The following is a 107,827-nucleotide window of genomic DNA, read 5'->3' on the forward strand; positions in this document are numbered from 1 at the left end:
CAGTAACTGCAGTATGCACTATCAGCTATATCATATCAATACATTGCCTATGAATCATTAAAAAAATCCATGATTTACCGTCCTAAACTACTCTGTAGTCCGATTCTTATTGTGTGTGTGTGTGTGGGGGGGGGTGTGGGGGTGTGTGTTTTCCCCGGGTGTTTTCCCTTAAATACTCAGTGCAATTATCAAGAGAGGGGCTCTTGTCTTTAGCCCTTTTCTCTGCTCAAAGAACTAGCTATTAAAGAGGGCACTGTATACATTATTTTTCATACTATGAAACTTATCAAGAGAGGGCTCTCTTTGTGTTACTGTAAGATTTGAGTTCGCTCCCGTATTCTTGGGTAAAGTTCAAAATATTTAATATCACTCCTTTTTTTGGGTGATATTAGATATTTTAGCTTACTTTTTGGTATGAACTTTACCCAAGAATTTAAGCTAACATTGACGTAACGAGAGGCTCGGGAGCAAAATCAAATCTTACAGTAACCGACCGACCGATATACATGGTAGGGCCTATCTTGCACTTTAATGCAAAAGGGTCGCGGACCCCACAGTTTAGTGCAGGGTTATCTTTTTACTTTAAACTATTCCCGGTAGGGGTTACCTCGACAGTTCTGTGTGGTAGCAAAACGGGGGGTGAGAATACTGAAGATAGCTCATATTAGCCCGTGTGAATTTTGCTATTAAAAGATGAGATATTTTGCTATCTACTGAAGATAGCTCATAGAACATTTTAACGTTGCTATCTACTGAAGATAGCTCATATTAAAAGATAAGAACTTTGCTATCTACTGAAGATAGCTCTCCATACCCCCTTCTCTCTCATTTCTCTCGCTCTCTCTCCTTTTCCCATGCACTGTATAGGGGTGGGGCCCAAATCTGCGAATTTTGCTTTGCCCCATGCTCCAGCAGCTATGCCTCATATTATAACATTAATTTTAAAGTTGCTATCTACTGAAGATAGCTCATATTAAGAAAATGAGAATTTTGCTATCTACTGAAGATAACTCATATTAATGTTGTTATCTACTGAAGATAGCTCATATTAGAAAATGTGAATTTTGCTATCTACTGAAGATAGCTCATATTAGAAAATGTGAATTTTGCTGAAAATAGCTCAGAAAATGTGAATTTTGCTATCTACTGAAGATAGCTCATATTAAAAAATTAGAATTTTGCTATCTACTGTAGCACATATTAGAACATTTTAACGTTGTTATCTACTGAAGATAGCTAATATTAGAATATGAGAATTTTGCTATCTACTAACTAAAATACATTATGAATTTGTAAGCGCTCTTTAGGCAAAGCCATTGTTCATTGAATTTACAACCGTATGACAAATAATACAAATACAAAATATTTGCAATTTAAAGAGAATTGGTCATGACATAAAATCTGAAAAATATTGCAAGGATCACTTGAGGTTTTGAATTTTAAAACTTACATTTTGGTCAAAATTGTGCTTGAATAGGTCGTTTTCAACAGATTTACCACATTCGCCCCGGGCATTCGCCTTGCTATAAACATTGAATTGAAAAAATGAAGAAAAAAAAAAACGTTTTGAGGGGGAAGTGTTAGCTTTTGTTCGATATAAAAAAAATTGGATGAGGGGAACACTTGCGGTTTTGACAAAACCAATCACAGATGCCTATTTTCCACTAGTCACCAGGTAGCTCACACAGCTCTTATGATGCTATGCACTCAACTGTGTCGTGTAAACAAAGACTGTGCAGAGGCAATTCACTGCTTGCTTGGAAGCGCTTGGACGAAATTGTGTGCTCATGTGTATCGAGGTGTGGAAACTGTGCATAGATGCGTTTAGAAGAGAATGGTTTTGTAGCCAAAACCTTTCTACATGTATAGAAAATGCGAATTTTGCTATCCACTGAAGATAGCTCTCCTCTGCCCCCTTCTCTTTACCCAGTCTCTTTTCCTCTCCCTACCTCATTTCTCTCTCCTTTTCTCATGCACTGTATAGGGGCGGGCCCAAAGGCAGCTGCAGCTATGCCTCATAATATAACATAACGTTGGTATCTACTGAAGATAGCTCATATTAGAAATTGAGAATTTTAATCATGTTAATGAAGATTAATGCTACGTAAAGAGAGAGTGTATGTAGCTAGGATGAAAAGCCGACCATCAAATGAACATTTTCACCTTTTGTATTGAAGATAAAGCCTACATGAACTTTCCCAAAAGCAAAATCAACAAATTTTGCGTAAAATTGCCACAAAAAGAAAAAAATTGGAAACAACGCCCTTCCTTAAACCAAAAATTCATGCAACAATGATTTTAGAGCCATCAATAAACCAAAATGGCTGAAAATGCACCCTGAATATAAACTAAATGGCTGCAAATGCACCCCGAATCTGCTGCACATCCCCGTACCCTCATTTACACTAAGAACCCCAAGGCAATGTGGAGCAAATTTTTCAGATGGTTGGCGACTGGTGAGTTACTAATATTCCCTCTCAAATACTCAAGAGAAACAAATGGTTTTTCTGTATCCAAATTACTATAGGCCTTTTTCAAATTAGCATCTCAAAATGTGTAAACAGAACGCAGCCCATTGCTACAGCATTGGGCTATTCCAGTTGAAATCCATACACCCCCATGGAAGATGACCTTAATCAGGCCCCGGAATCGGGTTGTAGATTTCAAATGGAGTTGCCCATTCAGGTAATCCCATATGAAATACATACTCCTTGTGTGGGAGATTAAGGTCATGTATTCCATAGGGGTGTGGATTTCAACTTGAATAGCACAATAATTGATTCTATTTCTGCTAAAGATGGCCCATGGTCATGACGGTTGATAACACGAACCACTATACAAATGTTTTATCTGTGATATGAATTGACCTTATCAAATAAATATCACCATTACCATATGATCACCTATATACCATGCTGACAAAGTAGCATAATAATTTAATTTTGGTCTGTGCTAAATTGAATTATTTGATGTGTGACTCTCTAAGTAGCATAATGATCGAAAATATGTTGGTACCTACTCCCATTTTAGAAAAATACAATACTAATTTTTTTTTAATATTATCCTGTTTTGGGAAATGATATATAGCTAAATCCTAATCATTAAACTGGATATGAAATGAAAGTCAAATTTTAATATTTGGTCAATTTTGTGAAATAAGGGCCAAAAACATGCATTTTTAGCGTTTTCGTATGCTGTGACAATCAAGCCCAAAGACTTGTGCAAAGACTAATTTCATGTTATGCATACTAATTTTTGTAAAACACATTTTCTACTTTTTCACAACCAATTATCAAAAAGAACATAAAATATAACATTAAGATTTTGAGTGCTTGGACTTGTGCCAAGTCTTAGAATTCTGTGACTACAATAAGAAAACCGGCAAAATTGCATGTTTTGGGCCCATTTTCCCTCAAATTGCAAAAATATTAAAATTGAACTTTTATTTCCAGTTAGAACTGACTAAAGGATTAAAAATTAGCTATCTTTCATTTGGCAACACAGGATAATATGTTTTTAATTCCAGAAAATAAGTGCTGTATTTTTCTGGAATAGGGAGTAAAATTGTAAAGGTTGTTCACAATGCTAATTGGAGACTGCAGTTCTAACCTGCTCTGTGCTTGGATCATACGGTACAAAATAGTGGTGTTATTCATTATTATTAATATTGGGCAATATTCTGTTACTTGATACAGCCAGTGGCATCAATCCAACCAGAAAAGTTGAGGATATTGGAAGTTGGAACTGAGTTGCCAAAAGGCATGAAAGGTGGCGCTTTATAAAAGAACAAAAAGTGTCTAATTTTGTCAAAAAGTGTGTGTGTGGAGGGTGAGAAACATGTCCTCACTAGATTGATGCCTCTGTATACAGCCGATGAATAACTGATCTATGAGGTATGTTGTCGAGTTATGGTCCAGGAGCAGAATATGGGGTCAGAATCTCCAATGTGCTGTTCACAACATTCACTGCTATATAATACATCCACTGATTGCCTGAAGTATCAAGTGTCACCATTGAAAATCAAAATGTTATAAATATTTCACTGCAGTCGCAAATAAAATAATGGTATAATACTATTTGAGCACATACCATAGTTTGACAAGGACACCTTATTAATTTTAAATCTTAATTACAAATAATAGCTAATTATTTCTTCTTTATGAAGTATTAAGCCATTATTAAGTTACGGAATTCTGGTCCATAGGAGAACTCCACTGTTTCTCTACAATTGACTATTTAAACAAACAACACTCATAAAATACAACATTTTCAAAATATGAACTTCTCTTTTATTACTTATGTGTCATCAGCACATATTTAGCCATCCAGCAAACTACATGTAACATGTTTCATGTATACCGTCTTTTAACAGGACTTGTCATAATATCAACAAAACCTACTGATTATATTTGATATAATTTCCAAATAGATGATATTTAGTGCATCTTATTCAATGAATTAAACAGAAGAAGGTAGTAATGTCATGGAAGGGAAATTGAGGTTCTGCCGTTTAAATTTGCAGGGGAGCTTTTAATTGCTCTCCTTGAGTGCTACAGGAGAGCTTTTAATTGCTCTCCTTGAGTGCTACAGGACAGCATTTTTACTGTACTGTATATATGTGGTTATTTTTGTTTTTGTTACACCAAAGATAGGTGAGCAATAAAAAGCTCTCCTCAGCTTATTTTGAAAAGAGTGATGGGGAGCAATCGCTCTAGCTCTCTCCTCAAATGGCAAAGCCTGGAAATTGAAATTGATGTACCTCCACTGTCCTCCAGACTAAATTAAATATGGCTCTGGTTTTTTTAACATGTATCAAAAGGCTAAATGACACTTTGGGAGACCCCAGCAGAAACACATGACCTATTTCCGGATAACTTTTTATATTTTTATGTAGTGTAGACCTAGGCTAATCTCCCATAGCTTAACAAATTTTGTCCCAGTTTTCTTTCTTTACTTGTGACAAGACCAAATGTCTAATTGTTAACGGAAATTTGTCAACCTAACAAAAGTGACTAATTTGTTTTGTTTACAAAATAAAACCAGATCAGCTCTGAGTATTCTGTTCAATATTTTATGAACACATCATCACATGTTAGTACAAGATCCAAGAAATCCAAGATTTACCTAAATAATTTCTAACATGAAAACATTTTGAGCACTTGAAAATTATGTTTCGGACGTTACATTTTCCGTTAACAATCTTGCTCTATTTTTAACATGGTCTAAGTGATTGTTTTATCATGGAAAACATACACAAATACTTTAAATGTTTGCCTCAGGGCAATATACATAATTGCAAGTGCAAATTTTGTATCGGTTGAATGTTTTCAAATTATGGTGAAGCATTACTTAAATGGGTCTCATTTTCCGTTAACAGTTTTGTAACATCCGAAAAAATACATATTGTCTTATAATTATGTGAAGAACAGTACTAGCTTTGAATTTTCATTATTAAGTTGAAGTAGACATGACAACAAGTATCTAAATGAAAAATGATTTTACTTCCTCTTGACTTTATGTAAAATGTTGGCCACACAACATTTCCGTTAACAATGGTAACATCCGAATCAAATGTAACATCCGAGACAGAAAGAGTGACATTTTGTTGAAGAAATTTAATTAGAGGGGAAATAAAAGGTCAAATGGATTGGAAATCATGGGAAGGCCATAGTAGAAATATTTTTTACCATACCCAGGTTTGTTCTTTGAGTGTGCAAACCGTTAACATGTCAAGTTTGTTTCGGATGTTACAAGGCAAAATGTTAACGGAAAGTGAGGCCAATAACAAGGCATTGTAAGAAGATTTTAGAATATACACTTAAATGAATGTGAATTTCTAGTAAATATGGTGTATCCTCATTTTCCTAATATTGCTGACTCCATTTCACCTTTGTAAACCTTGCTAGTGGAAAAAAATACAAGTTGTTAGCTCTACAATATCTATTGTCTCTATGCATAACACATAAGATAAAAAGCAACATAATTAATTTGGTTCACTCCTTTCAAATTAATTTCATTACTGACATATACACATGTCCTAAGAAATTTATTTTAAATTTGAAAAGCAACTTACACTGAATATTTCTCCATTACACTAGCAAAATACTTTGATTTAAAATGTGTTTCGGATGTTACCCATTTTTTGTTAACAAGTCCAAAATGAAGTTGTAATTTCAATAAACTTTATAATATTTTAGCATTAGATGATATCTAAAACTTTATTGAAAACAATTAAGTAGCAATTTTGTCATAATCATTTATTTCAAAATTGAAAAAAGCTGCATTTTCATAAAAAAGTGATCATTTTAACATAAAATATATAAGTATGTACATGTGTTAGGCCTATATTGGAATCACTATGCACATATACCAGAAACGAAGCAGGAGACATACTTACTATGCTTCATACAGCTTCATTATGTCCGATAAAACAATAAATTATCAATGGAAACAAACCACTAAGAAAAATACTCTTACAACAGAACAAGTTTCATGGGAATTATTTGTTAACACAGACTTATGAGCTGTTTTAATACGATCAGTTTTTGCATATTTTATATGTGTGCAAATGATAAATGATTGTGCCTTGCATTAAAAAATGTCTGAGTGGCAACATGGCAACATACCTGTTGTTTATGCAATGATCTCATGTTTGTTAATTCAACTTCCAACCATCAAACTTTGTAAAAATGTTAACATCATGTAACATCCGAATCACTGCCTTTAATTATACACGTATTTGTACATATTTTGAATCATTTGAATAATTTCAACAGGTTTTCTAATTCAAAGTGATTAATATTATGCTAAAATAATGAAATGTCCCAAATGTTTCCATCAATAAGTTCAATTAGATTGCAATTGCATGTTAACGTAATGTAACATCCGAAACACTCTTAAGTTGGGAAGACGTAAGAGAAAGCCTCATTATGATTGTAAGAAAGGTATAGCCCTTTGTATTACCAACTTAATGCTTCAGGGAGCTAATTAATTTGGTTTATTATGATTTCCAGTGCACATTTACAATAAGGATGTGGGTAACAATGTATATGAATAAATGCCATATCAGTACATGTATATACATCTAAATTTAAAAATTTCTTCAGTAAGATGAAAATATCATTTAATGATGATTAGATTTTCAAGTGATAGGTTTAATCATCTGACAGTGATTATCATTTACATTTTTGAACTAATATGTGCTTAGAAATAGGGACAGATACCTGCAAATAATGCTTGTTAACAAAATGATGTAACATCCGAAACCCACGAGTATCTAGAGTTACATTTTTACTATAAAGGCATTATCAAACTTATTTTGATATGTCAGTACTTGGTTATCATTACCTTGTTCACATATGGATTAGCAATATATGTGGATGAAATTAATTACATTTAGAGCATATTTTTGACCACCAAACCTGCTATTTTGCCCATTTTTCAGTTTCATATGCCTGAAAAGTTACCTAAAAGTGATCGCAGAATGGCCATATTTGGTCAATAGTAACTTGGACTCATTATTTTCCTATGACAACTAATTTGGTAACTAATGGGGATTACAGTAAGCAATATCTAGCTTTGGCAACAAGTTGCTTTTTTATGAAAAAATCTCATTTGGCCAAAGGGTCTACAAAGTTTACAGACCAAATGAACAGAATTAAGCTCCAAGTTTTGTATTTTCATAAAATTCAAGTCATCTGCTTTGAGAAACGACATATTTTAAGTGTCTTCTGTCAATTTCATTTTTACCCTCTCAGTTCACACTTTTGATACATGTTAAAAAAACCAGAGCCATATGTCTTTGTTTAAACACAGATTATTATAGGATGATATTTGCCATGTGCTCAAGACTCACATTTTAATAATTGTTTCAGTGGTTTACCAATAAAAGTTGGATGTACACTACTGTATAAGTGGTAATTTTCGCGTACAGTTATTTTCGAGATTTGCAGTGAGAAACACATTTTAGCGAATGTTATTTTCGCGATTGTTCAGTCCTTCCCTATACTTGTAATACATTATTGCATATATTCGCGAGGTTTTATTTTCGCGGTTGGAGCTCTAATCACGAAATTCACAAAAATAAAACCGTCACGAAAATTACCACTTAAATACAATACTTGAGTGACAATGGGCTATTCCTGTTGAAATCCATACACCCCAACGGAAGACATGACCTTAATCTCCCACACAGGGGGTGTGTTATATTTCAAATAAAGTCACCCATTAAAGTAACCCCATTTGATATTCACACTCCCTGTGTGAAAGATTAAGGTCACATCTTTCATAGGCAGTGGCTGCAATAAGTGCGTAGCAGTAGCAAAATGCTACACAATTTTCATCATTTGCTAGACAATTTTGGAATGAGTAGCAATTTCGTACCATTCATAAGCATTTGCTACAAAATTTGGTAAGCAATTTTTGCTACACAAACGAAATTGCTAAAGGCGGACCCTGTTCATAGGGGTGTATGATTTCAACCGGAATAGCACAGTCCAATATGACAGAGTCGCCTTCTTCTGTTTCAAATTCTTTGATAGATATTTTACTGGTGCATGCCAATATATGCCTTTTAACTACCATAATAATGCTTACACATGTGTCCTATTGGAATGAAACATTAAACATAATGATTGATACAAAAATATCTACATACAAATTACTCTGGGTAGAACATAAGGAAATCATGCCTTCCCATGATGCATTTGGTGGAAGTGCATTGACCCTTCTTTTTGCTTTTTAGGGTGCATTATTAACAGAACATCATCAATAGGGTTTGTCTTCAAAGTATGATCACAAACCTTTGCTCAAACCTCATAGTCAAATTAACCCCATGCGAACTACCTGCCGATTGGTCAAAAAGAAGTTTTCAATTGGACCAATCAGCAACATTGTTAAGATTTCACCACGCAAAACAAATGGGGTGAATGATTTGCAAAGCTCCATTCTGATTGGTGATTAAAATGAGGATATCATGTTATTGACCAATCAGAGGCAGTGTTAGATCGGCAGGTAGTGCTCAGGGGGTTGACTGTCTGCAATTGTCAGAATTATACATTATGGGCTGCAGAAGAGAAGTTCCAAATTTTCTTTAAAAATTCAAAATTTTCAGAATTATATATTTTCATGGCCATATTTGGAATCAGCATGAAAAATGCATTAAAATGAGTACAAACAAGCCCAGTATTGGTTCAGTGGTTCTTGAGATAGCGCTTGATATTTCTCAATACTGTTCATGTTGAAGTGGGATAATGGCCAGCACCGAAATAATATGCATGGTAAGGCATGATTCTCTACTGCACAACACTAAATATAAGGAAAGCTCTATGTCATAAACAATAATTTCAACTATAAATTTTAGGTGCAAATTTTGCTTCAAAAACTATCATGCATTGGTTTTTGGAAGTTAATATTTTTTTCTGACAAAACAATTGAAAACAAGAGCGAACAATGTTAAAGCTAAAAAAAAAGTTTGCTTCCTGAAGGCCGGGCACGTTTTGATTTTTGGAGCAATTTTTACCACTTTTTAACAAAATTATAATTTGAAAATCCAGAATAAAAAAGATTTCCAAGCAAAAAATGACAAAAATTTCAAGAGATTTTTTTCTTGTACATTTTACAAGCAATACGAAATCAACAAATCATATGCAAATCAATCTATAATTTTCCAAAAACTTTCAAATTTTCCAAATAATTTTCATATCTATAACCTACTCTGTACTGATTTGACATTATATATTTGAGGCATATGTTGCCATAATTCCTGACTCAAAATATAAGTAAAATAAAATACATTTTGCATTTTTGAGTTTCAGGCCATCTATGGGAAACAAACTTTTTCCTCCAGATAATGAACAGTAATACAAACGAATTACTGAATTTACCGAGTATGTATATCAAGTGCAATTTTTCTCTAAAAAGATTTTACAACAAAAAGAATTCTAGAAAGTTTGAAAAAAGGGCAAGATTGAAATAAAACAGGTTGCACACAATTTATGAGACAATGGGCCTCGCAATAATTGCTCACTATAAACAACACAAACACCTGACAAAGCCTAAACATGTATCACAAATTGCAAATTTCTACTAGAATCTCACAGAACTACAGCACCATTAATTGGTCTATTCCATTAAAAATCCACACTGCCCCTGTGGAAGATTTTGGAATTATTTTCCACGGGTATGAATTTCAATGGAATGTACACATTAGGCAGTTCCATTTGAATTTCATACACCCTCTGAGAAAGATTCAACCTGAATCTTTCACTGAAGGAGGTGAGTTTCAAATAGAGTTGCTAATGTGTTCATTCCATTTGAAATTCATACTCCCCCTGTGAAAGATAAATCCAAAATCTTTCACAGGGGTAGTGTGGATTTTAAATGGAATAGCTCAATAGTAATTTCTAGAAAATAGTTCACAAAGAAATGAATACCAATTAAATACAAAAAGAAAATAGTCCAGAGTAAAATAATACCACTACGATATTTTGAAAAGCATTATGTAGTTGCCTATAGCTCTTATTGACAAGTAAACAGAGTGAATAGATAAAGCATGTTTGTTTTGATAATACTACCACAGGTCGTTTACGGACTCCAATTCCAGTATACGTCCAACACAATGAATCAGTTGAGGCTGCACACATACAACCACCTGGCACAAAGTACTCTGAATCCTGATGGAATTGCCCCAAATTTGCCATTTTCATTCATATTAAAAAATTACCTTGTATTTGGTATATTTTAGCATTAAAGGAGTATTTCGTGATCCTAGCATCCTCTTTTTATGACATTTTTCAGTACATATCCACGAAAAAAAGCATATTCCCAAAATTTCAGTTGATACCGATATTGCGTTTGCGAGTTATGCATGATTATGTGTATTTACTGCTCCATAGACAATACGTTGTAATTTCGTTCTGGTGCACCAGAACGAAATTCAAATTTCACGATATCTTTGCTAAACGAATTAATCTGCAAGAAATATTTTGTACATAAACATTATGTAGCCAGAGGTTTCCAGTGATATAAAAATCTCAACTTTTTTGAGAAAAGTGGGGGATGAGGCTGTGGATCACGAAGTGCCCCTTTAAAATGGCAAAATCTTGTATGCATTTGTCTAGGTCAAGTTGGAGCCAGTTAGCATGATGATTTTACACTGCTTGGAAATTTAACCCCAAATGCCACTGTCAGGCTGGGACAATCAATTCTTGTCATGTACAGTTAGAGTACCAAGACTCTGTTGAATTTGGCCCGGACCTATCTTTAGTATGTCAGCCCACAGTCCTTCAACAGGTCACTGGCTCACCTTCATAGTCCTTCAAGAGGTCACTGACCTGCCTTCAAAATGAACATGCTTTATTGTCCTCCCCAATCATGCTTACCTGACTAATACATATCTACAGATACATAAAAACAAAGACATTTTACAGGACTTATTCCGCATATTTTATATTCATCTACAAAATGTACTGCGACTGTATTTTTATTCATTTTTTCAATTTATTTATCCAGTAACAAATCGTGCCAAATTGGCATACAAATCCATTCTTTGTGAAATTTTATAATTCACACTACCATATCATTCTTGGCAACATAATATTAGTCACATATAAAATGCAACAATTGTTTTTTTACTTCTTCAATATCATAGAAAGCCCCTATACAAAAAGCAAGCAAGTGGTCTGTGTTCTAACTTCATAATGGGCTGGTCCACTTGAAATCCCTACACCCCCTATGGAAGACATGACCTTAATCTCCCACACAGAGGGTGTAGATCTCAAATGGAGTCACCTATTACGGAAACCCCATTTGAAATTCACACTCCCTGTGTGGAAGAGAAGATTAAGGTTGTGTCTTCCATAGAGGGTGTATGGATTTCGACTGGAATAGTCCAACTACATTGAAACCACTGGCACAGCTAAGGTAAGGGACTATCATAACCAGGGTTTAATTTGAGTACATCAAGGGGACCAGACTGTGTAGAGTATGAGCTTGAACTGATGGTTTCTGAATTTGGCTACCTTGCACGCATATAGTTTTATTGTCCCTGGGGACAAGGAACTCAGCATGCTCCAAGATGTGGTTTTTTTTTTCAATATAAAATCATTGTTATAATAACCCTATGTGGGTATGCAAATAATAGGAAAAGTGTGGACATAGCGTGTAGGGTTCCCACACTTTGAAGCCTTTAAAATTCAAGGACTTTTCAAGGACTTTCAAGGTCCAAAAGCATGATTTTCAAGGATTTACCACAACACAAAACGCTGCATATTAATGGATGACAGCTCCTCTCCACTCCCCAAATTTGTGACCGTACAGCACGAATGAGCCGTAAATGTCCTCAATTGTATTCTGAGTTACAGTGTAAAATGGGCATGAAGGTCATATTCATAGGTATTTCAATTTGGTGCTACGTGTATCTCATTAAATGAGGTACACGTAGCACCATATTGAGGTACCTATGAATACGACCTTCATGCCCATTTTACACTGTAACTCTGAATACAATTGAGGACATTTACGGCTCATTCGTGCTGTACGGTCACATTTTGTCAAAATTATATATAATTTAGGTAAAATTCCAATTTTCAAGGACTTTTGTGCAAATTTCCAGGACTTTCAAAGCCTTGAAAAGGTGTTTTTAAATTCAAGGACTTTCAAGGACTGTGGGAACCCTGAGTGTAGGTCTGAGTGTCCCTTTAAGGGCATGTCATGCTGTAATATTAGGGGACCATGTTCACCATGACTGGATATTGTTTTAATAAAATCAAAGTACGTGCCATATTGCACAACTGTGAACTTTGTTCCAAATTATACTTCCTTCCACTCAACTTTGGTCAACTTCCTGACAATTTTAAAACATAACATGTTTTGACACTCAAAGGAATCACCTACAATTCGGATTCCATAAAATAGAGTTTTATATCTCCAAAGTTCTTCTCATAAGTCTGGTCCCTGTCAGATAACTCAAACAACCCTGGAAGCTTTGCTTGAAAAAGGCTTGGCTACTTCAAAGTGTACATTTTGAACTTGCTGTTCACATTATATCTAGGAAGCTGTGAAATAATGCTTACAATATTGCTACAAACTGTTTTATGTCATGTTATTCAAAGTTTGAAACTTATTATTTGAAATTGTGATGTTGCAATACATACTTGTATACAATTCTCACTTTTGTTTTGATAAAAAAAGAAATTTAACCCCATGAGAACTACCTGCCGATTGGCCAAAGAGAAGTTTTCATTATCAATTGGCCCAATCAGCAACAATGTTAGAATAATTTCACCACACAAAAAATTTGAGTGAATTATTTGCAAAGCTCATTCTGATTGGTGATTAAAGTGAAAATATCATGTAATTGACCAATCAGAGGCAATTTTAGATCAGCAGGTAGTGCTCAGAGGGTTAAAAGTTTACACTTTGACGTAGCTTGATTTATAAGGCGGGAGTACACAATAACAAACACTGCTATTAAATTAGCAATGCAAAACATGTCTACATGATAAACTTGGAAGTGGGGACCTGAAAGCGGGGAGTGAGTGACCAAGATTCAACAGCAGTGGTTGGGTAGACATTTGAAGATATATCATAGTACCTCGCAGTTCAAAATATGATGAACAGATACCTTAAACGGGATGAAGTCCACAAGAGTTGTGCAAATTATACAGATAAGAGTACAAAAAAATGCAATATTTGCCATGTGTATTTAACAACATCACAGCTTGTGAATCTTGGACACTTACTTTTCCCATTTGCTGACTTTTTAAAAAACTTTTTTAACATCAATTATTTGACTACACTGAGATGTTACATTTAAATAAATGAAGAATTTATTTCTATCTAGGGATGACTTCAAACCCCAACCCTAGACTGATTGTTCTGCCAGGGTGCTGGCTGTCAACCAGCTGCTCAGTCGTCTTGAAGCCATTCCTTAGGCAAAACAGATGTATTTTAATATACATTTGTGTGTTTTGAAAAACAAATTAAATCTCTAAATACAAATTATAATACTGATAAAAAGTAACAAAAATCATGATTTAAAACACATTCTATGTATGTAATAACCTTGATGTGACCAATTTATAAGCCAATTTCTCTCACAAGTACATAACAGTTGAGTATTTCAGTTAGTTGAAAGATATAGTGATGATAAATTATGATTTAAAGCCATTTGTTTTGGATAAATCAATTGGATCACTTTTAAAATGAAGCATCACACATGCGGATGGTCTTTGCTTCAAATCCATCATGGTTTGATTTTTTGTCACTGGTTAGCGAGAAGGTCTTGTTAGTACATGTAAAGAGACCGCTTATGGCAATCCAACAGTGTTTAGTACAATGTATGTATGAATTTCCAGACATGGACATGTATTACCTGTGAGAGAAAGTCTGACTTTTACTTTTTGATGATTTCAAAACTAATCTAATGCAGGATTAGATTAGGTTGTTGACAAATGATCTTTTCTCTTTATCCATTTTAAGCCAGGTCCCCACTTCCGTATTTTGTGTATAGGTCACCTTATAAGAAGAGTTTATAAAGTTAGAGAGATTAAATGTCATTTTTAATCCTCCTCTTTTGGTTCTTCTTTCTCCTCTTTTTGCCCCTTGTCCTTTTTCCCCTTTAGAAATTCCTCCAACGCTTCGCTTTCAACTGCTTCATCAAATGCTGTATAATCCTATGAATAGAGAAAATGAAAATATTCCATTAAATTCATACCTAGTCTAGCAAAGGTAAACATTTTCTAAAAGGAAAATGACCAATCTTCCAAAAAATGACAACTAAATTTCAGTGGGGGAAAGTCCTAAAGCAGGTGCAAACAGGGCATAATATAGCAGGCATAGCAAAATGCTCCATATTTTAAGAAAAGTGCTACACAATTTTATGGTATTTTGCATGTAAAAAGACAGTTGCTATACAAGTTTGGAAATTTGTTAGTTTTTGCTACACGAATTACGCCCTGGGTGCAAATCCATATGTATGAAAATTGTCAAAAATATGTAACATTAAAACCATGCGTACCTATCAAAACAACTTTATTGGTGCAATAAATAAAGTTGACTTGACATTATTTATTTCCGATAACTCCGCGCTACTATCCCAACTTCCCAAGAAAGTTTTCCATCACCCCACTGTCACCCAGGCAACTTGATGATGTAACCTGCTTGTTTACAATTTACTTTTAAAACAAGTCCCAAGTTCCCAACTCTACCCACTTGACCGAGTTTCGCGTGCAAGATGGTTCCGAATATTTTTGTTTATATGTAGGCCCATAAAATAAATGAGCCGACCACATCCCCTCACAGGAAATTATCCTGGACACGCCGGTGACTTACCCCACAATATGTGTCATCAATTGCGATCTGAGGTGCCAATGCTTTGGGATCTCCCACAATCTCTCTCATCTTTGCTTTGTCCTCTTCACTAGCTGCTATATCAATCTTCTGAAACTCAATCTTTTTGCTTCCTAAGATCCATTCCATCTTCTGCTGGTGCTTCTTGGTCTGATAAAAAAAAGATAAATGCATGAATGAAGTAATGTGAGCAAACAAGTACATGTATACCAATCCACATACCAATAAAGTCAAGTAACAAACGATACATACATGGCACAAAGGGTCTTTTATCTTTTCAGTTTCTGTTTCCGTATCCGTATCCATTTTCGTATGTCATTGTTATTCTGAAGTGTTAGCCTCCCAGGTGTGACCAATATTTTATTCTAGCCTTTTGTCACTTACTAATAATTTGAATCAAGTCAATATTTGTATTTGTTTCCGTAAGTTACGTTAATTTCTGACACGAAAACCTGAGGTGAGTGGGCTGGTGCTAAATCTAGACAAAAGAAGAATCTAAATTTTACAGTCCTAAATTCGCGGTAAGTTGTACAGCTTCAATTGACTTGCGTTTGGTGTATAATGCACTTATGCCTAGCTGCGTGATGAGTGGCTCGTAAAAATAGTCTAGCATTGAAATATACATGTATACTAACCATGTTGCCAAGTTATAAGCAAAAGTCTTTCATTTTGGCGATGGAACGAGTATCTGAAATAGCCAAATATCTACATGTTTTTGTACCAATGAGGTGCGTACAAGTGGCGATTTGGTAATCATGTTTTATATTGAAATGCAATACAAAAGAATTGCATTGGAGTAAAGATAATTTATTCTATTCATTCGTAACAATGGCAAGCTAATCTGTTAATTGGTTGGGCCTATGAATGCAAGACTCAGGTTTATTTTAAATGTTTTTTGCAGAGCTTATTTTCAGTCATGGATCATACTGATAAATTTCGCAAAGAGGGAGGGGGATACTTGAGACTGAGAGACTGAACAAGTGAGAGTGGGAGGGGGCGAGGAAGAAAGAGGAGAGGGAGAGACGGAAAGACTAGAAAGAGAAGAGCTCGAGAGGAGAGAGAAGGGACCGGGGAGGGATCGGGGAGACTGTGATCATTCGGAGTGGGGGAAGGAGGAAGCTAAATAGGGAGATACACGGGAAGGGCGACACTGCGGCCCTGCATTAGCCCGTAGCAAGGATTTATTGGGGTGCGACCGGCTCATGAGCAGACCTTTTGTGATTTAAGGGCTTATTTTCAATGTTTTTACATGGACCTTTTCATTCGGATTGGCATTTTTTCATACTAATGTGAATTAATTTAACACTACATCAAAGAGGTCTAAAATTGCCCCTATAATATACATCTTACTTGTCACCAATGCACTATAATTTTTGAGAAAAATGCAAAAATAGGCAAAAAATTGGCCAGGGTGTTGTACCCCCTTAAATCAAACAGTGTATTTGTGTTGTGCATTCATGTGAGTTCGGGTAAAAGGTGATTTTGGCCTTGAGTCCAGTACGACTCGTAACAGTGTGCATACTGTGAGGGATATCTAGCCTGTGAATTCACTGAATGGGTATTTCATATTCAGTATTTTCCATGCACCAACAACTGTGTGCAGAAATTGGAAACACTTGTTTGTACCAGGATACCTTTGTGCATGTACACTAAGCAGGCTCCTCTCTAAATACTCCTCAAAATAGAAGAAAATACTGCAAATTGGTAAGTTTAAGTTAGGGGTCAATTTTCTTTAATGTTGATTTATATTTTTTTGGTACTATCAAAAGTTGGGACTATTACATGTAATTTGCTTACAACTGGTGTAGAAAGTCATGTTTTGAAATGTAAACAAGATATACTCTGAATTGGCTGAAACAATAGAGATTTGCTTTAGTACACACAGCCATTCAATGGGAATGGTTGTGTACAAGTAGACATAGGTCGAAGTTATAAAAGAAAGAATAAACAATATTAATGGCAGCACCCTGACTTATCAATGGCGCAGGCCTAGTAATGCACAGGAGAAGCCTACACTGTCCACACCTTTTTGTATTGTGCTGCAGCTGGTATAGGAGTTGCAAGGGCCTGGCGGCATGATGAAGCGTCACGCAATGCTCATGCTCAGCGTTGCTCGAGAAGTCTAGCCAAGAATGTGCTCACCGATAGCTTCACATTCTAGGCTACATGCAGAGACCATTGCATTCAAAATCTAGTCGGATTCGCTGAAGCATGACACCGTGTAAAGCAATGGAAGTTCAGAAGTAAACACAGCCAATCACGACAGGCGATTGCATCAAAAATGCTGCTAAAATTACACTTCAGCAAAATTTTAGCCTGTCCAAAATAGGCAAATCTTGCTCAACACAAAAGATACAGTTGACTCATTGAAATAACTTTCATTCAAATTTCAACATTAACAGAATAAATAACCTCCAGTCAGGGGTTAATTGCACTAGGTTTTAAAACAAGGGGTCAAAAATATAAAATTGTGTGATACCATGGAACCAAAACAATAGAAATAAAGGGTTCAAATGACCCTTTAGCAACCTCTAAATAGTAATTTTGTGCACCAAAAGCTAAAAAGAATGCGCCTAAGGCTATGACCCCATGGCGCAGGTTAGCGCTACCCCTGCCTCCAGTGCAAAAAAATTGCACCGCTGTCTTCCTTCCTTCCATATGTGATACGTGTTCCATTACCTGTGCATGATCCTGGAACCTAGGATAGATGAGTGTATTTTTGAAGCACAGTCAACAGTACCGAGATGATCCCCTGCTCTTTACGAATAGCCTGTGACGTTCTTTAACATGCACACTACATTAATGTGAGAAAATATGCGTGTACACGGGACCGACAGCTTAAAGTGCCCTCCGAAGCACAAGCAAGTAGAGTGAAGTGCCTTGCTCAAGGACACAAAGAGCCAGCCAAGCTCGGGTTGCTCGAGAAGTCTAGCCAAGAATTTGCTCACCAATAGCTTCACATTCTAGGCTAGAGACGGTAGCATTTAAAATGTAGTCGGATTCGCTGAAGCATGACACCGTGTAAAGCAATGGAAGTTCAGAAGTAAAAACAGCCGATTGTCACGACAGGCGGTTGCATCAAAAATGTTGCTAACATTACACTTCAGCCAAATTGTAGACTGCCCAAAATAGGCAAATCTTGCTCAAAAGATACAGTTGACTCATCGAAATAACTTTCATCCAAATTTCAACATTACCAGAATAAAAAACCTCTGGTGCAAAAAATTGCACCGCTGTCCGACCGAAAAACCATACCATAAAAGGCATAGCAAAGCACTCTATAGCTTCGAATGTGTAACTATCGTGTGCAAATTCGAAGATAGAGACTTTCTCAAGAGTCAAGTAAAGCTCGGGCGGACCTGGGTCTGATTCGAACCCTTGACCGTCCCTTGGATTCACAGTCCAACGCCTTAACCGTGCTAGGCCACGCTCCCCTCCCCCCGTCTGACCGAAAAATGATAGCAAAGTACTCTAGCATCGAATGCGTAACTATCGTGTGCAAATTCGAAGCTAGAGTTCTCGAGTAAGCTCAGCGGCAGAAAGTATGAGCTGTATAACCTCTAGAGCCTCATCATACGATATACATTTTTTTTTGTACGTTCACGTTCAGAGGACAACGTAAGTTCCTTGTACTGCATGTAAATGATGTGCAGCACCAGCAATAAGGGAGATGCAGCCTCTTCATGGTTTATGGACTACATATATCGTTTAAATGAATTCGCACCTTGTATATGGCTACGTGTCTTGAGCTCGCCCCATTTTGCGTTGCGCAGCCTTTTTGAGCATATTTACATCTTTCGAGCTTGAAATCAACATAACATTTTACATATGTACCTCACCCTATCAAAAGTATACATTTCCTGAAAGGAAATTGCATGAGAATCAAATATGGCATTGAAAAAACTATAGGAAGTAGGGTAAAGTTGTCCAGACTGAAAATATCACCTAAAAATTTACTTTTTCATTTTTTATCTTTCAAACCACATTTTTTTAACCTCTACCCCTATCTTTGATTTCTCATCATATTTGAATTCCCCATGAAATTTCCCTTCAGAAAATGTATACTTTTATAGGGGTAGGGTATACTATACAGATTTGCTTACTGCTTTGGTAAATGACCTCAGATGACCTTTGACATGTGACCTTTGACCCCATGTGTGACCTAAAACATAGTTTAGCTAATACCTCTTCACTCATGGACTCTTGGGTCCAAGTTGCATGGACAGGGACCTTATACTTATGAAGTGGGAGCAATTTTAAAAATCAAGTGCAATGCCGTGTCTTCCATAGGGTTTGTACAGGCCCGCTTCCGCACCTCCGCTTCCGCCTCCTCCTCCACCCTCAATACTCATAATATAAAATGACACTTCTCCAGTATCCTCCAACTTTATGTCATGAATTTTGCACAGCACAGAGAAGGGAGTTTAAGCTTCAAAATGATACCACAACCAAAGGTGTGGCTTGCATGGTTGTAAAGTTATAGTAAATTTATTACAGAGAGATACAGAAAAACGCAACGCCTCCACCCTATTTGGGAGGCGACTTCAAGACACATGGCCATATAGCACACCATTTTGTTTTTTGTTGGATTATTTGGATATGCTTCGCACCCTATGTTACTTTTTGTACGTCCACGGGCTGTAGGGCCCTACTGTAGACGTCTGATGTACTTTTCAAATTTCATCCTAGCTAGTAATAGTACATGTATACTATAGCTGAGATCAGCTTTTAAGGATTACGTAACCAAGAACCAAGCAATGCGGAAGTCGATCTTCATGATAGTAGTTTGTGAAGTAATCATGGCATGGTATTGGTAGAATGGTAGTGCACACAGTGTACTGTCAGTGATCCCTGTCAGTGACAGTGTTTTGTTTTCATGTTTTCAATTTTGCATGCTTAGTTTTTGTCGCCACACCTACCTCCACATTGCTGGACACAGAAGTGTAGTATAATTTGACGCTCATGGTGTCTACTTCAAATTTTCACCTAAAACCAACAAATCTATGATTGTAGGAATGTAATGAGACTGTTGTTTGACCCGTGTTGGCACAAATTGTTGCAAATTCCCTGATTTTCAGCCCCGTGTGTTTCCTATGGCTAGTAAAATCTACAGTGGGTCGCGAAACAGGAAGTTTCTTGCAATTGATGACCCCGGAAATACGAAAGGACAAGAACTGTCTTTAAAAAAGACAAAGCACAGCGCATATGATTGAGTGGATTTAGGGACTGTTCACACAAACACTTGGGGGGACTGATGCAAAAAAAAGGGGTTGAAAATGTTTATCCCTGTGAAAGGGGGCCTTTAATAAAGTCACCTTGCCTGATCTACTTTTTTCTCCCCTTTCTTTTTTCTTTAGGGACCCCAATTGAAATGGCCTCAATTTTATTGAGGCTTTTTGGGCTATAGTAGGCCTATCCTTGGTACTCGTCTGGTATGGTGTTTCAATACTCCATAATCCATATATTACGCTTTTTTGGTCAAAAAAGGTCCAAATTTGGGGAAGAAAGTCCACTTTTCACAAAATCGCACCCCCTTGAAAAAAAGTCCACTTTTTCAAAATCAGCACCCCCCGGGCACAGTGTCATCGACCCTATATCTTCATGGCAGGAATCGCCATGGTAGGTTGAATCCATGGCCACGATTAGCCCCCGGGATTAGCCATTTGGTTCAAACCTTTAAAGCTCTTTAGAACTAATAATAAGTCGAGGGACATAACTAAGGCTACTCACAATGCCGGGTAATTGATCTTGGTTGTGCGTGAATAAGCTTGCATACTCCATTGAGGTCAATGGTCATCGACTTTTATACTGCCTACAGTGAGTGCAGCTGTACTACACGCTGTAGTCCATACCCGAGTCCATACAGGGTATTACAGGACCAACGCAATATAAAATGGTCCGATTTTGAGTTCAAAGCGCACGGCCAATTTTCAAAGCGCATTCTAGCGAATATCATATCTGTTCAACACGTATTTTCAAGTGTATGAGACCACATCTGGTTTCTTGAGAAAAATTCATTTGCGGGAGATATTCATCAATTTCTAACCCAGTATTCGAAGATTTTCGTCTGATATCAAAATCGTGCATAGCAATTCACATGTATCGATCCCGTGTATTCATTTTAGTGTCCCTTCTCCACCAAATAATTATTAGCCAGGCGGTGTCGGTGTGCCGGGGGGGTCACTCCCATTGTGGCCTGTATACCATCCGAAAAAGCACCCTAAACAAGGATTTAACCCTTGGCTAAAACGATACCCTAAACACGGATTTTCTTCCTTGCATCAAATTTCATACCCTAAATTTCATTTCCGCGTATTAGCAATTGCAATTTTGCTACCCTTTTTTCCAATATTTCATGTTTTTGACACCCTAAACACGTTACGCGCGTATCGTGCCTACCCACGAAAAACTATCCTTTTTACGCGTTTTCATTATCGCGGATGGTGTACAGGCCACATTGGGAGTGACCCCCCGGCCCCCCCCCAAAAAAATCCTGCGTACGGGCCTGAACTAATGAATGAATGAATGAACCTTAATTTAAAACTGGTACCCCCGGTATTATATTGATAAGGATTTTTTAAATCAAAGTAAATTGATTAACCTGTTACTTTATATAGGATTAATGTTTAAAAGATCAACTCTACACACATTTTGCAACAGACTGAAAAAAAAATGAGTTTGTTTTTGAAATTTACAATCTTACTATAAATAGGGGAATGTTGTATGTATCTATCTATGTATGTATGTATCGCTATAAAGGCTCCGTCAGTTTCGATCCAAATGTCTCCAAATTCATAGCTTTTTTCGTGGATATCTACTGAAAAATGTCATAAAAAGAGGATGCTAGGATCACAAAATCCTCCTTTAATACAACATTTTTTGCATCATCCATTGAAAGGTTTTCATCTGTAACTTTTGAATGTGATGCATGATTTTTATCAAATAAAAAATAAACGAAAGCTGAATGTTGACGTAATATTATAAGAGATTTTTTTAGCTCTTTATTATACCTTAAATTCACAGATGTACTAAATATGTAACACTGTACCCTTAAATACCGGTATTTAACTTAGTCTGAATCACAGCCTTAATCTGATTTTAATACCACCGTGTAATTTACTCTTGCATCTCATGCATGTGTGAAATACTATTTGACGACAATCTCATAAGAAATCCACTTTGCGCATTACCAATACATACTGTAAATACGATATTATCAGGGGTTTCTGGGAATGAGTTACACTGTGACGTCACTGTGGCTGCGTTCTCCAAACAACAACTATTGCCATGACAGTAAACATCATGCCTGCCGAAATTTGCAACCTTTTATCGCCGTAAATGTTTGATTTCAGCCTTTGGTAAGTTATTTATATGCAAGAATATTAAGTAATGATACAACTTGGTACCGTATTAAAAAAATACCGTGATGACAAGAAGAGGAATCAATAAGTTGGTGATGTTAAGAGGAATCAAAGTTGGTGATGTTACTTCTGATGAAGGTTCCTACCGACAAGGATAGACGTAAGACGTAAGATAAGCTTACAACCGTAGCGTAGCAGCTTTTCTTTACCAAACATGAAAATGGGGAATATGCACTTTCAGTTTCCCACACGTTTGAATGGGAATTGGACTGCGTACTTTCCCAATGTTTGGTGAGCATATTTCTCTTCTATTTTGAGAAGTTAACGTCGAAATTTCTGTTTGGCAATAATGTCGTTTGCCATAATGTTAAAGTTGTAATTTTGTGTTTTTGATCGCAAAGATCGGGTATTTTTATTCCCGATTCGAATTCTGAACCCTTCGCAAGGGTGCAGAATTCGGCAGAACTTTGACAATAATATTGCCTTTTGGGACACTGAAATGCATTCGATCCTTAATTTTGTTTCAACTGTCCGAGTCTTAAATGGCGATCTTTTCTTTTAGACCACCCGAACTAGTATAAGGTTTAAATTAAATTACGAATTTATCAAATTAAACTTTCGCATCAAGGTTAAACATGTTTTAAAACAATACAAACATACCCTTTATTTCTTGGAACAAGCTTTGTTTTGTTCCAAAATCCATGTTTTTATCGCAATTTTTGACGTAAAAGAGCTGAATACAAAACCGGTGATGCAAACTCCAAAACATTCGCGTAGCACGAGCGCTTGATGTTTTTCTCGAAAAACACAATGTCAATGTATTTTTCTTTAAAAAAATCCATCATTTCACAAATTCTTTGCCACTTTCTACTTTTTATATGACGGAAGTGATGCTGATTTTACAAAGGTATGTTTTTTGCTTTTCCGATTATTTTTAAATTGGAAAGAAAAAAGCAAGGTACACCAACTTGATGTGGGGAAACAAGTAAAATGCAGACTAGACAGTATGCAGGGGACAAAAACAGCAAATGTAGGCAGAAGAAGTAGGCAAAGTTCGATAGCCAAATTTTACCAGTTGCAAGGCCCACAGAAGTAAGTGCTGAACCTGCAAAAACAACAAGGATCAATATGGTAATACAAAACTGCACTAGAACAAGTGATGAAAATCACTGTGCATATAAACAGACCCGCTTAACCCCGGGGCTTAACCAAACATCCAGAGTAGGCACAAAACAGGCAAAGTTCGATGGCCAAAAATTGCCAATTCCAGAGCCCACAAAAGTCAAAAGTGTCAGGAAAACAGTACACTGGAAGTGATGGAAGTGATGAAAATCACTGTGTACATAGCAGTCAAACACAGAACACTGTTCTGTGTTTGACTGCTATGTACACATATGAATATGTGGTTTATGTATGTATGTGGTTTATGTAAAAGGCTCCGTCAGTTTCGATCCACATGTCGCCAAATTCATACGGGAGATCGAGGAATATACAGGAAATTGCCTCGACTTTATTTGGTTGAAATCGGTCAAGAATTGGCTGCAAAAACAGTGAAAATATGGGTAAAAACGGGTTTTTGTTATGAAAATCAGTTACCAGCCTGCGCTGCGTCACTGCAGCTGGCAGGCAGCAGCGTCGGCGCTGAAGGCGTAATGCGCTGGCAGAACGGCGCGCAGAAAGCCACGCGACTTATGAGCCAGAGACCAGTGGACATGATAATACAGAAAGAAGGAAAATAGATAAAAATTAAAGGACAAAAAGGTACATGGACGGGTCACGGGATTATGATAAAGATGAACACGTCCGCATACACGCTCTGAGAGGACGTAAAAGGAAAAAATATGTGTGTTGTATAAACAAAATGAAGCGGTAGACCTAGGCCTATACTATAAAGAAAAATGAAATTAAAATGACAAAAGAGGTACGAGTAATTAGGCCAACGGGTTAAATTAACTAAATGAAACGTGAACGAAACAAAGAAGGAAAGAAACTAATCAGGAAATGTAAGAAAAAAAAGAAGCTATAATAATGATAACAGAATTAAATAAAAAAAAACATGGAAGCGGGAAATCACAAGCAGCAAATAAAAAATGAAGCTAAAAGGGAAATGTAACAAATAACAGATTTAGAAAAAAAATGGGAACGGGTTTAAATAAATAAATAACATGGAAACGAAAAATCAAATCGAATGTATCTTTTCGATGATTCTACCTGTCCAGTAATTCTTCCTGTTATAGTGAACGCTCCCATTTACTCATCTAGCGGGGACCCGCGCGAAGCGCGGGTATCCCGCTAGTAAGATTAATTATCATCTATGCATATCTAAATTGGTGTTTCATACTGATATCTGCATTGTAATTGTTACTTGATATGTGCAGAATGTCATAAATTTAAAATTTTTTTGATATTACTAGCGGGACACCCAGCGCTACTGCTGAGTCCCCGCTAGGTGAGTAAATGGGAGGCGTTCACTAAAGCGGGAGGAATTACTGAACAGGTAGAATCATTGAAAAGGTAAATTTCATTTATCTGAGTCTGACCCTCGTTAAGCCTAAGTTTCCATTTTAGCTTCTTTCTTTCTTTTTAGTTTCTTCTACATGGGCCAATTTTGTTCCATTTTTTAAAAACATTTTGCTGCTAAGCTTGCAAATTTCCGTTACCATGTTTTTTATTTACTCAATCCCATTCCCATTATTTTCTAAATCTGTCCTTTCTTACATTTCCCTGTTGATTTCATTTTTTATTTGCTGCTTAGCTTGTGATTTCCCGTTTTCATGTTATTTATTTAGTTCTGTCCTCAGTTTAATAGCTTTTTTTATTTAAATCATCTAATTTTATTAGATTTTATTATTCTTTCCTTCTGTAGCCTATTTTGTTCCCGTTTTCATTTTCTTACTGTGACTAACTATAGGCTAACCCACATACTCGTAGGCCTACCTGTTTGTCCTCATTTTGTTTTCTTTTTTAATTACAGTAGGCCTACCTCTTCATGTTGTTTGTACTTTTTAACACACATCTTTTCCCCGTATTTATTACGCTTACGGTCGGTCGTTCACCCGTATTATCATTCATTCATTGCGAGACTCTCGTCGTTACTGCTACGCGACATGGCGTAGTGCTTTGCGTTACCCATGGCGCTATCGCTGTGCTACGCGAATGGCTTGGCATTAGATACGCCTCGTCTGACGACGCGCACGGGCTGGCTTGACAACTGACTCCTTTTTGTTTACCCAGCATAGCAACGTACCACATTTTCACTGATTTTGAGGCCAATTCTTGACCGTTTTCAACCAAATAAAGTTTAAACACGTTCCCGTATATTCATCGATCTCCCGTATGAATTTGGCGACATTTGGATCGAAACTGACGGAGCCTTTATAGGCATACATAGATACATAGATACATACATACAACATTCCCCTATTTATAGTAAGATGGTTAATGTTTGAAAAATATACTGATACTCAAAAAGCCTGTTTCGGAGGCTTCACATGCAAAAAACACCATACTTAACAAATGGGTAAAAAAGTTAACATGTCATAAATGTACAATATCTGCCGCATAGAATCATTGATTCAATACACACAAGAAAATAACAGCTTAGATGATCCCAACAGTGTTGTTTTCAAAAAAACTACTTCTGCAATGTTTAACCATTGTTAACATGAAGCCTCCGAAACAAAAAAAATGACTTGCTGTGATAATTTACTTTTTGTCACAACTGAAATTCAATACTTAGAAGCAAAGCATGAAAATTGGTAATTGTGATATTTTTGACCTATTTTTTCATGTCAACTTGCAGTAGTTAGCCAAATATTTTACTTTTATGATCACCTGTGTTGTTAACTGAAGCCTCCGAAACACAAATCGCTTGAATTGCCAATTCTAAAAAATAACTTCAATTTCTGTGAAACTTGGCTGGGAGGTTCCTTTTATCAAGTAGTATTTGTACATGAAGTTATACATTTAATTTATTTTAGTAAAACAATAAAAAAAAAAAAAATATGTTTAAGGTTGGGAAATTTCCATTGTAAATGACACTTTATGTAAAAAATTTCAAAACTGCAATTATAAACATAGCAAAACATGGTATAAAATGTAACTTATATCTGTTGACTTACTTTGGAATGGGATTTCACATGTATTCCAGCTTTCATGTCATAATTTTCTGAGCTTATGTAAAATACATTTTTCTTAGATTTTAACCAAAATGTTATGGAAATGTCAAATTTTTTATTAGAAATCAAAAGGTTTAAGCCTTGAAACATTATTTTACTGGAATTTAAGTTGCTTCTATGCATGATTTCAGTAAACAGAAACATATTTAAGTGGTTTGAAATTTTGACCCTAAAAATCAAAAGTTACACCCTTTACTGTGAAAATGACCATATAGCGAGGGTGGTCTAAAGGAAAAGATCGCCCTTAAATTAATTAGCAAGCACAATAAGGTTGGTACCACTTTTATTTTATATACCGGTACCGGATGAAACTTTAAAGAATTTTTTTCAAATTTCTGACCTACATGTACGCAAATCGTTAAGTGTGTATTTCCCATTGACTTCCAAAATGGCGTAAGCACCCAGGGGTTCAAATTCGCAATCAATTGCGGAAACCTGTTTAGGCTTTTGCGAGAACCTTTTGTTTGTGTGAACGTTGTAGTGCAGGGCAATATATTCAAAAATTGTATTCATCTACATCTATTACTATAGCCTACATTGTATGGTAGCTTCCTAGTTAATGAAGAAAACGTTGCCTTTTCCCCAACATCACAAACATTTCAGAATTATATTTTTGGATTAAATCATATTTCCGTTGCAGAAAGGTATTACACAATATGCGATCTGAGACTTGGAAGCTTACGAGAACCAATTTTGGTTTTCCTAGTTGTAATCCAGCGAGAACCTTTAACAGGAGAACCGGTTCTCGGGTTCTCCTCGAATTTGAATATACATAGGTACGGCGTATATCCTGGCTATAATAATATAGGCCTAGGCCTAGCTATTAACAACACGGAATCGCTTAAAATGTTTTGCAGCGACTTTTAAACATGTTTCTTACATGTTTTGTACTATTCAATGCTATTAGGCCTATTATAAAACCCACGATTGAAGGTATGGATATTTATGATAAAACAAGCTAACATGATCATTACTATACTGGATGAATGTCGCCAATAGTCGTTAGTCGCGACTATTACTGATAGTCGCGACTACGACTATTGAAAACCAAAAGTCAACTAATGCAAGTATATTTTTGTGTTAAAAAATTACTTTAAAAGTGCCAGTTATTCGCACCAAAACCAACCAAATACTTTAGAACATATAAACTGCGAAAAATGTGAGAAAATGTTAGTCATTGTCTTACCAATAGTAACACTAACCAACAAGTAATCATAATGTCCATAAATCATCATTAAATTGGTGTTATTGACTTGTTGTCGAACTACTTTCCCACAAGATAAAAGCCGTTAAAAAACTCAAATTACTTAGAACTGTCGAACATCTCATCATTATGATTATAATTTATGCAGCGATAACAGGTGTAGCAGTGTCATAGCGTGCATATATGTACAGACCCAGTTTGGGTGTTTGTACCAACCAACTACTGAAGGTATGAGATTATTTCAACTTTGGAAAGAAACAGCGAGAACTTCCGAGAAGTGTTTTCCAAAAGGGAAAATTTAGGAAAATATTATTAGATTAGAAGTACTTTTCACGTAATTTCAAAAAGTTATGCTTATTGTGGTAACAGAATATTTAGAAAGCAACGTAATGTTGCAATGCCACCCCTGTAGCGACAAATGCAGTAGTCTAGATGAGGTCAGGTGACGAGGTCGGAGGTGAAAGTTAATCGCATACATGCACGATGCAACACGTTCATGAGCATACCATGGAAAATATGCACTGCCGTACCAGCATGTTTACATATTTTCATGCACAGCAAAACATGGAAACGAACGAAGATCGCTATTGGAATATTGAAGGTTTGAGAAATTATATGAAGTTTCTTGTGCTGTTGCTGGAAAGTGGCAAGTGAATTTAATTGAACAGAAAAGTTAGGCCTATACTACAGCATTTTACAGTCAAATATTTGCATCGCAAACGTGCGATACAGTGTAGCAATTTGTATCGCAACAGTGCTGGTTTGTGTAGCAAACTGTGATGCGATGCCGGCAATCACGGGTCCTGTAATCATGCATTATAAATACTAAACTGCCACCAATCTTTCACCCGATTTTTCAGTCCAATTTTAACCACAGATAGTCGCGACTATAGTCGTAGTCGCGACTATTTGCTGTCGACTAGGAAAAAAGTGATAGTCGCCCAACTCTAACATCAAGACACCATGATTAACCCTAACACCACTAAAAACCACAAAATACCACAATGAAAAATTCTGACCACGCAATCACCCTAAGTGTGATATATGCTCACGGAATTAATAACCTGTCCAGCTACCGGTCCGCGATCGTGTGCTTGGCATGCGGGGGTCAAAGGTTCAAATCCCGGGGGTGCCAAGTCAAAAATTCTTCTTCTTCTTGAAAAATTCGGATCTTCTTTGACTTCCGATATCAAAAAGCATGGGTCAGTGTTAGGGTTAGGTAAGATCAAGGCTTCCGCTAGCCTTCAAAAACTCTGCGTCCGATCGGACGCACAACTGTAAAACCTGGTCGGGAAATGTGCGTCCCACAAAATTTTTGTGCGTCCCGTACATGTTTTAAATGTGTCATGTGTGTTGGGCAACAGGGAATACAATTTTACAAAGCCCCCGATTCCTGGTATTGCATTGCATTACATCGCAGTTTGATGCAAATATTTGACTATTTCTTTTCAGATTCCTGATGAGATTTTAAAGATTTGTGTAAATATTATTGTCAATAACAAATTACGTAAATATGCAAATTTGCTGACAATGTACGATAGTTTAGAAAGTTGTATTTTCAAAAGCTTATCACGTCTCATTTTTTCATTCATTGACTGGTGACCTCGACCCGGAAGTGTTGCAAAATGGGAGTGGTTAAATGTGAAAGGTCAATAACTTGTTTACTGATTGGTCCATTGGTTAAAAATGAATATTAATTAAACTTTATTAGGAGAATTAGGAGTGATCAGTCAACGTAATTTTCACGATTTTTATGATGATGAAGTTGGTAAGCTTATAATCACTAATTTTTGGGCTGAATCAACTTGCGTCCGACTGGACGCAACGGGTTAATGAAATTTGTTGAACATTGCGTCCAGCAATGCAAAAATGCGTCTGGACGCAAGAATTCGCGTCCAGCGGGAGCCTTGGGTAAGATGTATTTTTCCAGATTAGAGTGTCTTCTAACCCTAACACCAGTAAAAACCACAAAATACCACGATGAAAAATTCTGACCATGCATGCATCCCAGGGTCTGTGATTACGCAATTTCTCTAAGTGTGATATGCTCACGGAATTGCTGGCGGGCAGCAATAACCCGATCCAGCTACCGGTCCGCGATCGTGTGCTTGGCATGTGGGGGTCAAAGGTTCGAATCCCGGGGTCGGGGGGTGCCAAGTCAAAAATTCTTCTTCTTCTTGAAAAATTCGGATCTTCTTTGACTTCCGATATTAAAAAAACACTGATGGGTCAGTGTTAGGGTTAAGGGGGTACTACACCCCTGTGGTAAATTTGTGAGTATTTTTGCATTTTTCTCAAAAAATAATAACACAGTGGTAACAAAAGTTATGTATATTATTGGGGCAAGGTATCCAATTACTACACTGAAATTTCAGTGACTCAAGACAAGCGGTTCAGTCAGAGTCTTAGCCAGAAATCAGAAACCACCCGTCCAAGCAGATACCAAAATTTGACCCTCAAATATAAAACAACTTGTCTATACCCATGGAAGGGTCACTGGGGTCAAATATGTCCTGATTTGGCCTTTACATGTCACTCTGAATTAGTCTCAAGTTCATATAACCTTAAAATCATCTGTTTTAGAGCTATCACATCTGTAAAATCCATTAAATCCACCCGTCTCAAATTAGATTAGCCCGTCTTAAAGACGGGTGGACGCATGGCTGGCTAAGACCTTGGGTTCAGTATATGATCGGAAATGAGGTACATCCTAGCGGTACCTTATTTCTTATCATAAATAACGAACCGCTTGTCTTGGGTCACTGAAATTCCAGTGTAGTAATTGGATTCCTTGCCCCAATAATATACATAACTTTTGTTACCACTGTGTTATTAGTTTTTGAGAAAAATGCAAAAATAGACACAAATTTATCGAGGGGTGTAGTACCCCTTAACATCACCGTTTACCATGTTTACTAACCACTCCCGTTTACTAACCGCTCCCGTTTACTCAACTAGCAGGGACCTGCGCGAAGCGCGGGTCTCCCGCTAGTTTCGAAAAAAGAGACTTAAAAAAAATAAAAAAACCTTCCCTAAGTTCATGAAAAGCTAACTGAATTTTTTTTTACTCCAAACCGATTTTTTTTTATGTTGTCACAAAAAATTTGGGGTAAAAAAGGGAATATTTGTAATTTTTTCAAAAACTGAGGATTTTCAAAAAAAATCTGTCACCATAGGATTCCTTGACTGAGAGTTTTATACTTTGGATGTACAATTCAGAAATAATGATGCTCGGAAAGGTCCATGTTCTCTCCCATTACTCTGGCCTTAAGGAGGTAATCTGTTTCTTGTTATTTACGTATGTCCTCCTTTTATTTTATTTATTCCTTTACATTCTTGTTCTTTTCCAGTCAATGTTTGCACCCCTCTGAAAGCAGTTAGGAAGCCCTGCCATATTATGATCAAAGCGGTGTCAGGTACAAAGCAGAATACATACAAATACATGTGATTTTAAAAGCTTCTTGAAACCAAGAGTACGTAGAACTTGAATCTCTGCAAGTGCAACAGAGACTGGCTTTCCCCCTATGCGAACCACTTATTGTTGAAGTATTTATGGTGGTACTACACCCCTTGATTAATTAGAGGTTAATGACTGCGCATCAGTTGTTTTCGAGGGTATTGTGAAATATCTAAACATTGTGCTTTGGAACCGAGGAATATCCCGAGGTCCAAAGCACAATGTTTAGATATTTCACAATACCCTAAAAATAACTGATACAAAGTCATTAACCTCATTCATAACCGTCACTTTTCACTTCTTTTAAATCAATTTACGTCGCATTTTCTTCTTTTAGTTTGAAAACAGAACTCAATTTTAACTTTATCTGCATGTCGTTTTCCCTGTAAAAAATCGATTAGCAGCGATGTCCAAATACGGCGGCCAGCGTCCGCGTAAATTGTTCGAACGCGTAACACGTCACGTAACGCGGTCATTGTAGAGCGTACTTTTAGCTACGCCACGAGGCGGTCATTATACTTTTTCAATGACCTGCATTTGCGTCCGCGTATTTAAAAGTTATTCTCTGTGATTGGATCGCAGTTACTGCGTATATTAATGAGGTTATGAATGTTTAACTATTTTTGCATTTTCTCAAAAAATAATAACACAATGGTTACAAAAGTATGTTATTTATGATATTAAAGAAGTGAAGTACCCCTAGAATGTACCTCATTTCTTAACATATTTAATGAGCCACTTGTCTTGAATCACTGAAATTTCAGTGAAGTAATTGGATTCCTCAAAGTGACCCTATAATATACATTTTGTTCTAACTTTTGTTACCAGTGTGTAGTTATTTTTTTGACAAAAATGCAAAATTAATCGCAAAATTTAGCAGGGGTGTAGTACCACCTTAACATCCATTGATAAATGCAGTGAATTCTTATAATTGTTATTATGCTTTTTCAGATTGTAAACCATCTTGTACCTACATCACCAAGACCAAAGTTAAATAGAGATTCAACCATCTCCACCAGTGGGGTATCCTGCATGGAGTCCTCATACGCTGGAGATGCTGCCTTTTTTGACTCCGAAGAGGAAGACCAAGGACCCAACCTGAAAGGCGAATACAACCGTGGAACCACCCCTCCTTCTCATCGCTCCGCTGCCAAACAATCTCAAATCGGTAACCCCTCAGCCGGGTCATCCACAACCTCCGGTCATTACTCCTCCGATTCCAACATGTCAAAAACCAAAGAAACTCCATCAAGAGATGCATTTGATTCAACTTTTTCAAGGGCAAGATCGCCGTCTGCACGTACCAGGACACCATCTGGGTCGTCTCACAGGTACTCGGATTCCTTTGATTCGGAAGATTCTGGGGACTCCAGAAGTGGATCCCCAACAAGATCTAGAAGAGCAGTGAGAAAAGGCAATGCAGGGGACTCAGGAAGGAGATTTGATAGTGGAACCAGCAGGGACAGCAGACCATCAACTTTTAGAAGTGTTAACAGTAGTGGCTATGGAAGGACAAATAAAAAAGGTAAGTGATAGGTTAGACTTGATAAGAGTCCATGCTAATGAAATCGCAGAAGTATGAGTAATATTTTCAAGAAATTATATAAAATCAGTGATATTTTTGCCATATAGATAGAGAGTAAAAAAAACCACATTTTCTCATCAATTTGGAATGGACTATAAACAAATTTTTACATTGTAATAAGAATGCAATCATTATTTTAATTATTATAATATTATTATTATTAATTATTTTTTAATAACATGTTTGTTTGTTTGTTTGTTTGTTTGTTTAAACATTCGCTCCGTGTGGAGACACGCTTGGGTCCTGATGGAACCAGGCTCAAACAAAACGCTCAAGCCAGGCTAAAAAGCCTATAGATATAAGCATGCTGGCCTGTATGGAAAGAGAAGTGAGAAACAGATTTGAAGACAAAGAACAAGGAAAAGAAGGCCACTCCCAACAATCAAGTTAAAAATTGAATACTCCATCAAAACTGTTTTTGAGATAAAAGAAAAAACTTGATATTTCGAAAAGTTTTATAGACAGAATGTTTTCATCTTCAGGTGACCTTTAATATGAACATACAATATTACATACATTTCTTACCATTGCACTCATAAGCATTCATATACTATTTTTTAGGTCCCCAGAAAACTCAACAGAAGAAAGGGCGTGGCAGAGGGCGAGCCAATAGCAATGCCAGCTCGGCACAGAACACTCCACGCGGAGGAAACGAAACCACACGCCGCATGCTGTCAGCGAAAGGTCACACCATCAACAGGATACGAAATGAGTACGAAGTCCTGAAATCCAAGCATGATGAACTACAGAGGGAGTTCAAACTGCAGAAAGAACTGCACCGGAAAAACAATCGTGAACTGGACAGATACACTAAGCAAGAGGAGTCGTTGCCTACGATAATGAAGTCGCAGAATTCGGAACTCGAACACTATAGGAAAAAATGCCAGGCGTACAGGGATAAAGAGAGGCAGAAAGACCAGCAGCTGAAGCAGTATAACGATAAGTTGAACAGGACGGAGGATGAGCTGAAGAGAGCGAGAAATATACTGGAGAATAAAGGGTTGAAGGAGAGGTCGGAGTTACAGAAGGAACGAGATGGGTTAGAGGAGAAACTGCAGGAGAAAGAGAGGAAATTGGAGGTGAGTGATATCGGCAGATGTACAATGCGCTATACCAGTTAAAATCCACACTCCCCCTGTGGACAGGAGCATAAATTTCCAATGGAATGAACACATTAGGAAGATCCATTTGAATTTCATACACCCTATGAGAAAGATTCAATTTCAATATGTATCTTCCATAGAGGGAGGGTGAGTTTTAAATATAGTTGTTCATGTGTTAATTTCATTTGAAATGCATACTCCCCTGTGGAAGATATTTCCAAAATCTTCCACAGGGGGAATGTGGATTTTAAATGGATTAATCCAATATAATGACACATAGCAAAAGAGGTACATGTATGTACATACATGCATGATCAAAATCTTCAGCCCAGTTGTTGAGCATGGCTCTCCCTGTTTATGCCACTGACCCTCCCTTTAATACCAGGATCTGTCCGATTTCAGAATCTTATAATTACTAGCGGTCACCCGTCTTTCGCGGTTCGTAAATAAATGCAATTTTCCAAATGCATCACCACCCTCCGAGTTTTATTGCGAACAATTTTACCAACTCCCTAATTTATCACCGATTGATCAGTGGTTTCATTTAATTCATTTAATTCATTTTAATCAACTTCTTCTTTGTGCTCCCCCTCCCCATGTTGTCCCCTATCCTCCCGTTCTTTACAGTTTCCCCTTTAGCTCACATCCCTCTTCTCCGATCTGCCTCTAGTATCATGGTTTTAGTACTTCTTCCTAGTCAACTGCTAAAAAATTTGTGAATGTGAAACGTAAAATGTACAATTTTTAAGTCAGTATAAGTAGGCCCTATCCCGGGGTCCTATGCTCAAAAAATTTACAATGGCTATTAATTTGTATTTTTGCCATGTTCGCAAAGTTTGATGGTCACCTATGCATCGTGGATTGTTAAATAATATCACCAACCCATGGCACCCATGCACTCCCCTCACTCATTTTGATTTTCCCGTGCTTAATATTCCCACTTGATTTAGAGGCAGCGTGTTGACGCGATGTCGCAAAATGACGCGATTTAAATGATACGCGTTTTGTTGTTTGACGCGGCGTGTTGATATGCGAAGATGCAATATTTTTTTGTTTGACGCGATGTAGTTGTTAGGCGGACATGGTAACTGATGCTCACTATTTTGAGGTCCCTGGATGTTTTTAAAACTATTTTTGCTCATTTTTAGACTTTAATCACTAAGATTTTTAAAAATGAGGTGAATATGCAGCGTAACTCGGTGAGTGAATGATTAGGTTTGCAAAAGTGAAATTTGCAGTTGCATCACAACCGTTCGAGTTTTTATCACGAAAAGTTTTGCAACTCGGTAATTTGTTATAGATAGTGGGAGGGGCTGGTTGGATTTTAACAATGTATTTTCAAGTTTTACAATTCATAATGCATTATCCTGACACTGGAAAAGTATGCTCCCCATGAAAAAAAATGGTCAATGTGTAATTTTTTGTGTGTATTCTACAAAATTGCAATGTAAATAATGCACACAAGGTAGGAGATTACTTCGAGTGAACCTCGAATTTTATTATTCTATTCCACCTGTATTGAGCATTGAGCAGGGCAGCACTCCTAATTTTGATGGAAAGCATACCTTTTACAGTAGCTACAAATAAATAATGCAATCAATCTTGTTCTGTTTTCATTTGTCCTACCATTGAGAGCAAAGTCCAAGTTTCAAACCACCAACCTGTTTCTGGAGTTTGAAAAATCGGTTTACTTCAGAAATGTGTTTTTGGTGGTTCGTAAGGAAGAAATGAAATAAAACAAATTGTTTTTGGACATTGCTTGTGTACATCAGGCAATGATGGCAAATGTGTATTGCAATATTGGAATGGTTGTAAAACACTGCTCAAGTTTGACAGTGATTGAAGTGCTAGTTGCATCAATTAGAAATTATTTTGCCCTGGGGTTAATTTGCAAAAGGAAGATCTTAATTTAGTTGGTCAATTAAAAATGTCACGGCACAAAGCAATCACCCTTAAAAGTGCCTTTACTGGTCCTAATGGTAAAATCATGTAGGAATAAAGTGTTGTTAAGTAGAGTTTTATTGGAATTGTATTATTTCCACTCTATTAGCAAGCAGCCACAACAAGCTACAGCAGAGGTGGGTTGCTAGGCGATGGTCACCGTAGCGACCAGTGTATTACTGGAACATGCACAGTCATGGTATATTGCATATTGCATTACAATTATGGATATCATATGAATGTAAATTAATTACATATCAGCAAAAAAAAAAAAGAAATGGAATGATATGATATGATATGAAATACAAGATGTGACATTCCTCAGTGGGTTTGTACAAATTAATCAAATATAATTCTTTATCAAATTCTGTATCAGCACAGCCGCATATGTTGTCACTTTTAAAAGGAAACAAGCGAAACAAGTTAAGAAAGGAATGAACAATTTTGTCAGTTCAAAAGCATATTATACCCAAAGAAGTTCCTGTGGGGGAAAACTAACAGTTATGAACCAAAACTTGGTTGCATAACACAGTTTTGTATCATATTTTAAGCACTCTCAATAAAGTTCAATTCAGTCGGTGGGGATCTATCTCTCTTTTAAGGCCAGAGTAAGGGGAGACACATTCGTCCACATCCGAATTTGAGATTTCTTGATATTTATCAACACTAAGATGTATTCTTTCACTTGAAACTGATAAAAATACAACTTCCTAATATTTACTTGAATTTTTTGCTTGATTTATTTCACTCTTTTCAACTCTAAAAGTCACATGGTTCAAGACAGCTTAGTAAATTGGCTGGAAATAATGAGTCGGCAATGCGCTGAATGCGAAATATTGTGATTACTGCAGCGATTCGCGTCAGCGTGACGTGGCATAACTCTGCTTGGCGTATGTCCAACGCAGTCAAGGCGCATTCGGTATGTTGTTAACACCAGCAAATGTGATGTAAACAAAATAAAAATTTGCAGTAAAAAAGCCACTTAGATTTTTTTTATTATTTTGGATTTAGGGCACTAAAAACAGACATTATAGATTCATTGGTTGAAAAAGATGCATATTTAGACCATACACCAGATACAGCTTTTACAAGCGTGAAAGTTTTGCCGTTTTAAAATATAAGGACGTTTTGTGCATAATTTTGACATTTTTTTACTAAAACGTCGATTTCTCAGAGTTCATTTTTAACAATATTGTATGATTTTTGTGACAAGATAACTCGAAAAATATGCAAGCAAAAGGTAAACCTTTTTGCACTATCGTTAGAGCACATCAAAGTCTAGGGAAGGTTTTCTCATTTTTTCAAAATATTTGTTTTGAACAAAAATATACACCATTATGTGCCATTTTAGCTTAATAGAGTGACAAAATTGCTTTTTTCACATGTTTTTGCAATATTTGAAAAAATAAGGCAATTTCAAAAAAATAAAAAACCTTCCCTAAGTTCATGTCTCTTCTCCATGAAAAACTAACTATTTTTTTTAATTCGAGCGGATTTTTTTTTAAGTTGGCACAAAAAATTGGAGTAAAAAAGTGCATTTTTGTGATTATTTCAAAAACTCAAGATTTTTGAACAAATCTGACGTCACCATGGGATTCCTTGACTCATTTCCTTTCCAAAAATGTATTATAGTTTTATATACTTTGGACATACAATTAAAAAAATAATGATGCTCGAAAAGGTCCGTGTTCTCCCCCATTACTCTGCCCTTAAGAGCTAGTCCTTATTATGTACCCAGATAATAAAATTTTCTCTAAAACATATATATTGGTACATATTAACACCAACAACTTGCATACATAACAATATGTGACATGATCAAGAGGAATCAGTCACATGTCGGCCTTGGTTGAAAATGAGTTTTACATAAGTTTCTAAAGAGGGCATACATAGAGCTTTAAGAAACTAAAAATCCCATGTTGATACGATGTTTCTTTGCGAAGTTATGTCAATTTATCAATCACTGAAAACAATAGAAAACAAAAGAATTTCAACACTTTTTTTGCCAATATCTCAAAATCAATATTAGCGACATCCGACTCATTTCCCTTGATCATGTCACATATGAGCGTGCACAGCATCTTACTAATATATCAGTCATATTTACATTTGATTGAAGAAAAATGCTTCTCCCCTACAGCTGAAATTAGAATTTTATGTTTTAAAGGTCATACTTATAGAGAATATGGCAAACAAACGTTGTAATTTCTGTTGGAAAATTAATTGTATTTTGTATTTTCTGTATTTTTTATTATATTTTCACCATCAGGATCTTGAGAAATATTTGAAAAATGTGAAGAAGAACCAACGTTATGAGAAGCGGGACTGGAAGTCATGCGAGAGGGAGTACAAAGGTCAAATAGAGCATCTGAATGATGATAACGAGAAACTACAGCTACAACTCAGGGTACGCAATTAACCCCATGAGAACTACCTGCCGATTGGCCAAAATGAATATTGTGTCCAATTTTGAACCAATCAAGGAGGGTATTAATAAGATCATCTCTGCAAATGCAAGTTTGACCAAAAATAATTTAAAGCCTAGTCATCATTGGCAGTTGAAATGAGCATTTCAAGTTATCAACCAATCAGAAATGCTGTTAGATGACCAGTAGTGTCCAGGGGGTTAATAGATTAGAAGAAAAAAACTTCGACTTGGTTGGAAGAAAAAACACCAATTCTGAATAAAGTTTTGTGATATGTATTTCCCATAGTTTTGTATCTCAATTTTTAAGGTAAACAATCTCACCCCATATCACAAGCAATTATTACGCTAATGCAGTTCTATTTTAAATTTGTTAAAGGAGTTTTGAACATTTTGTATACCATCATTTGGTTATGTATACATGCATATTTCTCGTGTCAATCAAAAAGACCTGAATAAACCAAAGAAAATAACCAAATTAATTTGAGATAGTACCTAACAATTCTGCAACTGCAATTTTCTTGCCCATTCCACCATTAAAAAAAGTCAACATATTAAAAATCTTCAGAACATTGAGTCCTTACTGTATGGGTTTTATCAAAATGTGAGTTTCAGTACCAACAACAATAATAAAGGGAATAATAATAAGGCCAAAAAAATATGGTTTGTCAATCAAACATATTGCAAAAAAGCTATGTGATATGATTCACATACTTATGATGGCAGGTTTAATAAGAGAAACCTTTTTTATGCCTGACAATAATTTTGAATATTGTGTGTTAAATTTTTTTAATTTGTCACCATTCTGACCCTCCTTTACATGTATGCACAGTCTTCCATATTTTTGTGAGTATTATTGATGCTCTAGTATTATAATAGCTCAGTGCATGGAACTTCAGAAATTGGTGGTAGAGAAAGAGAGCTTTCGACTTAATTTATTCTTTTCCTCGGTAGGCCAAGGAAAGAAAAAATGTCGTCTTTGATGAGGATTTGAACCTGGGTCCCTGGTATCTAGACTCTCTTTTGAAAGACAGCTTTGCTTGCATGATTTTTTGCTATAGTATTAATTTCTTTAGTTGTAGAGGTTTCTGGTCAGAAGGCAATAAAGTAGTATTTTTTTCTTTAGTTAAAACAAATCTTACATAGTTGATCTCTTAATTAGCAACATACATGTAGTTGTTGGTGAAAAGTAATATTTTTATGAAACATATTTTGTTGCTAAAATTAAAAGTGCATCTTCGGATTGTTACTACTTTTGGGTTCAACTTTCTTTTTCTTGTTAAAAGCGCTGGATTGTTATGTGAAATATAAATATAATTCTATTAATTTCTGTGTCGTAATTTGGCATACCTTTGCATCCTGTACATGTATGTGCTTTAGGGGAAGGGTTAATTAGCATAATTATTGTAGCTTTGGTATGCCCTTTGCACCTGCACCCTGTATGTGCTTTAGGGTTTGGGTTAAGGTATGGGAAATAGTTTATATATCTATCATACATAAGGGTTAGGGTTATAGGGTTTCATGTAAGATTTAGTATTAGGGTAGGGTTAAGAATGCTTGATAAAAAACTCAGTAGAGATTAGATTAAGAATTTCCTTGCTCTGGACCCAAAGGCTAACAGTAAAATTGTTCACTTGCTTTGATGGCAGGGCCCTCTTTTCCTTGACCTTTATCTTCAGTTCTATTTTTTCTTCTTTTCCACACAGGCCAGCAGGCTTTTATTATAGGCTTTGCAGCCTGGCTTGAGCATTTTGCTTGAGACTGGTCCCATCAGGACCCAAGTGTGTCTCGACTCAGAGCGGCTTTTTAAATATCTTTTTCTTTCTTTGTCATTCTGTAATCTTCTCAGCACAGACAGTTGGAAGTAGACATCAAAAACATCTACAGCAACCGCATACCGATGCCATCTCGTAGATTGCGACTTAGTCACTCCCCGATGACACTCATGCGAATGTTCCTCCGCAGTCCGGAGGGGGAGGAGTTTAGGGTTAGGAATTTAGGAACATGTAGATAAATAAAGAAATAATTAGTGCTTGAAAATTCAAAAGGTTCTTTCACTAATTGAGCAGATATATTTAGATAGGCCTGTGATTTACAGAATTGCAGGTTAGATTTAGGTATTATTAAGGATTTGGCATAGGATTTACATTTTGTAGAGATAGAGTGTTTAGAAAATTAGGAGGGATCAGGATGGCAAAGGTATAGGTACAGACAGAGAGGGGATATGCCCTGTCAATTAATTGGAAAATGCAAAAAATCTGTGGAAACTTGCCGAAAAACAGCTTGTTTCTCCAGGTCATTGTTGCCGGTGCCCACCCCCCCAATAGGATGACTCATACTATGGCACTGGTCAGTGCATCAGCTTTTAAGCGTTTATTTTGAAGGAATTAACGAAATACACAACAAAGGATTTCTCAACCTTTTTTTACTCAATTTCTAATAAAAGAAGCAAATGCCATATCATCGTAAAGCTTAGTTTGAGGAGAATTTATCTATAGAGGTCGTCAGCGTGACATCATTTGCCGCCATCTTGTGGGTACACGCTGTGATGGTCGTTCGATCTCCATGCGTGGACAGCAAAATCACCGCGTTGATGCGTGATAACAGCTGCGTGGCAAGCTGCGCCCTGCGCGTAGTGTCCGACGCATGAACACGCAGATCATTTGTACCCACAAGATGGCAAAGGCTGACGGCCTCTATTATTTCAAAAAGTGAAAATGGCTACTTTACAGGCCATTTTTGATGGATGGTCAGTTTTTGGTCACATTTTTATTTTTAAATGTCTGTTGAGGTTTTTTTTAAAATTTTTATTGTAATAGAAATACAGACACTTCCTTTAAAAAAATATTAATTTCTTCTTGTTCTTTCCTGCAGGAAAAAGAAAAAGAACTGGAGATCAAAAACATTTACAGCAATCGCATCGTCAAACCGCCGGGCAGGTTACGGACGACGAGCATGTCCCCAAATTCACTGAGGCCTATGATGATTCACAAATCTACCACAACTGATGAAATCAAACTCAGCCCAAAAGCTCCGGTGGACACGAGGCGGGCTAGTTCCGCAGACGATGCCGCTGCCCTTGATTCAAGCAGGTTTAAATCGCCTCGAGAGGATAGGTATAAACGGAAAGCGGAAGAGCAGAGACAAAAATCAAGAGAAAGAACAGAGGAAGTTGTTGAGACGAAACAGGAGGAAAGGAAAGAATTGTCAGAACATGAACGTATTCTGATGGATTTGGATTCCGGTGTGAAGAAACCGGAAGAAAAGAAACCAAGCAAGGTGGAGGAGGATGACGATGAAACAATGAGGATACTGAGACAATTGGATAGTAACAGTGTGGTAAAAGGCAACTCACAGAGACAACCGACGGACGAGGAGAGGAGGAGGGAAGAGGAGAGGAAGAGGGAGGAGAAAAGGAGACAGGAGGAAGCGGAGAGGAGAAACAGGGAAGAGGAAGAAAGGAGGAGGAAAGAAGAAGAGAACAAAAAGGTAAGGGAAGGACAGGGATTATCAGTAAGTTCTCTTCACATTGGGATGAAAGTGGATCCCTCACATTGATCACCTATGGGATGAAAGCAAGGAGAGGAATTGCAATGCACGGTACCAGGATTTGAATGTTTCTCATCTATTCAGAATCAGTCTATTGTTATCTGGATAGCTACATTCATGAGTTCCTGTTACAGTGCATTGCAGTCACACAAATAAAGTGTACCTGGCTTGCTTTCATCAATTCATGGCATTGGCTCAAACAGTGGATGGTTTAACATCCGTACTTTCAAGATTATAATATGGGACCATGCCAGTTAATAATTGTGTCCATCCATATCCAAAGAATGCACTTGTTGTCAGCTACATGTGTCCCTTTTTACATAATAGTTAAGAATAAATACCAGACTCTTCTCGGGTGGAGGTTACTTGAAATAATCCCCATGTCACAGGGTTTAGGAATGTTTTCTGTATTCCTAAAAACCATGTGATGTGGTGATGGTTTGAAGTGACCTCCACTTTATTCCTAGCTATTTTGTAAAAAGTGACACATATATCAGCCGACAAGTGCATATTTTTGATGTGGATGGACACTATCAAGAAATCTCAAGATTCAGGACAAAAAGTCACGTCTCCAATGATGCAAGACATATATCTAAAAATGTAAGTGATTGTCAGGCGTGTCAATTGAAATCGGTTTTGAGACACTTGTGCGTATTTGCACTCCCTTCCACAAGTTTCATGCGCTAAACGTAGCTACAGAATTTCAAATAATCAAATTAATTGCAGAACATATGTGTCACACGTACATATGGCGTACTAAAGTGTGCACTGTGTATGTCGCATGTGCATGCCCATGTTTTGTTGTTGAAGAGCTACAGGCGTGCCAGAATGTTCCACAATGGCCAAAACTTACTTGAAACACCTGTGGGTGAAAGTTCATTGAGTCAATGCCATTCTCATCATCAAAAAACCACCAACACAATCAACACATCTTATGCTTACATTTACTGTAAATCTTTTACTCCTCTATTATCTACTGCTACTCACAGAAATATGTGAAGGAGAATTCAGACTTCCTAATATGCTCACTAATGATGGTTCCATCAGCCAAGTCCTAAGCAAATTAGGGGTGATTTGGAAACATAACTAAAAAAAAACCCAATTCTTTCATTAAGTCATGTATATTTGTTGTGTACTTCAATCAAACAGTTCCATTTAAAAACCACACTACCCTTGTAGAAGATTTTGGAAATATCTTCCACAGGGGGAGTATGCATTTTAAATGGAATGAACATATTAGGCAGCTCCATTTGAATTTCATACACCCTCTGAGAAAGCCCACAGAGGGAGGGTGAATGGAGCTGCCTAAATAATGTGTTCATTTCATTTAAAATTTATACTCCCCTATGAAAAATATTTCCAAAATCTTCCACAGGGGTAGTGTGGATTTGAAATGGAATAGCCCATTGCACCATAACACATTTCCCATTTCGTCTCTGCTGCAAGTGCAAGTACATGAATGCATTCCGATCAAAATATGAATACCTGCAAATTTTTCCTCCCTGCCTGAACATTCAATGTAGATGGCAGTGGGTCTGAATTCCCCCTTCATCTATTTCAATGTCATCTACTCAATTCTCAGATTCGCATGTGGCTTTCTACTGTCGGCTCTTCAGAAGGAACTTCATCAGTTTCTATCACTTCATCAGTAGGACTTTTCTCACGTTACAGCTAGTGGCGGAAGTCTTGCATGATCATTTCAGATCCTTTTGCTTCCACTGATAAAGAGTTCCACTAAAAATACTATAATAATGTATAGACCATTTGACATGTGACATCATTGCCTGGCAATATGTGTGGAATTTATGGCAATTTCCATTGTTCTTTGCCCTGCAGTGTGCGTGTGCATCATAGTTTGCTCAGGGCACATGCATTTTAAATTGCCCACCACATTTCATATAGTACAAGAAAGCCATTGAACAGTGTAGCAGTTCGTTGAAGCATATCAATAGACCAGTCCCTCGCCTATAAACAATGATGTCAAGTGGTCTATACTTGGGTCATTTGTGACATGGCATTTAAAGATAGCCAAGTGATTTAGAGTTAATATTGATATTTTATTAAAATGTAAATTGACTTGAAATGATCATGTTGAATTCCCTTTTATGACAACTGTTCAATGTCTTAATTTTTGGTTGGAGCTTAAGGATTTGACATATTTTTTGTTTGTTAATGGAAATTTATCTCAAATAAACTGATCATGCATTGAATGGTTGTCAAGATACATATTTTACAAATTCCTTTATATATGTAGAACCTTTACCTATTGTTCAATATATAGTAATAGAGATTTCTGAGCAATTGGTTGATTGACAACTTGGTCAGCTGATTGATTGATTGATTGAATGGTTGGTTGATTGATTGAGTGTCAGTTGTTAATCTGCAAAAAATCTCAGTTACTATCTTAATCTCCAAGGCTAGAATTTCAGCAAAGATCAGAAAATCAATTCTTGCCAAAATTCTTTTGTATTTATTTTTGGCAATTGATTCTTGTGAATATATGTATTTACATGTAGCTACACATTGTCCAAGTAGTGATTTTCATAACATTAGACAATACAAGAATTCTCGCTTCATAAGATGAAATTCTAGCCTTGTATTTCAGCCTTTGTACAATGTCTGTCTAATAGATAATAGAATCCCTATGTAGTAACCTGTCTCTCCCTTTTTCTTAACTCTATTTATCTTCCTCCATTAGCCTCAGTGGCTGAAAGGCCCCACCACCACCACCACCAACACTACCTCTTCAAGTGTAACCTCAAGCACAGGGTACACTCCAAGCGCTTTCAGCAGTAACACAGCCCCAATGCGGGGTCCAGTTGCAGCCAGAGTGGGCGCTGGTCAAACCCAGCAGCACAAGGCGGCCACTAGCAAGCTGCCGTGGCTGGCCGCCAATTCTCCCGTGCACAAACCGGTACTGATTGATAATAGTTTTGTGGGGTGAAGCACTTTTGTGTTGATTTTTTTGATAGACTTATTGCACTGTGCCAACTGTGATAGTATTATGTGTACAATGTACATTCCTGTGATTATAGCATAAGGTTAAGGCAAGTAAAATTAATTATTAGTTTTTCTTTAAAAAAAGGGTTTTTTTATATAAAAAACAATTACAATTAAAAGACAAAATTTCGATTGATTTTCACTGTCAGTACTTTGCTACTCTTGTATGCAGCTAGTTTGTTCTCTACATATAATAATGAACATGAAAAATCATATGGCAGGGGACACTATGGAAGTCTTACTGAAAAGACACTAGATCTATCGTCTTTGGGGAAAAAGCATTGTTTTCGAAACGGCAAAAAAGAAAAGAAAGAAAAGTTGCCTCAAGCCCCTCATCCTCCTTTTTGAAAAAAGTTAGGACGCGAAACTAATAATTAATTTTTCTTGGCGTAATATTTGTAGACCAAAGTTATACAACTTTGTGTCTTTTTCGTACTATAAAAGAGAGTAAAAGAGTGAAATTCAGGAGTGTACATTCAGATACTTCTCATACCGGCATCCAGAATATCTTTTGCACCTGTAGGATGTAGAAATAGAAAATAGATTAATATTGAAGACAATTAACAATATAAGCTGTTCAATCATCTTTTCTTCCTCCCTTCCTTCATGTATGTACCTATAATAATACATATTTCACAAGTTTCTGGTGTTGATAAAATTCATTTACTATTTATTTAACAAAATGCAATAGTACTGATGGATTTACTTTCATTAACACTAGAGTAGACTAGAGTGCAGTGAAATAAATGAATTTTAGTATGATCCACTCTCTATGGGGTCCATTTGAATGTCCCTACATTTCTTGATCTGATTGTTGTTGATGGATATATTAGTCAATCGTGCAATGTTTTGTTTGTTATCGTAATTTAGTTGAACCTATGACTGTTGCTAATGTATGTGTATTTTATTGCTCATAATATGTTTCCTCTCAAGGTGACAGTAATGTCACTTCAAAAGTTTCCATTGCACATTGATATTGGGGCAAACTATTTTTGTGACTGATGACTCAAATCAGAGGTTGGGTCAACTTGAAACAGATACACTTATTAGAAATAATGTGTTCCAGTTTGTCATATTACAAATAAGCATAATGAAATCTTTCTATTGTTTCTTTGATTTCTATGATTTCTTTGTGTACCGAATGCATTTGTTTGTTTGTTTAATTTTTTGGAGCATCTCCCAAAATTCCAAATTATCTGTTAAGATCAACATTATTTCCGGTAGAATCTGATCTTTTTATTTGGACAAACAAAGTCATTTCAGATTATGTCCACAAAGATTAACTATAATTTCTATGATTTCTTTGTTTGTGGATACATTTGTTAAAATTAGTCGATAAATGTTGAAACATGTCCCAAATCTGATGATAGATAACAATATTTCCTCTAGATCTGATTGGACAAACAATATCATTTGAAATTCAAATTATGTCAAAACAAACATTAACATTTTTTTAATTGTATTTGTTGTGACGTGAAGTAAATTAACAATTTTAACTGTACATTTGAATTAATTATCTTACCAAATAATTGGAAAATTAATGCCATTTTCACCAATCCATTTTATGCCAGTGCACACATGAATCAGTCTTTATGTCAGTCATATTCTAATTACCATTTGACGTAGATCTTAAAATTATCTCAAACACTTCAATATTAAAGTTCATCTTCAATATTAGTTTCTGCCTTTCATAATATATCATTCTTTATTACATGGGTTCTCAAAAACAAGCAATGATGCCGGCACTGTACAGCTACCACATGCATTTTCCTCTTGAAATTTCAGGGATAGTTATCAATCATAAACAGATTTGAAAGTAAAATGTAATTAAAATTTAAAGTAAAATTTTAAATGATGATAATTGTGGTGCATAATTAAAATAATCACCTCAGTTCTTTGATATGCACATACATTCAAGCTGTTATCAAAGCTTTTTAGACACATGTGCCAGTGGCATCTGACAAAATATCAAGTGGTGCAAAATTTGCAAATTGTTCTCATGATCGACCCATACCCAAAATAACATTGCCAGGAAAATTGACAATTTTAGCGCTGAAATATAAAAGAAGAAGTAATAGAAAAGAAGAAGTGCACTGCAAATTGCTGTAAATTTCATTCCGTATTTATGTGACGCATAATCAGTAATTGGGATCCCATACATTTCTGATTCAGGCACCTATTAAATTAATCATAAGCTCATTTTGTAATATTAGACAATCGCATAGTATATTAGCTTGCAAGGGTGATTAGTTTTGCATACAACAATGCCACATTGTTTTGCAGGCACTTAATTGCCATGTCAACGGCAGCTTAAAACTGCAGAAAATTTTAATGATTTCATATATACCCTTGACATTTTGTGACATCCATCATTCTTAGATCGTTTGACACAAATTACAAGAAATAAATTATTGACTAATCCAATTTGTAGTATTGATCAGAAAATGATAGCGGTACGATACATTTTTAATTGAAATTTATTGATGTAATGAATGTTTTCATGGTTTCTAAAGTTTATTTACATTTATTTTGAATAACTTGTTGGACCAGTTCCCAGTTATAGTTTGATCAGCTCGTAATCAGCGGGTCTTATTACATTACAGATTAATATCAATATTTTATTTTGAGAATTGCCTTGTGACATCTCGCCAGAAGCATCACAACTTATTAATTGAAGTTCTATACTTTGTCTACTTTATTTAACACACAATATAGACCAAGTAGGTCAATCTTAACGTGGGTCTACTTATCGGCATATTTTCCGCCGATTACGAGCTGATCAAAGTATAGTGCTTCATGATCTTGGCAAAAAGTTTTTTAGATGATTATGAAAAATAATAATATTCAACTATTTTTATTTAGTCCTATCTTGACTTCATGGAATCAACACTCAGAATATTCCAAAACAGATTCATTTGAAGCAGGCTATTCCAGTTGAAATCCAGCTACCCTCTGTGGAGTACACCCCCTATAGAATGCATGACCTTAATCTTCCACACAGGGAGTGTGAATTTCAAATGGGGTTACCAGAATGGGTGACTCCATTTAAAATCTACACTCTCTTTGGGGGAGATTAAGGTCTGGTCTTCCATAGGGGGTGTATGGTTTGGATTTCAAATGGTATAACCCAATACCATTATATCTGTCACTTTTTGGCAAGTTATTATGCCATAGGATAGGATCCAGCCAGTATTTTGTTGAGTCTTTGGTTTGACACCAAAAAGTGATACGCACTTCTGATAAGTTGAAAGTTGCTGAATCTAGATCTACTCCCTATTCCAGCAAAATACAGAACTGATTTTTTGGGATTAAAAAAATTTGATCCTGTTTTGCCAAATGAAACATAGCTAAATCCTAATCCTTTAGTTAGTCCTAACAAGCAATGAAAGTCAATTTTAATTTTTGACCAATTTTTGGACATACATGTAAGGGCCAAAAACATGCGTTTTTAGGGTGTTTTTAGTATGCTGTGACAATCAAGTCCAAAGACTTGCACTAAGACTAATTTCAGTTTATGCATTCTAATTTTGGGAAAAGACATGTTTCATTCTTAAAACCAACCATTTAATTAAAATAACACAAAAAAAGTGGAAATTAGAGCAAAATTTCGGCATATACTCAAGATTTTGAATGCTTAGACTTTGATTTTTGTGACTCGATTGTCAGAAAACAGGCAGAAAATGCATGTTTTTGGCTCTTTTTAAAGAAATCAGTTTTAACTGATTTCTTGAAAAAGAGCCAAAAACTGAACTTTTTCTTTTATCTCCAGTCAGGACTAAAAATGAATGATTAGGATTGAGCTATGTTTCATTCGGCAGAACTCGATAATAACTTTCTAATCCCAAAAAATTAGTGCTGTATTTTTCTGGAATGGGTAGTAGTAATATTAATATATATCTAACTATTTTTTTAACTTCCTTTTGTTTTTGCAGGAACAGGAGAGAAAGGAGAAAGAGGAGCTAGGTAGGTTTGATCAAATTCAAGTTTTAGATACAGAAGACCGAGGCTCGGTGGCATAAGTAGAAGACAGAGGCTCGGTGGCATAAGTATGATATGTTGCCTGGTTTTGCGTAGTGTATTCTGCATGTGACAAGCATGGATTTGTGATTTGAAAGCCAACTGTTACTGCACAGTAAAGACATTTGCATTGCATGGTGTGGTCATTGCATGTAGTAGTGACACATGTTTTCGGTGATGGGTCATTGATTGATTCTTCTTCTATACCATTTTTCACCCTGATGTGCCAATGATGTCAGTGCACATTTCACTGGGCGCAGCCTTGCATCGCTAGCGTTCACTCAAAGCGCTGGGGTGCACATGCACACGGTTAAAGATGCGCGAGCGAAACAGCTGCTTCAACACATTGACGTCACTGCTACATCAAGGTGAAAAATGGTGTAGAATTATATAGGGACTAATAATTGGTGATAAAGTATTTCCTAGCTTAAAAAGCATTAGGCCTTTGTCAAACTGGCTGTATAGATTGATGCTAACAAACAACACAGAAATAGATAATCATAATTCTGTAGCTTGCTTAAATTTGCTATAAAAACTAATTTTAAGTGTAAAACAAGATGTCTTCAATCATCCCCTCACAGAAGCTAACATCTCCAACGGAGTCACCAATTCCCCACGTCAAGCCCCAACTCTCAACACGTCAGAGGACGAAGAAGATTACCCGTTCTTCGGTTCCAAACCTGCTAACAACACGAAGCCTGCCCCCAAGGCCACTAACAAGTTTGCCGTGCAGAGCGTGAAGGATCTGCAGAAGTATTCAGCGGCTAGGGCTAGCCCAACGGGTAATGATGATGATTACAATGGCCTCTTTGCTAACCCTGATACAACTAACCCATCCACCGCTACTAACACCACCCATGAGGGTAAATTGTCAAATGTTTTTCTGCATTAACTATCTTTCCAACTTTGAACTAACCAAACTATCTTTCTAATCTTGTTGCATTTTGCATCAAAATAGTGTCAACCAATGAACTGGTACCAATATGACTTCAGTGGTCTGTGAGCTGTTTTATAAAAGCTTCTGAAATCAGTAGAGTAACTAGGTGGGGTAAATGGGCTTCCTTTACACCACCTGTAACAAACATCCTAGCTACGCTATCTTTACCTCAACTGATGTAACATCCTAACTACTGATTTCAGGAAGCTATTTACACCGGAAATGGGGGCGAGGATTTATATATATATATTTTCGCACAAAAAATATCACATCTCCCCTCATATCGAAGGAAAAATTTCACATCCCCCTTAAATCCTCCATTCCTTGTATAATTTTATATGTCCCCCCTCCAATATTAAGGTCAAAATTTCATGTCCCCCTCAAGTCAATCAAAAAAGTTTGTACCCCCCCTAAAAGCCCCCTGCCCAGCATAAATAGTGATCACTTCCTAAGTAAGGTCACATTTGCTACAAGTTTGTCTAGCTATTCGCCATATAAGTGACGTAATATTCGGATCAACTACCATAGAAATAGATGAATACAATTTTTGAATAGATCACCCTGCACTACAAGCAGGTTGCACTCATCATCTGTGTTTGTCTGCAATAATAGATTGAATACAATACCACTCTTTTCAAAGATACTTATCTTACAGATGTCAGTGAGTGATCAGCATGATATGAATATTCTATAGAATTACGATCCAGGTCTTTATCCCTGTTCTTTGACATCTATTGTTCCAATTAATTACGTCACTTCTACGGCGAATAGCTATTCATAAACAAGTAACGTTGCTGCAAACCCTGTCCATGATCAACTTGCTCCTTTTGATGTCTCGCTTGCTTTGCTTGTTTGTTTGCTAAATTGACTGTTAGTATGTGCAAATTGCACAATGGGCTATCCAGTTGAAATCCATTACACCCTCTATGGAAGACATGACATTATAAGGTGGTACTACACCCCTTGACAAATTTGTGACTATTTTTGCATTTTTCTCAAAAACTAATAAAACACTGGTAACAAAAGTTATGTATATTATAGGGGCAAGGAATCCAGTTACACCACTGGAATTTCAGTGACTCAAGACAAGTAGTTATTGATTTATTGATCAAATATTGGTTTTCCCTCATTTTTGACTAACTCCTCAACTGTTGTCTGTGCTGAAATAAAATTTTCAGTGCAGTAGTTGTAGTCCTTGCCCCTACAATATACATCTTAGGGCATGATCACATCAGGCACTTTTGATGTAGGGACGTGGAGTCGACCCTACATCGAAACCACTTCCCTGTGTAGTGTGAACACAAAGTAAGTGGATTTGACCCTACATCAACAATGTGGATCGAAACTACCTGGTTGAGGTAGTTTCGACCCTAGGAGGTGGGTTAAATTTCGTAATGTGAACGCGATAATGTGGAGTCGATCCAGATCGACTCCACATATACCGAAGTGGCCGTGGTCGCACGGGCGAAATGGTGATCGTCAATGGAACAAATGACTAATGGCGACACACAGCTAGGCGCAGCGCCTCACGCCGAACTGCGCTTATGCGTTTTGCGTGAATGACGCGTGCTGGGGTGAATTTACGCGTGCGTAAGTTGGAACTTTATTGACTCGCGCAGTAACAAAAACCGAATAATTCCCGCCTATTAAGAGCTGATCATAGTATAGGCCTATGGTTCTGTATTCGGCGTTTTAGCCGCCACAATGTTACCGCTAATCGCTTCTCTGGGACTAGAATGCTGCGTGGTAACAGCGCTTTACTTCCAGGTCATTCTAACATCCAGGTATGTGGATTCGCTCCACTTACGTCATCACACACTTTCGATGTAGATTAGCTTGGTAGTGTGAACACGAACTCAATGTGGATTCGATGTGGATCGACACCACTTCACTACTAGGTACGAACCCACATTGTGTGATGTGAACACGCCCTTACTTGTCACCAATGCGCTATAATTTTTGAGAAAAATGCAAAAATAGGCACGAAATTGGGCAGGGGTGTAGTACCCCCTTAATCTCCCTCACAAGTGGTGTAGACTTCAAATGGAGTCGCGCATATCAGGTAACTCATAGGGTGTGTGTGGATTGGAACTGGAATAGCCCATATACATTGTAAATTGTCGCATCTTAATTTTGTGAATGCGCTATTTTTGTTCAGATATATGTTGGGAGATAGTGAAATTGTATTTAATCAGGAGATATAGATTTTTGTGCATGTATACGACAATTGCACTTCCACTTATATCAATATCATCGTTGGGCAGGAAAAACCTTTTATGTGTCATTTGCCCCTGATCATGTTTAATTAAAGCAAAACCTATGTAAAAGCATGGCCGTTTTGTTTTAAACATGTTCAAGGGCCATAATTACATGTTTTTCCTGCCCAATGACAATATGACATTTCCTACCTGTGTATGATACATACATGTGTATATTATGTACCCAGCAAATGTCACTTTTTGCATGCAAAAATGTCACCATACTTAAAGGATCGGATAGCGACGTTTGCACAGTATTTTTGTGGGGCCTGAGAGCACATCAGACACCAGGTTACATTCTGAATACGAGGAATGTCCTTTTGGTATCAAATAATTGAGATTTTTTGAAATTTGCGACATAATTCAAATTTTATAGCAAATTATTAGCATCCCCCAAGATCTAAAAAAGTATCAAAGGATCAGTTATTTTTATTGCAATCATTATTTTGCGGTATAACTTGGCTGCTGTAGATCTCATTTTGATTCCTCATAATCTGTTTCTGTCTTTTGCCGTTCTTGAATTGATAACACTCTGATCTAATTGCCCATTTTGAGAGATGACATGCAATTAGGCAATTTCAATCAAAGTGTAACAAATACATTTTTCCCTTATTGACAAATGGTGGGGAGGGGAGGCTCATCAATTTTTTTCAAGTTGATTGACTGCAATGATACTTGTATAATAGTGTACAAGTGACTGCAGTGATTTGAAAAAGCATTTAACAGGGTTGTGTTTCAAGTAGTTTACACATATGGTCATTGACATACATCGCTATTTATCATTTTTTTCACAGATGGGAGGAGTGCAAAGGAGAGAGAAGAACAGGAAGCCAAAGAAGCGGAAGAAAGACACAGGAAAGACTTACTATTAGCGAGAATGCGAGATATTGATGACGGCAAGAAACCGGATTCGGGCAAGTCACAGAGGACGTACAACCACACCGATCCGGTCAAGAATATGCACAATGGTCTACCATCACATCCTGAGGTCAATAAACAGAGGCGTAAATCTATCGAAGACGATTTGACGTTCGGTAGTTACGCTCCGTCGTTTACAAACGGCGCCACCAAGCCTGCTGCTAAGGGACCTGCCAAGAAAAAGAATCCGTTCTTTGACAATGACAATGATAGCGATAGTGGGTTCAAGCTGTCGCCGAAACACTCGCCGCAGCGAGCGGCAAAGAAGAACAGTCTTATGGCGGATCTGTTCGGTAACGGCAGCGATAAATCGGACAGTCAGTCGAGAAGCTCGTTCGGTGAGGAAACTATCTTCTCTTCATCGACGAAAGCTAAACCTGTCGCAGATAGCGGGGTTTATCCGTGGGAGAAAAAGGTTGAAGTTGGACAAGGAAACGGCGGCAATAAACCCAAGAATGGGGGTCTGCCACCGCAAAAGTCATATTCTGATGATTTTGATGATGATATTGAGGAAATGACGTTATAACAAAGAAAATGTTGCAGTAACGGCATGAGTGAGGAATATAGATAAAATTATGTCAGTTAAATATTGCTGGTAAGAATTTAAAATGATTTTGTGATGGCTTTGATCATTCTTTACACTTGTAGCAGTACTGTAGTACAGTACTTATGATAACACTGTGTAAAATCCATAGAGATTAGAACCAAGGAGTACCGACTCAAAATTGCCTTGTGTATAATTCTATGGTAATCTGCTATTTTGATTTATTGCTAATGGAGGGCAAAGAGTGTACCTCAGGTATTTATTGGCTACAGCTTGAAATGGAACGATTCTTGGCGAATTTAAGCTTGTGTGTTACAAAGGTTTATGTACATGTATGCATCACAACACGCTATACACAGTATGCATACAACAGCGCACTTTGTCGGGAGCGTGGCGAAATAATCTGGAGGTGCACTATTTTTGCCCTTCATGAGTTGGTACTCTTTGATTCTACCTCATTGGTGTAATCCTAAACCCTAATATCTGCGTTTTGGTGGTGACTATTAACCCCATGAGCACTACCTGCTGATATATGAACCTCTAAGAACTATTTTGATTGGTTACAAAGAGAGCTATATCATCTGTTGAGCCAATCAGAGGTATGGTAAGAATGATGAGTACGGCTGATGGGGATTAAGCTTAAAATTGCTGCGAGATTTGATTGGTTACTCGGATGCTTTTATCATGTAATTAGCCAATAAGGGGAACTGTAAGAAAGGCAGTAGTGCCCTTGGGGTTGAAGTCATGACATTTTGTGGCAGGATCCCCAACTCCCAACAATTTCACTTTAGGATTGAAATTGCGTAAGTGGTGATAAGTAATCCAAGTTTGCTAGCTTTATAGGAAAACTTGGTAATAACTCTTTTTGGATCAAACTTTTTGGTATGACACCTTGATTTATGAGAATTTGTAAGTATTTTTTACAGCTAATAAGTGCCCCTTTTGTATGATTTGTATCAATTTGTAGCAGAAAAAAATGTCATTTAGTAGAGTGTGCTTTTGATAACCCCTCTATGAAGCTGAAGCTTGGACGATGCGGCCATTGGGCTATTAAATTCCATAGACCCCCTATGGAAGTTGTGACCATACTCTTCGACACACATGTAGTGCAACCTGAATAGGTGATTCCATTTGAAATCAACACCCCCTGTGTGGGATGTTAAGATCATGTTTTCCATGGGGGGCGTATGGATTTCAACTGGAATAACCTGCCAATTCAGGTATTCATAAATTTGAAAAATCAGATAGAGCCATTCATGTGGTTACATATTCATGATGCGTGTGATCCAATTACATTTTATTATTTGCTTACACACCGCTGAGGCAAATGTGGGTCATTAACATCTCACAATTGACTGCAAAAATTTGTATAGCAAATTTGAGCAAAAACATTATTTAGGCACTGTTCTTATGATTATTATATTAGCATATGTTTACATTGTAAAAAATTGCTATACAAGCTGAAATTTGTGTAGCAGTGCACCAGGAGAATCGAACACTGGACATAAATCCTTGTTGCCAAAAAGTTTAGAAATTGCAACCTGCTGGTATCTATTTGTGAAACTTCTCGGGGGTCTGCACCCATGGCCAATACATTGCCTAGAGTTTAGTAGTGACATATAGGTGCATATTTGGCTGATTGCAGTATCGAATCATGTGCTGACACAGACTTAATCACACAGATGGTATTCACACTTACAGTGCAACCGCGTAAAGGCGCTGGTGTTGGAATAAGTTGAAACTGTCAAACTTTTTCCTCCCACAATTGAAACCAAAAATAATCAAATCCAGAACTGGGTTTGTCTTTCTTGAAATATGTTGCTCTTCGGCAGCTTAATTGTAAAATATTTATTTGTACAATACAAAGTAATAGGTGATAGCAAAAATATATTTGTTTATAGAAATGTTATCACTGCACAAAAAGTATTCATTTTCTACACTTGTGTATAGAACAGGTTCTTGTATAATAAGGAAAGATGTAAATAATGGAAATAGTAGAAGTAAGCATTATTTTATTATGTGCAATATTTCACCTTGAATTATGTGTCTTAAAACCAACAAATATTAGTACAGTATTGTTTGATTGAAATTTGATGTCCGATAATGTTCCCTGGGTTGTGTTTCACTAACATTTATGAAGCATCGTACAGACGGCACAAAAAGTAACGCAGCTTCAGAACTAATAATTGTTTTCACAATGCTTCAACATTGAAGAAGAATGATTTTTGATACCCCATTTGTCCAATTTTGTTCAATATAAAACAACATAGCAGTGGTTTTAAAGACAAAATATCCAAATTTAAAAGTTGCAGATATTTGTATTGAAGTCAGCGCGAAGATAATGTACGTAATGATTTACATGCCACAATGCTTGCGTAATGACCATTGATCGCTGCAAACGGCAATTTTTAAGTTTGGGTATTTCTTAAAAGCATTACTTACTGTGTTGTTAATATTGAACGACATTGGACAAATGGGGTATCAAAATGCGCGTAAATAAATCATCCTTCTTTCTATGTTGAAATATTGTGAAAACATTTATTAGTTACAGGTGTATTGATCATGCATTGGCGTTGCACTGGCTGATTCATTAGTGATAGAAGTTAAGGACAGCAGTGCCCCTTTTGCACATTCAAAATATGGGACCAATTTAAGGGTTTTCCGTCGTCACCCGATTCGACTCGACTATTGCGTCTCTTTTCAACGCGTGCGTACTCCGCGTCTTGCTCGGCGTTGCGTTGCAGACATCGCAGAGAACGATGCGTGCTGTGCGTGTCAATGCTATTTTTGCGCACCGGCGATAACCAGGGCCACAAAATAAAGAAAACAATGTTTGCTGAGTGCAAGAAAGGTGGCCGCTTAAATATAACATGTAGGCCTACAAACCAAATTTTGCCAGCGTGCTTACCCAACAAACACAGAATCAAGTGGTTTTTTTAAACATTAGGCCTAAACGAGTGTTGGTTAAATTGGTTAATTCGTTTTAATAATATTTTGGCCTAAATGTTGGGTAACAGCTACCGGTATATTATAGGCCTATTAAAGGTTATTGTAGAACGTTTCATAATGAAACGCACCACACGGCAACTTTTAAAAGTTTATAATCCAACATTTAAATGTTTAAAGCATTTTGTGTTATTGGGTAAAGACCTAGGCCTACTACGTGCACTGAATTCATAATGCATGCGATATAGACAACACCATCAAAACTATTCAATTTCAAACAAATGTGTCATACAGTTACAAAAATAATACCATAGCCTAATAAGCCAAACGTTTTTCTACAGCTATAGGCAACCCAGTGTTTAACTTTGCTTTAATTGAACTGCTATGTGATATGAATCCACAATTCCGTATTATATAGTTCTTGTGACCAAAAAAGTTTTCCTCTCGGTAAACGGCACTAAGCATGCTAAGTAGGCCTATGCCTATAATAATTGTAGGCCTATTATAGTCAAACACTTCCGGTCATGGTGTCAAACGCTTCGCTTTAACATGTTTAATAAATCCTCTTTTTGGTCGATCGAGTCAGGTGAACCTGGTGAAAGCTGAAAATTCCTCACTTTGTGTAATTTGATAACTCTTTGGTCCAATATCTTTGCAGATTGCAGAATGAGAGTCTTTCTTACACCCACCCGTTTATGACCAAAATACACCAAATTAGTAAGAATATTAAGGCATGAAATCTTAATAATCGACATCATTCGAATAATTGTTCCTATTATGGTAACTTCTTAGGTAACTTTTTTTACAGTGAAAACTTTCCTGCGTAAACATACAATTCCTTTTTTGTGGCCATATGCGTAAATGAACGCTTATCCGGCATCAGATCGCGCGTGTATACCAGCGCCTTGGTACGCACTCAAAATATCCATGTACGCAATTAACTACGCATGGTGTCGCAGAAAAAATGCATTTTTGACCTATTTTGGTCAATTTACGCAAAAACAAGGTCAGGTACCCCCAATTTTTTTTTGCGCGATTTACAGAGCTTTTTCTTTTTCATAACATAACATAATATATAAAATTAAAAAAATTTGATCGATACAATTTTTTTCTACAACGCAAAAGGTTGTCTATTTTAAGAAAATTGCTGATTTTGCCATTGAAGTGTACAGAGATTTTTGGAAATGTACACCACTTTTAAAACGGCTGTAGCTCAAAAGTGAGGTCCGGCACCCCCTGTTTTTTTTACTGATTTATTATCTACACATATGTGACCCCTCGGCACAACTGAGCCCGGATGTCGCCAGTGCCACTATTGAGATATGCTCCATCGAACTTAACAATAAACAATATATATAGGAAACAAAGGATTTATTGACTGTTTTATTGATTTTTCACTACTTAAATGTCAAGTACTATAGACATGATATACATCATTTTAAAGCTAATTTCAAGCAGAATATTTTGGTTGGATATCTCAAAAATGATGATTGGCGACTTCAGGGCTCAGTTGTGCCGAGGGGTCACATATTAATGTACAAAATATGTCAATTTAAAAAATTTGATCGATAGGTTTAGTTACGACGGTAAACCCTTAACCAAAAGTTTAATCGTGTATCATGGAATGAATTGTTTCTGAATTTATCAGGGCAAATGATAATGTTGTAGTTAACATTGGCTGTAAAAGTGGTGTATCTGCTACAAGTCCCCAAACAAAGTACCAGTGCGATAGCCTTTGTGGTATCTTTGACAGATGATATCGCTGTTTGGAGCAAAAGTTTGAAATATCTTTCTTTTTCTCAGGATGTGATGACAGACCATTGTGCATATTCTTGATATAGCCGGTTAGATCAACTTTGTCAGATACTCGTCAATAAGTTTTCTTGTGCAAAATTTTGACAGATGAGAATGAAAGAAGATATTCCAAACTTTATGCTCCAAACATGATATCTAAAAATTGTGCTTTTGTATTTGTGGAAATTTTGTATTTTGGGGTGTGTCATTATGTATTCAGTTAACTTGGAGATAGTAAATTGGGCTGTTCCATTTGAAATCCCCACACCCCTAGTATGGAAGACATGACCTTAATCTTCCACACAGGGAGTGTGAATTTCAAATGGGGTCACCTGAATTGGTGACTCCATTTAAAATCTGCATGCCCTTCGTGGGAGATAAAGGTCATGTCTTCCACAGGGGGTGTAGGGATTTCAAATGGAATAGCCCATCCCAATGCCCACATGTAAACTCACATTTCAAAGATGTCAGGAAGGAAAGAGACTCTTGTTATCGCAGGCGCTGACAGATTTTTGGCAAAGGGTATACAAATTTTAATATTTTATATCCGAAGCTATTTGATTCTGGCCAAGTTTCAAAATAAGCTTTGTATTGTCAGGATTCAGTTTATTTGGTTTCAAATTTCTTTCCCCATTCAGGCCTTCATTTTTTGAAAATTGCTGGAGCTCTGTTAATCACTCTCCTGAGTTTACTAAGGTGCTCAACAAGGAGCTCAATCTTATAATATCTGTATTAGTGAGGAGCTCAGTAGATCATACTCGTGGAATGTTGTTAAGGAGAGCTGTAGGAGCTCTGGTGCAATCGAGCTCCTCAAAAATGAAGGTCTGCCCATTTGCTGTTGAGTAGCAAATGGATACTGAATAAGAATATTTTCAAAGATATACCATCATAATTCATTATCCTTTGTGTGTGTTATTTCTAGCCTGTGTGCGTTAGACAATAAAGTCAATGTGCTTTCATTGATAAACTGAATTAAATTGTGTTTGTTGTCTTTTTTTGTGTAATAATGTAAAATTTGGTTTGAGGTGATGTCAGAATGTTTATTATCCCTCCATAGCCTTTTTGAAATATGGCGGACACTAAAGGAGAGGGCGTTCTTTGATTTGGGTAATCTTCTGTCAGCTGAGAAGCATACAAAAGATTACCCAAACCAAAGTACGCCATTCTCCTTTTGTGCCCGCCATACTTCAAAAAGGCTAATGGGATAAGTTTTCTTTATCAGTGGCATACTGAATGAAATTTTGTTACCTTTCCTGTGACTTTGCATGAAATTGTTATTTTAAGAGGCATCTGTAAAATGAGGTGCATTTTAGTCTTGCACCATATAGGAAAATGCATACCACTCGTTTGGTACATTTAGTTATGTTTTATGTGTCCATTTTTCAATGACATAACCAAAATCTTCATGGGGGAAAAAGTGGGGTGGGGGTTTGCCGAAGATTAGGCAATATTTGACCAAAATAGTGGATTTTTCAAATTTGTTTTGTTTTTACTGAGCCACTCCTCCATGCTCCATTATATATATATAACAATTTAAGCAACTTCCTTAGTAAACCATTGCATTAATAGAAATATGTTTCACACAATGATTACAAAAACCTAATTTTCAGGTCAAACCTCACGTTTTTGGTTGTACAGGGGTAACAACTTACTCTGATGTTGGCAAAAAACGGTGACAAATTGTCCATCTTAACAATAGAATCAAGGAAAGAGCCAAAAACTTGTTTACTTGTGCAATATGAAAGTCAATGATCAACAGTGGCTATTTAGGCCGGCCAGTTTTTATGCCTTTTTGGTCGAAAAAGGTCCAAATTTTGGAAAAAAAGTCCACTTTTTCAAAATCCGCCCCCAGTCCAAAAAGGTCAACATTTTGTAAAAAAAGGTCCACTTTTTCAAAATCACCCTTCCCCCCAATAGATCCTGGTTATGGGCCTGATAACGATATGTTCTAGGTTGCACAAACTTTTGAAATCCTTGTGATCAGACATAATTTGGTGTTTCTGTAAAAAGATTGGGAGTATTTTCAATTTTTTTACCCCTGTATAACATTTTGTTGACTCTAGCGGTCATCTTGGGTCAAATCCAAAGTGGTTCTAAACTAGTTCTAAACTATATACTTTGGACCTTACACTTCATTCATGGAAACACTTATGTTTATGCTTTCATCACAAAGTGCCGGGAATATTGCGATCATGAAATTTGGGGAATATTGCGATCATGAAATTCGGTGAAAACTGGGGACGAAAATGACAACATTTGATTCCCAGTCTGGGGTAACTAACCTCGCCAGGGAGATTTCTTAAAGGGGTTGATCTAGAAATGGGAAATCCAAACATCCAAATTTTGTGTTTCCCCTCTCCTCAATGGCCAATATATTTTCATCTAAAACTTATTTACCCCTTTTAAAAAAAAGTTGATTGTAATTATAAAAAAAAAAAACTTGTATAGGCCTACACGTAATTCCCTTTTCTTGAAAAACGAAACATGTTTCTCCCATAAATTATTGGTCGTGAATCGATGGAAATCTTAAATTGGGATCAACCGGATCATGACTAACTCAGCAAACATAAAACGTTTTTAAAACGAGGTTATATTTTGGATTTATGGTTTTGGTAAAAATGTTTTAATAACATTAAATGTCGGGTTATATAAAAATATTTTTGGCAAATATTTGTTAAAACACCCACTATAAGGGGACACGCACAGCAATTGTATATTGGTGCTTTCGGTTATGACCATTATTACTCATTCTGGGAAATCCCCACATAGGCCTATTATTTATTAGCAACATATTGCTCTCGTTGCGTCGCCACAATAGAGAAGGCATGGAAACATAACATATGGACATATCTATCGTGATATAGGACTAAGACGGTATAGCCTATGTACTAGTATTATTCATCTTCTGCTATTTTTTCTGGATATCTCGAGGTAAGACAAGTATTCTCAAAACTTCTAATTTTAAATCCACATTATAAAAATATACAGCTATACGCTGGCGAAGTTACGTAATTAATCGGATTATTTACCATAGCAATAGGTGAAAACAATTTTGAACATATCGCGCTGCACTACAAGCAGGTTACACTCATCACCTGTGTATGTCTGCAATCATAGATTGAATACAATACTGGTCTTTTCAAAGATACTAATCTTACAGGTGCAAGTAATCAGCTTGATATGGTTCAATGAAGAGGTACCGCGTGCCGGTATCAGTGGAGCGCGGTATATTCAAAAATTGTTTTCACCTTTTGCTATGGTAGTTAATCCGATTATTACGTAACTTCGCCAGCGTATAGGCCTATGGCGATATGTTTCTTTGTATTTTACATCATTTTCATCCCAGTTTGAAACTTAGGGCTGTGCACTGTGGCGTAGCTGCCGGGGGGGGGGGGAATTGCCCCACTGGCAATGCATATTTGGGCCCACGTCCCATTTGCCCCCCCTAGCGCAGGGCAAAATAATAAAGGAGTGAGAGAGATGGAAAAAAGGGGATAGATTTTGAACAATTTTACAATTTTGTTAAAAAATGGAACTATATTATATCAAAATTAAGTCGCTATCCCTTGTATTCCTTGTAGTTGCATCATACAATACATATGCCGGTTTTGTTTTTGATTAAAAAAACTGTACATGTCTTCGAGCTTCGCGCAAAAAATTGTATTTAACACTAGCACTATTTTCGCCCATTATAAGGATAAAAACATTGTGCGCGCGCAGCGCGAAATTATTATTATTTTTTTTGGCCCATGATCGGGGTGAATTTTTCTTTTCATTTGCCCTCCAGATTTTCTCTTAGATTTTTTGTCAGAGGGGACCTTTTTGCTTTCATTTTTGTCAGGCTATGCCCCCCCCCCCCGCCCCCCGCTACTGACAAAACTCTTTTGTGCATGCGGACCCGAGCAGGAAATTTTACATATTTAAACGTTTCCTGAGCCTAGAGTGTGTTATTTAAAAGATGCCAGTAAATGTGTGCCAACAATTGCCCCCACGGCCTGCCAAACATTACTTGTCCCCCCACCTCTCGGCCTGCCAAAAAAATCTTTGGCAGCCCCCAATTCTATACCCTCTCACAGGGCTCATAATTATTGCACCGCCCCTTACTAATAAGTTTATACGCAGGATTGTTTTTTTGGAGGGGGGGAGGGGGGCTTGCGGGACTTCTAAAAAATGGACCTTATTTCGAATAATGCGGATTTTTTTAAAAAGTAGATCTACCCATGGCCTTCATATTAAATGCCTGTTATTTTTGGACTCTTTGAATCCCGTATCACTAAAAAGTGGACATTTGTCATTTTTTTTCCCACGGGAAATTGGGGGTCTTTGAAATACACACAGCACATCTTTAATATATTGAGCAAGCTACCTCCCCTGAAGTTACACATTACACAAGATACGTGCAATGTATGCAGTAATATAAAGCATAGTATAATCACGGTTTGGTTGAACATGTTGAACTTAGGCCATTCTGGTTAACCACGGGACATTCCGACATACCTAACGATATACCATATTAATTTGTTAGTTTCCCAAAACGGCTGAAATAAAAAAAAATCCTTTAAAAAGGAACGGGCGCTCAATGGGAGATTTGATGTGATGTGCTGAAATGCCTTGAAATCACCGTTTCGATAAAAACAGTTAAAACATAAGCATAACAAACAAAGAAAGATTATGAAATGCAAGGCATATACATAAGCTTACATATATTGCAGTGGAGATGTGTAAAATGGTACTGCATGGGATGTAAGATGGTTGGTTTCAAATAAAAGGAATAACGCTCAATTAAAATTGTCATTTTATCTGTTGCTAAAAATTCATCTTCAAAGTGCAGAATTCAACAGGTTTTTTCCATGATTTGACAACAACAAAATTCTTTGAAATGTTCACATGATAAACATGACTGTTTTTTGTTGTTGTTGTAAATATCTGATAGGATTGCGCATGTCTAGCAGTCCACTGGTCTCTTTATCATGGGGCATAGCAGCTCTTGAAAAAAAAAGTCGAATCAAATAAAAAAAAATCCGATTCAAAATTTTGCAGTAACGATGTGAAGGAACAAGCTTTCAAATGAAACCAAATTCATTACCCAGGGATGTAAGTAAGACTGAAGCAAAAAATCCTACAAATCTGGAAAAAAATCCTGAAAAAGCGCGCGAATTTGGGCTAAAAAGCCCCAAAACGGACAGATAATAAATAAAAGTGCGGAAATTTGGACACAAAAAAAATCCTACATTTAGGATTAATCCTACAAACTTACATCCCTGATTACCTTGCGGCAAGATAGCAAACTTTGTTCTACGAACTTATTGACCGCCCTCGTACAAGTTTATCAAATGTTCATTGAAATTATAAGTTTGTAAAGCACTGAGGGTTTTTTTTTTTATTGTTTTACATTTTTAAATAATTATTTTTGAAATGTTTTTCGTTTCATGAAAATTACCAGGCCTTCACTCTTACTGTATTTTTCAAAACAAAAATCATGAAAATCGAGCGGCCTACAAACTACAAAGAAACAAAATGTTATTTCTTTTCTTTTTCAAGGGGGTACTGCACCCCTCGATAAATGTTTGTCTATTTTTGCATTTTTCTCAAAAACTAATAACACAGTGGTAGCAAAAGTTATGTATAGGCCTATTAAAGGGGCAAGGAACCCAATTACTACACTGGAATTTCAGTGACCCAAGACAAGCGGTTTTTTATTTATGATAAGAAATAAGGTACCACTAGGATGTACCTCATTTCCTATCAATATATACTGAACCGTCTGTCTTGAGTCACTGAAATTTCAGTGTAGTAATTGGATCCCTTGCCCCAATAATATACATAACATTTGTTACCAGTGTGTTATTATTTGTTGAGAAAAATGCAAAAATATTCAAAATTTACCACAGGGACGTAGTACCCCCTTAACGCTTATTCGGGGAGCCTATTATACTAAAGTGCCCCCTGCCTCCCAAATACATGAATTAGACAGCCTTTGAAATGTTTAAATAGACATCAATGGATGGATTTTTTTTGGGGGGGGGGGGTGCACGTATCGTGCGTCCGTGCGGGTAGCGAATTTTTTTTCCGTAGTTAACATTTGAATAGGAGAAACTTATAATACATAATGTATAGTATTACATGTATTATGAGGCTAGATTCCACATGCCATTATTACTAAGTATTTCTTCTTAAAACAAAAAGAAACGAACTATATTATATTTAAAATTCTACAAAGGATTGACCGGGGTTCGAACCAACAACCTATCGATCCATAGTCAGACGCTATACCACTATGCTACGAGTAGTTCTGCCAGAAAGCCGTCTTTCTATCATACTTGTTGATTACGGAATAAAGCGTATACACGATACACTATATTACTAGTATATAGGCCCTATCTCCGATCAATATTGAACCCTAACCCTAACCCTAAGACCCTAACCCTAACCCTAACCGTAACCCTAAACCTAACCCTAACCCTAAACCTAACCCTAACCCTAACCCTAACCCTAACCCTAACCCTAAACCTAACCCTAACCCTAACCCCTAACCCTAACCCTAATAGGCGGGACACCACGTATACAGTTGCTTAAACGGGCTCCCTATTCAAATGTTAACTACGGTAAAATAGTTCGCGTCCGGGTAGGCCTTGTGGTATAGAATTAAAAACAGGGAAAATATGACACAACATCCATTGGGGGAGTAACACAAAATATATAAACAGACTTGTGGTATAGGCTTACGTGCATTGTACTAGCTCTCTTTAAATGCTAGTGATATGTGCATTTTTGCACGGGGAGGGTACCAGTGATGGGGATGGCGTAGCCAGGATTTTTGGGGGATGCCTCTTCTTTTTAGGGGAATTTGACGAACAAAAATCCAAAATATTACGGCGGCCTGCCAACATCCCACAGTACTACTGACTATGGTTCGTCCCGTTCATCTTAACGAATTACATAACTACACTCCAAACAAACAAAAAGCCAAGTAGAACCTGAAAAGGTTCTTAAGCTGTCCTGTATGTACAGAACCTTAAATAGTTCTACAAAGAAAGGGGCATTTTAGACATGAAAATGGTTCTGTGAAGGCTAGAAAGAACCATTTTGGGGTTCTTGTAATTTCCTAGAACCCTAGCTACCTGTCATGTAAGTAAAACCAATAGAATCCCTTTTTCTAAGAGTGTAACCTTTAATTCCACTCCACTCTAGCATGGGCGTCAATCCGGGGAAGGAAGGGGCAGCAGGGGGGGCGATGTCCCCTCCACCTTTTGGCACATTTTTTGTTCTTTTCAGCCACCTTTTGACAATTCAGGTCGATTGTTCCCCACCCTACGCTTCAAGCCGGATTGGCGCTAATGCACTCTAGCTCTGGCACTCTAGTGATAACTTTCTGATGGCCAAAAGTTCTGGTATCAACTTTTGGGCACTAACATCAGGTTTGTTTCCATTTAGAAATTTTGTTGTCCAGGCGATATATTTTGAAAATTTGTTGATTTTGGTCAAAGACGTAAGCAAACACAGAAAATCTTTAAATATTGTCACATATAAAAGTTATAAAACGTTTTATTGCGATTCAAAAACATTTTTGAAACTTGCTACAAAACATAGTAATATGTTTTGCAAATGTTGACAAAATATTTAGCAAAAATGTTTGCCAAAAATATGTCATAACATTCCATTTTTCACAAAAAAACACACAAAACAACGTTTTCATGACATTTATATAACCCAACATATAGGCCTAAATGTTATTAAAACGTTTTGACCAAAACCAAAACATGTTTATCACATTTATAACATTTTAAAATCGTTTGTGTGTTTGCTTGCTTTAGATGAGTAAGCAAATGTACATGAAAACATTGCAAACAAAGTGTCGGACTCAAGCCTAATGCAAGTGTGCAAGCATTAGTCCTAAAGTTCACTATTTGATTCTCCAAAAACACAGTTTGCTAGCCCCCCCCCCCCCTCCCCCAAAAAAAGGTTCTTTCATCTAATAGTTAATGTCAGGGTTAGCTTTAGGTGAGGTTAGTGTGCTAGCAAACTTTTAAACTAACGACCCTTCGGACTTGCAGTTGTAGACCATGGTAGTGAGTGGAGGTCCCAAGAATGACATATTAAATAAGTTGATATTTTGTAATGAAATCCAATTAGATTTCCTTTCACCACACTTAAAAGCAAACACTTCAAAACATCAAATGAGTGTTTCTTTCATTTGAAATATCTTTATTTTATCATAATATAATGTATCATTTTACATTGCTTTTTGCAATAGTTAATCACTATCATTGCATTTCATAATTATTGAAGATCAAAAGTACTGCTAAATACTACAGGATGTATCAAAATGATTGATATCCATCAGTTTTCATGTTTATTGACAATCCTGCTGCTTCCAAATGCAACATTGGATCATACTGAAATGACCACAATTTACAATCTTTCACAACAAATCTACAAATTAGCGCATTCTATGCTACATTTTGATGTAGCAGTCTTGTCCATAATACTAGAAACTGGTGGGTACCAATCATTTTGATACAGCCTGTATGCACCTATCAACAGATAAAGGTATTATTCATAATTATAAATCACAAAATAATAGCCACAATACAAACTCTAAATAGCATCTTACATTGAACACATGATACAAGTCAAAAAATTAATAACATATTTTATGATGTTTGGTTACCATGGTTACTCAAGCTATTAATATTTTGTCCCTCTGAGGCCACCAGCAATTCCTTTCAAATGAGAACATTAAAACCTGTGGCACCCACACTAGACTGCTTTGCACTCCCTTTTTGATAAACAATTCATACCATTCCATGCATAAAACACACATCGCTCTGCCTAGAGAAGATTTTTCATGGGTGGTGCGGTACCAGAGGATGATTTAAATACTACCCAACACCCCACTGGGTTAACTTGCGGTTAGCATAGCAGTGCGAGTCAACATGGTTAACTTTGAACTTGGACATTTATATTTACAATAAAAACAATGTCAATATGCTGGTGGATCTCATATTTTATGTTATCTACAGAAGGTGTGAATTATCCTTTATGTACACGTCACTTTTGTTTGGAAATCGACCAAGTAATAATGACACACACAATTTTAAATCAATATCTTTTGTACAAAATTCAATGTGATTTGAAAAGTAAAGTGGTGGTTGATTTTTTACAATGCATGATGGGAAGTACTTAAATCATCCTCTGGTGCAGTACTCAGGTGCAGTTGAAGATTTATAGCTGTTGGATCAGAACAGGATAGGCGGCGTTTCCATGGCCAGTGTGATTAGAGGGGTGATAAATTTAAATGGTCTACTACACCCCACAAGACCTCAGGGCACATGAAAACCAAAGAATGATGACAGTACACAAATATGTGGCTCATTCTGGCATTCCACAAATTGAACTCTAAACATCCGAGAACAAATATCACACCACAATATAGGGTCCAGCCCTATCTGGCTGAAAAAATAACAATGGTGTTTTCATTCACAGAACTATACCTGGTTGATGGGGAAAAATTTAGGAAATAAGGCTGGAGTGCCTGTTTTTTGTGATAGCTGTGTCTGTGGCTGGTTTTTGCAACATCTAACCATAAAAAGATTAAAATTGTTACCATTATGAAATTTCAGGCATGTTTATTGGTGCAATGTCACCAGATGACATCACTATGTGTTGTAAAATTGGCATGATTTAGTTTTTGATGTACTACTGCAAAATATCAAGCAGCTGAACTGCCAAACAATTGCTAGTATAAGATAGAAAATATCATAAAGTTTAAGCAAATGATGTTTAAATGTACTGGGTGGTTTTACCATGAGTAAAAGATGAATTCTTCTGTCCCATTTCCATTTAGGTGTACCTGTAAGTTGGGACATATGTAGACATTATTATGACAAAAAATAAGGTTTGATATAATTAACCAATCTCATTATTCAAGATAGTACAGTTTTTCATATCACTTTTTTATAATTGGAAATTTAAACTCACGATCTCGACACAAAATTAAGACGTACCTCAAATTTTCGGTCACAACTTTGACCTTCATCTGGAGACTGGCAACCCAAGTTTGGGATCAGTGAACTTTGAAGTACGTCTTAATTTTGTGTTGAGATCATAAGTTTAAATTTCCAATTATGAAGTTTACCAACACAGATGAACTTTCATGCTCATATCACTTATTGTTAGCATTTTTACATTTTAAACAAAAGTGCAGCCACTGTGAAAATGTACAAAATGTTGGCTAAATTTAGACTAATCTATGGCAGTAACAGCATATATGTGACCATCCAGCACAACTGAGCCCTGAAGTCGCCAATCATCATTTTTGAGATATTCAACCAAAATATTCTGCTTGAAATTAGCTTTAAAATGATGTATATCATGTCTATAGTACTTGACATTTAAAGGAGTATTTCGTGATCCTAGCATCCTCTTTTTATGACATTTTTCAGTATATATCCACGAAAAAAGCATATTCCCAAAATTTCAGTTGATTCCGATATTGGGTTTGCGAGTTATGCATGATTATGTGTATACACTGCTCCATAGACAATATGTTGTAATTTCGTTCTGGTGCACCAGAGCGAAATTCAAATTTCACGATATCTTTGCTAAACGAATTAATCTGCAAGAAATATTTTGTACATAAACATTATGTAGCCAGAGGTTTCCAGTGATATAAAAATCTCAACTTTTTTTGAGAAAAGTGGGGGATGAGGCTGTGGATCACGTAAGTGCCCTTTAAGTAGTGAAAAATCAATAAAACAGTCAATAAATCCTTTGTTTCCTACTGTTTATTGTTAAGTTCAATGGAGCATATCTCAATAGTGGCACTGGAGACATCCGGGCTCAGTTGTGGTGGATGGTCACATATGTAAATTTGTGTTATTCCTGGAAAGCCCTGTGTTACGGTAAAATTCTGAAGGTCTATATAAACATTCGAAGTCTACAGTTTTCAACAGCAAAAGCTTATCAATTTGGTCAAATTTCTGTATAACACTTGAATATCCTTCACACCCTATTGCTTTATTCCATAAATTGTATTCACTGTAGAAGTGACGTCATAATCGGATTAACTACCAGATGAATACAATTTTTGAATAGATCGCCCTGCACTAGAAGCAAGTTGCACTCATCACCCGTGTATGTCTGCAATCATAGATTGAATACAATACCGCTCTTTTCAAAGATACTAATCTTACAGGTGCGAGTGATAGCAATGCATAGGTACAGCATGAACGCTGTAGTGCAGAGTGATATATTCAAAAATTGTATTCATACGTTGCTATGGTAGCCTTATGTCACTTTGAATAATGTGAAGGGTATTCTGAACTTATTCTCAAATTTCTGTGCCTACTTTCCATGAATGATTTCACCCAATAATTCTTGGTAACAATGTTACCTACAAAGAAGTAGCTTACACTACAGATGAAGTTTAAATTGGCAGCTCAGCGGCACAAGGACGTATGTCCATTAGCTGCCATGCATTCATTTACAACTCAGTGGCACAAAGGCGTATGTCCATTAGCTGCCATGCATTCATGTACGGCTCAGCGGCACAAAGGCGTATGTCCATTAGCTGCCATGCATTCATGTACGACTCAGTGGCACAAAGGCTTATGTCCATTACCTGACATGCATTCATGGACGGCTCAGCGGCAAAAGGACGTATGTCCATTAGCTGTCATGCATTCCTGTATGGCTCAGAGGCACAAGGATGTATGTCCATTAGCTGTCATGCTTTCATGTACCGCTCAGTGGCACAAGGACGTATGTCCATTAGCTGTCATGCATTCATGTACGGCTCAGCGGCACAAGGATGTATGTCCATTAGCTGCCATGCATTCATGTACGGCTCAGTGGCACAAGGACGTATGTCCATTAGCTGCCACGCATTCATGTACGGCTCAGTGGCACAAGGACGTATGTCCATTAGCTGCCATGCATTCATGTACGGCTCAGCGGCACAACGACGTATGTCCATTAGCTGCCATTCATTCATGTACGGCTCAACGGCACAAGGGCGTATGTCCATTAGCTGCCATGCATTCAGGTACGGCTCAGCGGCACAAGGACATATGTCCATTAGCTGCCATGCATTCATCTACGGCTCAGCGGCACAAGGATGTATGTCCATTAGCTGCCATGCATTCATGTACGGCTCAGCGGCGCACGGACGTATGTCCATTAGCAGCCATGTATTTATGTACGGCTCAGCAGCACAAGGACGTATGTCCATTAGCTGCCATGCATTCATGTAGGGCTCAGTGGCACAAAGATGTAACTCCATCTTAAGTCAGTGGAGTTGCATCTTTGTGCTGCTTAGCTCTAAACAAATGCACTGGAGATGGACATAATCCTTTGTGTTACTGAGCCCTGAGCTACCTACATCCTGGAAAAAAGTATTCGGCACACTTGTACTAAACTATTGAAATGCATGCTCTATCAAAATTGGAATGATGAGCGAAACATGCATGCAATATAATATGTGAAGTACAGATCCCCCCGCATCTCACCATTCCCCACTCCTTATCTTTCAATGTTGGAGGGTCTCAGAGACCTGCCGGCAATATGGCTTTGTCAGCATTGATATGGGGGAGCAGGGGCAGAGATATACCAAAAATATATGTGAAGTACAGATCCCCCCCCCCTGCATCTCACCATTCCCCACTCCTTATCTTTCAATGTTGGAGGGTCTCAGAGACCTGCCGGCAATATGGCTTTGTCAGCATTGATATGGGGGAGCAGGGGCAGAGATATACCAAAAGACAGTAAAGTGTTCTAACATTTTTTTCCAGGATTGTAGATGCAATCATTCATATGTGGAGGGTATTTCAAACTTTTTCTGTGCCTACCATGATTTGAACCAATAATTCTTGGTTACAATGTTACCTACAAATAAGTAGCTTGAACTTCAGATCAAGTTGAAATTGGCGGCTCAGCAGCACAAAGACGTATGTCCATTAGCTGCCATGCAGGCATGTACAGCTCAGTGGCACAAAGATGTAACTCCATCTTAGTGGGGTTGCATCTTTGTACTGGTGAGTTCTACACAAATACACTGCAGATCATGGACATAAGTCTTTGTACTACTGATCCCTGGGCTATCTACATCCTGGAAAAAAGTAGTTGGCACACTTGCACTAAATTATTGAAATGTGTGCCCTATCAAAATTGGAAAGACAAGTGAAACATGCATGCAATATATGTGAAGTACAGACCCCCCCTGCATCTCACCATTCCCCACTCCCCATCTTTCAATGTTGGAGGGTCTCAGAGACCTGCTGACAACATGGCTTGGTCCAACATTGAATTGGATGAGCAGGGGCAGAGATATACCAAAAAACAGGTTAAGTGTGCCAACATTTTTGTCCAGGATTATAGATGCAATCATTCACATGTGGAACTCTATGGAGACATATCACTCAGTCACTTATTAATTGATACATATATGCATTTTGTAGAAGTCTCAACTACTTGAACTAGAAAAATAAATATAAAAGTTATTTAAAAGATGCAATAATATATATAAAACAATGGAAATTTAGAACTTAATGATTGGTCAATTCACATCAATTGTGACAAGTTTGGTCACTAACAAGTTGATAATTTTAAGGGAACTGGAATGAGCGTTTTGACAGTATTTTTTGTGGTACATGAGAGCACACCAGACGTATCGAATTGCATTCTGAATACGAAGAGTGTCTTTCTGATATCAAATAATTTTCATTCTATGAAATTCACGATCTAATACAAATCTTATGACAAATTATTAAATTTGATATTTTTCACATTTTTGAGATTAACAGTCCTCGAAGTATATTTTATCAATTTAATGATTATAGTCTTAAAGTGTATGTAGCTGGGAGGAAAAGCCGACGATCAATTGAAAATTTTGACCTTTCATATTGAAGATATGGATTTTTTCCCCAAAAGACCTTTTTATTTTGGTGTTTGGGAAAAAATCCATATCTTCAATCTGAAAAGGTCAAAATTTTCAATTGATCGTCGGGCTTTTCATCCCACCTACATACACTTTAAATATAAATCATCGGATTTATAAAATTTACTTTGAGTACTGTTAAATATCAAAAATATCAATTTTTAATGATTTGCCATAAAATGTGTATTACATTGTGAATTTCATAAAATGAAAATTATTTGATATCAGAATGACATTCTTCGTATTCAGAATGCTATTCAATATGTCTAATGTGCTCTAATGTCCCACAATAAATACTGTCCAAACGTTCATACCCCACCCCTTAAGTAACAACATAATTACAAGTATTTGTATCAGGTACAATAACAGTAAAACAATTATTTTCAATTTGAGGAAAATTTTGCACCTTATAAGAACCATTTATTATCATTATTATTATTAAATGGCCTCCATGAGCGGGACACAAACATAATGCCGTCAGTACTTTACCCCACTGAGGCACTTAAAGACCACTTTCTCAGTTGTTGTATAAATTACATCTAAAAATGAGGTGACCTCAATGTTTATCAACAAAGGCAAGGGACTGGTATATCTTTATGCTCGAGTGAACCCCATGCAACCACTACACTGTTCAATAGTCTTATTGTGATGTGGCGGGACTTTTAAAAACACAAGCCCCGAACAAAAAATATGATGCGCGGCTGCGCGCATACTGCCAGGCAAAAAATATTGGAAATTGTGATGATGCGTGCGCATACTGCCAGGCATTGACGTCGGAAGTCACCTCATCTATACTTTTCACTTCTTCCTACAAAGTTACTGGCAAATAAGTTATATACTAATGCTACAGAATATAAAGCCTCCAGTAAATATTGAATGTATGGCAGTATATATTGCTACATCAGACAGTTAAATATATAAGTCAATGATAATAATTTTTCAAATAAGCGGTATCAGAGTTGTAGTTGAATTTGAGTGCCAGACAAAATTTGCAAAGAATTGGCCAATACTGGCCACTTTAAGAATAAATTCAGTAACATTAACATCAAATTGTTTTCTGTGCTCTGCACATTTATGTGTAAATTCCTTGGAAAACCTCTGTTAGACAGATCTGAACTGTATGTTGAGGGAAAATAACAGGTCCAATACTCTTGGTCAACTGCACTGATAACCTGTTGATTTTGATTGAGTTGTAAAAATGTTCAGTGCAACTCAGAAACTTAAGGCAACTGTAACTGTAGTCTCAAAGAACACAATCAACAGTGTAACGCCCTCCGCAGATTACCTGTGAATTGCTCTTGACCAAGTATGTCAAGGTGCACGTCGTCGTCACAGAAGAGGTATGTCATGTCCCACCTGAAATTATCATGCCTGATGACCCGACCCTCACTGCGAGAGAGTATCCTTTTGGCCATTTTATTTACCTCCTTCCTCTTCTCGTCAATACCCTTATGACCTTAATCTTCAACACAGGGGGTGTAGATTTCAAATGGAGTCACCCATTCAGATAACCCTATTAGAATTTCACACTCCATGTGTTGGAGATTAAGGCCATGTCTTCCATACAGGCTATATGGACTAGCCCATTTTCAACTAGGAATCACCCCCTCAATATGCCTTGACAAACTTTGGCAACCAGAATAGTGCCTCATTTTAAAATCTTCTGTAAGATTAGGCTGGAATTCAACATCAACATAACTAGGCATAACATTTCTTGCGGGTACCATACAAGTACGTGTAAATCGTCACCAGGGGAATGTAGATGTGTCAAATGGTATTGCTAAACACATCACACCCTATAGGATCTCCAACATTCCTGTGTCAGCTAGGACACAGTTCTTCCACCCTAACATGCACAACATGTACACTCACAATGTGTTGGGTACAAAAAACAAAACAAAACAAACCTCATACTCCACAACTTCATGTCATTAAGCACTGACTGTTGGATACAGGTGTTTGGACCATGATACTGAATATGTGGCCATTTTGAACCATGCATGTCACTGATATGTGGCCATTTTGAACCATGCATGTCACTGATATGTGGCCATTTTGAACCATGCATGTCACTGATATGTGGCCATTTTGAACCATGCATGTCACTGATATGTGGCCATTTTGAACCATGCATGTCACTGATATGTGGCCATTTTGAATCATAATCACCCTCCATCAGTGCTCCTCCTCCATCAGTCAATATCTTATTGACTAATGAAGGAATAGTGTGTATATTTGAGATATTGTCAACATGTTTTGTTCTTGGAGCACAACTAGTTTACTAATTTCATAGGGCAGCAATTCATTATCAGAAGCAGGAGTCGACACGGTTTGTAAACTGACAACAGTTCATATGCAGCAGGCCTAAGAGAGAGTCTTGACCATATGACTACAAGGAGCGCTGCATGTTGACAATATTTCAAAAAATAACATTGTACCCTGCTTTATACATATCATTAATGCTAGGATAGGTAGTGTACGTACTACAAAGAGAGAGTACATCATACTTGTATCAAAGGTTCAGTATCTGACGTTCTACTGTCTTCAATATCTGCATTGATGCTTGTTGGCGTTATATGCAATTTCTCCTTCTTATTCTCTGGATCTAGAAAGAACCTCGGTGGTGACCTGGGTGACGGTTTGGCTGGTGATGTCCCCATCGATGGACCCTGGCTCATGTCACCCTTGATAGCGCTGAAGGTTGGTGATCCAGGTTTGTTGTACTGACGTACCTGCAAGATGTGAAAACAAGATGGATAATATTATACGGAGATTCAAGTTTTGTGGTAAAATCCTCATCTCAATACTAAATGATATGTTGGAACTTTCAGCTTTTATTTAACAGTTCTTTCAGCGTATCTCAATATCTACTTTAGTGAGTCACAAGTCAATCTTACTTGTTTGCATATTTGGATAGATATGCCATGACTTTGAGCTTGAACCACTCAGACATAATAAGGCTGTTACTAAAATACCAAGATCCAAGGAGCCTTCCGAAGTTGAGACTTCATTTGTTCAAGGCATGTGTAAATCGTGGGCGACTATAAACACTGGACAAACACTTGTCAGAGGCAGGGAACTTTCCTGATTTGTGCGCTAAAGCAATAAAAATTGCTACTTGATATAGTGCAAGTATATGCAGATAAAAGTTGAGCTGATTTGTTTTGTTTGGGTTTAATAACCTTGGATAACCCAAGAAAGCCTCTTAGTCTTATTTAGCTTATTTCTGTTTGTATCCATTTGAACACCAGGACAGGCTGGGAACAGTCAGTGGTTCTATTCTTCTCAAAACTGACTGCGAGATGTACAGGTGCGGCTCTTCTGTACATGGGACACAATGGCTTAACATCCTCTCTGAAGGAAAGAATTCTATCAAAGTTCGCATGTACCCATCTCTACATGTACTGTGGGGAGAGCGGAAGTCTGAATTTAATTAGTACAGATGTTTCCAATTAAAAGAGACTTTAGTTTTCCATGTTAATATTCCACCAAGTTTTTCACAGCCAGGAATTGAATCCGAAACATCATGCACCAGAACTAAGAATTCTAACCACTGAGCCACATCCTCCCTTTAACCATAGTTTGTCAGCATTTTTAAAGCACGTGAAAAGCATCAGCAGCTCATTGAGTACATACTAATAATATTTTATGACCATGCTTTCCTCAGGCATGTGCAGAGCTGGGGGATTCCTGGCATCTGTCCTGCCTCATAGCAGTGCCAGGAATTATTACAGAAAGAACCCTACTATCCAGCAGGCACAGGTTGACATTTCTACATGGCATCACTGTTAAAATTACACTTAAACATTGCATCAACATTTGTTGACATTTAACATTGCATCAACGTTGCAATTAAGCTTCAACATTGCATCAACAACGTTGAAATTTAAATCTAAAATTGCATCAACATTTCAAAGTTGAAATGTCAACTAGTAACGGTTGGGTATTAACCAATCTAGTCCCACCCTCTGGCAACTATGTTTCATTTCTACGGCAAAGAGATATGATAGATCAAGCTAAAATTAAGACACTGAAAGGGACAGAGATTGGCATGATTTTGGCTAAATGTGAATCATTCTTGTTTCTAGTGACAATGTTCATTGTGAAAGTATACCACAGAGACATGACTGATGAGAGATGACAGATATTAGATGATCTTAAGGGCTCCTTTCTCCCATTTACTGTATGGAAACACTAGCAGGAATTCTGATCTTTATAGGAGCCCAAGGCACCATGGACTTTGAAGTCAAGTCATCAAAAAAGATGACAGTTAACCTACTGTTTTTCCCAGGGCTGATTTCAGGCAAGGGCTTGATTCAGCTATCATTAGCTGTCGCCAAGAGCCAAACCCCAATTCTGCATACAATACTATTGGACAGTGGGACTGGCATTTAGTTCTATTCTAGCATACCTCACACAATACACTTACCCCTAATACAGAAGTTGACCTCCTCAGTTGTGATCTGGCAAATTTTGCTGCAGTTCTTACATCCACAAATACATCAGTTTCATCCAAGATCTCTTCTTGAAGAAGCTGCTCCAATATATCCTCTAATGTAATGATGCCTAGAATATCCTGTAGAAAGCAGATAGAATCTTTGATTATTCTCCTGGTTAACACTTACTAAACTACGTCAAAAGACGACAACCAAAGTTGATGTGCTACGAACATGGGTCACATTTTTGGCCATTTTGTATGTAAATGACCATTTGGTATAATATATAGAATCTTTAGGCATTTGTTAATACATGTGCACATTAACTTTTAATTTAACATAAAATATTACCGATGCACCATATGAATCAACTACTTGATTCTTGGTGGCACCATATAATCAAACTTAAGTAACCCCATTTAAGACCCCACTTTTCTGACACCAGAATCCTGACATCATTTATATTGCTTTTAAAATAAGTTATCAAGAGTAAAAAATGCATCAAAATTAAGTTTAGTGCACCTTTGTTAGTAGCATAGATGTGCTAACATAACATGCAAGTGTTTGAGTTGAAAGCGATGTTTTAACCCTTTGTACCCGAAATGTCGCATCACAGAGCGTTGTATATATTATACAAAATGCTGTTTTTGCGTCAATGGGATGACGGCATATACAGCTTTGGACATTTATACCCTTCAAGCCAATCAGATAAATTGTTTTATTGGAGTTAGGCATTGATATGTTTATCAATGGCATACAGTCAAAGTTTTGAGCAAAAATAGTGACCAAAACCACCAAAATATGGCATCAAATCGTATGTTCGCGGCCGATGTTTTGGTTGCCGTACTCAATGATGATAATGAAGATATGAAAGCAGATTATGAGAATGAAAGTGACTTTGAAAGCAAAATAGATGAAGATTTTATCAACAATTCTCGCTATTCACAATAAAGGCGCGCGCCAGCGGTTTGCGATGTAATCGTGATGTATCATGGGAAAAGGTCGACATCCAAGTCCAGCGCAATACTGAATATTACCATGCTATTACATAGGAACACGTGACAATATTTTTTAGTTTGTCAAAATAAAGGTGTTACACGCGAATCGATACTCAATAATACTTAATAATGTGATTAGAAATGTGCACAATTAATTTTTTCTCTATCGATTTGCGTGTAATACCGTTATATTGACTAAAAAATATTGTCACATGTTCCTATGTAATAGCATGGTAATATTCGTATTGCGCGGACTTGGATGTTGATCTTTTCCCATGATACATCACGATTACATCGCAAACCGCTGGCGGCGCCCTTATTGTGAATAGCGGGAATTCGGCTGATGCTGCATTGGATACCACGTATCTTTATAGTGCTATGTGCAGTGGCTGTGTGAAATGTTGAAAATTCCAACCTGAAAAGGATTTGAATGTTTGGTTTGTTCCCTAACTAAGAGAAAGTGATATTTATTGATATGCATCTTGAATGAGTGATACAACTCTATTACTGCAAAAGCAGTAAATCTCTTAGCACTAGTAATATTATATAATTTTGAAGTATGCGGTTTCTGTGAATGAAATGGGTAAAATACATAAAATGAATGCTCAGTTCCATGGATTTGAATTGAGGGTTTAGAATCAGAACTGGCTATGTTCGAGCTAAATTGATGCTTTAAGTTTAAGTTCAAAACTTTGATCTTTTTAAAAACAAAAATTTCTGCAAAAACAATGATTCGATCCAGGCAATGATTCTCCAGTTCTCCTTGATACAATTTTCAAACATAGGACATAGGCACCTCTGCACAGTACATGTCCAAGTTCATATGTTTAATTGGTGGACCAGATCTAAATAATTCTAAAAGTGGACATGACCAGTTCCTGGGACCAGTTCTGGGTCTATGACCTTGAAGTTGCAAAATATGTTATCATAAATACAAAATAATTCTTTTATCAGATTACAATCTATTAATATAAACATATCTTATGTATATGTGACCATCCTCCACAACTGAGCCCGGATGTCGCCAGTGCCACTATTGAGATATGCTCCATCGAACTTAACAATAACCAATAGGAAACAAAGGATTTATTGACTGTTTTATTGATTTTTCACTACTTAAATGTCAAGTACTATAGACATGATATATATCATTTTAAAGCTAATTTCAAGCAGAATATTTTGGTTGAATATCTCAAAAATGATGATTGGCAACTTCAGGGCTCAGTTGTGCTGAGGGGTCACATATATACAATGAGCCTGATTCAACCATAGATTCAACATGCATTGCTCAAATTATGAGAGCCAATGTCAAATATTACCTAATTTTGCTCAATGGGACAATAAATGGTCAAAATTGTAAGGAAATTCTTGTAAAGTCTTCCAATTAGTGCTACCAAATTGCAGGTTTGGTAGCCCTAGCCCTGGATTGCATATGACATATTTGTTTGAATGTCAATAAAGTAAAAAATGTACATTCTAGATTCAAATTCCAATCAATAGTATTATTCAAATCATATTACATGATCCATGTTGCATGATTTTAAGTGAATTGTCCAAGTACCTGTATCTTATAAAATGTCAGGTATATTACAAAATGCTTGAATAAACAAAACAAAGATTGTTCAGAGTACAAAATGTGCATTTTCCCCAAGAAGATAAAAATTGTTTACCACAATAATAAAAAGTCAAGAAATCAAGCAAATGAAACCGTTTACATGAAATTTGAAAAATGTTGATGATTCAGAAGTTTATAGTCTTCAGTGGTATGTGTACACATGTGTACCATGTCTATAGGCCAATGCACATGTAGAGTATCTTTTAAACCTAATCAGATCCTTTTTATAAACCTGAGGTAATTATTATTCTACATGTGATTAGATATAATAATGCAAGCAAACCTTGTACTGGAGTTTGGCTCTTAAAACAATCCCCAGTGTTGTATTGCTGACTGTTACAATCAGTAGGTAAGTGCGAAGTTTCCATATTTTTCCATTCTAGTATTATCATTGAAACTTGATTAGTCAGTGTACATAGCATACTGAATTTTTCTATGGGTTCAATTACAATGACTTGCCATTTGAGGAAAGTCAAGTGTTATTATTGTCATAATAGATTTGGACGCCCCTAGCTCAAATAGAAGTCTTGAATAATTTATTTGGCTGGTAACCTGTTTAGTGTTTACTTAATTTAATCTATTTTGAATTTGAAATGAATCTATAGGTATCATTGTTAGTGATTATCACTTGCAGACTTTGGTCCACCAGGGTGACAGTACTTACTGGACAGCACTTAGCTACGCTTTACCATCACTGATGGCATTGTCAGTGGTTGAATCTATTCAACTTTAAATTTAAGTTAAAAACCTGAGACTTTCATGCTTTTTAATGATTTTCGAGAAGAAAATACTTCTGCTATGGTGCTTTTTGCTGGCATCACCAATAAATAAAATGCAAATGTCACAAAAGTGATGGATGCCAGAACCATACACATGTGCACCAGAAATGATATCAAGAAAGTGGTCTACTCTGTAAATGAGGCTAGCATGAATGGTTACTAAAATTTGAAAACTACATTGTATGGCTGTCAACTAAGAAGTGTCTTAGTGCAAACTTAGATGGTGGTACGTATAAGACATTGCACCAGTGTGGGCTTAATGTTACTGACATGCACACATTTCTGTATACCTATATTTTGGTTCATCCCAAGTTTGGTAGTGACGTATGTACGTATTTTGCTTGCCTCAGTATCGAATCGCACATGTAAAATTAAATGCGCTGCTGTACACGCACGCGTACAGAGGCGGTTTGTTGGCACGCTTGCGGCACAACCGCAAAAAAAGCATTGACGTCACTACTGAACTTGAGGTGAACCAAATTATACACAATGCTACAATGTAGCTAGAACAATTTTAAAAATTACTAATAAGACCATTATTTTTGACACTAATGAAGTCTTTTTGGCTGTTGATTAGAGCTGGAATAAAGTAGATATTTTATTTAACAGTCGCTCCACGTGGGTCCTGATGGGAATTACCTCATTCATTTCGATCAAGAAAAAAGGAACATTATTTGATAGTTAATATTAATAAAAACTAAACTAAACTAAAAAATTAAAATTTGTCAGAAATCTTACAATAGCTAGCCTGAAATGACTAGATATGAATTGGTTGATGTGCAAATGACAAATATCAATGTACTGAGTATCAAAACAATGCCTTCACTCTGTAAAACTAAAATGGTGCATGCATTGGTATTAGTAATTCACTTAAACTCACTACCAACAACATCATACCTAGCAATTAACTCTGAAGTAAAAGAAAACGGAGACAAAAATTGTAAGTAGCTTATTTTTTTCTAACAACAAGCTAGCTGTTAGATGTTTTTATTTGTAGTCACAGCAAGCTTTAGGCAGGCAACTATATCATAGTTAGTAGTCCAGTGTATAAGTCCATAGAAATATGTTGTTTTATCAAAAAAATGTTGGTATTTATACAGTGCCTTTAACATGTAGCAAAGCGCTTTACATTTATTCAGCTGTCGTTAGAATATAGATATATGGTATTGTCAGCTGCAATACAATGCCCAAGGCATGCTCATATCTTTAGGCGGCGCTCAATGGATAATATTCATAACAGCTCCCCTGACTTAACCTGTTAGCGATGTGAATCTTGACTTAACATGTTAGCAATGTGAATATGACAAAAACATGTTTAGCGATGTGAATATGACAAAAACAAAAATGAAAGTGACAAATTAGGAATGCGTAATTTATTTACGCAACAGACTCTAGTATTTTCATGAATAATGATGTGTATGAATGTTCTCTTTAAAGTTGGCTTCATGTTACATTTGTCAAGAATTTCCTCCTGGTCAGTGTTGTTCCCTCTAAGAATTTTGTAGTTGAGCCAATGAAAATTTGAATTTTATGGAAATCTTTTGGGCCAAGTCATTGGCAAACTCCTACGCTAAACAGCCTTAGCGGAAATGCTCTGGGGAACTGATCATAGATGTGATGGGTGAACTTGATCATGACTATTTCACTTAAAATTCATACACCCCTATGGAAGACATGGGTTTAATCGGCCACACAGTGGGTGTGAATTATGAATCGAGTCACACATTCAGGTAACCCCATCTGAAATTCACACTTCCTGTGTGTAGAAGATTAAGGTCAATTTAGGTCATGTCTTCCATAGTAGGTGTATGCATTTCAACTGCAATACCGGTAGCCCAATAATAGCAAGCTGATAGGTTTTCAGTTCAACCTTTTGAAAATCATCGAAGCAGATAGTTATAGCCCCAGCTTGTAAGATCATGCAGTTTCCCTGAATGAGGCTACATGATCTATATAATGGAATATTACTATTATATGTCAACTAAATGATGCAAAATTAGTGGATTTATTATGGCAAAGAAGGAAATAATACCTGGAGATTATGTGCAACCATATTCTGCATATAACCACGTTTAGGTGTAGGAAGACTCAATGCCCTCTCCAATTTCTGTCAAGGTAACATCATTTGACAGGAATCATGTTATAATTACTTACAAGTTGTGTGATGCACTATGTATTGCAATTGCAACATCCTCACAGTGGTGGCACCAGGATTTCTATCATCTGAAGGGGGGAGGCAAAAAATCCAAATTGTTGCCATTTTGGCCAAAATAGTAGAATTTTTGGTTGGGGGAGGGAGGACGAAAAGCCAAGTTTGGGGAGGTGCCCACCACTGCATACACAAGCAAATGCTTACCCCTCCTCTTTGGCACAACCACACCACATACTCAGCCCTTGCAGATCAATAAATTTACATACAATGTACTTTGATCAATGAATATTCATAAACAGCCATATCTTCCATGTAGCTATGTAGGTTATCATGAAGCTGTAAGACCTTGATAATTTTTTTTTATCACAAACGTTCAGTATAAAAAATCATTTTCAGCTGATTTACTGTCATAAAATACAATATTTCAAGCAAAAGACAGATTAGTAGGGCAAAATCAACTTTCCCAACATTTGTACCAAATTGATGAGTGGCAATGTGGCAAAATCTGATCTAAACCTGGCCAAAGAATGTAGTATTGAAAATTGAGTTATTAACTTAACTTGCACAAAGTACAGTAAGCAAGTGTGCTGTTGCTGAAATCTTTACATCCTAAACTTAGTTATGAGCTTTCACAATGCTAATTTTTTTATCCGTTTATCTCAATTTCAAAATTTATGATGCCTTTGGCCTGATTGGATTAGATTGCTTCAAAAACATACACTTAATGTTATGTAAAGTTCGAATTAAGATTAAGATATGACTATTTTCACATTGGTGAAAACAACAAAATGGCCTAATATGTGTAGGCCATAACTTATAATTTTTTCTTATTTCCACTGAGCGGCAAACTCAATTTTAACGATAATTAATTTTAATGATAATTAGCTAACTTTGTTTGATCACATCACATTTTATCTATATCAGATATATGATCATTATTTCACCTACATTTCATTGTATGTATTAAGCTATATTTACCCAACAGCTTATTTATACACTGGCACTTCGCATTGTATTTATTTCCCAATGACCTTTGCAACTTGATTTTGGCAATATCAAACACAACAGTAAAAGCGCACAATATCGATTTCACATATATGATATTGTATATGGACCAATCAGCTAAAATTACGTAGACAAATTATGCAGATAATTGAGCCAAAAGTTAACAAATAACCTTGATTATATCACTATGCATATGATAACTGAAAATTAGCTAGATAAGTAAAATTTCCCATCTGTTTTGCAATTAAAAAGGCAATATTTGTTTTGTATATTAATGTATATACAAAACACAATATATACAGGGGGAGTAAAAAAGGTGCAATAAGGCAAAGAAACCATATTTATTTCAGAAACAAAACAACCAAATTGAACTTTTCTGTTGTTAAAACTTTCTAGAAAAACCTGCAGTTGGATTTATCATCATTTGTGTGGGTTATGAGAAGGATGGGAATGAAGGCAAACATAAAGTTTGAATTAAGTTAAAGTCAGTTTATCTATAGCTCAAAAAATGTGGACACAAATTGAAATTGGGGCCATACTAAAAAGGGTCCTAAAATTAAACGGTACATAATAGATATGATTCACTTAATTTTGTCACACAAAGTGACTCTTGAGCATAGCATTTATAGAGCACCAAGAACTCAAATATCCAACTTGGTTCCAAAATATATTGGTCCTTAGAGATAATAGGTGACATGAGCTTGTCCCAACTTGTTACTCTGATCACAAGACCTGTCACAAAATACCATTGACTTGATATTTACACACAAACCAAATATCGTCACTAATATCAAAACATATCCTGACATGTGACCACATGTGATATTGTTGTCTATAACATCGATGTGTCTCCAAAACTCAGACATAAGCCTCCCAGAAAAATTAATATGTATCATATAGGCCTATACTCTTGAGGATACCCTCACAAATGAAGCCACTATCTGTAAAGTGTGCTGAGGCTTGTGGATCAACGTCTAGGCGTTGTGCCTGTGCATAGTGCACTATAAATCACTGCCCTTTTTTAATCTTCTAACGGTGAACCAGAAAGGTTTAGTGTTCAGGAAAATTGGTTGAAGTTTAAACAAATAGTCCATACAGGATCCGAGACTTCTTGACAGGGAGAGAGCAAAGTGTTGTATATAGTGAATGGGGGCCATTCGAAATGGAGCCCAGTTCTGTCTGGAGTCCCTCAAGGCTCAGTAATTGGGCCTACACTCTTTCTTGCCTAAATGACATTGTGGCTGACATAAATTCAACTCTGTGGCTTTTCACCAACGACAGCATACTATACAGGGAGATCAAAAATACCACTGACCAATTTATTCTCCAATGCAACCAAATGCCAGTCAATCACTACATGTACGACACACAAGACCACTATGACATGCAAGGTTGATGGGCACTTCATTGAGAAATTTAACAAAAATTCATAAATATGTTGGAGTACCATTACCAAAACCCTTGACTGGAAACAACACATAAATACTGCTTGATCCAGCGCATGTGGCACCCTAGGTGTATTAAGATGAAATCTCTCTTCATGCCCAGATGTTAAATCTTGTGCATAGCCCAAGCCCTTGTTAGCCTGAAGCTTGAGTACTCCTCTGTCGCATGGAATCCCTTCTCATCTGACCAGATAAATATGGAAGCAGTGCATTGTAGGCAGCCATGTTTGTCTTTAATAATTGACCTTTTCGGTAAATCCCATAAGCCTTTGCGAGTACACCTGAGAACTCCTCATTTGACGTCACACCGACTTGCAATGCGAAGTAACGATATTCAATAAACGATGTACGCATCGGCGCAGATCGGCGTGACGTCAAATGAAAAGGCTTATGGGATTTACTGAAAAGGTCAATTACAACAGAACGTTTTTGACATGCTACTCAAAATAGGGAGACTATTACATCAATGCTCCATGCTCTACAAAATCCATCATGGCCTTGTGAATATTATTCCCCTGTGTCATACCATCCATCTGGCAAGGAAGAGCTAGTACCTGTCTGAGCTACCAGTACATCAGAGTAAATGCATACCGCTATTCCTACTATGTCCGCACCATTTCCATATGAAATAGAATACCAACTATGGCTGTTTCATCACCCTCAGTTCGCCAGTTCCAAAGCTTGGCTCTAAAGCCCTGAGAGTGATGCTACCAACAGCCACCCTCCACAAGTTGTAGATGTCCCTTTTTTATTTGCACCTGTTGCACATATGATTGTGAGCACCAAGTGAGCACAGCACACATTCCTACAACTGAACAAGCTAAGCTTTATTGGAGTGTATCGTCTCAAGACTCGAGCTTTTTTGCCTTATTGCACTCTATTTTGACTCACCCTGTATATCCTACAGCTGTCTTTTGTATTTTTATCAGATCTAGTTGTGACAAACTTGGCATTTTGATGATATTAAAATTGATGTTATGAATTCTCATACTAAATGTATAGACTTTGAAACAATAATGTGCCCAGAGGAGTCTACACTTTATGAACTGCATGCCATAATTCCTTACCCCTTTTGATATCTGAAACATCTTTGGGACCCCAATTCTCAAACCTGGAATGGTAATTTAGATATATTATGGAAGTATAGTGAGTAGGAAGGTTTTCCAAATTTTCATAGTGCATTTTTACACCTTTTGCCCTAGAATTTGGTGTGTCAAAAACTGCTTTTACCCTTCTTTACTAGCTATCACTAATTGCCTTCCCCCAAAGTTTACTTTTTCCCATGGCAAATAATTATTGTACAGTCCCTAAACAAATGTGCAACTGTATTGTTCTGATTACCTCTGAGTGACCATGCAGCATTGACTTTGGAGCCTTGAAAATGGACTATTCCAGTTGAAATCCACTTACCCCCTATGGAAGACATGACCTTAATCTCCCACACAGGGGGTGTAGACTTCAAATCAATGGAGTCTCCGACTCTCCGCCCCAATTCAGGTAACCCCATTTGAAATTCACACTCCCTGTGTGGGAGATTAAGGTCATGTCTACAACATGGAGTGTATGGATTTCAACTGGAGTAGCCAATACAGCATAGCTATCAACAATTCAACATCCTGGTTAAACAAAGAATTTTCAAATCCGGGTTTCAAAAGTCCAATTGCTCAAGCAATAGAGGTTATCCATGTTCTATAAGCTGCATATCCTATCAGCGACTGCTATACCTTGTTCAGGATTTTCAAAAGAAGTACCTGCATGTGCAACCATCACTGTTTCAAAATAGCCTGCCTAAGTCATGCAATTGCAAGTAACTCAGAGGTCGTGCATTGAATTGGTTTGAATGAGGAATACTACGGGAACCAGCACATGAGTAACATGGATAACCTCTATAGTTATAGCTAGGCAATATTATTTAGGAATACATTCACATAATTTTGATGTTTCCAACAAATATAATGTGAATCACAACTTCTAAGAAAACAAATTTAGGCTCAGTTTTGGTATCAGTTCATTTCAGAATAAATTCTTACCTTTTTATCTACAACTTTTGCTTGCCCATCCACATCCATCGCATTAGACAACTCTGCCTCAGCAGTAACAGCCGCCATGTGACACCGTCCAGTTTGCATATCATTAAGCAGATCGTATAGCGGCATGTTGCAAGGTACTATGGGTAATGGGCGACCATATTGGAGGAAGATTTGCTCCATTGAAAGTGGATGTTGTGGATTGAGTTCGATCAGGTTTTTGACAAGTAGGATACCACGGATTGTGTCTTCTTGAGGGTCGTATACCGGTACTCGAGAATGACCCTTAGATAAGATCTGTAGGATGTAAAGCAGATGGAAAGAGATTGGTAAAGTTTAAGAACCCTTTTATTATCACAATTAGGAACACTTACTTTACACTACAAAAAACTCCTCATAGGGATTATATACCGTGTGTCATAAGTCTGTAGAAAACCACTTTAACACAACCTTGCACAATTAATTTGATATTAATTTGTTACTGGTTATTGTTTTAGATTAATATAAATGTCACTTAGCAATTTATTTGAAGTTGTTATCTTTTTATGGTCGATAATCTCCTCGGTTATTGTTGTTTTTTCATTGTATGCATACTGCAAGGTATGCAGACGTTTAAATCCGTCAAAACATACAAATTTAGCCTTTAAAATCTAAAACAACGGCTGACACATTTTTCCCGCTGCAATAAGCCTTAGGGTTCATTGCAGCTAGTAGCCCAAAGGCAAATAAACAGAGGGGGTATTTCCATATTGATGCTACGCCCCAGGGGAAGTCGGAATATAGGTGGAACGACACACCATATATAAAGTTGCAGGCATGTGGCTAGGGGACGAAGTTTAAATGTGTAATATTTCAGCTACAATGTACAGTCCGCATCAGAATTCTAACTTTTTGAACTTTTTGGGTCTAATGAGGATGCTATAAATGTTCACCAATTCCAGCCTCTGATCTGTATTCATTTCATTATGTGTATAGCCCCCTCATTTTTTTTAAAGATTTTAGTCAGAGAAGATAATATATCTTAATGCATTTGTCCCATTTCAAGTTTCTGTACTGATGTGCCATCTAGTGCAACATGGGTCGATAGTGACAAAAAGTACCCCAATGAACAGAACACATTCAGATCTTGCATAATATGTTTATTTCTTGACTATCGACCCATGTTTAACCAGTCAACAATCTTATTTCCTTCCAATCTTTCCTCATCAGACCGAAAGTTGTTGGGGAAAATTGATACTTTTGTTGGTAAGATGGCAGATACTTTAACACCAGAATTTGCATTTGAGCGATACTTGCTCAAAACTACGGACCATACGTTTAAAAAATATGGTCAACAGTTGATGGGTAAAATTCCGTTTTGTATCATACACTAAAAAAAATCTGCCATTTTTGTCCACGGTTAGGAAATGAAAACACCATACACACGTCTGCGGTTGGATAGGGAGAGCGAGTTGGTGCAGCGGTTGTTCTCTCGCCTTCCACCACTGGTCTTTGTGCCCAAGGACTGTATGTGCACTTGGTTTATTCCGATTCTATGCTCGCTCTCGCAGATTTCCTCCTGCTTTCAAATAATTGATGATTAGTTGTTTGGTTAATGAAAACTTCCTTCACCCAATGGAATTTGAAGAGCTGCACAGATAATTGGTGGATGTTACAATCTAAGTGCGGATAGGTTTGCGCCAGGTTCGGCTGCAACCGGCCTAGTTGATACAATCTGATTGTGATGATTCACCACGGCAGCAAAATTACAGCGCTTTGAATCCTGCAAGATCTGGAAAAGGCGCTATATATAAATCTGAAATTTATTATTATTTTATTATAGCAATAAATACACATTGTGCAGGGTTGGCAGTGAACACACACAGGGGTGGGGTGTGGGGTGCATGCATACAAACCTGTTTCATAGCATCTTTATCCATCTTCTGTTGGATATCTACCATAAAAACCCTGTCCAGTTGAACATACGCATCCTTGACTTCCTTGTGCCGCATCTTGAGGCGCCTTTTATTATCATAACTTCATCCTCTGTTAATGGTTCTTCATTTTCAGAAATTTTTGTTTGATGCAGATCAACCAAGGCACCTAATTCTGTTGGAGCAAAATATTAACAAATTTATTTAACAAAATATCAAGGTTAAGGTCATTATACAAACTTATATGAAGTTCAAATGGAAATTTCACCCCCTATGGGAGACATGACATTAATCTTCCACACAGGGAGGGTGATTTCAAATGGTATGGGGTTACCTAAATGGGTATCACACACAGTATGAAATACATCTGCCAACCGAGATCACTATTTTTGAGGCACAATAGCGGACCCATCTTTCAAATGTATTTGGCATGCAAATGTGACTTACAGATAATTACAGCATTTGTAGGCAAATATTGATGCATACCACATACATACAGTTGTACTAAAGACTGGCAAAAAGAATTTAGAATTTTCGAACTGAGGACCTCTAATTGGATCTGTCTAACTGAGGACTTAAATCTATATATTTGAAACTGCACTAAACCGTGGACCTGCTTGAATTTTCCTGCCAAAAAACAGTATTTAACCCCAAAACCGAGGATCTACAATGGGGGACCGACCTACACCCCATATGCATTATTTTGCCATGTAGCACCTTCTGCTGTTTTCTTAAAACCGTGGATGTCCACAGTTTCCATGGCTCTGCACTTTATGAGTGAAATGTCACAGGTGGGTCCACGTTTGTCAGTGAAAACAAACACCCCCCAGGACACACCCCCTCACACACAAATACTTACCCGCTCTCCTGAAGAATGTCCCATGCTCATGCCCCAGTACACAATCTAATATTTTAGCTATAGGCCATGCTATTATGAATAGTAGAGCCATCAAACAATAAACTAATCTTGAAAGAGAGAAAGAAAAACAAGAGTCTTTAACATTGTGAATTTACATATTGCTTAAAATTGATAAAGTAGTTGTCATACTTTGTTTTACCGTACATTGGTAGCTGGTGGCAGTATCAAATCAAATCCTACAGAATGCACTACACATATCATACAACATTTTTGTTGCTCTTTTTATCATCATCCAATTCTAGGAATGTAAAAAAGAAATGTATCGCACATCTCCAGTTTTACGCATTCATTTAATTGACCGCCTCTTCCCCCACTTTACCCCATCAAAATGCAGATTTTGGTATCATGTAGAAAAGCTCATATTTTTCTCATCAACATTTTGAAATAAGACGTTCTAAATCGGTATATTTCCGAAGAAATCATCAAAAACAAGTTAATCTTGACTGAACAGTATACCAACCATCTTTGGCATATGCAAAGGGGGGGCAAGATTTTTGGCAGGCCGAGGAGGGAGGCAAGTAATTTTTTGGTGGGCTGAGAGGTGGGGGGGCAAGCGATATTGGGAGAGCCGTTTGGAAATTTTACCAGTCTAAAGGGGGGGGGTAATTATTTCACAGCCCCTAAAGAGATAGCGAGTCATTGAAAGAAGCTATATATGTATCACTCTCACACATGCAATAAGAGGAGCTGCACAAGAACACCCCTACTCCTCTCACAAAACTGTGTGTGTTTTATAGTAAAATTTGTATAAACCGTATATTTATGGAGTTTACTTACGGTGCCAAAGTTGCTCCTATAGCCAGCCCATATCTTGTACATACAGCTTGTGGCACTACTCTGAAAGATAAAATATGAAAGAAATAAAAGTCAAAGGTCAACCTGGTAAGGGAGAAGAAATCATGGACATCAACAATGGCTGTGTGTCCACAGTTTTTCAGGAATTTTTGGGTGTGTGTCCCAATTGTTTGCAGGTCTTTACAATGCACCCCTCACACCCACCCACCCCTAACAAATAAAAATGCCTCTTGTAACTTTTTTTTTGCACACCAAGTGAACACAAACATGTTTTAGCCTTGCAAGTGAAGGGTACTAGATCCCCGCCCGTCTCGGTCACAGGGAGGGTTGCAATGGAAATAAAAGGTGGTTCTCACACCATTGTGCCTATAATGTAGCAGTTGCAAAAACCCTGCAGTGGCAGCTGTTTTAACCCAATGCAGGACAAAGTTTATAGCAATTTAAATCCTGATTAACCCAATTTGACCTTTGACCCATGATCCACCTCCAAACTCAAATACTGCCTACATGTATTTGATATACATCTATGCTGTGAAGATGGACACCCATACTCACTTAGTTTGTAAGCTATCGCATTTACAAGATAGGGATGCATACACACAGACACCTAGCATTTCTATAGCCCCCATCACCAACTCTTATGTGGGGTGCGGGGGACTAATGAATATTTTGGAAGTTATAATTTATCATAGGTTAATAAACTAGCTGTCAGAATTCAGGAAGTTTCTGGTTTGCACTAAATCCTACTGAACCAGCCAGTAACCACTTCTGACTAAAATAAATAAACAAAACAACAAAATCATATGATATTTGACTATGGGCTTTGTGAAAGAAAATAATTTAACATTCTGTAAATTTCCTGATTATTTGTATACACATGTAATATGCAGGGTAATTTTTCTGAATACAAATTTCTGAATTTGATTTATAACTTTTTGTATACAAAGTCATACACTGCATATTTAGAATTTTTTGACCCCATTTCAATGAATGAATGAACACCCACATTGTGTATTATACTGCTGGTAAAACAACCCGTCCGTCATGAGAATTAGTGCATAAAATTGACTGACTGAGTGTGTGATTTGGTTTCAGTTGTTATTTTGGTAGAGTTTATGCACGACCAACCCATCCTATATAAAAGTCTTCACTTTTACCCAGGCCAGGCCTGACATGCAGGATTTTTTTGGGGGAGGGGGTGCAAATTTGGAAAAAGTGGACTTTTTTCCGGGGGAGGGCAATTTTGTGAAAAGTGTGCCTTCTTCACAAAAATTTTGACCTTTTTTATTTTTCGACCAAAACCTGATTTTTTTTTGCTCGCTATAATATAATGCATGCAAATAAGGATTTTTGGGGAATATTTTAATACTTTTGCCATTTTTTTTGGGTGTATGGCTGTACCTTGTTATATATCTATTTAGTTTCTGACTAAAATTTGTATGACTTGTATTAGTCAACAGTGGGTGTTATTCAAAAACATGGATAAACAATAAAACTATTTTGTGTGCAAATCATTTGACCAACATTTGGAATTTGTCCATGGAAAGTACCACTTTGGTTTCCTTATTCCTCATAATGAGTACCCTAGGAAAATTAATAATAACCGCTGGCACAGATGTAATTAAACCACTGAGACCCAGTTTAATTTTGCTCATATAAACTTTTAGTGTGTTGTTTTTTGACAGTGAGTATACATATAAATATACATGTAGTTACAGTCAGTGAACATACATAATAAAAAGTGTTATGTGCACATTTTTTTCATGATACAAAATTTCACACATGTTTGCATGAAACTTTCAAACAAACACAAATATTTGTTTTTGCCTGTAGCCTCATAAACAAATGGCATATATTTAAAAACAAAGGCAGAAAGGTTAATGATCAAAGATTCAAGATTTATATGTTATCTACATTATAGATGTAATATCAAAAACAAACAAACATATATCTATATACATGGAAAAGAGGAAGCTATGACAAATGATGATACATTGTTAAATATTTGATAATCTGTTAAATTTACTTCGGATATTTCCCAACAAGTAGAGAACAATGAAATGCAATTGAACATGAGTTTAGTCACTCCACCCCTATTGTGGGTGGAGTATTCCTTTTCCCCTTTTCTTAACAGTGACTAAATTGCCCTTTAAGATTTTTGTTTAGTCATTAAAAGCAGATTATCTAAACTTTAGGTTCCTTGGGTTAGTAATGACTTATTTATAATTTTCACAATGATCAAAAACTGTTTCATATCAGATTATTCAGTTCAGTTACTCCTGGGCAGTCACCACAACCAGAACAAAGCTAAGTGAGTTGAAACATTTTCCAGTATTTTGATATTATTTTTTATTTCATATAATTATTATATTTATATTACTATTTATAAAGTGATGTATGAAGTAAAAAATTTTTTAGTGACAATGTATGTATAGTATTTAAGATAAGTAACAGGGGTTTTCAATAGGCCGCCAAAGTTCAGATCCTGCCCACCGACCAATTGTGGTTGGCCCTTGAACAGGTCTGAAATGTAGAGTAAACACAGCAAACCAAGATGCACTTGCCCCAAAAATGTAATCTTAAGGCTACACGATCTATTGTTGGTCGAAGCAGCCGAAAAATCATTTTAATTATCAAAATCAATATATTATTGACAAATAACACTTTGATGTTTTGCAAAAGTTCATTCTACAAATCATAGACGGTACTTTGAAAACTTACTTAATTTATTGTTGGGAATAAGTTATGTACGTTTTACAAAAGTGTTGTTGTTTCAGTCCTCTTTACAACATAACTCAAGAACCACAGGACCTACAAGGGTATATCTGTGATTGATATTTGAATTCTTCTTCACACTCGCTACGAAATGATCAATGCAATTTTTGCCAAAGCTCACTAGCATTCGCAAGATGCTGTGAACTACCAAATCGCAACAGTTTAAAATAGCTGCTAACCTTAAATGATTTTGGCCCTCTGTGGCCCATGAGCGAATATAATTGAGAGCCCCTGGTATACATGTAGAACAACTTCTCTGAATTTGGCACCTTTTCACATTTTGGACCAATCACATATGAACCCAAAAAAGTGGGTAATGGTGAATCCAACGGACAAGGACACATCAAGGATTAATAAGTTATTTCTACAAGTTTGGCACTTCTGTGGGCCTTGGAACTGGTAATTTTTGGCTATCAAACTTTACCTTCTTCTATAATGCCTACATTTCCTGTTTTGTCCCCCCCCCCCTCTGCGTACCGCCTAGTCTGTATTATACTTGCTTCCCCACATCAAGTTGGTGTACCTTGCTCTCTTTCTTTCCAAACATGAACCACTTTCTATGATTTATACCAAAAAGGAAATGCATCCCAGGCCAAATATTTACTAGGGTTAAGAAAAAAAACCCACAAATTTGATGGGTTAAAGAGTAAGGTTGAGGCTGTCTATCATTTCACCCACCATCAACACACCTACTAATATTTTTCAATGCATGCTGACTCATTAGTATAAGAGTATATGACTGGTAAACCAAAAGTTTGAAATTGCTGAATGATCCGATGCTGGATCTGGGGATTTCCCCTAGAGAGCTGCATCCAGGAACTCACATGTCACAAATCACATGTACCAGTCTACCCACATGTTGAAGCCATTTTGAAACCATATACTTCTTTTAACTTTAATAACATTGTAAAAAAAAATTAATATAAACCAAACATAATTTTGTTTAGTATTCTGACATCAGCATATATGCATTACTATAAAAAATAGCCAAATAAATCTAGAAGATAAAAAAAGCTAATAAATTAGTAATAAATTCATTAATACTAATAGCTTCATATAATATTATACTAGCTACCGGGTGTCCCAAAAAAAGGTTACATGTAGATTTTTGAAAATAATCTAAGTTAAAGTTGACAAACATAAATATCCTTTTCATGACATAATCTATGTACCCTCTACTAGTACCCCTGTGAATGTCAAGTTCACAACCTACGTGCTTAATCTGCATTCCACGCATTCCTGAGCAAGCTCTTTACGCGACATAATGGAACACAAGGTTCATTATACCACCTTCACAGCCACCGTGTATTTGGCGGGGCACATGAGTAGGCCCAGCCATAGCATGGCAGATGCAGTATTTTATTCTGATAAATAAAGAATAGAACTTGTTCAGTTTTGTTTCAAGAGTTCAGTCAGAAATGTAAAACAAACAGCAGCGATTTCAAGTCAACAAAATCCAAACAAGGCCTGAATGCAAAATATTGTTATTCATTTCACTATGTTGATGACATGAGATACAGCGTGCAGAACTGCTTTCACCAAAAGCGTGTTCTTCTCTAAAGACCACCTTCCTTTATTTGTAACCACCAAGAGTCAAGAAGTTCTAAAACTGATTTATTTTCAGTGTATACAATATTTTATTTTTAAATATGTTTCTTTTGTTCAATAAGTTCAACAATGAAAAATAAGAGAAACATAAAAGGTGATAAAGAAAAAAATCTGAAAATAAAGGTGTGCGTGTGTTCAACTTTCGTTGTGCGATATTTTGATGGTTAGCGACTCTTGACACCCCTGTCATCTTGCGCTCATAAGTGAAGTTGCTTTTAAGATACGGAATTGAAACTTAGCTATCAGTTACAGGAAGGATCATTAAATAATATCTGAAAAAATGACATTGTTTTGTTGTACCATCACAAAATGCGGTTCATTTTCTACATGTAACCTTTTTATGGGACACCTTGTATATAGTATCAGAACAGTATCCAGGGGTGTGAGAGGCCTAAGACAAAAAGAGAGGAAAATCACTAAAATAGCTGAAATACAGCGTATCCGAGTAAAAATGCCAAATATGGGCTGAAAATAAAAAACATATAAATTTTGGCAATTTACAAATCTGAACTTTCACACCCCTGAATATAAAAGGGTTTTACATTTATACCGCTGCCAATAGGACATATCACACTAGTTATTTAGCTGCCAAAAATAATGGTAACAATATATGACTACCCTGTAAAAGCTCCTCATTTTACACTTGGGTGCAGTGGGCAATTTGTCTTTTAGTTTTTATTTCAAAATAAAAGAGACAGCAACTGCCCCCTTCCCCCATCCACCACACACAACCAATAAATATGCCAGATTATTTTAGTCTATGGATAGACTCTAATTATAAAGGATTCCCTGACACGGTTACCTACAATGTATAAGGAAGTAGCATCATGAGTATACTCTTGTTTGTTTTGGTTGTGAAGCATTACATAACGTTCAATAGTTGTAAATAATGTTTATGTACATGTAACAGTATACATTGTACCAACTAAACCTACCAATGTGTATACATGCTGTTGAAGTGGAAATTTTTGCACTTTTTATTTTCGTGCTCCAAGTTGCTACCGTGAAAATAACAACACATGAATATATTCATTTAGTGTATAGGCCAATGTAAGGGAACTCAGAATCACAAATTTAAAAACAAGGGAAACGGTTCAAAATTGGCAAAGTGTGAAAAATTAATTGTGTGAAAATTTCCACTTTTACAGTATTATGTCCCTTTGAGTTTCACATTAGCAGGAAACTTTGTGTTATTTCCCCTGAAAATCTGCAATGATATTTTTATAATAATTTTAAAATATTATTTTAAATATATTGATCACATATATACCAGCAAAATGATAGAAAAAGGATATAATCATTTTCCATTTTCAGAGTAATAAAAAAGTTCATTTATCACAATATACACACATTTCACAATTTATGGAATATTTTTTATATTGATTCCTTTTGCATTATGTAGAATACTAGAATTCCATGTGGACACGAGTAGAGATTGACCAGCAAAGTGAAATAATTAACAACATTTGGTGAGTATAAATAAAATAGTAAATACTATGATTTATAATGGCTGGTAAGCAGACACTCAAGATTTTTCTATACGTTTATCGTTACCGGGCAACTTAGATACATCATTTTCTTCAAAAGGCGATACTTATATTATTGGATAGTCGATTTATTGATTATTATTGACATATCAACGGTCCTTAATGACCGGGGGATTTATTATCCAATGGATCTCACGGTGCTGTTGTGGGAAAAAACAGTGATATAGGAAGAGGTGCAAATTTTTAGAATGCAGGAAGAATTTAGATTAAGTTCAAATGAGGCTGTACCATTGAAACTTGCCCAGGTGTCCACTTGTAAATTTCACCTAAAGTCATTGGCAAAGATACATTTGGAATGTTAACGTTTCGTCCGTCGTTTATAATGTCAATCAAACTTACTACAGCCTGTGATTGGTTAGTTGATGAGATATTCATCTGGAGCCTTCAGTGGAGAAAAGGAATCATGGTGGACAATGATATTACAAGGCAAAAACCAACTTTTATAGGCATTGTTGACAGGGTGTCTTCAAAAAAGAAAGTTTCCTATACTAAAATATAACTTTTGAGATGGTTTGTATACATCAATCCGAGAAGCGTTTACTGTATTTGGCCCTCTATTGATGGAGCCACAAATGTGCGGGAGATTTAATTTGTTCAATCAATTCATGATTGTGCATTGAAAATCACTGTTGTGTACAATTCTGTATAGCACACTTACAAGTAATTGATAGCACCCCGACCTTGGTACACTGCAGTTTACGTCAGTGACACCGCAGTAATGGCCTAGTCGGATTGGTGTATCAGTTCGGGGGCACTCGTAATAACCGGACGTCTCTGATTTCAAAGACGGGTCAGTGATTTCACATACGGGGGTCTGTGATATCACATACATCGAGCTTTGTTGACAGCTCGGCGCTCGATGCAGCACATCGGAACGAAGCTGAGTGTATTACAATAAGCTTTCCTATATGTTTAGCAAATATCTACCTGTACAAAAATTATATCTATCTGTGCAAATTCGGACAAATGGTCCCAGAACACACTTAGATTGCAATGGCTAAAATCAAATGTTTTGAAGTAAAAAAAATCCCAATTTTACTATCCAATTCATGAATTGGATAGTAAAATTAACAGGCACTCAACATGCTCAACTTGGGCTAGCTACAACCCTGATAAGGCCTATGCACAAAATTATTCCCACTGCGCTGGCACGTTCATCAAAATTACTTATATCGTTTGCGACTGGGTTTTGAAACTAGGGAGTATGTGATTTATGAGACGTCTCTGAAATATGATACTGTTATGTGACATGACGCTTCAAGAGTACCGGTACTTGATATCAGAGACGTCTTTGAATTAGCAGTGCCCCCGAACTGGTATACCTTTGAGTCTTATGAGTATATTTTGCATTATATGAGTATATGTTTTTAAAGTCTTGTCCACCTACCTCTGCTGTAAATATATATCAAAATACTAGCCATCTTGCAGACAGCCCTGCTGACTTGGTTGGCATGGCTTACAGGAGTACAGAAAATTGCTGATACAAATTTTCATCACGTAGCTACTCTCAACAACTTCAAGTTCTCAATCTATTATAGGCTCCCATTAGTTATCTTTTAGCTGCTAGTGGCAGCTATACAGATCCATATTTGGGGGTTAGATGGCTTTGCCAGTTATAGTTTGTTTCTTTGCTGACTATCGCTTTTTGAGTACAGGCTAAACTTTAGAATACCCTACCACATTTCACCATCACTGAAGCTACCTTAGTTACATGTAAAACGCAGCTACACAGATAGCACAAAACTTGGAGATACAATTATATAAAAGCAGTACATTGAATGATGTTTGAATTAAAAGGGCATTTTTGTGATCCATAGCCTCATCCCCCACTTTTCTCCAAAAAAAATTGAAATTTTTATGTACAAAAAGATTCTTGCAGATTAATTTGTTTAGCAAAAATATCGCTAAATTTGATTACGTTCTGGTACACCAGAACGAAATTACAATAGTGGCCTATGGAGCAGTGTAATACACATAATTATACATAACGCAAAATCGGAATCAACTGAAATTTTGGGAATAAGCTTTTTGTGTGGATATCTTCTGAAAAGTGTCATAAAAAGAGGATACTAGGATCATGAAATACTCCTTTAAGTAAAATACTTACTCGCCAAATATCAAGACAGCCGTAACAGACACAGCAATAGCAACAATTGGATTTGTGATTCGATCTAGAAATATTGGCATAGACTCTACAGCAGCTGCATTAGCCAGCAGCAATGTGACCAATAGTAGATGGTGTTTCTCTATCAATGGTGTGATGCGTTTAGCGTATACGCGTTCCTCTTTCTTGCCTCCAGATGCCAGCACCTTAAGACTTGTGAGGTCTAGAGACAGGAGACCCATTGTGAGACCAGACATTAGTCCTGTGGATGATAAAAACAGAATACTTTAACCCAGGCTTCCTCAAATAGGTTTGTTGTAAAAATAAAAGAAAACTGCAAAGCGCCACTCAATGGCTGTGAATGTGTTTTAGCACGGGCGGGTGGTGGTGGTGGTGGGGGAGTCAGAGGGGTGTCCCGCCTCTAAAGCTATTGATTTTTTGAAATTTGATCTACATATTTTGAGGGCAGAATGGCAGTCAGGAAGGGCATTAGCCGCAGTCTGTGACCCTCACGAACTTAGCGAGCGCGTAGCGCGAGACGTTCAATCGAGCACATCAGCGCAAGGGCTCTCACGAACTTAGCGGTAGCGTGGCGCGAGGCGTTCAATCGAAGCGTCAGCGCTTGCTGACATAACCTCTCTGGATAGTATACTAATAGCAACAGAGCCCGAAAGTAGTGCTAGAAGGGCATATTATTAATGTTGAAATGTAGAATATTGGAGATATTCCTGCTGGATGAAGTTTGATCAAGGGGTTTAATTTTTAATTTTTTTTTTATAAATATTTTTAAAATTTTCTTTAAAAATCTAAATGGCGCCGTGCGCCACTCGGGAAGCCACGGCGCACCACAAGTGGCACGCACGCCGCTATTTGTGGACCCCTGCTTTAAAACCCCTTCTTAAATACATCATTTCTGATAGCTCTCCTTACTTGACCATTCTCTCCTTACATTCTATTGTTTAATGTTGTAAACAGCTCTCCTTGAAGGCTCCAGAAGAGCTATTTAATGCTCTCCTGGAAATTCCAACAGATATAGATTCCTCTCAGTATCCAATTAAAAAATACAACTTCTAAATATTTAAGCTCATTCCTCTTCAGCCACCATTCTTACCATGTTGCTGATTGGCTCAATAAATCATTATTCATACATGTAAGTCTTCTTGTAACCAATCAGGAGGTAGCACTCATGGGGTTATTACACCCTTCAAACTGTGTAATTCTGCAGAACAATCCCAAAATGTTGGTGAAAATACAAGATGCCAAAAATTTGACGAAATGCATGTCTTCAAAAAATCTGGAATTCCATGGATTGATGAATATTTTGAACTTTTCTCTCCAAATGGCATTTTTACACTGTTTGCAACCTGTTGCACCTAAAAGTGAACTGTGGATATCCTCGGTTCACTGTGTTCACAGTTGCGAACTTGCGATTCAATATCATTATACATGTAAATGTCCTCATTTGGAGGTGCTAACAAATGCACACCAACACACACACACTCTTCCCACACATACTACACATACATACCTGCAATTGCTACTAAACCCACATAGATGCTTAAATAGATCCAGAACCATTTATCATGCCAGTCCAATGGACCCTCTGGTTCACTGTATTCAGTACCATTACATAAAATGATGCCCTCATCCTCTAGCGTGCAGTTCAGTTCCATATTGAGACCATGTACTGCAAAATGTTGATTTGACAGAGATAAACTTGGAAATCCTGCAGAGGAAAATAGTATAAATATTAATAATGTGAATTATTAAAGGATAGTATGATTGACAACCTCTTCCCCGCAGGTACAAAAATGTAGCGACACTGCACCGAGTACCACTAAAAATATCCCAATTGGAGTAAATCATCATCCGAAGACACCATTTTTGTACAAGTTTTAAACTTGTCACTACAACCAAGGCTAACCATACGCTGGGTCTGCTTCGATCGCAGAAATTAATTTTATCACTGCAACACTGCAAAATAATTGTAGACCCACAACTAGAATATAGTTCTTTGAGAATAATCTTGGCTGGGCTGCTTGCCGGGGCTGCTTATGGCTCCACAGCTCCACTTCACTAAGCATCAGCATTGTCTTTGTCGATTACCGTACATCAAATTAGCTGACGTCCTTTTTGATGGACTAGAATATATATGGAACTATTATAGCAGGGAAAGTATTCTCATACCAACTATCAAACAGACCTCAAATGGGATTTTATAGCCTGCATTAGGGCATGACTTCCGGAGAAGATTTTGAATATTGGGGGCTCAAAATTTTGGACGAAACGTTTAAGCAGTGGGTGTGTGGGAGGGGCTTTTGAAATGCAATGCATATATGTTTACATGAATTGTACCTTCATTTTGAATTATACCTTTAAATTAGGGGCTGTGCAATAATTATGTGTACCCCCGTGGTGAATTCTCAAAATGGTCTGCTAAAAATTGCTTCCCCCCCTTTGACCGTGCCAAAAAATCTTTGCCCCCCTTTGACGTGCCAATAAAACCTTTGCCCCCCCTTTTGACGTGCCAAAAAATCTGTGCCCCCGCCTTCATGCTTTACATGTATATGCAAGAATTTGGGGAACCAAAATTCAAACCCTTAAATTGTCTTATCATATAATGCTAGTGCAGCGAGCAGGATATTTTGCATATTTGATCATGTTTCTAACATTTTCCTACACCTTTTTATAGAAACGGTGCCCAAAATATCTGTGCCAAAAATTGCTTGAGGAGATAGAGGTAGCTGAAGATAGTGATGATAATTAAATAACTGCAAAAAGAACAAAATTGTATTAACCAGTGAACAATTCAAATTTTATGTTGCGTATGGCTAACTCCATGAAGTTGGGGCACAAAGTGTGACATAAGGGTCAAAATTTCAAAATGACTTAATTCTAAATGTAATGTGTGTTTTAGTTACTTCAACTATCATACTTCAACAAAAAAGTGATCTTTTTACATTGGAAAGTACAGAATTTCTGTGGAAGTGCTATGTTGTTCAGTAGTGGAGGCAAATATCACGATGCTACATGGACACCATTTTATACTAGCTCTCTCTATTTTAAACATACTGTCCATAACATGTCTTAATAAAATACTTTTTTATGATGTCCTACCATGGCAAATTCGCATAATATTACCAATTACACTATCTTAAATCAGAAACAAAAGTTATGAGGCATCAAAGATGAAGGATGACAGGTAAATCTATTCAAAATTATGTTTGATTTCTTTTTGTATCTAAAATTCACAAGGAATATATTTGCAGCTACCTAGGATGGTTCAGAAAGTATTAGATTCACAGCTGGTAGTTTATTTTAAAACTAGAAGTAAAAAAACTTGCCTTTGTTGCAAAAATTCAACATAATTCTACCGATGCTACTTGGACACCGTGTCCTGTAGAATCGGTAGGATTGTGAGTTTTGCACAAGAAGTAATCATACTTTGTGGTAAAGTTATTTAAAAATTATATTTGGGCCTACGGACATTAAAAGTTGTAGAAAAAATAAAACAAGCATACCTAAAAAACTGGTGAATACATAAAACTGACAAAACTGTGTACCGATGCTACATGGACACCGTGTCTGATAGTGCATAAAAATTTGTATTGAACACATAAATATTTTACAATTAATGTTTGCCTGCCCTCAAAAGTTAATATGTTTAGTTGTTTGTCATCTAGTTTCAAAATATAAGAAGAAATTACATAAATTTTAACTGTTTGCTTCCCAATGCTATACTTTGATCACGATGCTACATCCCGATGCTACATGGACACCGCACCATTTTTTTCAAAATATTTACTCTTTGGTAAAATGGCAGCTCCTCAAATCAAGTTCCCTTGAAAACCCCTACCCAGTCACATCTTAAAATAAGTCCATTCATGTCAGTATGTGTACTGACCTTGCTGTAAGCAAGTATAATGGTTTGAAATCTCCCGATGCTACACGTGGACACCACGGTTACATTTTCTCATGAAATTTTTAAACGACTGAGAGCTTAGGCACAAATGCTGGTCAAATTTCCTATAACACGTTTACATCAATAAAAACACAAAACAAATTGATTTGAATGATACATGTATGTGCTGTGGGTGAGCTGTTATACCGATGCTACTCTTATTTTTCTGGACACCGCGTGTAGCATCGGGAAGCTCATTTTTGACATCCCATAAATTTTAATTGACTGGTTTCTGTTTTGTTTAAATGTACTTTTTAGTTACTACCAACATTAATTCATGTAATATTATGTAAAACTGTGACTGTTTGATGTTACAATTGAAATTATTTGTATTCCGCATACTTGCTTTTTTTTTTTCTTTTTTTTTGCCCTAAAAAGTGCTGGACACCAACCACTTAATGGCCCGTAAAAATAAAAATATAATAGGTACAATTTTCAAGTAACTTTTACATGAAAGTTAAACATCATATCTATTTAGAAAATATCAACTGAGGAGAAAAGGTTCATATAAGAAATATTAAACTGCATTTATACTATAAAATTCTCCCAATTTGTAATGTGTCCCAACTTCATGGAAATATTAAGTCACCATTTATATTTTCCACATACAGAAACCAGGTGCTGGGAAAATTTTCAAATCGTCCCGCTAATCTGATCCTACAATTAGTGGTACAAATGCGCGCGAAGCGTGCGAAAAATTACGATTTTCATGCTAAAATAGCCATTTCACGTTCCCATGTTCTCCTTTTTTGTGTGAAAATTTTAGGGAGTTCGATCGACCCCCCCTGGCTATGGGTCTGCATACAATGATACATGTGCATGTATTTAACTGCATGGGTTTCAGAGAAGAATGGCAGTCCCTTGAGCTCAGATTGACGCAAGCGCCCTATTAATGAGCGACGTGACCACAGGTATAGGTGCCGATCTGTGCCAACCAATGATTTGATGCATGATCGGCCAATCAGATTATCGGTCGTTGCTATGATTGTCAGACAATCGATTCAGCCAATCAGAACCCCACTTCCATGTTTACGCTCTGCAGTCTGCACCCTCTCAAAATGTTAACAAGTGCCGTTCTTCTCTGATAAAAACTGTAGTATGATGTAGTCTTTCTCGAGAAACACTAGGCTAGGCATGTCCACATTGCTTATTATAGAGGGCGACATTCAATCCAAAAAGTTGCGACCACAGTAGCTCACAGTCAATGGCTTAACTGTGTAATCCCCATAGGTAAATACAAAAATTTGAAATTTGGACACCAGAAACTTGGAGACGTAGTCTAAAAAGTGCTGGTACTTTATCCTTCCTACAGAAGTCATCATGCAGTGAAAGTTAGATTTCATAAAATAAAATCGCCTTTGTGTAAAATGGATCATCGTGGTAAAAAATGATGCCTTACATGCTCTTTTTGTACAGTAAGTCATTGTAAGGCATTGTCAATGATGGCCGCAGAAAAGTGCAGTTTTTTTAAAAACATACATTTGCCCAAAACTTCGCTAATTTTTGACCTACAGACATAGTTGACGGACCCCTCATTTTTTAAGTAAATATAATCACCTTTTTAAACAAAATAATTTCCATGTGAAATATCCTACTTGAAAATTTTGTGAACATGCCTAAACTAGGCTACAAGCAACTGATTTGCTCACGTTAGAGAATATTTCGAACAAATATATACATGTAGTCCTGCAAGCAAGACTTGAACTCAAAATTCATGACATTAAACACTGTTTTTGTATCTTGATCACTGACATTGTTCAATGACAGCCTGTGACGGTGACGTCAAAAGAAAGTGTCATGACATGTAGAGCCATCCTGTCTAAGTGGTTTGTTTTAATTTCTATCTAGTTGCGCATTCATGAGATGCTAATTTCTATTGTGTTAATTTCTGTTGTGATGAACACGCATCTATTCAATTCTCTCTCACTTCAATGGACATGGTGATTGGTGAATAAAAATGATGGCCATCGACATGATCGAGGTCGTGTGACTGTCCAGTAGGGGTGTGATTTTCGGGTAATTTTGTGCCCGGGTACCGGCGCATTTTTGAGGCGGGTAACGGTACTGAAATTGCAAAAAAAAAAATAAAAATAATTTTTTTTTTCAAATTTTTTTCGGTTTTGTAGTGTCTCTGGACCTAGACCTAAATGCTAGGATCATGGTTGACCTAAAAAAAAAAATTTAAAAAAAAATTAAATTTTGCACATTGTTTTGTTATTTTAATATGAAAATTGATACATGTCATAGTTTTCATGTCATACTCTATTAATGATATCAAAATGCATTGAATTTGAATGCATTTTGATATAATTAATAGAGTCTTACATGAAAACTATGTATCAATTTTCATATTAAAATTACAAAACAATATGCAAAATTATTATTATTTTTTTTTTAAATTTCGGTACCGGGCAGGGAATTTCCTGCCCAGGTAATAGGATTATCGGGCGGGACTCGAATTCCCGGGACTCACTCACACCCTTACTGTCCAGAAAAGATTATGCGTTTGTATTGTTCTCAGAAAAAAACCAGGTTATATGGCACTCTAGCTGAAATACAGCAAGATGTACATATACTCATATAGTAAAATGTAAACCTGTATTTTAGATAGAGTATCTCGAGCTACATGGTAAATAATGCATGAAATTGAAAATGTAGTTTACTAGTTGTAAGCTTACTCACAAATGATATTCGATTTAGTACGCTGTGCTGGGTCCGAGCACTATCTGAGTCTACTTTGTTTTTATGAGTGACCTTGCAATTGCATTGCCCTTGCTTAATCAACTGGTTTCTATGACATTAATTTGAGATTATTCTTCCGCTAGCCGAGAGTATGAAAGCAGCATTACACAATTTATCACTCACAGTCACCCGGAAGTGCACTAGCAACTGTGCTGGTCACATTTTCATACCGGAATTAATTGGAAGCCAAGTATGGAACGCCTCATCGACCATAAATTGTCCATTTCTTATGACAGGTGGTATGCGCCGTGCATTCTCTAAATTCAGTACATTTCCGTCGTCAACCGTGTAAGGGACCGTTCACAAACACTTCTAAGGGGGGCCTGATGCAAAAAGGGGGCCCTGAAAATTTTGACCCTCCAAAGGGGGGCCTGAAAAAATGACCACAAATTTTTCTGGGAAAATTGAGTTTAGGCCTATATGCTTTTTTATGGGGTTGACCGATAATTTTCATGTCAAAAAGGGGGGGCCCTGACATTTTTCGAGGTCTGTAAAGGGGCCCCGAAAATGTTCGTGATAATTTTTTTTGCATCAGGCCCCCCCTTACAAGTGTTTGTGAACGGTCCCTAATTGAATGGGATTATTTTGAAATTTTAAAACACTTGAAATATCACAAACAAATAGGCCTAAATAATATAAATACAAGCTAAAACCGTTGGGGTTCGATAATGAACCCCACAAAACTAACCGAGCTAGTATATGGAACTGCCATACGGCCGAGCGGTTTTGCCGGCTCTCTCCGACCATCATGCCACTCGCCGCCTGTGATACTGGGTAAGACACGATATCACACACTTTAGCACGTACGTGTCGATGCGATACTCGTACGCAGGCCCTGCTCGTACGCGCTATTTTCAATCGGAGGTGCATAGCAACAATGGGACTGATTGATTCTAAAAAGCTCTAAAGCCCTGGTTAATTCCTTGTAAAATGTAGGATTTGATTTGGTTAAAATTTGGTATGCTATTAATATATTTATTTTTGAATTGAAATGTTTAAAAATGAGAATAAAGGTATTGTTTTAGCCGCTGTTGTGCATCTATCGTCTCATTATAACACACGACATCATTATTTTTGGCGTAAAACAACTCGGCTTCGCCTTGTTGTTTTACTTAAATAATGATGTCGCCTGTGTTATGACGATAGATGCACTCCAGTGACTAAAAACAATACCTTTATTCTCTAATTATTACAATGGCGAGGCATCACAGCGACACAGCAGTATTAGAGAACCCGCATTTGTTATTGTGTGATGTGCCTCATCAAGTTCAGAGCAACGCCACCATAATAGATTAATAAATACACAGATTGGAATTTTCCATGCCTATGCCCAGGGCCAGATTTACCTCTTTGGGGGCCCTGGGCCAGGCCAAAATTTGAAGGCCCCCAACTTACTCACCGTGGTTGCCAAGTTTTGGATTTATAGTATATGAATGACAGTGCTGCGGGAGCATTACAATTTAGAGGGAGACAAACATCGATTTGACTGGCAAATGAAGGTGAATTCCGGGGGTGAATTTTGCTATGGAAGCGCGCAAAATTTTGCGATTTGACCCTAATTTAGCCCAAAACATGGTGTTTTCGGGCTAAGGAAGATGCACACAGCCTGCAATGGGGCCCAAAAATTTGGGGGCCTGGGCCCGGGCTCATCTGGCCCAATGGTAAATCCGGCCCTGCCTGTGACCTCTAATTCAGCTGACACCGGTACAGCGTCAGACCGGACTGCCTTTTGAGGAGAGCAATCACTCTCTACTGCTCTACGAAATCTGATAAAGGAGAGTGATTTTTATATCTCCTTAGGGGCTGTGCAATAATTATGAGCCCTGGGGAGGGTAAAATTGGGGGGGCAAGAAATTTTTGGCAAGCCGAAAGGGGGTGGGCAAGCAATTTTGGCAAGCCGAGAGGGGAGGGGGCAAGCAATTTTGCATGGCACACATTCATGGGGTGCCTTTTTAATAAAACGCTCTGAAACTGAGGCTTAGGAAAACAGTACGGAAACGCTTAACTTAGCAAATTTTCTAGATCGTTGTGCTCGCAAATGATACATCTAGACCATTTAAGGTTTGCAAATTGGGATCCCAAAAATTTGGCATGTTCAAGGGGGGGCAAAGATTTTTTGGCGGGCCGAGGGGGGGCAAGCAATTTTTGGCGAGCCGTTTGGAAATTGCCAGCACTACGGCCATTTCGCCATCTACACGTGTGTATACGCCCCATTCATAGCACGCGTGATTTGAATCTGCCGCTACGAATGGTGCAGAGGCTCCGGAAGATTTTTAATAGGGGGGGGCATCAATCAGCTACACAGCTATTGCCCGACCACCAGTCACTGACCACACACACTAGTTTGTAACGACTGGATAATTTATGGCCATCTAGGCGTTCCATAGTTTGATTTAGCCGAATATCAGCTAGAGCTTCCCATCATGCCTTGTTTTAACGTTAGCAAATCAGGACAGTGTGGTATTCAGTTTGCGATCATATTATAAAATTAGGGATAATTTT

General features: G+C 36.9%; 3 protein-coding genes across 6 annotated transcripts; 1 reads left to right on the forward strand and 2 right to left on the reverse strand.

The window, feature by feature from the left end:
- Positions 1-13,528: 13,528 nt before the first annotated feature.
- Positions 13,529-20,486, reverse strand: LOC140141150 (SH3 domain-binding glutamic acid-rich-like protein 3). The gene is made up of 3 exons (XM_072162941.1): positions 20,271-20,486; positions 15,334-15,501; positions 13,529-14,675 (listed from the first exon to the last, which is right to left on the reverse strand). The coding sequence occupies exons 1-3, from the start codon at positions 20,313-20,315 to the stop codon at positions 14,562-14,564; spliced, it is 327 nt and encodes a 108-aa protein (XP_072019042.1). The 5' UTR covers positions 20,316-20,486; the 3' UTR covers positions 13,529-14,561.
- A 2,134-nt stretch (positions 20,487-22,620) lies between these two features.
- Positions 22,621-59,533, forward strand: LOC140141151 (uncharacterized). Of its 4 annotated transcripts, none has more exons than XM_072162942.1 (9): positions 22,621-22,709; positions 32,503-33,076; positions 33,698-34,215; positions 38,450-38,587; positions 41,480-42,094; positions 44,853-45,068; positions 49,087-49,117; positions 49,753-50,034; positions 53,161-59,533. In XM_072162942.1, the coding sequence occupies exons 2-9, from the start codon at positions 32,584-32,586 to the stop codon at positions 53,808-53,810; spliced, it is 2,943 nt and encodes a 980-aa protein (XP_072019043.1). In that variant the 5' UTR covers positions 22,621-22,709; positions 32,503-32,583; the 3' UTR covers positions 53,811-59,533. The 4 variants fall into 4 exon arrangements, with proteins under 4 accessions (XP_072019043.1, XP_072019044.1, XP_072019045.1 ...); XM_072162943.1 differs by having other exon boundaries at positions 49,753-49,953; XM_072162944.1 differs by lacking the exon at positions 49,753-50,034.
- A 13,157-nt stretch (positions 59,534-72,690) lies between these two features.
- On the reverse strand, positions 72,691-105,425 carry LOC140141153 (uncharacterized). Its single transcript, XM_072162946.1, is given in 11 exon segments — positions 72,691-75,236; positions 76,934-77,080; positions 82,365-82,439; positions 86,965-87,258; positions 88,857-88,960; positions 88,963-89,049; positions 89,734-89,840; positions 90,571-90,630; positions 98,626-98,884; positions 100,151-100,348; positions 105,266-105,425. Coding segments are annotated over 10 exon segments (1,509 nt in total). The 5' UTR covers positions 100,296-100,348; positions 105,266-105,425; the 3' UTR covers positions 72,691-75,005.
- Positions 105,426-107,827: the final 2,402 nt, after the last annotated feature.

This window comes from Amphiura filiformis, chromosome 19, assembly GCF_039555335.1.
Source record: "Amphiura filiformis chromosome 19, Afil_fr2py, whole genome shotgun sequence".
NCBI classification, from domain to species: Eukaryota; Metazoa; Echinodermata; class Ophiuroidea; order Amphilepidida; family Amphiuridae; genus Amphiura; species Amphiura filiformis.

Excerpts from the sequence above, each read along its gene's own strand:
- LOC140141151 (XM_072162942.1), top strand. The coding sequence starts at position 32,584 with ATGGAGTCCTCATACGCTGGAGATGCTGCCTTTTTTGACTCCGAAGAG. Across the intron at positions 34,216-38,449 it reads AGAAAGAGAGGAAATTGGAG|GATCTTGAGAAATATTTGAA; the intron begins GTGAGTGATATC and ends TTTCACCATCAG. Across the intron at positions 49,118-49,752 it reads AAAGGAGAAAGAGGAGCTAG|AAGCTAACATCTCCAACGGA; the intron begins GTAGGTTTGATC and ends ATCCCCTCACAG.
- LOC140141150 (XM_072162941.1), bottom strand. The coding sequence starts at position 20,315 with ATGAGCGTCAAATTATACTACACTTCTGTGTCCAGCAATGTGGAG. Across the intron at positions 15,502-20,270 it reads CTGTGTCCAGCAATGTGGAG|ACCAAGAAGCACCAGCAGAA; the intron begins GTAGGTGTGGCG and ends TTTTTTTATCAG. Across the intron at positions 14,676-15,333 it reads TTGATGACACATATTGTGGG|GATTATACAGCATTTGATGA; the intron begins GTAAGTCACCGG and ends CTCTATTCATAG.